Genomic DNA, 123978 nt, shown 5'->3' with positions numbered 1-123978 from the left:
ATTTATATGGTGCTTCACTCTTGGTGAGATGTTATCCCTGGTTGCCACCAGGCTACCCTGTGGCAGCTGCCCTGAGTGCTGCTCATACCTGACAAGTCCAGTCTTTGCACATCGCGTCCATGTGGCAACTGTACTGAAGAGCCTTTTCCATGGTGCAAAGCTGGAGTTAAAGAAGCTTGCAGAGGGGTGGTGACAATGAGTGTTGATGGGGGATTGATTGTTCTAAACAGCCCTCCCTGCTGCCACAGAGAAGACTAAAGCAGCCTTGGGATTGATAGGAGAGCCTAGCAGGACAGGCAGACAAAGCTGCAGTGGGATGAGGGATGTGGTGGTGGCTAGTCCTCCCTGCCTTCTTAATAGAATCACCTGGGAGACACATCTCTGAGTGTAACTGTAAGGGGCTTTCCAGTTAAGCTGAGGATGGAAGACAGGCCCTGAATGTGCATGGCACTGTGACTGAATATAAGTGGAAAGGAAGTAAGCTAGCTGGGAGCACCAGAATTCATCTCTTTTCTTCCGGACTGTGGCTGCAATATGACCAGCCATCTCATACTCCTTCCAGCCACGACGGACTGTGTTCCCCCAAACTGTAAGCCAGAGTAACCCTTTTCTTGCATCACTTGTTTTTGTCAGATATTTTATCGTAGCAATGAGAAACATAACCAATATGGGGTTACTTAGTGACACATGCTCCACCCTGGTCCATGCAGGATATTATAACTAGACATCCTCAGGTGCAGATGCCTTGCTTTTCAGCACCCTTGTGCTGGAGACAGCAATGGATGCACCAACTCTCCTGCCTACATGCTCCCTAAATGTGGGAAGGTGGACAATTCACAGCACTCCTAGTTCAAAGATCAGAACCTTTGACACCCCCCATTCATTGAACCCTCAAATGTATTGTCTTTTCTATAAGAAAAACCACCTGGTTATTAAATGTGTGGAGTGGTTGATGCCCATGCGTGGGCACACACATGCACACACACACACACACACACACACACACACACACACACACACACACATGCACACACACAAATGCTCTGCTTGGACAGTCTTCTGCAGTGTCACCCATCTCTAGATAGCCCCACTAACCTGGTTTTCACCACAGGAGAGAGTGAACCACTATGGAGGTAAGAGAATTCAGAGAATGGTGTAACATCTTTCTGCTGCTTGCTCTCTCTACCAGTCATGCCCAGACCTCCCTGCCTCCCTAATCCACCCTGACTAATGGAGTGCAAGCTGGCTCAGGCTCCTCTTCTGTGAGCCCATTAATCCCCTGAAGCTGAGGCTCAGTCAGCATCTGTCTCCAAGATGCCTTTGCTGCCAGCTTCAGAGAGCTCAATTTTGTCCTCAGTTGGCAATGATGGAAAAGTATCTTTGAGCCAAAGCCCCTCACCATGGTCCAACCATGAGATGAGACAGTTGAATACAAGCAGCTTCACAGTGCGAGTGAGCTCCAGAGAGCGGGCAGCTTTTAAGAATGACCTGGGGGACAGCTCAGGGCTCCTGACCCAGATGGGGGCCCGCAGGGTCAATCAGTCCTACCTACCTCCAAGACCAGTGGGTGGGCCGGTGGTTTCACACCACTCTGAATGCAAATCTAGTTGCTGACCTAAGCCAGCTGCATGGCCTTGGGCTGTCAGTCACTCCCTGAGCTATCTATTTCCCAGTCTGCAGGATGGGAGAGTCTCTCTGGAGAGCTTCTGTATGTTTGGTGATGTGGAAGCTCAGCATGTTCTCCTCTCCCCACCTTACCAAGCCTGGTCTTGCGCACCCGTCCTTCAGATTCACTGGGCTGGAGGCTCACTCACCCTCTGCTCCTGTCATCTGCCACTTAGAGGTTTGTGGCAAGGATTGCCAGGAGAAAGCCGGGAGGTTCTTAGACATCAGCATTCAAAAGGACTACTGGGTGCTGGTGAGATGGCTCAGCTGGTAAAAGTGCTTGCTGCCAGTCCTCACAACCTGGGTATAATCCCCAGGACCCACATGGTGGAAAGAGAGAACCAACCTCTGTGTACACACACACACACACACACACACACACACACACACACACACACACACAAATACATAATAGAAATATTAGTTTCAAAGGAAAAAGATTCTAGTGGTCAAAACAGAGGGAGAGTCTGAGGATTTAGGGGCAGTAGAGAGGAGTATAATAAGTGATGTTTGTAAAACAGCTAGCTAGGTGTGGAAATCAAGATCACAGTGAGACACAGGAAAGGGCAGTGTCAGAGTCTCAGCAACACTCTTGTCAGGAGAGGGTGTTCTGGAGACATGTGTGTTCTCGTCCATCTGCTATCAGACCCTGAAGAATTAAAATTCCCCAGGAGTCTTATGCTGGGAAAGCCAAAGACTGAAGCCTGGAGCAGCTTGGAGGGAGCTTGCCTCCCAGGAAGAGATGTCCCAGTTTCATAGCTTGTCAGACCACCTTGCAGGAGAGACTGGATCCCAACGACTTAGCTGTGCGTCTCTCTCTTTTTAAACCCAAGTCTCTGAAGATCAATTTGAGCGGGGGTGGGTGGGGTGGGGCACCTCTTCTCCTCTTCTTGGTTATGTAAATCTCTTTTCTCCGAATTTTACTATTAGCTGGCTTTCTAATTGGCACATTGAGGATGAGTGGTCAAGCTTATTGGTGTTGCCAGGATTCAGGCTTGGACCCTGAAGCTCAGATAACCAACCTGGGTCAGACACAATCTAAAGACAGTCTAGGAGAGAAACAGACCCAGGAAGCCAGAGAGGGAGAGAGGAAAGAGAGCCCTTCCTCCACTTGCAAGCTCTGGAGGGGATCTCTGCTCTCCCCCTCATCCCTCCCCAGAATCCTTAAATCCTCTAGGCTGAAGCCCTGGTTTTACAGCAGCTGGAGACCCATCCTACTGGTCAGAGGTTGGCTCAGGTGAGTACCACTGGGGAGGGATCCTAGAGTGAATTGGGGTGGGTCTAGAGGAAGAGGTGCCCTAAACTGTGGGGAGAGGGGACTGGACAGGCGCGGCCACGAAGACTATCGGGGTTGGGGAGACTTGGGTGACAATTTCAGGGAGGCTGACAACAGCCCTGTGGAGGCCTGGGAGAGCCGGCCGAATTGCCTGAGCGCGAGTCACCGAGTCACCAACTTTTCCTGCCTCCTTGCGTCTGGCCAGATTCCCAGCTGAGTCGGCCGGCGCTCGGGACGTCCTGGTATCTCCGGTTTCCGCATCCCGTGAGCAGATGGTGCGGCTTCGGGTGCTGTTGCTGGCCTGGTGGCTGTCGCAGGCGAGAGTGGCGCGCGGTGAGGGCTCGGTGCGCCTGGCGGGCGGCCTGACGCTGGGCGGTCTGTTCCCTGTGCATGCGCGGGGAGCTGCAGGGCGCGCGTGCGGGGCCCTGAAGAAGGAGCAGGGCGTGCACCGGCTGGAGGCGATGCTCTACGCGCTGGACCGCGTCAATGCCGACCCAGAACTGCTGCCCGGCGTGCGGCTGGGCGCGCGGCTGCTCGACACCTGCTCCCGGGACACCTATGCTCTGGAACAGGCTCTGAGCTTCGTGCAGGCGCTCATCCGAGGCCGCGGTGATGGCAACGAGGCCAGCGTGCTCTGCCCCGGGGGCGTCCCCCCGCTGCGCGCCGCACCCCCAGAGCGCGTGGTGGCCGTAGTGGGCGCCTCGGCTAGCTCCGTGTCCATCATGGTCGCTAACGTTCTGCGCCTGTTTGCGGTGAGGGACCGCGTCTGCTACCCGTGTCCCCTCCCTCCCTGCCTTAACTTCCTTCTGGAAGAGTCTGTTTTGAGCGCTCTAGCTCATCCAGACTAAAAAGCTGCTGCCCACTGGGGCAGATCAACTTTCCCAGCTTGGCCTGCCGCCTGGCTGACCTAAGCTGGTACCTTTCAGTGAAAGGTGTCCCTTTTCCCATCAGTCTGTGGCCTTGTGGTGCCATATTTCTACATGATATGGAGACCAGAATCCCAGGCCATAGTTCGCACCTGCCACACAGGAGGTGGTCACCTCCCTAACAAAGGGTCAGGATATGCTAATGTTGTTCTGCTCCTTCTTTGTAATTTGGAGGATGCCTGGGATAGAGATGCTAATTCAGGCCTATGTGACAGAGCAGGCATACAGAGCTGGAAGATAGGGAGACATGACAAAATGGGCATAGAAAGGTGTGGTCAAAGGTGTGGATGTGGACGAGACCAGAGAAAGTCTCCTGGTTACCTAGGAAACAGGATGCTAATGAATTTCCCCTTCAGTTTATGTTTGGTATATAAGGCTGTTTGAAGAATAAATGCAGAGGAATTTTCAGGATGTGAACTCAGGACTTCATGAGGGATCACTGAGAATCTCCCTCCAGATAAAGCCATGTGAGCTTTCTCAATTATTCCCATGCCTTCCCTCTGGTCCTGGAGAAATAATTTAGGGTCCGGGCTGGCACCCGACCACATCAGGCCTGAACCAGAGACTAAGGGCAGATTGGACCTCAGTCCCCAGTTGCCCTCTCCTTTGGGTTCTGCTGACACCCTGTACAACCCTTCACGGTGCTCCCGTCCCGGAGCTGTCCTGGATGATAAAGAAATTGAGATTTCATGGGAATTAGGTCCTTCTTCAAAAACCCTTGGAAGTTGCCCTGAGCTACACTAGTGGGTAGAGAATTCTGGGTAAAGTGCCACTGCTCTTTCCTTTTTTTAATCTTTGGATCATCATTTAAATTCGTTTTCAAAATGCCTGCCTTTTAACCCATTCTGGTGCAGAAGGTTCTTAAAGACTATCTGAGCTTCCTTGCCTTGTTATACCGCTCATCTGCAAGATTCTGCATCTTCATCGCTGGGGGGCACTGTGTTCTTTGCAGGCTGAGGTGCAAGGATTGGGGGCTGGGAGGGGGGCTCTGAAATTAGAGTTTGGGGGTTCTCTACAGCAGACATCCTGGGGATCGTGGATGGGGTTTACTGCACTGAAGAGGGCATCAGTTCTGCTGCAACCAGTAGGCCTTTCTTTGTTCTCTTTCCTTTGGTTTTTATTTTCTTGTTTATCCTCTGTCTCCCTGACACTCTCCAGATAAGCCTCGCCCCTCCTTCTCTTCCTCTCACCCTCCTTTGCTTCTCTCTTTCCCACTCACCTTTCCTGCACTGCCACCCCACCCTCCTTCAAAGGGCCCTAGATCAGCCCCAGCCCCTTCTTCCGGGACTCCCTGCCAGACCTTGTGCTGATTGCTGGTCCCTCTTTATCTCATTCGGGGTCACATCTGCTTCCCCCCAAGCTTTCAGCCTCCTTGCCCTGTTTCCTCAGTTCTGTGCTCCATCCTTTCCCAGCCCAGCTCCCACTTTCCTGAATCACGGTTCAGCCCATAATCCCTGCTACTAATCTCTATAATGGTCATAGATAAAACCTAGTTTCCCACGAGCCTCTCCTTTAGACTGTCCAGTCTGGCACTACCCTCCTCTCCAGCCCACTTTGCTCTGATCCTAGCAGGGGGCTGCTACTGAAAAAGACTGCCTCTCACTCTGGGAAACAGGGTCAATAGAACACTTTTCCCCCCAGACCAGGGCACTCTTTCCTTAAGCTCCAGTGTCCTTGTTTGGCTGATAGCCGGTGCAACTGTCACTGGTGACATTGCTCTAAGCTCGTCCAACCTTCCAATCATCACATCCATTCGTAGACATCCCACTAGTCCCATACATCTAGACTATGTGTGTGGCCCCTCCAGCTGGCCTCATCTGAGTCTCGGTTCCCACCACCTCCCAGAGCTATTCCCAACTTGTCTATGGCCTATGTCCTGAGTCCCCATTCCCATGCTGGTCTTCAGAGCCTCCAACCACAGCCCAGTTGTCTGTCCTTCCTGCTTCAGATACCCCAGATCAGCTACGCCTCCACAGCCCCAGAGCTCAGTGACTCCACACGCTATGACTTCTTCTCCCGAGTGGTGCCCCCTGACTCCTACCAGGCTCAGGCCATGGTGGACATTGTGCGGGCGCTCGGATGGAACTACGTGTCTACACTGGCCTCTGAAGGCAACTATGGCGAGAGTGGGGTTGAGGCCTTTGTGCAGATTTCCCGAGAGGCCGGTGAGTAGGGAGTTGGAATGGAGGTCCCAGGGAACAGTCAGCTAAGGAAGGGGAGAGCCAGAAACCACTGGATGGGACACAGACTGGGGTGGGGTGGTGGCGGGATGGTCCCATGGCAGCCCAGAAGGGTGCTCTAGGCAAGTGAAGCCCCTTTAAGGCTGCGGTTCTAAACCTTTCTAATGCTGCAAACCTTTAATACAGTTCCTCATGTTGTGGTGTCCGCAACTATAAAATTATTTTCGTTTCTACTTCAAAACTGTAATTTTGCTATGAAGAATTATAATGTAAATATCTGTGTTTTCTGATGGCCTTAGGCGAGCCCTGTGAAAGGGTTGTTCAACCCCTCCAGAGGGCTCCTGACCTGCAGGTTGAGAACCACAGCTTTAAGGGATTCAGGTCATGCTTACGAGGTTTGCTAGGTAGAGTCCAGGCAAGCTCTCCAGTGTCCAGACTCCTCAGTTAAGCCTTACACAGTCACAGAAGTGACAGCCAAGTGGGCATGTGTGAGGGTAGTGGAGACAAGAGTTGACTTTGGCATTCCAACATCCAGGAGGTGTCTGCATTGCACAATCAATAAAGATTCCCAGGGAGCCAAAGCCGGGAGAATTCCACAAAGTGATCCGGAGACTCATGGAAACACCCAACGCTCGGGGCATCATCATTTTTGCCAACGAGGATGACATCAGGTGGGACTGGTGCCATGCTCAGTCACCATGCTCTCTTGAGGCTCTTTTTGTGAGACCTTATCCTTCCGCACTCCCAGCCATGAGCAGCCGCCCTCCTTTCCCCAAGCACTTCCTGTTGCCATCAGAAGTCTTGTGTTCAGGGTATGAGTCCAACCTGACTGGCTGGAGATGTCACAGGCCTAGCCTGGGAAACACAGGAAAACATGGCTATTTCTGTCGTTCACTGTGGGAGAGGGAATTGGTGGCAGACCCAAGAGCAGGAAATGTACCATGAGGGTACTCTCCAAGTAAACCCTGAAACTTACATTGTCCAAAGCCAGCTAAGGTGTTTTCCCAGGACAGGAAGTTGGGCGTGACACTGGTAGAGGCGTTCGTGGGTGAAATGGCTGCTCAGTTTCCCCAAATGAGCTCTCTGTATCAATCCATTGTTCTTTACGCTAACAAAATCTCCACGTCTGGGTGATTTATTAGGGAAAGACATGGTTTCAACAGTTTTGGAGGTAGCACGAAACCAGCTCCCCTGAGGGTCCAGTTTTCCTTGCATTTTGACAAATGGTAAGACAGAATGTCAGAAGGAAGAGGGGCTGGGCTCCTCTTTTATAACTACCCACTTTGGCAGAACTACCTCAGCCCTCCAGAGAACATGACCAATGTCCTCGGGGATGCAATAGCCTTGCACTAGGCCTCACCTCTTATTTATTTATTTGTTTGTTTGTTTGAGACAGCATCTCACTACGTATCCCTGAACTTGCTATGCAGACCAAGCTGGCCTCCCAAGTGCTGAGATTCAAGACATTCAGTGTCTTGAAGGTTACATCACCTCCCAGTATTTACACCGAGGTCCAAGCTTCAACCAGATAGACACACTCAAACCAAAGCCAAACCACAGCACCATCTGAGGGCCAGTGCCAAGTGGGTTAGAGTGGACAGAGGGCCAGGCAGATGGCTCAGCCAGCCAAGTGCCTGCTGCACAAGCCCAGAGACCCGTGATCAATCCCTAGTGGCTCGCTGTTTGTAATTCCAGGCTGGGGAGGTAGAGGCAGGAGGATTCCTGGGGCTCCTTGGTCAGTCAGCCTACCCAAATCAGCAAGCTCAAGGCCACTAAAGAGATCTTGTCTCAAATAAATAAATAGATAGATAAATAAGGTGCACGGAACCTGAGAAATGACATTAAAGTTAACCTCTGGCCACCACACACATGTACACGTGTACACACAATACAATCTGACACACATACACACACGTACTCACACACACGCACATGCACACATACACACAAACACACACAAACACACACACACACATACACACACACACATTGGGCAGAACCATAATAAACAAGAATGTTTATTAGAATGGAGGAATACAGGATGGGAGGTGGACAAGAGCAAACTGGAGAAAGTTCCTAGGTTGTGACCTTACTTCTAGCTCTGCTCTTACTAGGAGGGTCTTGGAGGCCACACGCCAGGCCAACCTGACTGGCCACTTCCTTTGGGTTGGCTCAGACAGCTGGGGATCCAAGATCTCCCCCATCTTGAACCTAGAGGAGGTGGCTGTGGGGGCCATCACCATCTTACCCAAAAGGGCTTCCATTGATGGTAAGTCCCCACCCCACTCATCCTCCCAAATGTTTCCTCTTGGGATGCTCATTTCATAACAGGAACCACTCTCTTCTTGGAGTCCCAGATGCTGTGACTCAGAGTCTATGGTTATATCCCAGCAAGCAGTGCTTGAATGTGGCCTATGAGGGAAAAGAACCCCTAGTGTTCTGCTGTTGCTTCAAAACACCATGCATATAGTTTGGGTCTTACCGAAGGTAATTTGAATGGGAATGTTGGAGAGAGAGAAACCGAGAATGTGGAATATACTATCCTGCTGATCAAAGTGATGAGGCCAGGTCTAGTTTGTCTGCCCATCAGCTCCCTTTCCATCTGTGAGGTTCATTTTGTGAGATGCTTGTCCGTATCTCTGAACCCGGAACCAAAAATACAGGGTTGATGACCTGCTTCGGGAACCCAGAAGAGGAGTGCCGTCTCCCACAGGCTTCCAGCTTAAGTGGGGTGTTCACCTTCGCACCCTTTCTCTTAGCTAGAATGCTAAATAAATGCCAAGTGGAAAAACTGGACTAAGCAGAGGATTAGCAATCAAGGCATTTTATCAGAGGAGGTCTGGAAGTGGGGGAGGGTATCAGGTGTGGAACAGTGAGCCAATGGTGCTCTCTAAATCTTGGGGTTTGCTTGCCTTTCTTTTCAAAAGCTTTGTTTCTTTTCTGTCTCTGGCCTCATGGTCACAAGATACATAGAGAAGTCTTGTTAATTACGTAGCCATAGCAGCACCCTAATGGGGACAGAATGGGCAGTGATAAATTCTTTAAGGTTGCAAATTTTACCCTGGAACTCCCATGTATCTTCACCTTTTTCTCCCGTTTTCATGTGTGTGTGTGTTTGTGTGTGTGTGTGTGTGTGTACATGATGCACATGTATGTGTGTGCACATGAATACAGGATGGACATGTGTGTGAGTACATGTGGCAGCCTGAGGTTGATGTCAGGAATCATCCTCAATTATTTCTTCACCTTATTCACTGAAGCAGGGTCACTCAATCCAACGCAGAGATCATCAATATGGCTAGCCCTGCTAGGCACCTTGCTCTGGGGACCCCACCCCCCACCCCGATCTCTACCTTCAGGATCTAGAACTTGGTCACAGGGCCACTCCTGGAAAGAAAGTGGGCTGGTGACAAAGCACCATGAGAAAAGTCCACCTGGCTCAGAAGGTTACTGCCCTCCCGCCTCTTAGGGTTTGACCAATACTTCATGACTCGTTCCCTGGAGAACAACCGGAGAAACATCTGGTTTGCCGAGTTCTGGGAAGAGAATTTTAACTGCAAACTAACCAGCTCAGGGCGTCAGTCAGACGATTCCACCCGAAAATGCACAGGTGAGCACTACCCGGGATGGGGACGATGACGGGGAGAGGATGGGGAGTTCAGGTTGGGTGTCCAGGGGCCAGGCACACTTCCTCTGGGCTTCCTAGGACAGGTGAGGAACGCATCGGCCAAGACTCCACCTATGAGCAGGAGGGAAAGGTGCAGTTTGTGATAGATGCTGTGTACGCCATCGCCCACGCACTCCACAGCATGCACCAAGCACTCTGCCCAGGCCACACAGGTCTGTGCCCAGCCATGGAGCCTACGGATGGCCGTACACTGCTGAACTACATTCGAGCGGTCCGCTTTAATGGTGAGTGGGTGCCTGGCCCTACAGGGGTGGGGAAGCCAGCTTCCATGGGTTGATCTGCAGCGACCGGGACAATTCAGAGTGGAAAAAAAAGGCAGGGTGGAAGAGAAGATACTAGGACTGATTCCTGGGGGTTTGATGCAAGTGCAAGCCTCTGCTTTTTAACCCTCTGGGGGCTTCATCTTCAGAGGCAATTGGCAAAATTTGATTTTAAGGAACTGCTGCTTGACCCATCTACCAAGCCCAACAAGTCACATAGAACTCCCTGTCCACTGCACACTGCTTAGAAGACCCAGGCTCTGTGGTGAGCCTGGGGTCCAGTACAGACCCCAGCAAGCTCCCTGTTGTGGATGGATAGTCACAGGCTTCCAAATGTTGTCCCAGTCAGGCTCTGAGCTCCTGCGACAAAAGGCGTAGGTCTGACATATTTCTGCACCATCAGAACCTGCGTAAAGTCCAGGCTCTAGGGAATGCATCTGAACAGACCCGAAGGAGTCCTCATGCGAATGGGGCTTGCAGGAATTGCGTTATATTCAACTACTATCCTGCATAAAATTGTACACTCTCCACCAGATATGTGGGATGCCTGCAGTTTAGGTTTGGCGAGAGTTGTATATATGTGTGTGTATACACTTGGGTGCTTGTCTGTGAAGGAACATTGGGTATTCTGCTCTAGGTCTCCCTACCTTACTCCTTTGAGCTAGGCTGGGGGCTAGCAAGAGTCAGCAATCCTCCTGCTTCTGCCCCTGAGCACTGGGAGTGGGTGCTAAGATCTGAACTCAAGTTCTCATGCGTGAGCAGAAGGGCTCTTACCCACTGAGCCATTTCCAGCTCTGAGAGGTATGTTTTGTCCCATGTCCTCCTCATGGTTGGGAGGCAGCATCACCTTGTCTGAAGCTACATCACTGCTAATGAGAGATGCTGAGCATCCTTCCAGGAGCCTGTCAAGCTCTTCCTGTATCCTGGCTGTTCCTTGAGGCTTTCCAAAAGATGGCTTTGGGGCTGGAAAAGCAACTAGAGACAACTGGCCTCTCCCTGCAGGCAGCGCAGGAACCCCAGTGATGTTCAATGAGAATGGAGATGCCCCCGGGCGCTATGACATCTTCCAGTACCAGGCAACCAATGGCAGTGCCAGCAGTGGCGGGTATCAGGCTGTGGGCCAATGGGCAGAGGCCCTTAGACTGGATGTAAGTGTCAGGGACTAATCTCTGGGTGGAGGTGAATTTTTGGTGGCAGAGGTCAGCAGCCTGTGTTCTCTCTGTCCCAGATGGAAGCCCTGCAGTGGTCAGGTGACCCCCATGAGATGCCTCCTTCTCAATGTAGCCTCCCCTGTGGGCCTGGTGAACGGAAAAAGATGGTGAAGGGTGTCCCTTGCTGCTGGCACTGTGAAGCCTGCGATGGGTACCGCTTCCAGGTGGATGAGTTCACATGTGAGGCCTGTCCAGGGGACATGAGGCCCACACCCAACCACACTGGCTGCCGCCCCACACCTGTGGTCCGCCTGACCTGGTCTTCTCCGTGGGCTGTGCTGCCCCTTCTCCTGGCTGTACTGGGCATCATGGCCACCACCACCATCATTGTCACTTTCATGCGCCACAATGACACTCCCATAGTCCGCGCCTCCGGCCGCGAGCTTAGCTATGTGCTGCTCACTGGCATCTTCCTGATCTACGCCATCACTTTCCTTATGGTCGCTGAGCCTTGTGCGGCTGTCTGCGCTGCCCGAAGGCTCCTGCTTGGCTTGGGCACTACCCTCAGCTACTCGGCACTGCTCACCAAGACCAACCGCATCTACCGCATCTTCGAGCAAGGGAAACGTTCCGTCACGCCACCACCCTTCATCAGCCCTACATCACAGCTGGTCATCACCTTCTGCCTCACCTCTCTGCAGGTGGGTCCCCAGATTTCTCAGTAACGTGGTGAGTGCGTGAGGGATGCCTAAGTCCCTCCAGCTTGGAACTCGGAGAATAAGAGGCTAGGGATACAGTTCAATTGGTAGAGGGCTTTCTTAGCATGCAAAAGTCCTGGGTTTAATTCCCCAGCACAGCATAAACCCAGCATGGTGACACACATCTGTCATCCTAGTACCCAGGAGGTGAAAGTAAGAGGATCAGAAGTTCAAAACCATCCTCATGTCCACAGCAATTTTCAGGCCAGGTGTAGTAGCACACATCTTTAACTATGTACTTAGGAGACAGAGCTCTCTGTGCTATACATAGAGCGTTCTAGGTCAGCCTGGTCTACATTGTGAGACTGTCTTAAAAAAAAAAGCCTTCAAAGAAGTGGGCTTCATAGAGTCAACTTTTTCCACTTGGTGCCCCGTGTTTAAAAATCAGAAGGACAGACCAAGTGTGGTGGTCCACACCCTTAATCCCTGCACTTGGAAGGCAGAAGCAGGAGGATCTCTGTGAGTTTGAGGCCAGCCCAGATGACACAGTGAGACTCTGTCCAAGCAACCAGCAGAACACTGTACCCTCTTTTTCTTCAAAATTGAGCACAACTCACTTTTAAACAGCCATTTCCATTGCTAAATCTGTAGAGGAAATGGAGCATCCAACTGTTCAGCCATGTTGTTATCTGCTGAAGTTAAACGGGGTCTCACATGTGAAAATAGGGCAAGAATATATGCCAGAGGCCACAGTCACTGTGGAGTGCAGCATTCTTTCTGCTATGGAACAAAGATTAAAAAACTGGGGTTCAGAGTTCCCACAGTTTCTCCTTAAGTGCAGCTATTACAGAGTGGGACAGAGCTCCACAGACTCGGTGTCTTCAATGGGGAGGGGACTAAGGCAAATGGACTGAGGCGAGGTGGGGTTGCCGTGGCTGGTGTGACAGAGTATACCCTGCCATGCTCTCTGGGTGCTGACACAGCCTGGCCATGTGACAAGCCACACTGTCCCGGGCAGATGACCTTCCTCCTTCCTGGCTCTGTATCCCCTGTGTTCAATTCCACTTCAATGGATTCTCTATGCTTAGAAGATGCTGGCTCTTTCTCCAGAAACCATGCCCTAAGCATCCTGAGAAGGTGGACACCCCTCACCCTTTGGATGGAGATGCTTACAAAACATTCAGCGTTCCCCCACCTCCCTCACATTCATCTGTCCTGCCTCATGAATTTGGATTCTCCACACTTTCAGCTTTTCTGGATGCTTCTACCAATATAGTGGATATGGATATGTAGTGGCCTTCCTTTCATTTCTCCCTCTCTCCCTCCTTCCATCCCTCCCTCTCTCCCTCCTTCCTTCCTTTTTTTCTTTTTTGAGACAGGGTCTCTCTATGCAACCCTGCAGACCTGGAACTCACTCTGTAGACTAGGCTGGCCTGGAACTCACAGAGATCCACCTGCCCCTGCCTCTGAAGTGCTGGGATTAAAGGCATGGCCATCACACCCAGTCTCAATGCTCCTCCAGTTTGCCTACTGTTGTGACTGGGCCCTTGGAGTCTCCTCTCTGCACTGCCAGCTTCTAGTCATTGTTCATTTTATAGAAGCCTATTACAACGTGGGCTGCTGATTCTGTATCAGACACATGGGTTGTGCCGTCAGTAAGAGTACTCTGTGGCTGCTGGTCATCCTGTGTACCATCAGCCGCAGGCTCCAGCTTCTTTTGAGTGACATTTCCCCTAACCGAGGAGAAACTTCCAACGTTGCCAGCCTGGATGGGGAGGGTTTATCTCATTAGGCCTTAGTTCCTTGAGCTGCGGCTACAGGAGAAGGATGTGCCTTCTGGGTGCACAAATTACTACGGGGCACTGTCCCAGTTTCTCTTCTGTTGCTACAAGTCGTAGTCCATCATTGAGCGAAGTCAAGGCAGGGACCACGGGGAAATGCTCCTTACTGGCTGGCTCCTGGGCTCACATTAAGCTACCTTTCTTTTTTTTTAATTTATTTATTTATTAAGGATTTCTGCCTCCTCCCCGTAACCGCCTCCCATTTCCCTCCCCTCCCCCGATCAAGTCCCCCTCCCTCATCTGCTCTAAGAGCAATCAGGGTTCCCTGACCTGTGGGAAGCCCAAGGACCGCCCACCTCTGACCAAGCGCACCTGCCTAGGGATGGTACCGCTCACAGTGGGCTGGGCCCTCCTACATCATTCAGCAATCAAGAAAATGTCCCCCCACAGACATGCAGACAGGCCAGTCTGATGGAGGCAACTCTTCAGTTGAAGACCTCTTCCTCAGAGGGCATGGCACTGATAGCTTGCTAGATTTCAACCCCCCGTACCCTTTCATCTGACACTCTTATATAGTGAACAGTCTGAACTGACACATGGGTCATCCCCTTTCAGGATCTCACTTTATGCAGACATATTGATGCTCAGGATCTCACTTTATGCAGACATATTGATGCTCATCCCTCAGTTTTCTTCGGCTCAGGATCTGTCTGTCGACACTGGGAAGCAGCTGAAACTCCACTTTCTCCCTGTTAAGGCTCAGGCACTAGCCTCTGGCCTATGATGGGACCATGTTGTGCACATTCACCCATAAGGTCATGGCATTCTGTCCATAGTTCTCTCGCTTTGGAGAGGAAAGGAAAGCTGGAAACCAGCTTTGCCATGTTGCTTGTTGTGTGCAAGCTGGTACCTTCACACCTACGGAGCAGCGTGGGTGTGAGGACAGACATCCCTTTGGGGGCTGGTTCTCATTGGTGGCACCAGTTTCTCTGAAAAGACATCATGTCCTCATGACAGATTTTGTGGGTTTCCAGTCTGCATAGGGAGACACTGAGGAGGAGGTTGGAGAGCGTTGAAGGTGCTCAGGGGTATGGCATGTGGTTAAAAGCCCAGTGTAGGGTGGTCAGGTTGCTGCTTCCCTACCCCGCCCCGATGTGGTCCACATGTGCCTGGAGCACAACTGTCCTTTCCACACACACCATCACAGGTAGGAACACACCCCTGGGCGATCCTTTTTCACGGTTAGTCTTTCAAGACGGATCATCCAATTCAGTAGGCCATGGACATCATAAGAAATCTGACCTGCCAGAGACCCAGGTGAGGGGCTGCAATGGACTCCTCACTAGAAGACAGTATGTCCCTGACACTGTGTTGGTTCCCACAGGTAGTAGGAGTAATAGCGTGGTTGGGGGCCCAACCTCCACACAGCGTGATTGACTATGAAGAGCAGAGGACAGTGGACCCGGAACAGGCCAGAGGTGTGCTCAAGTGTGACATGTCCGATCTGTCCCTCATTGGATGTCTGGGCTACAGTCTCCTGCTCATGGTCACGTGTACAGTGTATGCCATCAAGGCCCGAGGTGTGCCTGAGACCTTCAATGAGGCCAAACCCATCGGCTTTACCATGTACACCACCTGTATTATCTGGCTGGCTTTTGTTCCCATCTTCTTTGGCACCGCCCAGTCAGCTGAGAAGGTAACCGAGTCCCCCAGCAGGCTTTTCCTGCTCACCTCTCACCCCCTACTGAAGGGCTCTACTGTCCAGGAGCTGGACCACCCATCCTGACGCCTTGTTAGAACAATTGTGGGTGGGATGCACTCGTTCATCTTTCTTAAAGCCCTGAGCCTGTCCATTCATTTTTCTTCTTTTCTCCCTGCACTCATGAGCCTCAGCCTGTCCATTCATTCCTCTCTCCCTTGTTTATTCCCTCATTTCTATATTTGAAAACATGATCATTCATTTGCTCATTAATAAATTCTGCCTCTTTAGGAGCGGGAGCCTTCGCCCAAGTGCCACCCTCTTCATTCCTTTGTAATCTGAAAATTATTTATTTTTCTTGTGTATGCCTGCTTGTTTATATGTATAGCATTATACATGCAGGCACCCTTGGAGGCCAGAAAAGGATATAGGGTCCCCTAGAACTGGGGTTATAGCCAGCGGTTGTAGGCTGCCTAGTGTTGAACTGAACCCATATAATCCACAAGAGCAGCATGTCTTCCTAAACCACTAAGCTATCTCTCAGCCCCTCTTCCTTTTTTAAAGGGAATTTAAAAATGTTTATTCTCTCTCTCTCTCTCTCTCTCTCTCTCTCTCTCTCTCTCTCTCTCTCTGTGTGTGTGTGTGTGTGTGTGTGTGTGTGTTGTATGAGCACATGCACATGCACCACAGTACAAATTGCGTAGACTGTAGGACAACTTTTGGAGAATCAGTTCTCTTCTATCCAACTTGGATTTACAGTGCTTGTACCACTGAGCCACCTCTCAAGTCGACACTCTCTTCCTTAATAGCCCACTCAGTCTGTGTCACTCCACCCGTCTTCCTGCCTACACCAGATCCACACTGTGCCTGATTTTCTCCTGCTAACCTTTCCATTGTTTCCGTTCCCGCTCACCTGACAGAAGTAACTCACCTCCAGTCTACAGGTGTGGGATCGAGAGAAAACAGGGCTAAGCTCCATCTTGTTCCCTCCTCTTTGCTTAGATCTATATCCAAACGACCACACTGACTGTGTCCCTGAGCCTGAGCGCGTCGGTGTCCCTCGGCATGCTCTACGTGCCCAAAACCTACGTCATCCTGTTCCATCCAGAGCAGAATGTGCAGAAGCGGAAGCGCAGCCTCAAGACAATGTCCACGATAGCGGCCCCACCCAAGAGCGAGAACGCAGAGGATGCCAAGTAGCAGGATGGAGTGTGGGTGCCACAGGTTGCTCCCTGCCCTTTCTTTGCTTCTCCTGGCTTCACAGTGGAAGCTGCAAAGGCTCCACAGTGACCACCAGAGGCTGGAAATGTGTAAAGACCACTCCCAGCATGGCTGGGCATGCCTTCAGAAAGAGCTAGACCCCGAGCCATGTTGGACTTCCGCTTTCCTCGGCATACCAACCTCATCATTCGGTCCTTCTTGCCCACAATACTCGCTTCCAGGTTTCTACCTTAAGACAAAAACTAAACTAATGCCTTCTGGTCAGGCATTCAAAGACCATGGTAAAGCCAGGGCTTGTCAGGTTGGGGTGAGATTTATCTTGATCCAACAGCATCACCTTGGGGCTGGCCAGGGTGCAACGTCCACAAAAGGAAACGTGGGGGTCTGCATTCATTTTCCTGACACAGAAGATCAGAGCCTGTGAGAGTCCCGGCTGCAGGGGTGGGCCTACAGCATAGAGAGGCGTGAACAGGGAACAGGGAAGGCTTCTGTGAGGTTGTTTCCTTTTCGCTCTTTCCACAGGGTCATCTACGAAGTTTGACAGCGTTTCTTCGCAGTGTATGTTCCAGTAAATTGCTGCAACCCGAAGACATGCCAACACGTTAGTATGTGAGAGAATGAAGAACAGCTGGGCTTTTTTGGGTGGGGGTCCAGGAACAGTCTTGTTTCTGTGGCGAGGATTATTACTATTATGTAGCCCTGGCTGTCCTGAAGCTCACACTGTAGAACAGGCTGGCCTCGAACTCACAGAGGTCCATCTGCCTCTGCCTCCCAAGTATTGGGGTTGAAAGTATGTGTAACCATGTCCGGCTTAATTAAATGATAAGGATGGCTATAAAGGCTCTCCTGCACATGTTCTTGGATTGCCCCTCTGAGAGGTGGATGGAAGTATATGGAGGAAGCTATTCAAACACCATGCATGGATGTTCATTTATTACTAATCTTTCTTTTACAGAGCTGGTGTTTAGTTAGGGAATTTTGTTCCCCGTTTTTTAAATGTGTTGAGTTAGCTGTTTTAACTCATTGTGAATTCTCCAGTATTTAAGGTATTTAAGTCTTGAAAGTAAGCTGCACTTCAATGGACAGATGACCTGGAGGTGCAATACTTTAGCTTTCTGAAGACACCATCAAGGCTTTGCTTTAGAATATTTCTGCTTTATAGATTCCCCTTCCTGGCCTCATGTGTTCCCAGTTTTCCCACAATTCAAAGTGTGGTATTGCATTTCCTGCTGAACAAGCTTCTGTCCTGCTTGAGTCCCTAGAGTGCGAAATGTGTCCTCTTGAGAACGCCTTGCCCATGTGACTGATCTCTTCCAGACTCAGCGAGCCAGAGTCTGAATACTGTCCTGTACTGACTGATTTGTGTTTCTCTGTGGTGAGTTCTGACTTCTAGTTGAAAGCTTCTCCACCATTTTTTTCTTTTGGCATTCATGTGGTTTCCCCCAGGCTTTGAGTTAGAATGAGTTCTAGTGTTTTCCACTGACTGCACTTCACGGGTTCCTTACCAGCTGAGGTTACTGACTAGAATCCTGGCCTCCCACCAGAGACCCCACTTCCGGTCCTTGCCCTCTGGTGGGAAGTCCTTAATACGCAATGAGTTCCACCTTCCTCCCAGGGTTCTCATGTGCATTCGGTCTCTGGTTTTCTCCATCTCATGACTGACTTTTGTAGAGTGGCAGAACTTGTCACATTTAATCCATCCATGAGGTTTCTGTCCTTTCTGAATTCTTCATTGTGCCCAAGTTGTGACTTAAACAAGAGGCTTCTCGTCTGAAATTCCTCCCCTTGGTTCTTTCTCTCTTCCTTTTTGAGCTCACTGGGGGACTGGAAACTCCCCAAGAGTTTCCTTCATAGTTTTGAATGACCAGATATCAGGTCCATCAAACTGAACTCCCCAATAAAGTTTTGTGATTTTTTTTCCCTTCACATTTGTGAATCTTACTGGAGATTATGCGAGTATGCCCCCCGCCCCCGTGGAATAAAAGCTAGACTATATCTGAAGGCTTTATCATATCCCCTGCCCTTGAGTTAATCCTCCTGCTATATCTTGTAGGGTCCAGCAGAAGTGGAGTTCTGGATCAGAGGCCTAGTCCAGCTTTATTATGATTAGTTTTTCTACCCAGTATGAGCTGCTCAAATCGGAGAAAGGTTGCCCCTCCATCAGCTTCTTTCACTTGTTCATAACCTCTCTTCCCAGGGAACTGGCTGAGACTTGCATGTAAGAGATTTTTTTATATTAATAATAGGCTTATATTTTCTCAACAGTGTGAAAATTTTGTCACACATATTCTAGTTTTGTCACATGTATAACAAGCTTGCTTCTTGGGAACTTACCCCAATAATCCATTACACATACTGCTTTTTCACTTTATTGAGTGAATCCCAGTTAACAAATACAACACTCCCCAGAAGTTTGACTTCAGTTTTCTGTTGCTTCTTTGGTTATCAGTTTGCAAGATTTCTTCTAAAATGTAATAAAATGTTCAGTCGTATATAAATTTCTTCCATCGTCTATTAGAATGAATGATCCTCAGAAACACCTGTAACTGCTTGGCATGATGGCACAAGCTGGAGGCAGGCAAATCAGAGTTCAAAGTCAGCTTCAGCTACATAGTTGGTTCAAGGCCAACCTGGACTACACGAGACCCCTATGCCAAGAAACAAAGAAAATCAACAGCAAAAATGAAATACTCTCTATTACTCTGAATGCTTTTATTTCTAAATGTAAAAATTTTCCTAAGTAGTTTTCATCTCTTGGGGCTTAGCGGTGGGGGCTGCTCTGAGTGTCAGATGGACAGAAATGAAATGCCGATTGTTTTCATTAGTACTTGGGCAGTGAAGTAACTTCATCGGGGGATCCAATTCCCTCTCCTGGCTCCCACAGGTACCAGGCAAGTGCAAGATACACACATAAACATGAAAGTGACACCTGAGGAAGATGAGCTCAGAGAAAAGGAGACTGCAGCCGCTCTCCTAGGCTGTCACTATGATAAAGGGGACAGTCACCCTGACACATGTTCAGTACTTGCCATTTGGAGGTGGCAACTTTGTTATCAGAAAAAGATGAACGGCAAAATGAAAAATGTGACTCTCAAGAGGGACACTTGGGAGCCTGAGGCAGGAGGATTGTCATAAATTTGAGGTCACCTTGGACTTAGTGAGTTTTGGACAGGCCTGACTTACAGAAGCCTTTGTCTCAAAACAAACCAATACAAAACAAAAAGGAACTTGCAAACTCTCAGAGCCTCATGGTAAAGGCGAGGGAGGGTTTGTGTGAGTCAGGACCCAGGTCATATGGAGTGCTGTAAGCAGGTGTTACTAACAGGGAACACGGTGCCGCAGGTTGATACACAGTCTGCAGGTCCAGTCATGTGATATTGCAGATGGCTGTGTGGGTACACACCCCTGGGAGTGCCACATAACCTCCCAAAATGCCCCGTTAGATGCACAATGGAGGACATGTGATTTCAGCCACTTAACATGAGAAGCTTGACCACACTGCTGAGAACTGAACTTAGGTTTTGAGGTGCCCAAAGCTTCCAGGTCTATGTAACAACCTAGAGTCTGACACAATATAGAATTTCCTCTTCTTTAACTGAGGGCGGAGTTTAGGGGACAAGAGTACCCAGATTCATAGATGACACTTCAACAAACCAGGAACCCAGAACCCTGGAATGAGTTTATTGGCTCCTCCCTCTTCATTGTGGAGTACATACCACTGGTGGTACAGATCCCTTGTTCTTTGTGGTGTGGAAGTGTGTCCCCAGGGCCTGCATACAGAAAGATGCATGGTTGTGATTGTGATGTCTAAAAACAATATTGAGGGATTAATGGCGGCGAAAGACCTGCCTGTAGGAATAGCCAGTCACAGCCTTTAGGCCTGGGTCTGGCCTTGACCAGAGAATGTCAATGGTGCTATTGTTCATCTCAGGATCCATGGAACTGCTCGATATATTGTCCAACACTGTCAGAACAATGGAGTCTTTAAGTGGTAAGATGCCCCAATAGAGGAGAAGAAATGACCTTCCAAACATATAAGCAGAAATTAGAGGCTTTTATAGAACATAGATAGAATTGATACCTTCAGAAGAAACCCAGATAAAAGCTCGACAAAAACCAATAAATAATATGAGAGAGGCAGATACACTCTGATGCAGTCAGGTACAAAGAACTGACGGAGAACAAGTAATGGGCCAGAGCATCTGAAAACTGGCTTTAGAAGCCCTGTCTCACTCATGTTGGCGGTTATGGAGAGTCAAGGTGGGAGTGGCCAGGAATATCAACCACAACAAGATGGTAGGGCCTGTCCCATTGAAACTGATCAAGCCCCTGACTCCTGTGGACAGGATAACTTCACAATGGCTTGAAACGGCCAGAGGGTAAAAGTCCTTATTTAGGTATTACCAGTATCATAGTTAGCTGAGGTCTTGTACCATACCTTTGATGACTCTCTGCCTCCAGAAAGAGACCTTGAGTTCTGGAAGCTGGATTTGGGTGTGAAATCTAGTATAATGGACACGGCCAATTCTGCAGCTCAGATCTACGTTATGAATGAGGTCCATGGTGGTGATGACAAGGAGCGTGGTAATAGTTGGAACTAAGAAGAGGGTCATGCGATTCAAATGAACCTTCCCGGAAGAACACGGATAAGGAGCAAGTGAGCAGGTAGGCCCAGGAGACTTGCCCAGAGGTGGCTGAAACAGAAGCAGACTCATGAGAAGCATAATATAAATGACTCCACTCATGCAGGGTGACTGATGGCCACGTCTCTAAACTAGGCATCACGGATGTGGGTGAGGCGAGACTAAAGACGGCAACTTTCTTATAGAAGAACATCTAGAACAAAATGCGTATGGACCATTTTGTTACATTTTTGTTCATTTGCTTCTCAACCTTAATTTTTATAACTTTATAATTATCTTAACAACCCGTGAACTTGATAAACTGACATTTATACTTTTAATGAAGTTTCATTTTGGTTCTAGTACTTGGTAATTCAGGCCAATAAAAAAATACCACTTTCCAACTGAGGCAGTACTAAAAAGAGAGGTATGTTTGTCATTTTTAACATTCTCAAAAACCCATGGCACCATGGAACTTGGCTCCCAGTAAATACAACGATCCTATTAAAAGACTCCATTGCGATTCTTTACGTATTCTCTTATATTCAGTAGTGAATGTCGTCATTCTCACACGAGCTGCATTCATATCATTTTTCTCCAAGATGATGCCTCTGATGCTGGATGAGGTTCGCAGTCTGGCTGAAGGCTTTCCCACACTTGCTACATTTATAGGGTTTCTCTCCCGTGTGAATTCTCTGATGCTGGGTGAGGTGTGTGCTTCGAATAAACGCTTTCCCGCAGGTTTTACACGTGTACGGCTTTTCTCGTGTATGGATCCTCTTATGCTGGGTAAGGGCCGAGTGGTCACTGAAGGCTTTCTCGCAGATGTGACACACGTAAGGCTTTTCCCCTGTGTGAATCCGCTGATGCTGCACGAGGGCCGATTGGTCCCTGAAGGCTTTCTCGCACACGCCACACCGGTGAGGTTTCTCTCCGGTGTGAATTTTCCTATGTCGCGCAAAGGACGAGTTATCCCTGAACGCTTTGCCACACTCACTACACCTATATGGTTTCTCCCCTGTGTGAATTCTCTGGTGTTCCGTGAGGGAAGAGTTCACCCTGAAGGCCTTTCCACATTCGTTGCATTCAAAGGGTTTCTCTCCGGTGTGTATTCTCTGGTGCTGAAGAAAACTTGTGCTCTGATTGAAGGCTTTCCCACACTCATTACATTTATAGGGTTTGTCCCCACTGTGGATGTTCTGGTGTTTGGTGAGATGCGCTCTGCAAACAAAGGCTTTGTCACAAATGTCACACTGGAAAGGTTTCTCTCCCGTATGTATTCTCTGGTGGTGGGAAAGGTGTATGTTCCGGATAAAGGCTTTCCCGCAAACATCGCATTCAAAAGGCTTCTCTCCAGTATGGATTTTCTGGTGGTAGGTAAGCGAAGAGCTCACTGAGAAGGCCTTGCCACAGTCCTTACACTCATATGGTTTCTCACCAGTGTGAATTCTCTGGTGATGGATGAGGTGTGTACTCTGGTGAAAGGCTTTCCCACATTCTCTACATTCGTAGCGTTTTTCTTTAATAGGCGTTTCCTGACTGGTGCTGAGTTTTTCAGTGTGAATTTTCTGGTGTGTCTTAAAGGTGGAACTCTGAGAGAAGGCTTTTCCACACTCACTGCATTCAAATACTTTTTTGTTTGCTTGAGATCTCTGACTTCGGACGGATAGAGAGTTCCCTGTGCAGCCCTTCTCAGATGCTGGGACTTTCTGCCCACAAAGCTTTGATGGAGTGTCCTGCTGGGCGAGGACCACTTGCTGCAACCTGACCTCTTGACCATCCTGGAATTTCCAGTCTAGCAGGTTAGCACATTCCCAGTGAGTCCCTCTGCTGACTCTCTCCTCCATTATCCATGGATCTGATTCTTCTTTAGGGGTATCTGCCCTGAGAAATTTCTTACTCGTGGTCATTGTGATCCCCCCTGAAAGATATTGAAAACAGAAACGTCACTTTTACCCAAGTGAAACAGCTTGATGGAATGAAATGAACAGCCTGTTAATAATGCTAACAAAGAAACTGCAGTTGAAGACTTAACATGGGAATATGAAGGGAAAGAGCCCGAGGCGTGAACACAGGAGTATGGTGGAGGCTATGGTGTTTCTGTCTTGATATGGGGCCAAAAGCAATGGAGCCAGCTCACCATGGACTACAAACTCTGAAACTGAGCTGGAATGGACCTTCCTTCTAAGGTTCTTCCTTCATTTCGCCCAGTTATTTTGCTACAGCCACAAAATAAGACCCAGAAAAGAAGTCCAGGAAATACTGACACAAAACAAAGCTAGTGGGGCTGAAGAGAGAAGGCTCCGTCAGCATCTTGGGGACCTGACTTCCCTTTCTAGTACCAGTGGTACTGCGGAGGAGTGGGACTCACAACTGCCTGTAACTCCAGCTACAGGATGCCCTCTTCTGGTGTCCGAGAGCACTGCACCCACGTGCACTGCCACGCTACCCCACTCTGCCCATTAAAATAAAAATAAAAAAAGCCAGATGTGGTGGTACACATCACTCTGAGTTTGAGGCCAGTCTGTTCAACAGAGCAAGTTCCGGGACAGCCAGATCTACACAGAGAAACCCTGTCTTGAAGAAAAAAACCACCACCACCACCTACTACTACTACAACATTTGAAACCAAGTTAGTGGCTTTCTGCTGTACTAGGAGGACGATGTGAGGAACCACACTGGACTTCAATGGGGGTTCGATCTCTTTCTTAAACTGGGCGGCAGCATGTGAGTACTGCATCTTTATCACTGTTTAAACTCCTTAGGGCTGGGTACACAGCTTAGTGGCAGAGCATGCATGAGGCTCTCGGTTCAACCCCCAACACTGAAAAAAAGAAGTAGAACTTTCGCTGGGCAAAGTAGCACATAATTTCAGCACGTAAAACTGTTGAAAAATTATGCTACTTTTATTATAGTCAGAGCACAATATTAAAAATAAATGTATGTTAAGGCCAAAAAAGAAAGAAATGATAATGCTAAGTACAGAAATAAAATTGCAGCATGGAAGGGCAATATATCAACTCTGAAAAAAAAATTCCCAATAAATTTAAGCGAAAAAAAAAGAATGAAGACAGAGAATAAGAGGACAAAATACAAACTTAAAATGATAAATGGGGGTGGGAATGGTGGTTCAGCGGGTAAGGGTTTGGATTCCTAGCACTGTGCAGAGACTGAGTATGGTCACAAGCAGCTGTAACCCCAGCCCTGGAGAGGACAGTGGCAGAGACAGGAAAATCACTGGGGCTTGTTAGCCACCAGACTAGCTGAAAAACAGCCAGCTTCAGGTTCAGTGAGAGAGCCTGCCTCAAGGGAAGAAGGCAGAGAGCGATGCTCAACATCCTCCTGCTTCTGTATATGTAGGTATCTGTACACACACGCACACTCGCATACATGCACACACACACACACTTGCACACATACACACGCGTGCACACACACAAATAAAATAAAAAACAAAATTTTAAGTGAAACTCTGCATTCATACATTCATAGATCAAACAAGAATTGAGAGCTAAAGGGTACCAGACACTGAGGCATAAACGAGGAAGGATGTATAAAAATGGCCAGCAGGTACTAGATAAGAGGTCTAGTGGTTTTCCTTGGGAGGCTGCATGGTTAAAAGGAATGTGGAGAAGGGAAGAAAACGCAACAGCTTTGGAGTCAGGTGGGTTTGTGCTAATCCCAACCTTCACCCAAGAGCAGCATGAAATCAGCCCAAATCCCTTATCTCCACTGGATGGGGTCAGCTGCAGAGGGCATCCATCACTCAAGGAATAAATGTGTCAGCAAGCACAAAGGCCCACCTAGACCACCCCGTGCAGCACTTAGTTCCAGCTCTTGGTCAGCTCGTGGCCCAGAGGAGAGAATACATTAAAGGCAAAACCATCTATCATGATGTTTTTCTTTCTTGATTAAAAATAACTGTCTAAGAATGAGAATTGGCAAAGATGCAGGCAGAGAGAAAAAGCCTTATTTCCTGCTGGTGGGAGTGTAAAGTACAGCCATATGGAAATCAGTATGGAGATGTCTCAAAAAAATTAAAAATAGAATTACCATATGACCCAGCTATCTCACGCTTGAACAGATAGATACCTGAAGCACCCTGCATCCCACCACATCTCATCCATGTCTATTGGTGCTTAATCCACAGTAGCCAGAGAATGGAACCAGCCTAGACGTCCATCAACAGGCAACAGTAAAGAAAATGTGGCACCTATACACAGTGAATTGTATGAAACCATAAAGAAAAAGGCAAGTTTCAGGAACATGGAAGGAGAGAGAAAGCATTAATATTAAGCGAAGTAACTCAGACTCAGAAGGAAATATTACATGTTCATTATACCCCAGCTTGTAATGTTTCTATGTGTTGTATGTGAGTGTGGATATAGGCTATGAAACAAGAAAAGAGACCGTGAGAGGGGAAGAGATGCTGAGAAGGGGTGGGCAATAGGACATATGCGACATAAAAGAGGAAAGGAGGTGGGGAGGGTAGGTGGGTGTGGGGAGGGGTCAGAGGAGGTTGGGGAGGGTAGGTGGGTATGGGGAGGGGTCAGAGGAGATTGGGGAGGGTAGGTGGGTGTGGGGAGGGGTCAGAGGAGGTGGGGAGGATAGGTGGGTGTGGGGAGGGGTCAGAGGAGGTTGTGGAGGGTAGGTGGGTGTGGGGAGAGGTCAGAGGAGGTTGGGGAGGGTAGGTGGGTGTGGGGAGGGGTCAGAGGAGGTTGCAGAGGGTAGATGGGTGTGGGGAGGGGTCATAGGAGGTTGGGGAGGGTAGGTGGGTGTGGGGAGGGGTCATAGGAGGTTGGGGAGGGTAGGTGGGTATGGGGAGGGGGCAGAGGGATACGGAAAAGAGGATGAGAATCTTCCTAATGCTGTGACCCTTTAATACATTTCTTCATGTTGTAGTGACCCCTAACCACACTATTATTCTTGTTACTACTTTGTAATTTTGCTACCGTTATGAATTGTAATGTAAATATCTGTGTTTTCCACTGTGTTTTCCACCACTGTCTTAAGTGACCTCTGTAGAAAGGTCATTCAACCCCCAAAGGAGTCTTGACCCTTAGGCTGAGAAACATTGGCCTAGAACTTCATGTATGCTCTACCACTGCGCTGTATCAGCGGTAAATTAAATATCTCTTAATAATTGCAATTTTGAGTTATGCTAGTTAAATTCCATCAAACATTGAGTCCTAGACATTTGAGGTGGGCAATTATCAACTATAAAATATAAACCTCTACCTATTTCACTGGATTGCAGTGAAAAATAATAATAGGTCTTACAAGATACTTCATAGGTCAAGTGTGGTGGCACAAGTCTTTAATCCCAGCACTTGGGAGGCAGAGGCAGGTGGATTTCTGTGAGCTCAAGGTTAGCCTATTTCATAGCAAGTTTCAGGATAGCCAGGACTATGTAGAGAGAGATTCTGCCCACCTTACCCTCACCAAAGATATTTTACAGCCTGTTACACACTCCAGGAAAGTGTAACATTGCAGCATCGTAGGCAAGGCAAGGAGCTTTGTCAAACACTTCAAAGTAGCAGAAAGACATATCCCCATCGGTGAGCCACAAGCCCCAGGGGACTCCTCAGGACATTGTCTCCCACCCCAGGCAGCCAGTCTCACCAGCAGCCACAGGCTGCACTAAGTGTGAGTAATATGTAGCAAAATACATGACAGCCCTGGCCTTTGGCACCTGCAGCCAAGCACGCAGCCTGGCACGGGGGCCGGGTAAACGCGGTTTGAATATACTCCCATGTGCTTAGAGAAACAAGAGGGAGATGAGGACATGCGTGGGGCTTCGCTGGAAGGAGGGGAGCTTCAGCAAGCACAGACCTGTCTCCCGAGCCCCAAGAGACTCCTCATTAGAGACGCGCAGGCGGCTTCTGCACGTCGAATTTAAGAGAGGACATGCCACCACAGGAGTGAGGGAAGAGGACTGCTAATTTTTTTAAATTTTATTTTCATTTACGTATATGAATGTGTGTGCAGTGTGCCTATTGAGGCCAGACGAGGATGTTGGACCCTCCTGGACCTGGAGTTACAGGCAACTATGAGCTGCCCAATGTGGGTACTGGAGACTGAAGTCGGGTCCTCTGGAGGGGGCAGGCACTCTTACCTGCGGAGCCACCTCTCCAGCCCCAGACATCTAATTCATGTGAAACAAGTGATGGAAGGAAGGGCTCAGAGAAGGACAGACCTCCATGACGAATGCCAGTCTGGATACGCATGCTGGGACAATGTGGCCCAGGCCTGCCACATTTGCGGAGACCTCATTCCTCCCAGTGTCCCACAGGCACGATTCTTACCAGGAACAAAGTCTTCTTGAGCATCCTCTGTCACGCATTTGTCTGCTTTCTCCAGGTGACAAAACACATCTGGTTTGCATCCTGAGAGTCCTGTTTTTGAAGGAGGAAGAAAAATTGATCCTATCTGTTCATAATGGAGACAGAAGTCATTGTAAAGATGAGACCTGGTCTTCAGAACTTTCTGGAAATGGTGGTCAGACAGGAAGGGGAGCATGTTTGTGTGTGGGGGGGGGAGTGGCTTGGGCCTGACACAGTCTGTTCCCACACCCTCTTACTTGGGACACATCACAGGTGAGACTTTAGCAGAGCTCTGGGGGCCCCAGGGGGGCAGACACATGGTAGGCGTGAACGCAGTATCATCAGCAGGCCCAGATCCAACCCACTCTGCTCTCTGGCAGTCCAGGGGATCCGGCTTACCCAGCGAGACCAGGTTGCTGTAGTTCTCCAGCATCACGTCCCGGTACAGGGCCCTCTGGGCAGAGCTCAGCCAGCCCCACTCCTCCTGGGTGAAGAGCACAGCCACATCCTTGAAGGTAACCAAGTCCTGAAACAGAGAGCCCTTTCTTACCGACCAGGAGATCGGGCAGGGAAGCTGATCCTGGCTGTCCCAGAAGCGCATGGGGGACCTTTAACCTTTCGTCTGCGGGAAGCTGGTGTTCAGGGACACGGAAGGCATCTCTTCAACATCTCCTAGTGGTTGAGCTTCGTGCGGAAGACATACTCTGTCCCCCACTTTGACACCAATCATAGAGAAACAGTGAGACTGTGGACTTGTTTCCTTTGCCCACAACATCTCCCGTCTAGCTCCACAGCCCTAACGTAGCAGGGGTAGTGTCGGCGCAACACACACTTCCAGATGTGCGGTGATGACGGTTTAGATAAGCATCCTGCACTAGCAGTGATATGGACGCATAATGCAGACAGTATTGTACAGCGGCTAACACCTGATAAGGACAGCAAACAATGTCATACTCCTGTGCTCTTTTGTAAATCATTATTTTAGAGCATATTTCTGTTCATTCAAGAAACCTTTACTGTAGAACGGCATGCCGAGTCTCCCCAGCAGCCACCTACGTGTTTCATGTTTTCCATGTCTTCGGATTACACTGGGAGGCCAAACCGAATGACTGACCCACACCATCTAGGCCAGGAGAAATATTCTCTGTGTTCACATCAAGATGAAACAGCTTCCCAATGCACTGCCCAGGACGCACCCGCATTGCCCCGTGGCACACGACCACTGTTTTCAGTAAGTCTTACTTTCTTTGACTGCTCATCATCCACCCCGACACCTGTGTGAGTGCGTGTGTACACACACACACACACACACACACACACACCACGGAAGTGATCGTTCTATGCTATGACACCATGTCTTCTCTGATTATAACTCCTCTCTTCCTTGGAAATTCTCTCCCAGAAATCTGAAATCCGGCATGGAAGACACAACATCTCACAGTGTGGTCTTCACAGGGAGCTAGAGTGCACTGAGGAAGAAGGAGAAAGTGGAAATAAAAAAAATGCTGCTTTAGCTTAAGATAGCTTAATTAAGTTTGTTACCTGTGCCCAAGGTCTCGGTGCACAGCAAGGAGCCAAGAAACACTGGCTGAAGTGAACCCGGGCATTGATTCCTCCATAAGTGTTATCATCACGGGTGTCTAACATGGCTCCTAGACCTGGCAATTTTACATCGCTAAGTTATGTCTGCCCAGTGGCGCTAAATCACAGCAGCCGGTAAACATAAACAGTGTTTAACTGCTATGCCTCAGATATGGTTCGCTCCTCCAGTGTCCATGTGCCTGGTGTCCAGTGCAAAAGTGGTGGGAGGTGGGAAATCTGTGAGAAGTGGGGCCTAAGAGGGAAGTGAGAGATGGGACATGTCTCTCTGGATGGCAGGGGCTGCTATGAGCAGGTTCTTACAAGACCTCCAGCTCTCTTTCTGGTTTCCTCTCCCCATACCCCTTCCTTTTCGGCCTTGTGGTGCCATTTACTACATATAATGCAGCATAGAGCCCTTGCTACACATGGCTGCCCAACCTTGAATGTTCAGCCTCTAAGTAAAGAGCCTTTGCTCGTGAAAAACAAGAGGAGAGAGAGAGCAGCCAGAAAGCAGGAACTGGCTGGTTGTTCACCCAACTTCTCACGTCCCATGTGTTCCTGTCCTACAAAGTTAAAGGCTACAGGCAAAGGAATTAGAACAGGTTTGACCAAATGAGCCTGGCTATAAAGAGGGTGGCACCACTCGGAATAGTTTCTAGTTCTGAGCTCTATGTAGAAGGCTCTCCATGAAGCCCTGGAGAGTTCAGGCTGGACCTGAACTTTCAATCTTCTTTCTACAGCCTGCCAAGTGTTAGGATTACAGGTGTAAACCACCATGCCTAGCTTTGTGTGTATGTGTGTGTACAAACCACCATGCCTAGCAGTGAATGTGTGTGTTAGTGTGCAAACCACCATGCCTAGCTTTGTGTGTATGTGTGTGTGCAAACCACCATGACTAGCTACGTGTGTGTGTTAGCATGTAAACCACCATGCCTAGCTTTGTGTGTATGTGCAAACCACCATGCCTAGAAGTGTGAGTGTGTGTGTGAGTGTGTAAACCACCATGCCTAGCTAGCTGTGTGAGTGTGTAAACCACCATGCCTAGCTTTGTGTGTATGTGTGTGTGCAAAACACCATACCTAGTTTTGTATGTGTGTGTGCAAACCACCATGCCTAGCTGTATGAGTGTGTGTAGACCACCATGCTTAGCTTTGTGAGTGTGTGTAGACCACCATGCTTAGCTTTGTGTGTGTATATGTGTGTGTAAACCATCATGCCCAGCTTTGCGAGTGTGTGTGTAAAAATCACTATGCCTAGCTCTTCGAGAGTCTGCGTGTGTGTATAAACCACCATGCCTAGCTGTGTGTGTGTGTGTGTTTAGGCTGGAGACTGAACTTAGGGCCTTTATATTACAGCAAAGTTCTCTGCCGCAAAGCTATACCCCAAGCCTCTAGAAGTAAAGTTATTCGAATACTTTTTACTGATATTAAATAGTCCTGGGAAACAAGAGTTACATGGTATCTTGAAAAGAAATAAAGGAATAAGAAGCCTAGGAAACCCCAACTTCACAGGAAAAATTCAAATTCCTTCTCTTGGCTCCTATGTCAGACCCTGTTTTTACCATTTTGGACTCCCATCTTATTGGCTAACAGAAAGTGACAGGTTTTCACTTCAGACTAAGCTAGACCCCTGACTGCACATACCACTTACAAAGCCCACTAAGATGAAATGTGGGGTGGGAAGAAGCAACTGGGGTCAGGTGTTTGGGAGAGACCAGAGTGGTTAGAGCAAACAACCTTATACTCTTTGAGTTAAGAACCCAACTGCAGGGGCAGGTGACTCACAACACCGCCCTCCCATAACCCACTCACCTGGACCAGGGCCGGGAGGTGGCTGACAGCCATCCCTTCTTCTCTGGTGAGCTCTCTGAGGACCACCAAGCACTGAGAAGGTGGGTGAGGAACTTTGCAACTGTGGGGGTCCTCAAGCTAGAAGCATCTGCACACCTGTAATGAGAGGGTTGGATCAAAATTCACAGGCATGAACCGGAACATTCCTATCCTGGCATCCTCAGTACCCCCCAAGCAATGAGTTTTTTGGTTAGTTTCCTCCAGTTTCCGAATGCTTTTGAGAGACACTGTCCTCGCCAGTCTGTAAGGTGACTTGCTCACCATGCCATTTCCCCTTTGCATCTTCCCTGTGGTCAGCGCCTCCATGCCGCCCACTCTGCATCTTAAATGCTTTGACTTTCCCCACGCAGAAAGCTTGCCTCAGCTGCAGTTCTCAAGCGCTTTCCACCCTGTCCTCCCCCTAAAGGTGTGCTTGGGAGTCTGAAGACACTCTTTCCTCCTGGGACAGTTTGATCCGAATGAGAGGGAAGGAGGAGGGAAGAGAGTCGACTTCTTTCTTCTGAAGCGGGAGGGGAGCTAAGCAAGTCAGCTCTTCAATCGGAAGCCTTACAGGCCAAACTCTTGTGTGGTCTCGGGATTCTCCTTTGGGTTTGGTTAAGAGACCTGGAGTCAAAGGCAGTGTATTTGTGTGGTATGTGTCTGTAAGGGTGGGCTGTGGGAGAAGAGAGAATCATTCACACAAGTCACCCCCTACCGCTTTGTCAAGTCCAGGGGCTGCACTGCAGTTGCACGTTCTCAAGTTCCTCAGACAGGACTCAAAGCCCCACCGGGAATATACTCATCAGCTGGATGCAGCTGCCTTCCTGAGTCTGTCCCCAGAAACGCTGGAGGTCCTGACCCACCCTTCTCCATATGCAGTCATGTTCGGATCCCTCAGTTCCACCACAAGACCATCCTGCCGGTCCTTTCTCTGTGTGGGGTCAAATCTCAGTACGCGTGTTGAGAAGTTAAGGGCATGGGGATCCATGTCCTCTAAAACGGACCACAACTCAACCTTGCTCGGTGTCCCTTCCGCCCTTCCTCCAGACCTGACAGCCGCTCTGTCTCTTGGCTCTGGACGCTGATGATCACCGCGGGGCTGCCTTTCGAGGCGCCTCCATCGCGGCGACAGAGCGTAGCCGTCACATAACAATCAGGACACAATGAGCAGGAGCCTGCTGCCTACAGCGGAATCGCGCCTGCGCGTTGCTCTGGGACCCAGGGACCCAAATTCCCACAAATCACTGTGCTGCAACTCTAGGGTTTTGAGATTCTTTCCCAGAAGGAGAGTGCGAGGCAAAAAAGTGATGTTGTACGCCTGCGCAGAGCGGCTTTGTGGATTGAACTACAGTTCCCAGAAGGCTTCGTGGAGGCACTGAACCTCCTCGAAGGTTCAGTTCCACTGATAGCGGAGCGAGAAACATTCTGGTCATTTGGAGACTGCCTAGGATGTTGTTATCTCCAGGGAGCTCGACTCAGCGACCTGCGACTAAAGCCCGGGAAGGTCCAGGAACCGAGCGGCAGGGAAAGGGTTGGAAAAACAGCATCGCACTCTCAGACGGGCGCTTCGGTCCCTGCGGCGGACAGGCAGGGGGCGCACGGAGCCCCTCAGGTAGCGGAGCAGCCTGGCTGTCACCAGGATGCTTGGGGATGAGAGTTGGAAGGGACAGGAGGCAAAGACTCTGGAGGTCAACAAGTCTCTCTGGGGCCGCAGGGTGGAGCCGGCAAGGATGGGGTGATATATCGGGGCCTCCCCCTAGGGACATCTAGTTGCCTTTGAATATGTAGTAAGTATTCATAGAACAACGTTCTTGTTGGCAAAATAGTAAAACAATTAAATTTAAATTTTAAACTATGACCTAAGGATTGGCAATTCAGGGTCTGCTGGCCACCCTTTTAGGATGCAATGTCAGGGACTCCATCCGGCGCTTTCAAGGTGTCCTTCTCTCACGTAGGGAGCAGATGGTGCCAGGCACTGTGCAGAGGCTGGAGAAACAGAGTGAAGCCTGCACTGGAGGGGACTAGGGAGTGACAAGACAGTAGAGCCCTGTTAGGGAGAAACAGAGCGAACAGGTGGGGATATTTGGGAGATTTGACTTTCCTGGGAAGAGCTGCCTGCAAAGAAGTGGGCTTGGTGTATTTAATGTTTAGCATCATCGCTAGGGAAAAGGAAAGAAAACAACTCAATATGAATGTGCGTGTGATTCTGAGGTCTTGACAGCCACGGTAGGAACACAGGATTTATTTTGTGTGTGGTAGGGAAGCACTGGAAGTTTCAAGTGGACAGATGCATATATCTGTAAACTGGTCAATTTTGGGGAGAACTGATTTAGGGTGAGGGCTAGGGATGGTGGTAGCACAGGGATGTAGCACAGGGACATAGCATCTGCCAGCTTGAATTCTAGCTTTGGAAAAAAAAATCTAGCGACTTCCGCAGGAGCAGGCCTGAATCTGGAGAAGGCCTGAGGCAGCGACCTCCACAGGAGCAGGTACAAGGGAGCAAGCCCTGAGGAAGCAGGCCCTAGCTAGATACCTCTGTGGGTTCAGGTGCAAGACAGGAACCTCCAAGGGAGTTAGAGGCCTCTGCAGAACCAGGCCTAAGTCAGGGACCTCCACATGAGCTGGTACAAGGGAGCAGGCCCAGGCCAGGGACATCTACATAAAAGTCTTGAGCCAGTGACCTCTGCTGGAGCAGGTTTGAGGCAGCCATGTCCACAGGAGCAGGTATAAGGAAGCGACGATCTAGGGAGCAGGCATGAGTCAGCTACATCCCTGAGAAGCATAAGGTAGCTAGCTACCTCAATGGAAGCAGCCCCAAGCAAGCAACCTCCTTGGGAGCAGGCAAAATGACCACCGATATTGCAGAGTGACTCCCAGCAGTGCTGAATGACCTCCAGGAACACCAAGTGACCTCCAGGAACACAGAGCAACTTCCAGAACACAGAGTGACCTCCCGGGTGACTGGGACCATGGCCCTGACTGCACCACGAGGAGCAATCATCTGATCCTGGATCCACTGGCACCTGGAAGATTGATCACCAGAGACACAGCCCAAACTACATCAACCAGAGGAAAAGATGGTAAGAACACACTCAACACCATAAAGAGCAACACGACACCAAAAAAACCCTAGTGACCCTACAACAGCAAGACTTGAACAACCAAATAGATGAAGCTGAAGAAAATGACCTAAAAAAAATAACTTTAGGAGAATATTTCAGGCCCTTAAAGAGAAAATGAAAAATTCCATTAAAGAAATGGAGAAAAAGACAAAAAATTGGAAGAAATCAACAAATCCCATAAAGAAAATCAAGAAAAAGCAATCAAACAGATGAAAGAAACTATTAACAGAGACAATAAAGAAAACACAAACCAAGGGACTTATGAAAACGGAAATTATGAGAAAATGATCAGGAACCACAAATGCAAGTATAAACAGCAGGATACAGGAGATGAAAAAGAGAATCTCAAGTGCTGAAGATACAATAGAGGAAATAGACTCATCAATCAAAGAAAACATTAAATCTAATGAAAGGTTAACACAAAATATCCAGGAAATATGGGACACCATGAAAAGACTAAACCTAAGAATAATAGGTATAGAAGAAGGTGAAGTCCAACTCAAAAGCACAGAAAATATATTTAAGAAAATCATAGAAGGAAACTCTCCCAACCTAAAGAAAGATATGCATATGAAGATACAAGAAGCTTACAGAACACCAAATAGACTGGATCCAAAAAAAAAGTCCTCTTGCCACATAATAATTAAAACACTAAACATGCAGAATAAAGAAAGAATATTAAGAGCAGCAAAGGAAAAAAGCCAAGTAACATATAAAGACAGACCTATCAGAATTACACCTGACTTCGCAATGGTAACAAAGAAAGGCAGAAGGTTTTGGTCAAGCATTATGCAGACGTTAAGAGACCATGGAAGCCAGCCCAGACTACTATATCCAGCAAAACTTCCAATCAACATAGATGGACAAAACAAGATATTCCATGACAGAACCATATTTAACCAATACCTAGCCACAAACCCAGCCCTACACAAAGTACTAGAAGGAAAACTCCAACCCAAGGAAATTAGCTACATCAACAGAAACACAGACAATTGATGCTCTCACAGCGGCAAATGCCAAAGAAAGGGAAACACACACACAATAACGTCGCCAACAATGAAAACTAAAATAGGAGTTAACAACATTAATATCCCTTAATATAAATGGACTCAAATCACCTATATAAAGACACAGGCTAGCAGATTGGATATGAAAACAGAATCCATCCTTCTGCTATATACAGGAAACACTCCTCAACCTCAAAGACAGACATTGCCTAAGAATAAAGAGTTGGGAAAATTTTTTCAATCAAATGGATCTAAGAAACAAGCTGGTGTAGCTATACTAATATCTACCAAACTAGGCTTCAAACTAAAAACAATCAAAAGAGACAAAGAAGGACATTTATATTAGTCACAGGAAAAATCCATCAAGAGGAATTCTCAATACTGAACATCTATGCCCCAAATACAAAGGCACCTCATTAGTAAAAGAAACACTTCTAAAACTTAAATCACACATTAAACCACACATACTACGAGTGGGAGATGTCAACACCACACTCTCATCACTGGACAGGTCTGCCAGATAGAAAATTAACAGAGAAATAAGGAGACTAACATGTTATGACTCAAATGGGCTTAACAGACACCTATAGAACATTCCATCCAAACGTAAAAGAATATACCTTCTACTCAGTACCTCATGGAACCTTCTCAAAATCTGACGCATACTAGGTAGCAAAGCAAACGTCAATGGATACAAAAAAATTTGGAATAACCCCATGTATCTTATTGGATCACATAGCTTAAAACTAGAATTCAATAGCAACACTAATTCCAGAAAGCCCACAAACACATGGAAATTAAACAATGCTCACCTGAATCATCAATGGGTCAAGGAAGAAATTAAAGGCTTCCTAAAATTTAATGAGCACACAACATACCGAAATTTATGGGACATGATGAAAGCAGTATTAAGAGGAAAGTTCATAGCACTAATTGCCTACATAAAGAAGCTGGATTTATGCCTACATAAATCCCACAATAGTGAGTTAACAGAACACTTGAAAACTCTAGAATAAAAATAAGCAAACTCACCCAGGTGGACTAGATGGCAGGAAGTAATCAAATTGAGAGCTGAAATCAACAAAATAGAAACAAAGAAAAAAATACAAAGAATCAATGAGACAAAGAGTTGGTTCTTCAAGAAAATCAAAAATATAGACAAACCTTTATCCAAATTTACAAAAAGGCAGAGAGAGAATATCCAAATTAACAAAATTAGAAATAAAAAGGGAGACATAACAATAGACATGGAGGAAATTCAGAGAATCATTAGGTCATATTTCGAAAACCTGTACTCCACAAAAATGAAAAATTTAAAGGAAATGGCCAACTTTCTGGATGAATATCACTTACCAAATTAAATCAAGACCAGATGAGCTAATTAAATAGACCTATATACTCTGGTTTCTCTTCAGATCGTATAAATAGACCTATAACTGCTAAAGAAATAGAAACAGTCATCAAAAGTCTCTCAACCAAAGGAAGCCCAGGACCAGATCATTTCAGTGCAGAACTCTACAAGATTTTCAAAGAAGAACTAATATCAATACTCTTTAAATTGTTCCACACAGTAGAAACGGAAGGAACATTGCTGAACTCTTTTTATGAGGCTACAATTACCCTGATACCCAACCCATACAAAGACATTACTAAGAAAGAGAATTACAGACCAATCTCACTCATGGACATTGATGCAAAAATACGCAATACAATACAGAATCCAAGAACACATCAGAAAAATCATCCACCATGATTAAGTTGGCTTCATTCCAGAGATTCAGGGATGGTTCAACATATGAAAATCTGCCAATGTAACCCACCATATAAACAAACTTAAAAAAAAAGCGCTACAGGATCATTTCATTAGATGCTGAAATAAAAAAACCTTTGATAAAATACAACATCCCTTCCCCATGCTAAAGATCTTGGAGAGAGTAGGTATATAAGGAACATACCTGAACATAATTAAAGCAATATATAGCAAGTCAACAGCTAACATCAAACTAAATAGAGAAAAACTTAAAGCAATACCACTGAAATCAGGTACAAGACAAAATTGTCCACTCTCTCCATATTTATTCAATATGGTTCTTGATGTTCTAACTAGAGCAATAAGACAACAAAAGGAGATCAAGGGGATACAAATTGGAAAAGAAGAAGTCAAGCTCTTACTATTTGCTGATGATATGATAGTTTACATAAGCAACCCCAAAAATTCTACCAAGGAACTTATACAACTCATAAACACCTTTAGTAATGTAGCAGGATATACACTTAACTCAAAAAAGTCAGTAGCCATCCTTTACACAGATGATAAATGGGCTGATAAAGAAATCAGAGAAACATCACCCTTCATAATAGCCACAAATAGCATAAAACATCTTGGAGTAACTCTAATCAAATAAGTTGAAGACCTGTATGACAAGAACTTTAAATCTTTGAAGAAAGAAAACATCACAAAATGGAAAGATCTCCCATGCTCTTGAGTAGGTAGAATTAACATAGTAAAAATGACAATCTTACCAAAAGCAATCTACAGATTCAGTGCAATGCACAGCAAAATTCTACATAGACCTTGAAAGAACAATATCAACTTCATATGGAAAAGAAAAAACAACAACAACAAAAGAAAAAACCAAAAACAAAAAACAGCCAGGATAGCCAAAACAATCTCGTACAATAAAGGAACTTCTGGAGGCATCACAGTCCCTGACTTCAAAGTCTATTACAGAGCTACGGTACTGAAAACAGCCTGGTATTGGCATAAAAACAGACAGGAGGACCAATGGAACCGAATAAAAGACCTGGATATCAATCCACACATCTTTGAACACCTAATTTTTGACAAGGAAGCAAAAAAAAAAGCCAAATGGAAAAAAGAAAGCATATTCAACAAATGGTGCTGACATTACTGAATATTAACATGTAGAAGGCTGAAAATAGATCCATATCTATTACTATGCACAAAACTCAAGTCCAAATAGATCAAAGACTTCAACATAAAGCCAACCACACTGAACCGCACAGAAGAGAAAGTGGGAAGTACACTTGAACGCATTGGCACAGGAGACCACTTCCTAAATAACCCCAGTAGCACAGACACTGAGAGAAACAATTAATAAATGGGACCTCCTGAAACTGAAAAGCTTCTGTAAAGCAAATGACATAGTCAACAAGACAAAATGATAGCCTACAGAATGGGAAAAGGTCTTTACCAACCCCACATTGGACAGAGGTCTGATCTCCAAAATATACAAAAAACTCAAGAAATTGATCATCAAAGAACAAATAATTCAATAAAAAATGGGATACAGACTTAAACAGAGGAGTCTCAACAGAGGAATCTAAAATGGCTGAAGGATACTTAAGGAAATGATGTGGGATTCCCCTCTGTAGTATGGTGTGATTACCATTAATAAATAAAGAAATGGCTTTGAACCTATATAGCAAGGCAGAACTTAGCTAGGTAGGTGAAACTAAACTGGATGCTGGAAGAAAGAAGGGTGGGGCCAAAGAGAAGCCATGGAGCCGCCGCCAGAGACAGACATGCCAAAACTTTGCTGGTAGGCCACAATCTTGTGGTTACACAGATTAATAGAAATGGGTTAAATTAAGATTTAAGAGTTAGCCAATAAGAAGTTAGAGCTAATGGGCTAAGCAGTGATTTCAATAATATAGTTTCTGCATGATTATTTTGGGGCTGAGTAGCCTGGAACCAACAAACGGCCTCCCTCCAACAAATTGGTGCACTGACATAGTGGATTAATAGTTTTTGAGTGGTTATTTCGGGAGTCTGGGCAGCCAGGAAATGAACAAACAGCCTCCTTACAAAAAGGAAATGCTCAACATCCTTAGCCATTAGAGAAAAGCAAATCAAAACAACTCTGAGATTGCATCTTACACTTGTCAGAATGGTCACGATCAAAAACACTGATGACAACTTATGCTGGAATGGTTATGGGATAAAGGGAACACCCCTCCATTGCTGGTGGGGGTGTAAACTGGTATAGCCCCTTTGGAAATCAGTATGGCAATTTCTCAAAAAATTGGGAATCATCTATCTCAAGACCCAGCAATACCACTTTTGGGTATTTACACAAAGGATGCTCAATCGTGCCACAAGGACATGTGCTCAACTATGTTCATAGCAGTATTGTTTGTCGTAGCCGGAATCTGGAAACACCCTAAATGAGCCTCGACTGAAGAATGGATAAGGAAAAATGTGGTACATTTCCATAATGGAGTACTACACAGCAGAAAAACATAATGACATCTTGAGATTTGCAGATAAATGGATGGATATAGAAAATATCATACTGAGTGAGGTAACTGAGACTCAGAAAGACAAATACCATATATACTCTCATAAGTGGCTTTTAGACATAAAGCAAAGAAAAACCAGCCTACAATTCACAATCTCAGAGAACCTATACAACGAGGACCTGAAGGGAGACATACATAGATCCCCTTCCCTGTCTCACTCATTCCCTATCTCCTGTCCTTGTCTCTTATTCCCTGCCCTCTGTCCCTCTGGAGCAAATAAATCTCCTTTGTGCTGAGAACTTGGTCTTGGGGTCCTGAGCCAATACTTTTCCTTTCACCTTCCTCTAAGACGTTTACTTTGCGAGCCTAGTGGTTCTTCTAGATGTTTGTGGGTTCTGGGTAGCCTTTAGCACTAACTGTGTTAGGCGCTTTCCTAAGCCCCTTTATTATCTAACACAACCCAAAGCACTTAGGTTTGCACCACTAACAAACGAGGAAATAGGCATTAACATATGAAATGCCTTGAGCAGGGCCCCAGTAAGTGATATAGGTGGAACCAGCATGTCACTCCTGCTGATGAAGAAAGGTGCAAAGGCAACCACACTGGCTGCCCAGGCTAGCTCGGAAAAGACGTGTCTAACAAAACTTCTGATACAAGTAGTGAAACTTCCATTTATCTGATTTATCTGCTGGGGCTAGTGAAAGTCACTAGGGAATGAATACCTTATGGGGTACCTCTCTCTCTCTCTCTCTCTCTCTCTCTCTCTCTCTCTCTGAACTTCTAAATAGGACCTTTGAAGAATTAAAAAAAAATGCTAATGTTAATTTTTGTTTTCTGATCATATCTTAAAAGGGTAAAAAGTCCTTGTGCATACAGTTAGGTACTAGAGAAGCCAGGAAAACACAGTTTCTCCAAAGGGAGGAGATATTTGGCTGTCCTGGAATGCTGGGGGAAAATGTAGTTTACAACCAAGTAATCCTTTGCAACCTCTTGAGCCAGGCTCCACCCATAGTCCCCAAAATATGATGTTGGTTTTTCCCCAAACATTAAGCATTATTTCTAGGCCATAAAACTCATCCTTATGAGTGATGTCATTTGTACAACCTAAGTGACTTTTATGTCTTAGAAGCCAGGTCAAATCCTGACCCCCACAGGTACTCCACCTTAGTCATTCTCCACAGACCTTAGCTTGAGCACTGTTTCTGAGTCAACAGGCCCCATCTTTATGGAAGAAGCCCTATGGACTTTGTTACACACTTCTATGTAAACATGTCTTAAGCTTTGTTGTATCACAGGACTGAGTTATTAGAAAACTTTTTCCCCCAAAATCATGCTGCGTTTAAATATGGCTAAAATAAACGAACTGGTGTCCGACTCAGAAGTTTTGGTCCAGCATTGGTGTTGAAAGGAGATGAGTGAAGTTTCATTCTTGTCTCTTCATGAACTATTTTATGCCACCCAGAAAGCCTGCAGTGACCACCCCCCCAATAACTATCTCACATCTAGGACTTAGTCAATATGCATTTAATAAATCAACTACTACCATGATCTATAAACTACTTCTGTGGTGGTTCTGAGTGTGTTTTGAGTTGCAAAGGTTTTATTAATGTGCTAAATTCCTATGTCTATTAGCATCTTAGGGTTTCTATTGCTGTGATGAAACACTATGACCAGAGCAACTCGGAGAGGAAAGAGTTTATTTGGTTTACACTTCCATATCACTGTTCATTATTGAAGAAAGTCAGGACAGAAACTCAAACCGGGCAGGAACCTGGAGGCAGGAGGGATGCCAAGGCCATGGAGAAGTACTGCCTGCTGGCTTGTTGAGCCTGGTTTCTTACAGAACCCAGGACTATCAGCCCAGGGATGGTACCACCCACAATGGCTAGGTCCTACCCCATCAATCACTAATTAGGAAAATGCCCTACAAGCTTGTCTACAGCCCGATTTTATGGAGGAATTAATTGAGGTTCCCTCCTCTTAGATGACTTTAGCTTATGTTAAGCTGACATAAAACTGTCCAGCAAATTAGTATTCAACCCACACGTCTTTGAATTTCCATGACAGTCTAGTAAGACACAAAGATATGCACTGATACTTAAGTTTTTAAAGATTATATTTAAGTCACATTTTCATATAAATACAATCAGCTTATTCAACAACAGTTTAATGACTATTAGTTGAGAATTCAAAACAGCATGCTGTGGCATTAAAATATGCACAGTTTATCTGCCACCCAATAGCAACTAGCCTACATTTTAGGAGATAAATCAATTCAGGGAAAGGGAAGAACTTGAAGGACAATAGGAGTTAGAGGTAGAGGAACATTCCAGAAAAACCACCATATGAAATAAAACCACTATGTGAAAGAAAAACGGGGGGGGGGGGACAAAAACAAAAAAAAAAAACCAACCACAAAAACTTCCCTGCATCTTGCTTTTGGACATTTTATCTAAGAGATCCCACAGGTCTTCTAAATTCCAACTCTCTCATTTACCACATAAGGACACTGTGACCGGATGGAAGTGGGTGACTTGTTTAAGTTAATGGGGATTAGAACTATATGCCAGACTTTTGGGCTGTCCAGTTAAGTACTACCACATTTTCTATCCAGTGTGAAAACTCTGTGAGGCCCAAATCAGAATTCCCAGTATGATACGCTAGAGCTTATCTTCAGCCGAAGTCTTCCTCATTTGTGTATTAGATACAAGACTTCATTCACCATCTGAATGAAAGTGTTCATAGCTTTCATATGGTTACTCTGGTATGCTATGCTGTACTTCAACTAAAAGGTTCCCACCTTAGTTATGATTATTAAGCATCTACATTGATTATTATGATTATGATTATTATTAAAGAATTACTCAAGATAAAGGTGCCAGTGACAACTCTCATGTATGAGTCCTCTGATGTCTTGTAAGGTTTGTACTCCTACTGAAGGCCTTCCCACATTCATTACACTGATAGGGCTTCTCTCCTGTGTGGATCCTCTGGTGCACTATGAGGGATGAATTCTTAATGAACGCTTTCCCACACTGGTCACATTCATAGGGTTTTTCACCAGTGTGGATTCTTTGATGTTCAATAAGGTAGGCGCTTTGGCTGAAGGCCTTCCCGCATTCAGTGCACTCGTACGGTTTCTCTCCAGTGTGTATCACCTGATGGACAGTTAGGGATGACCTCCCCGTGAAATGCTTTCCACACACCATGCACTCGTAAGGCTTCTCACCAGTGTGAATTCTCCGGTGCTGAGTAAGAGAAGAATTCTTACTAAAAGCTTTCCCACACTGGTTACATTCGAAAGGTTTCACTCCAGAGTGAAGTCTCTGATGTTCTATAAGGTATGTGCTTTGACTAAAGGATTTGCCACATTTGTTACATTTGTAGGGTTTCTCTCCAGTGTGATTTCGCAGGTGTAGAGTGAGTGTCGAGCTTTTACTGAAGGCCTTTCCGCATTCGCTGCACTCATAGGGTTTTTCCCCGGTGTGACTTCTCTGATGCACAATAAGATGCATGCTCTGACTGAAGGCTTTTCCACACTCGCTACATTCATAGGGCTTTTCTCCGGTGTGAGTCCTCTGATGCACTGTCAGATTCATGCTCTGTGTGAAAGCTTTCCCGCAGTCGCTACATTTGTAGGGCTTCTCCCCGGTATGAATCCTTTCATGTTGGACCAGGGATGAATTCTTACGAAAAGCTTTTCCACACTCTTTGCACTGATAGGGTTTCTCTCCAGTGTGCATTCTTCGATGCACAGTGAGGTTCATGCTCTGACTGAAGGCTTTCCCACAGTCATCACATGTGTAGGGTTTTTCTCCGGTATGAGTCCTTTGGTGGACGGTGAGGGAGGAACGCTCAATGAAGTGCTTGCCACACACATTGCATTTATAGGGTTTCTCCCCAGTGTGGATCCTCTGGTGCTTAAGCAGGGAGGAGCTCTGGCTGAAGGTTTTCCTGCAGGCGTCACATTCATATATTTTCTTCCCTATAAACATTCTTGGAGATTTCATTAACTTGGAAGTCTGCTTGGAATCTTTTCCACGTGAATTCCAATTGCGAGGCCTTTTTGGCAAAGGAATGCCTTGTGCTGTGTTAAGCATTGAACCCTCAATGGAACAATTTTCAGTTTTATTACCATCACATACCCTCTTCTCATTAAAGGTTTCCTTTTGGGCCACTGCCACTTGGCCCAGATATCTTTCCTGCTGCCCCTCTAGCCGACAAGAGGGGTCCCAGACAGACCCTAAAGCTGAATGCCAGAAATCTTCCTTTTCCATCATGGCCCCATAGGGCAATTTTTCAATAATGTTGGACTTTAGAGTTAACTCTTTGGTTTCAAGTCTTGTTTCCCAGCCTGAAAAAAAGTAAATAATTCAAATGCATATTGATTTCTGTGCTGAGTGACTAGAAACTACACAAAGGGGACTACGAGAGCAAAGGAAGAATAACTTCAGCATGGTTAAGAGATTTTGAAAATATTTTTACAATTCTTTAGCAAAATCAAAAGGTGAAGAGCAGCGTACTAGTCCACAGAAAACAGAAGAACTAATACAACCAGCTGAATAAATAGAGAGAAGGGGCTCATCCAGCAGGGATGGATACACAGTGAATGCAGCTGGATAAATAGAGAGAAGGGGGCTCATCCAGCAGGGATGGACAGACAGTGAGTGCAGCTGGATAAATAGAGAGAAGGGGGCTCATCCAGCAGGGATGGATACACAGTGAATGCAGCTGGATAAATAGAGAGAAGGGGGCTCATCCAGCAGGGATGGACAGACAGTGAGTGCAGCTGGATAAATAGAGAGAAGGGGGCTCATCCAGCAGGGATGGACAGACAGTGAATGCAGCTGGATAAATAGAGAGAAGGGGGCTCATCCAGCAGGGATGGATACACAGTGAATGCAGCTGGATAAATAGAGAGAAGGGGGCTCATCCAGCAGGGATGGATACACAGTGAGTGCAGCTGGATAAATAGAGAGAAGGGGGCTCATCCAGCAGGGATGGACAGACAGTGAGTGCAGCTGGATAAATAGAGAGAAGGGGGCTCATCCAGCAGGGATGGACAGACAGTGAATGCAGCTGGATAAATAGAGAGAAGGGGGCTCATCCAGCAGGGATGGATACACAGTGAATGCAGAACTAAGGAAAATACACAGAAGGGACAGGCTAGAGAAAGCAGACCAGAACGATGTGCTAATTTCCACACTGACAGAATCCAGAGTCCCCTGGGAAGGGACTCTCAGTGAGGATTATCTAGACTGGGCTGAACTGTGGAGGACCATTTTGATTACATTACCTGATGTGAGAAGGCTCAGATGGGCCTTCTCTTGGGCCGGGGATCCTGTATAAGAGGGAGAGATACAAGCTGCCCACTACCCTGCATGCATTTCTGTTCTGACTGTAGAGACACAGCTCCTTCAGTCACCTTCCACTGTGACTTCTCCACCACAAATGGACTTTAACATGAACCAGGAGTTAAACAAATACTTTCTCCCTTAAGTTGCTTTTGTCAGAGTATTTTATCTAAGACAGAAATTGGTGCCCAGAAGAGGGGCCTCTGGGGTGTAAACTTGACCATGTCATTCTTATGCTTTTGGAGCCATCTGTGGCTAGAATGTGGAAGAGTTTGGTACTTTAGGCTAGAAAAGTCACCGAAGGCTGGAATCAGAGCTTAACCCATTCTGATGGGAGCTAACAAGACTGAGATAAATGATAAACACGGCTAATAAGGTTTCTTTGGATTTGAGCTTTCACAGACTTAAAAGAGGATAAAATAATCTGATAAGGAGTAAGACCCTAACTATATGTAAACTACCCCTGGGGAGTACGGTCATCTGCAACATAAAGAACAGAACACTCTTAGAGGAGGCTGCTGTCTTAAAGGTTTTCTCCTTAACCTTTAAGAAATGTTCCACTCACAGATGTAACAGGCCTAAAGGGCCTTACACGCTCCTACATTTTCCCTGTGAAGTTGAGGACTGTGATGAGCGGAGCAAGATGAAGAGAGTCGGTTGAGCTGCTAGAGAAAACTGCACAGAGGAAAGGACCAGGAGCCACTCAGTGAGGACGGAGGACAGGACACTGCAGCCTGAGAATCCGTTTTAGGGCTGCTGATCAAAGTCAACAGAGCGGAGATCAACACTGGGTAAGTAAGCAAGAAATGTAAGTAACAGAGCTTCTCCCTTCCAAGCTGACCTGCTTTAACAAAAAGAAAAATTTTAAGTCAAGCTGGAATTGCCACTGAAATACATGTCCCTAAGTAACTCTGGAGAGAGTATCTATCTAGTGTTATCAGCAAGAATATATGAGCTAGCAGCTGTCTCTTGCCCTAGGTCACTCTGGTCACATCCAGTTATCCAATTTACATTCTTTGAGAATATTTGAACTGTTACTCAGAAGTCACAAAAAGTGAGGGGAGGGGGATTCCATTAGCACAGACAGATGGCAACTCTGTAAAGAAGAGCCAGGAAGGGGAATGGTGATAGCTAATGTGGTTGTCGACTTTACTTCATAAGGCTACTTTCTTCATGCAAAGGGCAACACTTTGTCCTTACTTGTAGTGGGAATCTAGTAGAGTCATTGTATCTAGGATAAATATTAGAATGTAATAGTTTTTTTTCACTGTATCAAGGGTAACAGCAGAATGTATTAGTATTTGCTGAAGGTACCTTGGAAAAATCATAGCAGAGAACAGTGATAGTTGTCTATGATTTATAGTTTGTTTTTCTGGAGGGCTTTTCCATCCACTGCATGGCTTTAGTCACAGGACTATTGAGGCTCACTTGGAGGTCTTGCATTATTGGGTACTGCAAACACTACACAATAAGGGCCAAGGTTGCAGGCTGTGATGGTTTCCTTCAGAGAACATATAGAATAGATCGAAGGGGCTTCGGTACGAGGAACTTGTTGTACCCCAAACACAACCTTTGTGTACAATCAATAAATATGCTTCTGAATGGAGGTTCGAGGTTCAGTTCACAGGAACTGTCCCTCCCTGCTGCCAGAGAGCCTAAAAAGACATTCCATTGAATGTCTCACGCAACACAGAATAGATAACTTATTCTGATTATGGGTTTGCCTTTCCTGCATGGACTGCTTCTGCCAAAGCTATCATCTGTAGACTGACAGAATGCTTTCTTCACTGCCATGTTGTTCCATATAGCATTGCTTCCAACCAAGGAACTGATTTCACAGCCAGAGAGGAGCAACAGTGGGCCCATGCCTGCTGATCTTATCCTGTTCTCCATCGTCCTGAAGCAGCTGGCCTGAGAGAATGATGAAACAGCCTTCTGAAGATACACTGAGAGTGCCAATTAGGCCGCAGCGGCCTGGATGACTGGGACAAGTTCTCCAGAAGATGACACATGCATTGAATCAGTGTCCAATATATGGTATAGTTTCTCCCACAGCTAGGATCCACGGGTCCAGTAATCAAGGGGATGGAAATGGGAATAATTCTACTCTCTATCAATCCTAGTGACTCCCCTCCCCATGTTTTTTTTTTTTTTTTTGCTTCCTGCTCTCATGACCTCAAGTTCTGCTGGCCTAGAGGTTTAAGTTCCAGATGAAGCAGCACTCCTGCTAGGAGATACAAATATTCCATTGAACATGGTCTAAAAGAGGAGTAAATGTTAGGAGGAGTGTTTGATCCAGATCACCAGGGAGAAATTGGATGGTTTCTCCACAACAGTGGTAAAGAAGATTATGTCTGGAATGTAGGAGATCCTTTAGGGCAACTCTTGGTGCTACCATGGTCTTATGAAGTCAATGGGAAACTACAACAGCTCAATCCAGGCAGGATGACAAAGGGTCCAGACTCTTGGGAATGAAAGTATGGGTCACGCCTCCAAGAAAAGAACCAAGACTTAAGACCTTCTGAGGTACCTGCTGGGGACAGAAGAAACACAGAATGGGTAGGAGAGGAAAGTAGCTATGAATACCATCTAAGGCCACGTGACAGAAAGAAATTCTAATTGACATGAGCGTTTCTGTCTTATTGTGTTAAGAACGAGTTTGTGTTGGGATGTAAAAACACAAAAACAAACAAACAAAAGAATGAGTCTGTGCATATACACATATATATTAAGTGATATTTGTATTCCTGCTTTTATTTAATGATGTAATATCAACTAAGATAATATTAATGGTTATTACATTTAAGTTATGAGACACTAAAAGACTAATCATTCCTCAGGGGACACTGCCACCTATAATCCATTCACAGTTGTACATGGAATAGTTATATCATGCTAGGTGGAATTATGACCTGGTTATTGCTTTCATTTGGAAATTAGCCATGACATAAAGAGATGTGATTGTGTGTCGGGATTACACGGGATGGCTAATCTTGGTTGTCAACTTGACTACATCTGTTTGGGTTTTAATTATTACAGATGTACTTGAGTCAACCACTATTTTTTTTAAAGTTTAATTTATTTATTATGTATACAGTATTCTGCCTGCCAAGTGTGCTTGCATGTTAGAAGAAGGCACCAGATCTCATTAAAGATGGTTGTGAGCTACCGTGTGGTTGCGGGAATTGAACTCAGGACCTCTGGAAGAGCAGACAGTGCTGTTAACCTCTGAGCCATCTCTCCAACCCCAATCTTAACCACTATTAGTTGTGTGACCTTGTGCAGGTTTCTTAACCTTTCTGTATTCCAGTCTCCTCATCTGTTAGATGGTACGTGTACTATTTATGTAAGAAAAAGAGTTAAGCATTAATTTATTAACAGTTTAACAGAATATGCATTTTGTCAAATAGTATATATGCTTTAAAAATCCCTGTTTATATATATTCCAAAAATCAACTGAGAAAAAGAACAAAGTATTTGCTATTCTGCAAAATGCTAACAGTTTTAAACTCAAATTATTTTAATACTATACAAAACTTATTAAGATTAAATATATTCCTTATTAGATTTAGATGACTAACTTAAATGCAAATTCTCAGGACTTAATTCTTAAGAAAAAGAAAAACAAAAGATTACCTACAAACTTTAACAACTGGCCTAGGAGATCCTCCCAGGGACACAGGATGCCAAAAAACAATGCGCCAGGCCTGCAAAAGTCAGGAAAGACCCATGTGACTTGAGAACTGAACATGGCCATTACTACATATGTACAGAAAACCAAAACACACCTCTGTGCAGTGGACATCTACCTGCTAACCTGACACTACGTAACCGCTGCCGGTGATACGCAAGGCAATCTGGAAAGAGCAGTCTACACAACGCAACATTGTTTCCCAGGCTCCACCCTGTTCTCCACTTTCCTAGCTCCCCAGTTTCTCCTCTACAGGATCATACAGGTCCATGCCCATGAAGAACACAGTGGAGGTGCTCTTCTCTTCTTTCTTCCCCTCCATCTAACCCTGATGAAATGTCAGGCTGTACTTGCTTCTGCATTCTTCCACACAGAGCACAGCACATGCCCTTAGCACTGGGTCACGGGGGCTTCTTGGTCACTCAGTTTATAAAGTAAGAAAGGATAAAACCATAGGCATTTATCCTTTCTTATCAATACTGCTGTATTCTTTTTTCCTTGAGCCAGCTTCCTCCTCAACCCCGGGCATGCATCTGTAACCTGTGTGAGAACATCTTTGACTTTTGGTTCTATCCTGACAATTCTCCAATTTCCACTGGTGAGAATTCTACAGATATGGTTACAATTCTCATACCCACATTTGTACCTGACTTTAAAAGTTCTACTAATGTCATCCAATATTATTGAATACTCAACAAATATTATCAAGCATTTTCTGGGCAGGCATATAATGAAATGGCAGCACAGTAATGACAGTTCAGTGAGCCTGCGTGCCAGCAGGCAGACAGATGCCCAGGAAGACAAGTAAATAGTGTGTGCATTCCAATCATAAATATGTGAAGACGCTTTTGGATCCTTCCTGACGGAAAGTCTGAAAGAAGACAAAGAAGTGGGGTAGGAAATCATTACCAAAAGCATGGGGCTGGGAATGAAGCTTAGTGATAAAGCCCTTGCTTACGGGTGAGAGGTGGCGCTTGATCTCTAGCACCACAAAGAAACATCTCCATACAGTGCCTCGATCACCTTACCAAGAACACAATGCAATACCAACACAGCCCAGTAGCCAGAACTTTCCTGCTTAGCCTTAGCCACTTATGCACAGCCCCAACCAAGGTATTCACTGAATGTGTTTGTTGATAACGTCCTTTTATCTATGCCTATAAAAGTTATAAAAACTCCTTTTTCTTCAGAATGTGCATTCAGGGTAACTTGCATGCCAAGACTCAGAGCAACTGTTCCCTTGACAAACTGTCAGATTATAGACGCCTGTAAGTCTGCAGGGGGTTCCGGGAGAGAGGCTGGGGCATGCGTGGGAGTCAGATAACAGCCAGTCTCTCCTCACCTTCCCTGGTGCTTTTATTAATTTTAAAAGTCTGAACCCACAGAAGCGAGAGAACAATGACGACATCTGACCCTCACCCAGATTCTCTGGCTGCAGATACTTGGGCCACATTTATTCTGTTTCTCTGTGTTAGATACCCATACTGGCTTTGCTAGATCACTTCTTAGCTCACTGGTGTGACAATGCTACCCCTGAGTACCCAGCATCTACTCCTGAGGGCATTTTCCAATAAAGAACATGATACTTATATTGATAAGACATCACCATCAATACAGTAACACATCCTTGTTTTTGAAAAGATAGGTGTCTCTACTACTCTCTACTTTCTTTTCTGACAGGGTCTCTCACTGAACCTAGAGCTCACCAATTTAGCTAGACTACTGGCCAGTGAACTCCAGAGATCTTCCTTTCTCTGCCACCTTAGTGCTGGATTACAGGTGTGTGCAGTCTGTAATCTATAGGCCTGGTTTCTATGTGGGCACTGGGGGTTGAACTCGGGGTCTCATGCTTAAAGCACATCACCATTGAGCCATTTCTAGGTCCCCTGCTCACTCTTTAGCCTAAAAAAAAAAAGTACATTTTAAAACAATGGGGTTGGAATTACAGAAAAAGCAAGATGTAAAAGGTGTTTTCTGCAGAGAAAAGTCAGTGATAACGTCCCAAAGAGACCGTGCGGCTGTGACAGGGACAAGGCATGAAGCACTAAGAGCTGCATGGCAGGGAATGAATGGAGGGAGGACACAGATGGGGTATTTTGGAGTGATAAATGAAATATGTAAGATGCAAAGCTGCTAGAAATACAAGCAAAACTACAGTCATTTCTCACTCTTAAAAATATGCAAACTATTCAAAATGCTTATTTAGGCAGCCAGAAAAGAAAGCTCTCAAATGTTTACATAAACAAGGAGAAGGAAGCTAAGAATTTGGTTAGGCCTGGGAACAAAGATAGTAAAAGGAGATGTCTCAGTTGGTGATGGATTTAACTGAACACAGATGAAGACAGAGAGGAAACAGTGGTTGCAAACATTTCCGAATGCACAGAGGTTCCAGGCAATACATGAATGCTACAGGTGTAGTGACTCAAGCGTCACGATGCACCCACCCCTCCTCCAAGACCAGGACATAGATATGGCGACAGAGGACGAGTCTCAACAGCACGGTGGCACTGTCCTCATACAGTACACACCTGTGGAAGCGAGTCCCTCCAGAGACCTCAAGATCCCTCTCACACGTCCTCTTAGTAAGACACCCATGTTACATTACAAGTCTCTGCATCCTGACACTTACCCAGAAAGATGCAACCTGGGAGGTCTCTTTTTCTCAGGCTCACTCCTTGTTCAGGCTCAGAGATCACATCTGGTATGGAAAGTTGATATCCTGCTTGGGAGGAAAGAAACCGAGTTTGGGTACCGAACTTAGTCAACACCCAGCCCTGAACAGTTCTGATTTCCTCCATTTCCATTTTTCCATTCTCTACAGACTTTTCACCTAGGGACTATCCTAAACAATGCCCCACGGGAGCTGGGGTTTCAAGTCAAACCCATGAATTCCATATGGCGGACAGCTAAAGGGCAAAGGTGGCAAGAATCAGGTCGAGTTGCAAGGGCAGGGGGTTCTCACCCAGGAGACCAGGTTCCTGCAGTTCTCCAGCACCAGTCTGCCATACGGGTTCCTCTGCACAGAATCTAGCTGCATCCACTCCGCCCAAGTGAAGTCCACAGACACATCCTTGAATGTCACTGAGTCCCGAAACCACAGATTCCTCCTTAACAGGGGATTTTTGCCAATAAGTCAAAAAAGACCAAGCGGTGCCGGAAGAAACATGGCATCGGTGTGTGTGAGGAAAACATAGCTACATTCCGATGAAAACAAAACAGGTGCAGCAAACACCAGACGTGAGAGCCAGAAAAAATAACACAGGGAGTGGACTGGGAACTGCTGCAGTTTCCTGTCTGTGGTAAAATACTCTGACAAAAGCAACTTGAAAGAGAAAGAGTTAGCTTTGGCTCACAGTTCAAAGGTGCAAACCATCACCCTGCAAAAGTCAAGGTAGCAGGAGCAAGAAGCAGCTGGTCGGTCACATGACATCCACAATCAGGAAGCAGAGAGGGATGAATGCATGGCAGAGCTCAGCTGGTCACATGATATACACATTGGGAAGCAGAGAAGAGATGAAAGCATGGCAGAGCTCAGCTGGTCACATGACATCCACAATCAGGAAGCAGAGAGGGATGAATGCATGGCAGAGCTCAGCTGGTCACATGACATCCACAATCAGGAAGCAGAGAGGGATGAATGCATGGCAGAGCTCAGCTGGTCACATGACATCCACAATCAGGAAGCAGAGAAGAGATGAAAGCATGGCAGAGCTCAGCTGGTCACATGACATCCACAATCAGGAAGCAGAGAGGGATGAATGCATGGCAGAGCTCAGCTGGTCACATGACATCCACAATCAGGAAGCAGAGAGGGATGAATGCATGGCAGAGCTCAGCTGGTCACATGACATCCACAATCAGGAAGCAGAGAGGGATGAAAGCATGGCAGAGCTCAGCTGGTCACATGATATACACATTGGGAAGCAGAGAGGGATGAATGCTGAGGCTCAGGCTCCCCCTAACCATGTATACAGCCCAGGGTCCCAGACAGGGGATGGTGCCACCTACTAGGGGAAAGTCTTCTTGCCTCAACCCAATCAAGATGGCATGCCCCCAAACCCATCTACCAGGGGATTCCAGATTCTTGCAAGGTGACAATTAACACTGACCATCTCAGGAAATAAGATAGGAAAAAAGGTCCATAGGAGTGCTACGGTTTGGCTCCTGAAGTGGTTTGACCCCAAAGGCTCAAGTGTTAGAAGCCTAGTCTCCCAGTGACAATGTGTAAGAGGTTGTGGGAGGGCTGGGGAGATGGAGCAGTGGCTAAGGGTGACGTAAACAAGCAGAGCTGAGTTCAGATCCTCCTTTGAGGCATCTTGAGATGGCAGACTCCCTCCTCACCACACCCTTGCCCCTTTCCTAGGCTTTTCTGACTCAGGGTAGTCCATAAGCCCTATAAACACCAATCCATCTTTCCTTGGACTTGGGCTCCTTCCCCAGCCTTTGAGTACCACTGAGAACTCCAGTGTCAGATGAGCACAGAGGTGAAGGACGCTGAAGGGGCCCAATGCTCTAATACTCCAATACATCTGTCCTTTGTAATGAAGTCCATCACATTATGGGAGTAAAAGATGTCAGACAATGATGTCTCACCTGAGCTCCCAATGGCAGAGGCCAAACAGCCATTGCCTGAGTCCTCCTTCCTGTGGGGCCTTCCTAGAGAATGTGCAGTCTCTGGAGGTGGAGCTGGGGGAGGGAAAGGAAGCCATGAGAGACACTCCTGTGGCAAAATAAAATACCTACAAATAAATAAGAAGGGTGAGGTATCAGCATAAGTACAATTAAATAGTTTACCTATAAACTTTGCTTCGTTAAGCTTCCATAGGTATACAGACAGAAACGAATATTCATGGGTAGGTTGGCTCAGGATTCTAAGCTATTACTTCCTTGACCTGAATCTACACACCTAACGCATTCCTAGACAGTATATGCACCACAATGACAATATTTTAAAGTTAATTATAGAAAAGCGATTAGTTAATCATGTTGTAAAACATCCTTTTTAAAAAAGATTTATTTATGTTCTGTGTCCCATGTCCCTGTCTGGTGTGGAGAAGGTGGGAGATGTACCGGATCCCCGGGAACTGTCACCTGTGAGTGCTGGGAACCAGAGCTGGGTTCTCTACAAGAGCAGCAAGGGCTCTTCACTGCTAAGTCACCTCTCTGGCCTTAGAAAAAACAAATTTAAGGGGTCCTAGTGAAGGCAAACACCAGATATTTTCAGCTCTGTACGTGGGTTTTAATGAAGCAGGAGTCCTGTAGTCCTGTAGTGGCTACCAGACACTGTGGAGTGGAGTCAGGCATAGAGGTTAGCTATCAGGCACAAGAAGAAAGTTAAACAATCTTTTAACCTTTTGCATCACAAAACTTACATTAGCTTATTTTTAAATTAGCAAGGAATTTTCATTTTTTTCAGTTGTTTGTACAAGTTTGAGTGTGTGGTGTATCCAAACATATGTGTGGTGCATTCACACACGTGAGGTCTATTCACAGCGTACGTGCATGTTTGTGTATGCATATGTGTGCGGTGTATTCACACATATATGGGTGTGTATGTATGTAGGTGTCAGAGGAGGACTTTTGGTGGCTTTACTACTCTCTGCCTATTTCCTGGAGTCAGAGTATCTGAATCTGGAGTTTGGCTGGTGGCCAGCAAACTCCAGCAATCCTCCTGCCTCTGTGACTCACCTCCCCAGCACTGGGGTTCCACATTTCTCTAAAGCCACACCTAGATTCATACATGGGTGTTGCCATCTGAATTCAAGTCCTCATGCTTGCACAGGAGGCACGGAAGAAATGCGGTGGTATTTTGTTTGTGACCTAACCAATAAAGCTTGCCTGAAGATCAGAGTGTGGAGCTAGCCACACTAGTTAGCCATAGAGGCCAGGCAGTGGTGGCACACACCTTTAAGCCTTTAAGCCCTGCACTCAGAAGACAGGTGAAGATGGATCTCTTCAAGTTCAAGGCCACCCTAGGCTCTGCGAGATTTAATCAATCTAAAAGAGAAATAAAGCTCACACCTCTGATCCCAGCACTTGGGATCACATGCCTTTAATCCCAGCACTTGGGAGGTGGAGACAAGGGACAGATGACTGGGGGAAGAGAAGAATATAAGGCGGGAGGACACAGGAACTCATGGCATTCAGGCTGAGGATTCCTACAGACAGGATTGCCCATTTGGTCTGAGGATTCGGCAGAACTAAGAACTTTCAGCATTTACCCCTATATCTAACTCAGGATTTTTGTTATTAAGACCATTTAGAAGTCATGCTACATTTTGACCCACCCAGGCATCTCTCAGTCCTCTTCCCCTTTCATTTTAAATGACTTTAATGAGAACTCAATTGTCTTAGTTAGGGTCACTACTATTGTGCTGACACCATGACCAAAACTTGGGGAGGAAAGGGTTTATTTGGCTTACACTTCCTTATCCCTGTTCATTATTGAAGAAAGTTAAGACCAACAGGGCAGGAACCTGGATGCAGGAGGTGGTGCAGAGGCCATGGAAGAATAATGTTTATTGGTTCACTCATTATGGCTTGTTCTGTCTGCCTAAAGTCAGGTCTTATGGAGGCATTTTCTCAACTGAGGCTCATTCTTTTTTGGATAACTCCAACCTGTGTCAAGGTGACAGAAAACCAGTCAGCTCAATAGTATTACTGAAGGACCTCTGACACATTAACTATCTTGTCAACATCTACTGTGAGAAAAACAGCATGCCAAGTCATAGGGAGTACAGCCGTAAATACAACAGGCAAAGTCTCCACCTTCATGGATATTACAGACCAACAGGGAAGAACAATGGAACAAATCCAAATGCTACCACACACACACACACACACACACACACACACACACACACACACTATAAACGACTATAAATGAACATCTTTATGATGTGATGAAAAGGAAGGTCTCTCTAGTTATTGCAAACACAGCGGAGGTGGATGAGGAGGGAGGCGGCCCTGGGCATGGCTCAGTGGATGCGGCATTTACTGCGCAAGCATGAGGACGAGGGTACAAGCGAGAAGATGAAATGCCTGTGGGCCTGAAGGAAGACCAAGGATGAGTCCCAACACTGACTTCAGGTCTTCATATGGATTTGGACACATGTACACCCTGTACCCATACACACATGCATACACACATATGAAAATGCAAAAAGAAGACAGGGAAGCTTTATATGACTATAGGAATACTTAACTTTTATGTATATTCATGAAATCTGCTTGTTCATAACAGATGTAAAAGTTATGAATAAAAAAGGCTGGAGTTTAGCTCTGGGATATTTTTTTGAGACAGGACCTCACTATGTAGCCTTGGCTAGCCCAGAACTCTATGTAGAGCAGGGTGGTCTCAAATGAATCCCCCTGTTCTGCGGGATTAAGGGCATATACCACCACATCTGGCCTGCACCAAGGCTTAAGAGAATACTAACACTTCACGTTGGTTGGGGCCATCAGTCTCTCTTATCAGTGCAACCATTTTTATAAATTGCTACTTTCTGTAAAGAACAAGACAGGAGGTGTCCAAAGGTCTTATGTAACATTGGCCTGGAAATTTTACTTGAAGATTGGTGGAAAGAGGCAATCCAAAAAGAATGACATAAACAGATACTCTGTACCATTTACAGTATTAAAATAGAAAAACACAAAGGTCCAAAGAGAGGATTAGATTCGGCAACGTTCAGTCTTACTTTTCCTCCCATTCATTAAAACGACAATATTAACTGCCCTTAAACATTAGTGTTTTAAGTTCATTCTCTATCTTCACTGGGTGGTGGCACTATGGAATAGAAGTACTTCAAGCGTCTTATAAGATGCATTTCGTAACTCCGTTTGTAAAAGCGAATGGAGGAAGGTCACCAACATTCCTATTTTTATAAGTAAAATGTTTCTATTTATAAATATACACATGTTTACGCAATACAACACATGGGTTTTGGACAGATTTCGAATGACTTTGCCCGTGGATTTTATAGTAGACCAATGGTGAACTTAGAATTCTAGAGAGCACATTCTCTCTTAGCCAGGACCCACTCTGCGCCTTTCCTTTGCTCCAGCAGGCAGAGGGCGGATGCCCGGCAGCCGTGCACACAAAGGCCGAAGACCCCCGACTGCGGCCCCGCGTCCTCCCTGCCTTCCGAGAGGAGGTGCCCCACGCATTCGCGGCGCGAACCGGGCCAGGGCTGCCCGGCTAGGTAGAGCTCCCGAGAGAGCCGATAGGGTACTGCCTCCGGGGTACTGCAGGGGCCGAGCGGGGGTCTCGGTCCCGGTGTCTGCGGCCTGGCGCCCGCGTGAGCAGCGCACCCGCGACTCCCGCGGAGGACCGCACACTGCACAGCACAGCCGGCCCCGCCCTCGGGCCACAGCCCCGGGCTCCCAGTGGGAACGCCCCCGCCTCCCCGCTCGCCGACCTCCAGCCCGAGGCTCCGCACTCACCCCAGTCACGGAAGAAAGCAGAGGCTGGCCGCTCACGCAGCCACGCCGGGCGCGCTGGACTACATTTCCCACAGGCCATGGGCCTCGACAAAGTGACCCACGGCGCAGGCGCAGCTGGAGGGCTACTGGCGACGGGTGGTTCCTCTGATGCACGTGCGCGGTTGACCACCTTAAACATGTTTCCTTAAAGAAACCGGTTCTAGAACCTTTCCTTGCCTAAAGTAAGAGGACCCTGGACACTCCCTTGCATGAGGGAGCATGAGAGGTAAGCTAGTAATGTAATGTTCTAGAGACTTCGAGGCGCTCCGTGAGCCGGAGACAGGGGCTTCCTGTCATACCGCTCTTCTAACTTAGGGCTACAGGATTGTCTCTGTGGAAAACCAACCGACTCGTGGATGCTCAGGTAATTTCGGCTGCATCCGCCGCTCTGGAGCTTGGAGAAGCGTGTGGCATTTTAGGATAAAAAGATAGGCTAGAGACTATAATGTTTGGTTCTTATCTAAGTAAATAAATAAAGGTGGTCGTGTGTATCTTTTCAATGTTTTTCTTAAAACCTTGACATAATCGTACTTGCATATCGTGCCCTGCGTCACATTCACCCCCTGGCTACCCTCTTCCATCCACCTGCGTCTTCGTTTGACCTCTTTCCTCAATAGTCCCTCTTCTACACTTTGTCTCCTACCCCGTTTTTTTCCTTCAGGATGTAAATCTTCTGTTTCCTGCGACAAAGACTGGCTCCTGAACCAAATGTTGGAGAGGCTTCTGGAGGCCACTTTTTGACTCGCCTCAAAAAAAACGCGCTCAGTCTCTCCCCCTCTACACGTGACCAAATTCTTTAAACCCCACCCCTATGTCTTAAGTCTGTGACATACTTTTAGCAGAAAGCTCCTCCTTGATGTCCACCATGCTCTCTCCTGTTGGCTACACATCTCTAGCTGGCTTTTTTGTGTTCAGAGTTGAGCTCTTGTTTAATGCAAGTTGCTGCCCCTATTGCCAACATACCGAATAGAAATCTCTTTATTGTCCTCAGTCGTAGTGTCTGGCTCTTTCTCCATAGTTTGTTTGGACTATTTAAAAATATGGGAATATGAAAAAAAATCACAATTGAGGGCTTAGCTTGAGAGATGGCTCAGTAGTTAAGAGCGTTTATTGCTCTTGAGCCAGACCCGAGTTCTGTTCTTGGCACCCCACATCAGGCTTCTCCAATCAGCTGTAACTTCATGGCCAAGGCATCTAATACCTCTGGTCTCCACGGGCACCTGCATTCACATACCATACCATACACTGTAGAACATTCCTTTACGCTGTGAAAACTACGCTGTGACGCTTTAATAAAGAAGTTGTAATAGCTGGACAGGATGAGGTTAGGTGGGGAAACCAGACTAAGGACACTGGGAAAAAGTGGGGAGTCAAGAGGAGTCGGTAGTGAGGCACAAAGAAAACAGGATGTGCAGGATGAATGAGAGAATGTAGATTAAGTGGATTAATCCACTTATATTAAGTGGATTAATTTAAATTGTGAGAGTTCACTAACAACAAGCCTGAGCTATTGGCCAACCACTTATAATTAATATCACATCTCTATATTGGTTATTTGGGAACTGGCAGGCGAGAAAGAAAAGTCTGCCTACAATACATACATACATAAACACTTTTTTTAAAAAAAATTGAGGGTTTACAAGAATTGTTACAGTAACCCAGCAAAAAGCAATTATGAGTAAAGAAAATCTGTTCCAGAGTCAGGCATATTGGTAATTTCAGCACCGAGGAATCAGGCAGGAAGATTGATACAAGTTCAAGGCTTCCTGAATACTGAATTCACAGGCCCGAAGTGCCAGCATAGTTCCACCAAAGTTACTTGTATTCTCTCCACTCAGGAGCAGATAGAAAAGCCGACCAGAAAACATCATCACAAATGTACAACCTTTGAAGAACAAAATTAACAAGCTGATAGACACATATAAATCAGTCTACTCCAAGATTGGGAGGAAATGGTTTATAGATATGATTTTATGCCACATATAAATCAGTCTACTCCAAGATTGGGAGGAAATGGTTTATAGATATGATTTTATGCTGGTTTCAAAGTAGCCACACATTTAATAGAATTGGTCTCTAGATCATATTCTTTGATGAGGTAAGGTGCAGACATATCTGATGGGGATGGCACAGCTGCTCGACAAAGATCCAGCCAAGCTGAGCCACTTGGTGACCGCTAAGCCACTTGTTTTTGATCTTCATGCGTTGCATGCATACATAGTTGTGTAACTTGGGGATAATGAATTTATGGAAAATTTCTTATGAATCCTTGATGCCTTCTCCCAGGAGTACTGCTTCTAAGCTTCCCCGGAAAGTCCTGAGCGTACTACCCGTCCCACTTTTAGGAAGACATCCTTATCTACTTGAAGGTCTTCCTTACGCCTTGGGGGTGTAACACGTAAAGAAGCCAGAGATCTCTTTGAGGCTCTGAGATATTCTTAAAACAACTGCCCTCGCACTTACTCGGTGTTTTAGTTAGGGTTTTTGTTGCTGTGAAGAGACACTATAATCATAGCAACTCTTATAAAGAAAACATTTAATTGGGGTGCCTTGCTTATAGTTTCAGAGGTTCAGCCAATTATCATCATGACAGGGAGCATGGTGGCACGCAGGCATGCATGGTGCTGGCTACCTGTTTTACAGAAAGGCAGCAAAAGGTCAACTGAGAGTCACACTGAGGGGAGCTTGAGCAAATGAGACCTCTAAGCCTGCCCCTCCAGTGACACACTTCCTACAACAAGCCCACACCTAATAGTGCCACTCCCTCTCGAGCCACCACATTTCACTCCCTGGCCCCCAAAGGCTTATAGCCATATCATCATGTGAAAAATAAATTCAGTTCAACTTTAAAAGTCCCCTTAGTCTGTAACAGTCTCAAACTTGTTTCAAAGTCCCAAGTCTTCTCTGAGATACATGACAATCTCTTAACTGTAATCCCCCTGTAAAAATCAAATAAAAAAGCAGATCACATATACATTATCATTCCAAAATGCAGGGAAAGGAGCATAGTGAGGAAATACTTGGCAAAAACCAGACCAAAAACCAGCTGGGCAAACTTCAGACTCTGCATCTCTACATGTGATGTCAAAAATGCTCTTCAGATCTCCAACTGTTTGTTGACTGCACACTCTCCTCTCTCTTGGGCTGTTTTTACTCCCTGTTAGCAACTTGATAGGAATCCCAGCGGATCTGGCATCTTTAACATCTTGGGTTCTCTAAGGCAATCCAGGCTTTAGTTCATAGTTTCATGCAATGGCCTCTCTGCTGGGCCTCCATTCAGGGACACCCCTGACACATGCCTGGCGTCTGTGGCTTTATTCCATAACTCCTTTCTTCTGACCTTAACTCTAAAACCAGACCCACATGGCTGCAGCTGCCAAGTTCTGCTGCTTGCTGGCACTGGAACATGCCCCCCCCCCTCCTTGTTCAATCACATCCTCACCAGCTTTCTGTCTTTCATGGCCTAAGCGTGGCTGTGTTGAAACTCGCTCTGTAGACCAGGCTGGCCTCAAACTCACAGAGATCTGTCAGCCTCTCTGCCTTCCCAGTGCTGGGATTCAAGGTATGCCCTGCTGTTTAGTTAGCGGGCTTCACCCCAGACCCCTGGCATCCATTTTTGGAATGATGGGTGGAAAGTTCCATTTCAAAGCCCCCTCTCCTGGGAGTTGCCTCAGTCCAAACTCCACCTCTGAGAAAGCCCGCCAAATGGTGACTGCTCCCCAGGGAGGGTCAAGAGAACCCACCAAATGGTAACCCCCTCCCCAGGGAAGGTTAAAGCCACTCCCACAGGCTATTTAAACTGCTCCTCCCTAGAGAATGAACACGTGGTCTCTCCTTTTTCGTGTTTTCCTGGGGTTACCTGGGAGTGCTGGCATCCATTAAACCTGGGTGTCTTTTAATTCAGTCTGATTGGGATTATTTGTGTCAGAGGAGAGGTTGGTCATTTAAAGAAAAATACTTAAAACCCACCACATCCTGCTCTAAACTTTTCTTTAGTTCCTTTTCATAAGTTGGAAATTCAGCTGGGTGGGATCTTAACCTGAGGCCACCACTCCCTTTATTCCTTTTCTTAATATTTCTCCTTGAACATAGAACTTGGCTCCATTCCACTTTCTGATGCTGTTTTCCTCCTCAAATATTTTTTTCTTGCTCAGCTTGCTCCTTTTCATTGTATACCTTTATTAGAATTAGTACTAGTAACCACGTGACAGAGTCTATACTAGGCTGTTTTGAGATTTCCTCTGCCAATGAAATTAATCCAAAATTCTTCACTTTAGCCTCACAGACTACCACAGTCAGGACTTCAGATAAGCCTTACACTTTCCCATTGCTCAGAGACTGAACAACAAATAATACAGTTAACTCTCCCAGTACTTGGACTTGACTATTATCCCAATTTTATTGGAGTCCCCTAGAGATATCATTACCCCTAGACAGCAAGAAGAAATCTAGAGAACATGACAGCCATGTTCCTAAGAGGTGGGGTGTGTGGTTTTCGGTCATTTAATGAGTTATGAATATTTCTCATCATTTAGGGGGGTTGGTTACAAATTGTTATTGGTAATGGTTAGGAAAAAAGCTGAACAAAAAAGATTAGATTCAGGGATCTTGTTCCGAAAAAAAGGGGGAATATAGAAATGATAGAATAAAAGGATATACTATCAAATCTACTTTTAAATTAATAAAGCAACTACTAGTCTTAAATATTCTACATTGGGCCTGGCGGTGGTGGTGCACGTCTTTAATCCCAGCACTTGGGAGGCAGAGGCAGGCGGATCTCTGTGAGTTCGAGACCAGCCTGGTCTACAAGAGCTAGTTCCAGGACAGGCTCCAAAACCACAGAGAAACCCTGTCTAAAAAAACCAAATCTATATATATATATAGATTTATATAGAATATATATAGAATATATATATTCTACATTGGTGTGGATTTTTGTATATTGATACAAATATAAGGCTATTTTGTTAGAACATATACGTGTTTCTAGTTGTTTAAGGTATTGCACCTATGCAGCTCATTTAACAATATAATATAAATTTCTAGTCCTTGAAAGTCATTACAAACTAGGGTAATAAAAAAATGCAGGTTACTACTTAGTCACAAATAACAATCAAACTTGCATCATGTGAGGTATGTTTTCAAGGTCAAATAGAGATATATTTTAAATAGATGGGTGATCTTCAAACACTTCAGAGATCTACAGAATATGGCATTTAAGATGTTTTAATAACACATGTCTTTTCATTGCAATGAGACATGTATGCTCCTGGCAGCACCAGTCTACTTCAGAGAAGATGATGGGACTCAAAGAATCTCCATATGGATTTTGCTTTCTTTGTGGCAAAATGTAAGTGGACATTTTCTGTCCTGATTGCCTATTCCCAAATACTCAGCAGTCACTCCCCAAATTACCACACAGAAGTTTATATGAATTATAAATGCTCGACCAATAGCTCAGGCTTGTTCCTAACTAGTTCCTACAATTTAAATCAACCCATTTCTATTAATCTATGTATCACTACATGGCTTGTGGCTTTACCTGTCCTCTAGCATTTCTTGTTTCCTGGACAGTTGACTCGCATCTCTCCTGACTCCCCCTTCCTTCTTCCCATCATTCTCAGTTTGGTTTTCCCATCTACCTGTGGTGATGTTTTCTTTGTTTTAACAATACAGCTTGGCTGAAGATCAGGGTGCAGAGCTAAGACACTAGAGGCCAGGGAGTAGTGGGACATATCTTTAATCCCAGGATTTGGGAGACAGAGGCAGAGGGATCTCTGTTAGTTCAAGGTTACCCTGGGCTACACTAGATCGAATCTATCTAAAAGAGAAACAGAGCTCACACAAAGGTGATCCCAGCACCTGGAATCCTACACCTTTAATCCCAGCATTGGGGAACTGGAGACAGGAGTGATATGGCTGGGCAGAAAGAGGAATATAAGGTAGGAGGAGACAGGAGCTCAGTGCAGTCTGAGTTTTGGTGGAGACAGATGCAGTCTGGAGATGAAGTCTGAGGACAGGATTGCCCCTTCAGTCTGAGCACTGGTAGAGGCCAAAGAACTCTCTAGTGACTGGTGCTCTGCTTCTCTGATCTTCAGCATTAACCCCCATATCTGACTTGTTATTAATACAAATTAGCATTCATGCTATAGCTACTATCCTGTCAGCATTTTATTAACCAATGAGAGTAATACATATTCACAGTATACAGAAAAATTATTACACAGCAGCAAAAACTAGCTATTTGGGTAAGAAACTGGCCTTGCCCCAACTGCTGACAGTATACTGTCGAGAATGGACAAGAAAGACATAAAGAAAGTGACTGCCAAAGTTTGACAAAACAGGATAGGACATCCCTTCAAAATTCCTGCTTCACAGAAAAGTCTGTCAGATATTCTAGGTCTGTAGGCCAAAGATGGATGCCCCAATGTTACAGAGGAACCTTGGGGTGGCTGTCCAGGCAGCCAGATATCTCTGTCATTTCTTAAATTTAGAAGTGGCTTACACTATACTTCCTGTTTATTCAGGTGATATCTTATCCTTCTTGGGTCTCTGATGGGGATTGAAGACTAGATAGCTATAGTTTTCTTTGTTACCAAATTTAGAAAAAAACTCACAAAAGTATATAAGGTTGAGAGACATAAAAGCTTAGATTGTTTATCTAAAAATTTTTTGAGTTCTAAAAAATAGTTTGGGGTTGGTATACAAGTTGGGATAAAAAGAAAATTAGGTATAAAACTGTAGACTCACCAGGATAGGATAGACAATAAAATATTTTCTCTGATTTTACCAAATGCAAATGGATTGGACATTATAAATGCAATTCTTACCTAATAATTGTTCTTATTGTGTATAGTTTTACTGTGTTAGAGTTAAAACCTTTCTTTTTTATGTAGACAAAAGGGGGAAATGCTGTGGAATATTCCTTTACACTGTGTAAACATATGTCATTGTGATTGATTTATTAAAAATCCAAAAGGCCAATAGCTAGGCAGGTGGTATAGCATGGACATCTGGGCAGAGAGAGCTCTGGGAAGAAGAAGGTGGGTTGCCAGCATGGGGAGTATAGAGTAAAAGTAACCAAGCCACATAAAAGAACATAGATTAAGAGATATGGGCTAACTTATGTTGTAATAGCCAGTTAGTAACAAGCCTAAGCTATTGTCTGATCTTTTATAACAATAAGTCTCTGTGTCGTTATTGAGTAGCCAGTGATCCCAATGAAAAGATCTGACTACAGAAAAATATCTGGACAATTGTCCAGTTCTAACAATAGAACTAGAATTTTTACTGCTAATAAAGAACTTTTTTCAGGCAACCCAAACTTCTGTGAGAGGCAATTTTTCAATCCAGAAATAACCTTTGAACTGTTTGTTTTTAGATGTTCTTCCTAAAACAGTCTTCAAATTAGCCATTTTATTTTCATCATCATGTCTTACAGCTTTAAATTACAGATACCACTCAAGATATCTAATGGCTTAACTTCGGCTTTCATTTCAAGCATTAATTTCCTAATTTCCGTTATCAGGAACCCTCTATACTAGGAAGGCTGTCTCCCACTGTTCCTAAGGATGCTAGAATGATCCACACTTCCTCTGGTGCTACAGGAGCTCCTTCCACTCCTTCAGCCAATACCAGCCCACTTGGGTGTGGTCTCTTTGGCTTGAAAAAGCAACGGTAGCCCGTGTGTGTGTGTGTGTGTGTGTGTGTGTGTGTGTGTGTGTGTGTGTGTGTGTGTGCGCGCGCGCGCGCGCGCTCTCTCTCTCTCTCTTTTGCTTCGGACTCCGCTTCCAGCTAAGAGACTCTTTTCCTGGTCGTGCAGAGGGCTGTTGTCTAGGACGGTGATCTGTAAGTTTTCCCCTTTAAATAAATAACCCTTTTATTAATCATAATTCCAAACTGGTGTGGGACTGTTTTGTGACTTACTCCTTTACCCTGAGCCTTTTTTTGGTAGTACTCTTTACTTTTATGTGTATCAATGTTTTTCCTACATGTGTGTATGTGTGCCTGATGCAGGCCTGTAGACGTTATGACAGAGTCAGATGCTCTGGAACTGGAGTTACAGAAGTTTCCCCTTCTTGTACGGGTGTTGTTACTGTTCTATCTAGATATGGATGCTAAAAATTTCTGGGGTTAGAGCACTGGCTGCTTTTGCAGAGGATCTGGATTTGGTTCCCTGTGGTTGGACATTCTTTGGATGTCCAGCACCCAAATAATGAGCCAGAGACTTAAAATCCTTAGCTTAGGCTTGTTCCTAGCTAATTCTTATAACTTAAATTAACCTGTTTATATTAACCTATGTTCTGCCACGTTTCTCATTACCTCTCCTCCACACTATATATCTGACTCCCTGCCCCGTACCCAGAGTTTCACTGATGAATTTTCCATACCTCAGATTCCTTCCAGAATCCTTCTCTCTCTGGAAGCCCTGTCTACCCTCTCTTGCCTAGCTATTGGCCATTCAGCTCTTTATTAAACCAATCAGGTGCCTTGGCAGAGATACATTTGTACACTGTACAAAAAGACTATCCCACAAGAGTTCCCAGCCCCTACATGGTAGCTCACAACTATAATTCTAGTTCTAGGTTTTCAGATGTCCTCTTATGGTTTTGGAAGCTGCACACATGGTACATTTACATACATGCAGGCAAAAATACATACATAAAATAAAAATAAGTTTACTTTCTTTCTGCTCTAAGTTTATAAAAGACAATCCTGGTTACTTCAGTTGGGCTTCTACTTACTAAGGAAGAAACCTGACTTACACATAAACACACATATTATGGTACAGCATGGCCAATAAGAATTTGTTTTACCCATGCACCATCAAAATTAGGACAATTGCTGGGTGCAGTGGTGCGTGCCTGTACTACATTTAGGAGGCTGAAACAGGAAGATAGCTGCATAGTTGACATCTAGGCCAGCCTGGGTTGTTCTAAGACCCTAGTAGTGGTGAGAATCAGAAACAGTGTTATTTTTAAAACAATGAAGAGGAAAACTATCATGTTTAGTCAATGCACAAAGTGGATGCAACAAAATGCTACTCCTTTATGATAAAACTCAGCACAAGGGCTGTTCAGTCAGTTTCAGAACAAGCACCCACAAACCGAAGCTAGTATCTTAAATGGGAAAGTATTGTTATTTTTATTGTATGGCACTATGTTGTATAGGGCCTAAATAAGGAAAATAAATAAAAGACACTGTCATCAGATAAGAAAAACTAAAATGATATATAGGTAGTGGCACATTTTAAGAAAAATAAGGCACTGGTAAGAGAAAAAATGGTATTTGTAGATAGCATGATTGTGAGTGCCAAGAATCTACAAATACACTATTAGAAATTCGCATGCACACATAAATAAACTAGGTTACTTAAATAAGGCAAATATGTAAAAATCAATTATGTCTATATATTGGCACTGGAAAATGCAATTTTGTCCTGTGTGTGTCCGTGTGTGGCAGGCATGTTTGGAGGTGCAGGTGTGTGGTGTGCATGTGAGCCGGTTCTGTCAGATGTCTTTTTTTTTTTTTTTGGTTTTTCGAGACAGGGTTTCTCTGTGGCTTTGGAGCCTGTCCTGGAACTAGCTCTGTAGACCAGGCTGGCATTAATAGCTCCCACAGCTCATTTCGGCAGTTTAGCCTGTTTGTTCCAACGCAACTATGACAAGATTTACTGCTACCATTCAGGGCATGGCTTAATAACTAATGAGTCAAGACAATGAAGGAAAATAATTCACAGCACAAAATTAGAATATGAATATTAAGCGTGGGAGGTTTGTAGGGAAGTTAGAAAATTAGAAGCACAAAATTTTTTCTTTCTCTTTAATAAAAATCATGCAGTTTGACAATAACATAGGAAAAGGAAAATTTCAGACATTGTGAGGTAGTTTTTTTTTTTAAGTTTGGTCCCTTGCTTTAAAAATGCATGTATTTTGCTTATTCCCTATTAAAATATTAGTTGTAGTAAATATGCTCATAGCTGATACTTCTTTTGCTAATAACAACAGCACAGCACTCCTAAACTCAGATTTTTCTAGGGTTTATATATTGCACATATTATATATTATATGGACAAAATAAAAGTGTTCCTTTTACCTTACAACTTTAAAGTATCTGTTCTTAAAAGGTGACTGGAAAGTAGGAAAACTTTCTCAATTATTATATAGCCAAGGTTTATCCTTGTAATTTTAATCTCCTAGGACTAAATTGAAAGTTTCCTCATATTCATTATATTTATTAAGTCAATATGAAGTATATATTCTGAGGAACTTTGGTTAATTGCTTTTACTCATGCAAATCTGTGTTCAAGGAGTCCTCTTCAATATGAATTTTGTAGTGATTGGTAAGGGAGGATCTCTGGCTGAAGAGCTTCCCACATGCACTGCATTCATAGGGCTTCTCTCCAGTGTGGATTCGCTGGTGTGCAATAAGGGAGGAGCTCTGTCTAAAACTCTTCCCACATGTGTTACACTTAAAGGGTTTCTCTCCTGTGTGAATTCTCTGGTGCTGTATAAGAGCTGCACTTTGACCAAATGACATCCCACATTCCTGGCATCGGTACGGCTTCTCTCCAGTATGAATTCGCTGATGGTTACTGAGGGATGAATTGCACCTGAATGTCTTCCCACACTCATTACATTTATAAGGTCTCTCTCCAGTGTGCATTCTCTGATGCTGGATGAGAGCTGAACTCTGTCTGAAGGCTTTCCCACAGACTTTACATTTACATGGTTTCTCTCCAGTGTGAATTCTCTCATGAATAATAAGAGTTGAATGGGAACTTAAGGCCTTGCCACATTCATTACAATTATACAATTTCTCCCCAGTGTGAATTATTCGGTGTCTGTTGAGTCTTGAGATAGAAGTGAAGCCTTTTCTGCATTCATTACACCTGTAGGGCCTTTCTCCAGTGTGAATTCTTTCATGTTGAATAAGTGAAGCGCTCTGACTGAAGGCTCTGCCACATTCGCTACATTTGAAAGGTTTCTCTCCGGTGTGGATTCTCTGGTGATAGCGAAGGGATGAGCTAGACTTAAAGGTGTTGCCACACTCGTTACACAAGTAGGTCTTCTTTCTGGAATGGATTCTCTGATATCCTGAAAGGGAAGTGGATGCCTTCCTACCTGGGTTATATTTATGAGGATTTTCTCGGGCATGGATTTTTTGATGCAGAAAAAGGCCAGACCTCCTGCTAAAGGATTTTCCGCATTCTTTGCATGTGTAAGACTTCTCCAGAGTATGAGTTCTTAGGTGCTTACAAAGGGACGCACTATGGCTGAAGGCTTTCCCACACTCTTTACATATGTAGGGTTTCTCTCCAGTGTGAGTCCTTTGATGTTGAATAAGAGCAGAACTTTGGCTGAAAGCTTTCAAACAATCTCTACATTGAAATAATCTCTCTCCCGTATGGTTTTTCAGATGTTTCCGAAGGGATGAGTTGTGCATGAAGGCTTTTTCACAAGTACTACATTTATAGCGTTTCTCTGCAGTCTTGATTTTTGGTTGATTAAGTGAATTTGAATTTTTCTTGAGGCTATTTCTTTGTGTTTTTTCTCTAGTGATCTTTCGTTTACCAACTGACTTCAGGTCGATGTTTGGACCAAATTCAAAATTCTTATAGCTTTTATCTACAGTAAGGATTTTCGTATGGGTGACTGAAATTATTTGTAAGCTTTCATTTTTGTCCTGCTTTTTAAAACCGTTGCCAGATCTGCAGAAATTTCCTGAGGTGAAGTCCCAGGACTTGTCTCTTTTGAGTTGTTTCTTCATTAATCCCTGAAATGATGAATCTTTAGTTTGAGTTGATTTTGTGGTTTGAAGAATGCTGTTGCATCCTGAAAGAAAAAAAAAATTGCTGGTGATGGGTATGATTAGCTAAGACTAAATTTATAGGAAGAATATTAATGATACCTAAATATAGTATCTATATGCCTAAAGATACTAACAAGAAGGAAAAATGGAAAATACTACTTTATGAAATAGTGTACGAGAGCTAAACAACTGGAATGAACAAAGCTCATTTAAGGGGGCTGCTCTCCGAAGGGAAATGGGGGGCTGGGCCCAGCTCCAGGCTGCTTATGACTCCTCAGTCCTGTACAAGACTCTCAAATCCTCAGGTCAAATCCTTTGATGGGCCGCAGCAGGATCTAGTCCGACTGCTGTCTCCTGGCTTCTCCTACCATTCTCCTGGGTCAACAGTGGCTCCCTTCTGACCATTACTAGACAATTCCTAGACTGGACTCCACATGATCAGGGAGCTCCTGGCCTACACTCTCACAGCGCTTTGTGTCTTTCCTCCCTGGTCCTCACTAGACTTTCCATGTCTAAAGTGACCGTCATTCTGTGTCCTGTGTGTGCTTAGCATCTTCACTCTCATTGTCCCCACTGGATTGCACAAGAGCAGGACCAGGTCCCATCCTGCCTGATGCTGCCTTGCTTATATCCAGCTTATTTAGATAAGGACATGGACAGATGGTAGGGCCAAGCTGGGAGTCCTGCTCTCAAATCAGGGAGTCTCCTTTATTCAACTCAGCTGCCAAAACATCCACCTCTTCCATTTCTTTTTCCTCATCTCTAATTCCTTTCTCTTAAACATGGTGCAATGGCGTTCCTGGAATTCTGCCCTCTGTAGTCAACTCAAGGCTACAAATTCCACTTTCATGTGTCTAGGAGGGGTTTTAACCTCTCATGTGGATCCAACTACATCTGTCTTACCTTAGACAACAACTGGAAACCACAGAAAACTCCTATGCTCTCACCCAGCAGACATGGTCTCACTTCCCTCACTCCTGAAGCAGCCTCTCCATCCCCTACTCATCTCCTGAAGTGGCTCCAGGAAGCTTCCACCTCTAGCTTGGCCTCACTTTGCATCTGTCCTCCTAATGCTTCCAAAATAGCCAGTCTTATTGAATTCCAATCACATAAGGACTTCATGAATGTTAACAGTCTCTGTGAAAGAAACTACACATCAGAATAAAGTCCCTCTTTACAGATGCATTCCAAAAGTAACTACTGCTTTCCACGGCTCCCTGCCTGTACAGGTATCACTCATGCAAACAACACGTTTTCTTGAGCGGAGATGGTGCCACATCTTCACAGAGCTCTGCAGCCTTTTCACTCCTCAGCCTGTCTTGGAGCTCTGTCCACATCAGTGTGTTCTTTCATCTTAAGCAGGGTGATACAAGCCAGAGTGGGGATACGTCAGAGCTTCTTTAGTTGTGTATTTATTTCTGCACCAGACCTGTTTTCCCCACTAAAATATCAGGGATCATAAAAATCTCCTTAAACTTCTTAGATATTCCTATTATCCAGAGGACAGTCCAAATCTTTCAAAACTATACCAAAACACTGTGAGGTCTTCCAAGCTCATTCTCTTTGTCTTTTCTTTCTATAATACTCTGTGCACAGCCAGAAAGAATTTCTTTCAATATATCCTTAAGTATGCTGAATTATTGTGCATGAAACACAGCCTCCTCAGGAAGAATAAGAGATTTTGAGATACTCATTTCCTATCAGTCCTTGAGGATCAAGTGCCTGAAGAAATCTGTTGAGAATAGGCTGATCCAAGGCTTTCTCTGAGGCACTGGTGTATGGAGAGGGAACATGCTTGGCAGAGTTAGTAATGGCCTGCAGGCAGGGCTTTGGGGGAGCCTCAGCTTCAGATCGTGAGTACACAACTCTTCTAACACCAAAGAGCTGTGGTTAGCAGTCCCAAGGCTGCCATGGGCTCAGTCTGTGACACTCGTTTAAGGTATTCTGTGTTCCCTTGGTACAACATTGCTTGATTAGCTTCCTGCTGGCATCGTCCCACTGTGTGAGAGCTTTCCGCTGACTCTCCCATCCCCACCACAAATAGAATATAAGATCCTGTACTTCTGAATAAACTTGCTTGCATAGACATTCCTGACCCAGTTTTCCTATCTTCTTTATCTTCTCATCCTTGGTCCTCCCCCTTAACAGCCCTGTTACTAAAGAACCCGCTGCTCTAGGGCAGTCTCCAGTCACTGAGGTTACCTTCTGTTCTGATTTTGTAGAGATTCTGGGGTACTCAGGCCCACCTACTCACCAAGAGAGGAGTCTCCATGACTTTCTTTCTCTACTTTCCAGGGTTCTTCTCCTTGCTGCAACACGGAGATCATTTTTGGTTTGGTAAATGGAAATCCTGATCACAAACAAAATTAACAATAAAAAGGCTTATAGTTTTGTTTTAACATGAACAAGCATTGTATATTTGTGTGGGAAGCTCAGGAGATGGCATAGAACACTTTTATAGGGTACTTAGGCTGTTGCCTGTCATCTGATGGGATGAGTTGAGCAGAGGCCAAGTAGCTCATAGGAGGTGACTGGCAGAACTAACTGTACATTATGGAAACACAATAAGCAGGCAGTTCTAGAAAAGGAACATTGGGTATATAGACAGAATGAAAACATCTAAGCAGGTATCTGTGAAAAAGATTAGGTGTCAAGTAGCCTGTTTTAGCAGGAAAACACAATTTTATCCCTTTTCAAAGATAAAGTATACAGCATTGACCTGACTGCAAAAGAGGAAGTGGGAGAGGCAAAAGATAGGTAGAGAAGGAGGGTTGAGGGACGTCTGCTTACAGGCTGCACAGAATAAATATAATAAGAAAATGCAGTTTCAACCCTGAAAAGGATTTCTACTGTCAAACTACAGACAGTATCAGCCCCCTTTGTTCTCTTATTTTGGGCACTTAAACACCTGCAAGTGGCAAACAGTTCTAGTATTTATAGAGATCTGATCTGTACAGCCCTACAGCAACACCCAGTTAGGGTGTTTTAATAACCACAGCTTTCATTCAGGGAAGGCTGTGCTAAGGTCTCATTCTGAATCTATGCCCACAGGGAACACCCTTACCCAGGGAGGCCAGGTTGCTGTAGTTCTCCAGCATCACCTCCCGGTACAGGCTTCTCTGAGAGTGGTCCAGCTTCTTCCACTCATCCCGAGTAAAGAGCACGGCCACATCCTCGAACGTCACTGACGCCTGTGAGGGAGAGCCATTCCAACTCTAGGACCAGAGAGTTGCTGTATGCTGTATGCTCCTCATACAGCATGAGGGAGATGACAGGGTGGAAGGTGGACGGGCCATCGTGAAATGCTGCTGATGTCACTGAAGGTTCTAAAGGGGCCGGATCACCCATTTAATGATCAACCAGCGACTCATACACAGAGAGGGGCAGCGGGCAGGAATCTGGCTGTGTGTGCAGGGAGTGTGGCCATTAGTGCACAGCATGGCTGTGTGTGCAGGGAGTGTGGCCATTAGTGCACATCGTGGCTGTGTGTGCAGGGAGTGTGGCCATTAGTGCACATGATGGCTGTGTGTGCAGGGAGTGTGGCCATTAGTGCACATGATGGCTGTGTGTGCAGGGAGTGTGGCCATTAGTGCACATGATGGCTGTGTGTGCAGGGAGTGTGGCCATTAGTGCACAGCATGGCTGTGTGTGCAGGGAGTGTGGCCATTAGTGCACATCGTGGCTGTGTGTGCAGGGAGTGTGGCCATTAGTGCACATGATGGCTGTGTGTGCAGGGAGTGTGGCCATTAGTGCGCATCGTGGTAATTAGAAGTTCTTCTGATAAAGGTTCTTTTGAGTTTTTTATTTTGTTTTTGAGATAGGGTCTATATAGCTCTGGATGGAACTGGAAATCGATATGTTAGATCAGGCTGGCCTCAGACTCACAGAGATCTGCTTGCCTCTGCCTCCCTAGTATTGGGAATAAGATGTGCGCCACCATGGCCAGCAAGATTCTTTACCCTTAATTTCCCCATGCATGCAATGCCTATAGAGGAAAAATAATTTATTATGGAGAGAATACAAAGGATGGTCTTTGCTTTTAAAGAATTTCTGCTCTAATCAGTGAATAGGAACATGCATAAAATAATTTCAACATTGCAAAAAAGCTGTGTAGATAGACTGGTAAGCCTGTACACAATCTCCTGCTTTGAGCCCCGCTTCAGAGACAAGAATGTGAGGTCAGCAGCTGCAAAACCACTGATAGCAGCACCACAAGTCAAGATATCTCACGTGAACACAGGACCTACTCTGTTCTTTCCTTGGTCTTGAACTTCTGGACCCTGAGGATTTCTGTTTTTGTTTTTACTGTAGTATTGACATGGGGAGAAGATAAGCGAGATGTGGGACATGGTTCACATACACACACAGGGATGAAGATTCAGGACATGAACAAAACTTGACTCTCCTAGATGGAATGTGAATGAAGGCTTATGGAAACGGAGCTACCCAAATGCCAGCCCCTTCTGGGTCCAAAGATAACCTGTATTGTTAATACAGTGTAGTCTGGTGCCAGGGTAACTGAAGCTGAGTCATCACTATGAGCCTGGCCTGATCTAAACATCTTTCACAAACTAACTATGCCGTTCTCTGACCTATTCTAGAAGAGGACAAGAGTTGTTATTTTTATTTTCTTGGTTTGGAAACTGAGGCACAGAAAGTTAGACTTACTTTCTCAAGGCCCACAAATGGTAATAGAGGGGATGGGTTAAAGTTCAGCTGTCCTGACCCCTGTGCTCACTGATTTTCTTCATGGCTTCTTGAGAAGTTGTCTCCCTGCTCTCAGAGTCACGCTCCTGAAACTGTGTTCCCTGCAGTATGGCTTTCCTTTGTCCACGTGGTGTCTCATCTAGGTGGGGGCATCTCTTAAATTCCTGCACCTTAAAATGGCAGGTCATGATTAGTTTTCACACAAATGCTACAATCGAAACTTAGGTTCCAAAGAGTGTGTGTGTGGGGGGGGGGTACGGCCTGGAGAAGGCTGAGAGGGCATCGTAAGTATTTTCAAGGGCAAAAAGCAATAGATGAGCACTCTTAGTGAGGGCTGAGAGAAGCATACACGAAGGAAGGAGGCAGACAAGAAGGACTTTCCCCAGATGTGTCCCTAGTAATAAGAGGGCACTTGCAGCTGGGCAGAGTGGCACACGCCTTTAATTCCAGCACTTTGGAGGCAGAGGCAGGAGGATCTTTGTGAGTTCGAGGCCAGCCTGATCTATAAGATCTAGTTCCAGGACAGGCTCCAAAGCTTCAGAGAAACCCTGTCTTGAAAAACAAAAACAAAACAAAAGGGCACTTGTATGTCACTGTCAATTTAGTAGGTACACAGCAGACTGGGGTCAGCCAACAGCGAGGCCAGACAACTGTGAGCACGGGGTGTGCTCGCTACATAAACCACCCACGAAGAAGGACCAGCTCCTCCATGGGCACCAAATCCTGGATACAGGGCTTCAGTCAGAAAGGAAAAACAAAATCATACAAAACCCACCTTCTACTAAGAACTGAGACGGCAACGCGCTCACCTGAGACTTCCCTTCCCTTTGCTCTGGAGCCATGATCTCTTTCTGGGCTTTTCTTAAGGATGGGTACAGTACTCCAAAAATGTGATCTGAGGGAAGAAAAAAGTCGGACTACTTTGCACCCTCAGAAGCACCATGTCCGAATATGTCCTATCAGCATCAGCTGAGCCTGGCTCTCCTGCCTCCAGAGAGAGAAGCAGGAGCTGGGGATGGGCATCAGAGAAGACTCAGGCGACACTGGACTCCATCATAGAGGGGACTCACTGCGCCCCCACGTGCCAGGCATCACTGTTCAACACAGCTCAGCTGGCACTGCCCGGCCCCTTCAGGTTAGGAAACCGAGGCCAGAGTCACAGAGTCACCCGTTTCCACGTGCTCAGATCTGACACAGGCCCAGGACAGTGTTCCTCCACTCCACGTGCTGCCCACCCAACAGCGCAGATGTCAAAGGGTCAATTTCCAGAACCCTAAAGAAAACCCCAGAAAGGGGACCAGTGGCTCAGGGCAGCCCAAGCTGGGCCCGCCATAGGCCTCCATGTCCTCCAGCCTGGCCACGCCGCTCACCTCCCTCTGGCTCCCGCCACGCCTCATGAAGGCTCCGAGCCACGCGTGGAGACTCAGCCCCGGAGAGCTCGGCCCCGAGCCTCTTAGCCAGCCTTTCAGAAGCCCAGCAGCCGGTTGAAACTCACAGGGGAGGCGGGGCTGGGGAGGGGGTTCGAGGACTGAGGACGCGCAGGCCTTTGGGAAATGTAGTCCACTCCGGGACCCAGGGTTTCTGGGATTTGAAGTTGACCGGCTCTGTCGCTCTGGTGCGCAACTGCAGTAGAGGCCCCGCAAAGGGCCCCGGGTTCAGCAGCTCTGTGGCGTCTTGGATGTGGAAAGCATCGTAATTGCATTTATTTGAATGGTAGTGAGGCCAGCCGACACCGTCCAGAAAAGACCCACTTCTCCCGCAGTTACTTGAAATCGTATTACGTTGTAAGGCTTTTGAAATAAACTAGAGAACAAAAGGGAACATCATTTGGTTTGCAGTGCTTTTTAGTGGGATAGAGAGTAGACACTGACCTGTGCAAAGAATTATATATTGCTTTAGACTCCGAGGGTATTACAAGATTAAAACAAAAAGGCAGGCTGAAACCTGGAGCTCCGAGGTTTACAATCAATCATTCAGTCAATCAATCAATCAATCAATCAATCAATCAATAACGCTGAGAATGATAGAGGAAGAGGCCTTTGGTCTGAATGCAATGCAGCACACACACACACACACACACACACACGGGGGGGGGGGGAGACAGAGACAGAGAGACAGAGAGAACTTGTGTTAGCTTCACCTGGCCATCAAGGAAACTGGGACTTCTTGGCAAATTGCTGCCAATGAAACTGCTGTATGTTGCAAGTTGATTTTTATTCAATAGATTCTGACACACACATATTTAATCTGTTTCTGATATACATGCAGTGCACTTAGGACAAAGATAAAAATCGAATACTGTCATGCTTTGCTTACTGGTAGGTGTACATTTCTGAAAAACGGGTTATTTATCTAAACAGTAGGTTATAAGTGCTACACTTCTGTGTGGCTGGACACATAGGCATGCTTACCGCAAAAGTGTGAATAATGTGATAAAGTTTATAAAAGCTCCGTAGCTAGGGGGTACAAAACACTTAGTTCCAATGGAATCTCATGAAACCACTATCACATAACATCAGAAAACAGGCTAATACAATACGTTTCATGTATGCATGTATAGCTTCGTGTGTAACTAGACATATACGCTCATGCAGACATGCACACACTCCAGTGTGAGTGAATATTCTTAGCCCCCACTCTGCATCCCTACTGCTAACATGCTACTGTAATATTAACTACAGAGACGGGCATTTCCTAATTCTCCTGGGTCCCCTTCCCCGCTCAGGAAATGCCAGCATTGCTCAGGACTAAATCCTAGGAGCTTTCTTCTCATTAATGACTCTTGAGTTTTCTCTACCTCATCTATTGTTTTAATTGCCTTCAATTCTCTAGTATCCCCTAAATTTTCTTCTGAGTTCTGGTAATAATCTGAACTCTGCCCTCATCCAATTTTAATAAGAGTTGAGAGAGGGTCCTGTATCATCCCTCAAACTTTGCTACCCTCCTCTCTCTTGGGCTGGTCCCACTCCTTGTGTGCAGCTTTCCTTGGCATATGTCCCACGGTTCTAGCATCTTCCTCACTTGGCAATCTCTGACAGGATACAGGCTTCATTTCCACAGCTTCATGCAATGGCCTCTTAGGGAGGTCCTGCCACACACATGGTCTCAGCCGCTCTGTGAAACTACAGAGTAAGATTCCACAACCCCATCGCTCATGCCTCCTTCATGACTCTAGAGTTAATTTGAATAACACCGTCAAGTTTGGCTGCCAGCTTGGAATGAGCCCTGGACCCCCTTGAATCACATTTGTGGTAGCTTTGGTTGTTCTTCCTTTCCAGGAGCAGAAGATTCCTTAGGCCTTTTTCTTTTAGAAGGTGGAAGCTGAGCTGGATGGGGTCTTGCCCTGAGGATGCCCTTCCCTTTACTCCTCTGCAGATCAGACCTCTCCTAAGCCTTATTATCCCTCTCAGCGTGTGCTTTGGCCGCCACAGTAAGGTTCCTGGTGCTCCTTTCTTCTTCAGACTGCACACTTTGTTTCTTTCTGTCTCACTTGCTCTTTCTTCATTCTAGACCTACGTGAGACCGAGTCCCGATAGCCACAGGACATAGTCAATGTAGGTCTCTTGAAACGCCCTCCTCCAGAAAAATGAATCTATTGCATTAAATTTAGCCTCAGGTATGTTCCTAGGACAAGGGTAGAAAGCATTCATATTCTTTGCCAAAATATCACAAGAATGGTCTCTAACCCAGTTGCTAATATTGTTTCCCCTGAAACCTCCTGAGCTAGGTCCCTGCAGCCCAAGTTGCTCTCAGCCCTACATTCTTTCAAGATCCTACTAAGCTGGCCCATTAAACTCCATTTACAGCAGCATTCAAGCACCTTTTGCTTCCCAAAGTCCCAAAGTCTTTTGCATTCCTTCAGAAAAGTCCACTTGGTAGCTCATAACCAGTAGTAACTCCAGCTCAAGGGGATTCAGTGCCCTCCTCTAGATCCCGAAGGCACCTGCCCTCACACATACACAGACCCCTCCCACATATGCACGTGATTTACAAATAAATATAAATTTTATGAAGTTGATCACTTGGACGACTTTGTGGGGTTATGGGAGCCAGGGTTTCTGACTAAACTGGGTTGGTATGAGCATTTTACCAGGAGCTGGGAGAGCTTTGGTTTCTAATACTACTTCATTTTTTTGTTCTTCTTTACGTGGTGGTATGAATGAGACAGCTCCCCTAGGCCCATAGGCAGTGTCACTATTAGGAGGTGTGGCCTTGTTGGAGGAAGTGTGTCATGGGGGGTGGGCTTTGAGGTTTTAGAAGCTCAAGCCAGGCCCATTGTCACTCTTTCTTCCGGCTGCCTGCATCCAGACGTAGAACTCTCGACTACCTTTCTAGCAGCATGTCTTCCTACGAGCCACCATGTTTTCCACCATGATGACGTGGACTAAACCTCTGAACTGTAAGCCAGCCCCAGTGAAATGTTTTCTTTTATAAGAATTGTGGCCATGGTGTCTCTTCACAGCAGTTGAAACCCTAACCAAGTCGCTTTATCACTGGCTCCTTAAAACCATCTAGGTGACAAAAAGTAATCTTTAAGAAATTATTAAGACCACCCTAGGCTTCCTGCTGTATGACTCGCCCCGTGCCTCCTTTAATTTCCCTCTACCACTTGTGCCATATGAAGCAGCCAGTGCCAGGATTCTCCTGACCCTGTGGCTTACCTTGGAGCAGAGATGATGCTCTCCCCTCTGAGGATGCTTCTCTTTGCAGGAGGTGCTTTGCTTAGAACTCTGGAGTCTTCATGGCCTCACTGACCAAAAGGAAGATAACTTGGAGGCCAACGGACAAAATATTGGCTTTTGTTTGTTTGTCCCTTTATCCTCGTTGGCTCAAGCCTCCAGTTTGGGTTACTGAACCCCCAGAAGGACTCTTCCAGGAGTCTTGAAGTAACGGATCTTTCACCTTTATGCAACACCTACAAAGCTTAGGAAAAGTACCATAGTTGGAAAATCTGAGCAATGTCACTTATTCCTCCTTGAATAAGTAACCCACGTAACCCAAGGCAACGCAAAGGAAATCTGTTCCTGATTCCCATGGGGCACAAGGGATACTGGGGATTGTTTGCTGAAATATCCATGAATGTGAGGGACTGGGATGCCACAGGAAGACAGGCATGCTGAGGCAGGGTCTTGAGAGAAGTGGTGTGTGGTACCCAGTTCCCTGGGTCAGGAAGGGCTTTCTTTGCAGGAGAGTTAAGGTTGACTCCACTAGGGCCCCAGGCCTGGTGTGAGGCATCAGTGACTTCGCTATGTTCTGCTGTGAGATGTGATAGTTTTGAGATGGCAGAGGCTTTGGGAGGGGATATGAAGGGCAGACCAGGGTGTGATGTGCAACCAAGAGAGGATAAAATCAGACGAAATCAGACAGTGAAGCCTGTCAGAGCCACTCATAGGCAAATGTACCTTTGTGTCATCTGCGTTTCTGAGGGGGAGGATAACGGGAAAATCAAACGCTGTCGAGAACACTTCTGAATGCCCTGAAGCCTGAGCAACACTTCACACAGGGGCCACAGCTAACAAAATAACACAGGTCAAAAACCCAGCTATTCCCAGGTGTGGGTAATTAGCCTCTTAAGAGTGTGCAGGGAGCCGGGCGATGGTGGCGCACGCCTTTAATCCCAGCACTAGGGAGGCAGAGGCAGGTGGATCTCTGTGAGTTCGAGACCAGCCTGGTCTACAGAGCTAGTTCCAGGACAGACTCCAAAGCCACAGAGAAACCCTGTCTCGAAAAACCAAAAAAAAAAAAAAAAAGAAAGAAAGAAAGAAAGAGTGTGCAGGGTACATTTCCCACCTGCCCAAAAGCATACTGGGCGCGGGAGGGATTGGCCACTTAGTCCAAGACGCTTTCTCAGCCAGCACAGTTCATAGAAAGGCCAAGATCTGGAACCTATCACGCAGCAGGGCCAGGCATGGCAGTCTAAAGCATGACTCTTGTTCTGGTTAGTTTTTTTTTTTTTTAAATCAACTTGACACAAGCTAGGGTCCTCTGAGAAGAAGAAACCTCAGCTGAGAAAATGCCTCATTCGACTGGCCCACAGACAAGACTGTGGGGCAATCTCTTCACTGATGATTGACGTGGTCGGGCTGGCCATCTCTGCCCAGTGCCATCCACAGGCAGGTGGTCCTGGGTTGTATGAGAAAGTAGGCCGAGCAAGCTGCATGGAGCAAGGCGGTAAGCCGTGTTCCTCCATAACCTTTGCCGCATTCAGTTCCTGTCTCTCGGTTCCTGCCTTGGCTTCCCTAGGTGATGGGCTCTGATCATGATGTGTGAGACGGATAAACCCTGTCCTCCTTAGGCTGCCCTTGGCTATAGTGCTTATCACAGCAGTACAAAGCAAACTAGGACTGCCCTGCCCATTCTGGCCTTATTCGGGCAGGGCAGCGCAAGCTCCCCAGAGAAGGCGCAGCGGCAGCACTTCAGGATAAGGACATCGAAAGGCTCCAGGGACATGGCAGTGTATTGTGGAGGCTAGACTAGTGCCTCCCAGCCATCTCGCTCCACCCAACGCTGCTCTTCAGATGAAATACATGAGAGAAGTGATGCGATCCTTGCATGGTGTATTAACCTTTGCTAACAGTTTATTACTATTATTGCTATCATTAATAGTAGTAGTATTACTACCACTACTACTAATTATCCCCTGAGCTGTCTAAGAATAATCAGCGTTTGCTTAGAATGATCAGTGATGGGGCCTTCCAGGAGTCTACCCATCTTCTGCAGGAAAGTTTCTTTATATAATGCTAACTCTTGAAGGGCTTACACATTTGGGAAAGCACCCGCAGGAACAGCAAAGATGATGGACAGTTCAGGAATTTAAAAGGAAGGCGCTCTCAGGAGCTGTGGTGTTGTTGGATGAAAATCCCTGATACTGGAACTCAGTTACCTCTCTACAATTTTTTTTTGAGACAGAGTCTCACTCTGTAGCCCTGGCTGTACTAGAATTGGCTATGTAGACCAGGCCAGCATCTGCCTCCCGGGTGTTGGGATTAAAGACTTGTGCCATCACACACAGAATACTTTTCTATAATTTGCTGGCCGTAAGCTATAAGGGCTATTTCCACTTGTCTTAGGGTTTTTTATTGCTGTGAAGAGGCACCATGACCACAGCAACTCTTATAAAGGAAACCTTATTTGGGGCGGCTCACTTACAGTTTCAGAGGTTCAGTCTATTGTTGTCATGACGGGGAGATGGGGAGCATGGCAGTGTGTGGGCAGATGTGGTGCTGGAGCTCAGAGTGCTACATCTTGCAGACAACAGGAAGTTGACTCAGAGACACTGGGTGGTATTCTGAGCATAGGAATCCTCCAAGCTCCCCACCCCCACCCCAAGTGACACACTACTTCCAAGAAGGCCATACCTACTCAAACAAAGCCACACCTTCTAATAGTGCGACTCCCTATGAGATTATGGGACCCAATTACATTCAAACCACCACACCACTGCTGTTGGTTGTATGCCAAGAGAGTACGCTATACACTTTGTTTGCAGGACGTGGAGAAACTCAGACTGAGACTGAATGGAAAGTTTCCTCCTTGTTGAATGGCTTTCATAGCTCTAGAAGATGCTATGCAAGGTTCTCAAGAATAATTGCCATAGCCTGCTTGGCTATGGACCGTGCTTATTGCACTTCCAACAAACTGGACAAAATCTACCTACTCATGAAACAGTGGCATTACTGTCATTGGTGCAACTGAACTGCTTTCTGTTTGGATCAATACCCACCCCCTAGAAGCTCATTCAGTTCTGGTACTATAAGCCAGGGCATAAGCCCATGGCTAAGGAGGTCATAGGCCCCATTGGGGATGCAGCTGCTATTGTTTTGTTACGTGAATGGGATGTGCCTATCAATTTGCCTTCTAAGTGTTTGTGTTTATGCCCATGAATGATCACTGTTGTTGCTGTCAGTCCTGAAGTGAAACCTTTTGTAATGGGTGGTATACTGCACAGACTCGTAACCTACTCAAGTGCCGAGTAATGGATGTGGCATAGTGGCCCAATGCTCAGTCACAGGTAGGGAAAGTGACCAGACCTCTGTATCACCTCCTTCAAGGCGTGGGGAGCCCTGTGGAAGTGTGTGTGTGGAGGGGCAGAAAGAACAGAAGGCTAGAATGTTGTAAGAGGAGGCAGTTTCAAAAGGTTCAAGAAGTTAGGGAAACTTACAAGGCTAAGGAAAGCTAATGAAACTTAAGGAGCCTAGAGTCAAAGAATTCTGAAGCGACTTCCCCGAGGTTATAAAAGCAATGGAGAGCTTTTGGGGCACGGGGATTCTTCCCAACAGGGGAGGACGTACAGGGAGCTCCTGGGCACTGCGTTCATGAGGCATCACCCACACTAGGCTGGACTTTTGGTGATGCATTTGCCTTTGAGTTACCTGGGCTCTGAGACACCCCTCACTTTTGCTCCTGTAAGAAACCTCAGGATGCATGCTGGCTTTCTAAGCCAGGCTTGGCTTGGAATTATTTCTCCAGTCTGTCCTCAGTGTCTGTACTGAGTGAGTAGCACTGGCTTACACTTAAAAAAGTCACACAGTGGAGAATTTGAGATCCCACTGTGAGGTCCGCTGGAGAGGCCAGGTCTACTTGGCTCCTCCCTCAAGAGTCTTTGTACATGTTGTCTGTTCCCATGGCTGACTCAGCTCTGCCAGTGTCATATTACCATGGCTCCTTCCCTGTTCTCCTTCTACAATGATTGGTTCCTTCATAGTAATGGCAAGTTTGTGATATGTTTTATGTATTAATCACATCTTGTTGAATGTACATTTTTTTAAACTATAGGGGTATGTGCTCACTTGGCCTGTTGTGTGGCCATTATTAGACTTCTCAGTAAATATCTAAGGAGACGAAGTACTTTAGTGTTCTTTGGTGCAGTGCTGCACAGTGACCACCAGAGGGCAGTGCTGTCATACTCATTTTTGTTCGGCAGGGTCTCTGATTCCCGGGATTTTCCATAGTTGCTTGTTCCTGAAAGAACTCGAGTGTTAGCTGCAACACCCTGGCCAGTGAGGTTAGAGACTGTATGCCCTCTTCACTCCAGCTATCCCTGTGCCAGCTTCAGGCTGACGAGATTGTTCTCTCCACACTCCTGTCACTTGCTCTGGCTCACCTACTGGCTCAAGCTCACCTCTATGTTTACAGCCCCAGGTGGGTCTCTCTCTAAGGACACTGTCATCAGTGGCAGGCTGGGCCATCCCATGTCAATCACTGGGCAAGACCATCTCTCACAGATAAGGCCGCAGATGAGTCTGGTCTGGCAGCTCATCATTGGAGACTCCCTTGGATGGCTCCAGGCTGTGTCAAGTTGACAGTTGAAGCTAATGATCCTGTCATCTCCTGGTTCAGATGAGAGCCTCTTAGAGACTGCTGACCCCCCCCCACCCCCCAAAAAATAACCCTCTGAGACTCTGCTAGAACTCCCTGACCACCTGTTAGGTCCCTCGAGGCACTGGTGTGGAGCCTGGTGTTGGACAATATATGATCACTGGCCCTGGTTTGGTTTCTTGTCACTATAATAAAACACTGACCAGAACAAATGTTTGGGAGGAAAGGGTTTATTTCAGTTTACAGAGTACAGCCAATAATGGAGGAGCTCAAAGCAGGGGAACCCCCCCCCCCTAGCTTTCTTACACAGCTCAAGACCACCTGCTTAGGGGCGGTGCCACCGTGATGGGCTGGGTCCTCCTCCCTCAGTCAGCGATTAAGAATGCCTCCTATAGCTGCAGGCTAGTCTAATCAAGGCAATCTTCAGTTGAGGTCACCTTTTCCTAGGTGACTTTGTTAACTGTGACAACATCTTGCTGCGTCTTATATAGAAAAGGAGGCCAATTTTCAACAAAATTTAAGAAAACTCGACCTCGTATGTTATTCCCAAAAGGCATTTCATTGGTTTGTTAGGGTTGGGGGGGGGCTTCTACCTGGTCCCTGGCTCTCTAGGGCAGGGTCCACACATCTGTTATAAATTTTATGGCAAGGCTGGGGGGGGGGTAGCTCATTAGTAGCATGCACAGGGCCCTGGGTTGGGGGGGGTAGCTCATTAGTAGCATGCACAGGGCCCTGGGTTGGGGGGGTAGCTCATTAGTAGCATGCACAGGGCCCTGGGTTTGACTCCCCAGCACTGCAAAAACTGGGGGAGCTGGCACAAGCCTGTAATTTCAGCACTTGGGAGGAGAAGACAGGAGGCTCACCCCAGCTAGTCTAAGTCTAGACGTGAGCCTCTCTCTCCAAAGGGAAAAAGGAGGGGGAGCCAGAGAGATGGCTCAGTGGCTAAGAACATCCAATGCCAGTTCCAAGGACTGGTGTTTTGATCCCAGCAACCACATAAGAAGCTGTGTACACCTGCAAGTTTGAAACAGCAGCTCTGAATGTGGCTGAGACAGGAGGATCATTATGACTTGTCTTAAAGGAACAGGTAGAGAGTAGTGGAGGAAGACACCTAACACCCTCTTCGAGCCTCTGCGTTTGTGCACATTGTGTGTGCAACAACACCCTCTTCTACCTTCTGCACTTGTACATGTGTGTGTGCAACAACACCCTCTTCTACCTTCTGCACTTGTACACGTGTGTGTGCAACAACACCCTCTTCTACCTTCTGCACTTGTACACGTGTGTGTGCAACAACACCCTCTTCTACCTTCTGCACTTGTACACGTGTGTGCACCAAACAAACACCCTCTTCTACCTTCTGCACTTGTGCACATGTGTGCGCTCCACTGTGCTGGGGGAGTGGCACATATTCTAAAACCACTCACTTACTGAGGAACTAGCTCACCAGCTTTAGGCTAGAGAAACCTGATTCTAGGTTCCTGCTGGGAAGGAAGGCTGGGGAGTAATTAAGAACAGAAAAGTCCATGAACTAGAAGACAGAGGAGGTTGACTTCCTGTGAGACTGGGTGGCCTCGCAGGGTGTAGCCGGGATGGGTGAGTGACTCTGGATGCTGCCTGTCTGCTGGATCTCTGTGACGTGGGTGAACGGAGCCTGAAAGAGTCCGAAGAGGGATGGAGATTCTGCAGGTAGGCGGCGGCACAGTGTTCCCAGCTAACGGGAGAGGGCTCACCAGTCGGGTTGCTCCTTCTGCCTGGGAGCCTGAGGAAAGGTGGAAGAAATCAGAAAGCGAAGGGGAAGGGATGGGAAGGTCCGCGCTTTGGTTTTCTTGTCTTAATGGCATTGCCCAGGTGAGCAGCATCTGTGGGTTCTCCAAAGGGTCTTCCTTTCTGTTATTTTGAAGACAGGTCTTTCCCAGGATACCTGCTCTTTGCTGCCTCTGCCTCCAAGCCGCAGGCTGCAGTTTAACGGAGCAGTCCCTTGGTTCACGTGCCCATGAAGTTGCAGCCTGAGTTTGGGTACTGACCCGGCATAGAGGGGATCTGGTAGCGTTCTGGAGACGAAGTATGAGCCCATGCACGCAGGGGAAACAGCTCTTCCTCTGCTCCCCGGGACCCGAGTTAGCACCTTCGCCTTCCTCTCCTGATTAACCCTGGTGCAAAGTGAGGGTGCCGGAGAGTCTTCAGTCTGGGCTCACTGCCAAGCATCCAGGAGAGATGGCATCGCCTCTGACTTGCCTCTGGGCCTCTGTAACATGGAACGGTAGTGTGAGGAGCTTACAAAGCGAGGAAGGAAATTGGAAGTAGAAGCAGTGCTGAAGGTAAGCGCCACAGAGAGGGGCTCGGTTACCCCTCCTCCCTGGGAGACTGAGAGAAAGACCGGAGGTGAGGAGGCGCATTTCCAACCTGCCCTCCTCGCTCCGATCACACAAAAATAAAAGTTCTTCCTCCTCAGTTCTGCAATTTTCCATTAAGTCAAGCATTCCTCAAAAATAAAAGGTCCTGTATTCTCTTCTCTCTTCCACAATTGGGCTTTGGGGATCATTTCTGGATTCTGTGGAGGACAAATATTGATAAATGTCCAGGAACGCCACAGGATAACGTGTTTGTGTCCCAGAGGACACTTTATTGTTGGAGGGCCCTCAGCACTGTTAGGCACCGGCGCCCTCAGGTGTCTCCTTCTAGAGCTGTGTGATCACCACAGGCAACTCCAGCATCTTTTACCAAAGCCCGGGAGCTGCCATCCTTGAGGTCTGTGTACCCATCCGGTAAGAACTCCTCTTTCTTCTGGAAATTAGCTTGTGGTATCGGCAATCCTCAAGAAAAGTTGAAAGACTACCCAAAAAAACAAAACAAAAGAAAACAAAAACCTGTCCCTGTCAGAGACTTCAGGGTGGTGGGTTCGAGCTGTCCTGTGGCTTCCTCTGCCTCTCACCGAGACTTCCCACCCTTAGAGCTCGCTTCTGAGAAAGATCCCCTTGCACTGTCTAGTCTGGGGACAGCCACGGCTGTCTTGTTATTTTTAATCGTTTCATTTATGATTTTCAAAATAACTATTCCTGGGAGGAAAAAATTCTCAGGCGCATCCTGGGAGCTTCAGAAATCCCAGGCAAGTGAAAGTCCGGCAGACCTAGCGTGGCTGTGGCGTTAGAACCGTTGAGGAGTCACCGAGGCGGATGCTCTGGCCACACCCCTCCCCACCCCTGCCCGCAGGGCAAAGCCAAAGCAGCTCCTGCGTTCCAGGCCGTCGTTAACTGACTCCTCTGAAAGCTCCAAGAGTAGCTGCATAGCCCCGTGCGGTTTTCTTTGCTGTTGTTGTTGTTTTTGTTTTTGTTTTTTTTTTAACCTTAAGACCCAAGTGAGTCGGAGTCTAGCATCCCCGCCCATTTTCTTCATAAGCGGCTCAACTGCAGTTCTAAGACAGGTTATTAGCATGAATTGTGTAGCTAAGCCGCACCCTGTAGTGCGCTTGCCTATCAAGTGCAAGACTTTTGTCCAAACAAAAACAAAAGCAAACAAACAAAAACCTAGAGCTGGGTAGTAAAAGGGAAGGAATAGATTTAATTTCAAGTATTTTACGTTGGAGGAGACTCCAGTGCTGGAAGGCTGGTTAGAAGAACAAGGCGAGGATCAGAGGACAGAGGATAGAAATGGACTACGGGGAAACAGGAGGTGGAAGAGGGGATTCTGGCCAAAGGGACCGAACACCGTTCTTGTCAGGGACATCAGCTGACACTTGGAGGAGCAGGGGATAATTAGGAGGATCAATTATGAAGAATGAGGATCCTGGCTAAACTACCTTAGTATGATCTTTAAAAAAAAAAAGCAGCTGCAGTTAGCTTTAAAACCATTGTCAGATGACTCCAAACTCCAACTCCCTCTCAACTCATTTTGGGTCACTTTAGCGTATGCAAGAAAATCCTCCAAACATCTTCGCCCTGCTCTGTTCTAGAGGTAACCAAGGTCTTGCAAAAATTCGTAAAATAAAAATAAAGTCTTAAAAATAATCTAAAGCACTTTTAGCAAAAGCTAAAGCTCCCTAAACTAATAAATATATTTATCGCTTCGTTTGTTTATTGAGATTAACCTGAACTTTCTCTTGGTTTTCTCTCGAAGGATGCTGCATCTCATGGGACTCAGGGCACTAGGCGTTGACTGCAACAGTTCTCTGACTGAAGGGCTTGCCTCCCCACTTTCACATACCCCCGGGGTTTCTAGGTGCTCTCTGCCTTCCACACTGGATCATATCCTACCTGTTCATTCAACAAATTCTCCAATTAGTTCTTGTAATCAAGGCGGCGAGTTTGTTTGGAAAATAGTTATTTAAAGTGACCTTTAAAGGTTAACATTTGCTTACGCATGTGTGTGCCTGGTGACTGAGGAGGCCAGAATAGGGTGTTGGGTCCCCTACAGTTAGAGTTGTGGGCTGCAGAACCTGGGGACTGGCCCTCTGCAAGAGTAGCAAGCATTCTTAACCTGCACCATCTCCCAGTTCCCAGGCTGTTTCTCTTCATTCTTTTTTAACTGCTATTTTAAATATTTTAGGGGCATGATAAAAACCAATGTTTTATTTTGACATTTTCATTCACTGATGTGCCTGTGGTTGGCTCCTCCCCCTATGCTATTCCGTCCTTCTTCCTGCCTCATCCTCGTTCCTTTCCTCTCTGCTAGTGGGACAGAATTCTTAGAAGAAATACAAGTTCATCAATACTTTTAAATGTTCAACATCATTAGCCAACAAGCAAATACAAATGAACACACCACTGAGATCCCACCTCACTCGATATTTCTCTTCCTTGAGGGCCTGGTAGAGTCTGACGGAGTCCTGGCCTCTTTATTGGGAGACTATGGCAGCTTCCATCTTACCACTCATCACAGATCCTGTTTAAATTCTTTGGAGTCTCTTGATTTAATTTTGGTAGATCATGTGTGTCTAGGAATGTACCCATCTCTTTTACATTTTCCAGATTTTTAGAATCAGTCTTCAGATATTCTCTAACGATTCAATGGATTTTTATTGGTATAAGTTGTAATAACCTTTCTTTATTTCTAGTGTCATTAGTTTGGATCTTGCTTCCCTTAGTTTGTCTAAGGGTTTATGGTTTTCATTATTTTCCCATTGAACTGATGGTTCCATTGAGTTTTCGCAGCGTTCTTTTACTAGTAACGTCACTGATTTCTACCCCGATCTTCATTCTTTCCTTCTAGCTACTAATTTTGCTTTGACTTACTCCATTTTTCTTAACGACATTGAGATATATCGTGTTACATATTTGAACACATTGGAAAATTGGTTCCACTTTTATTCTAATATTTTGGTTTTGTGGTTGACACCAAAGCTACCCTAAACTACACTTTTGGTAAGTGAGTCGGGGAGTAATCATTACAGTTTTGTCTTACGTCATCTTTCTTCCTCTCCTGCCTTACGATTTTAGTTGTACATAGCCTTATGTACAGTGATGGTCCCATGAAACAGCCATCGCATGGACATAAGAGTCCCTGCACAGGAGGAAATGCAGGGGGAAATGCTTTGATGCAAAACCATGCCTCAACATTTTTCTGGGTGATTTGATTTTGATTCCATGGAGTCTCTGAAGCTGCTAGCTCTTGGGCCACTTTATGACTCATGAGTGTAGTGATGCAAAAATAGCTCATATTGACATGAAATAGCATCCCAGGAACTTCAATGGACTTCTCTTCCCAACTTACAAAGGCCATTGCTGCTTCAGGTTACATAATTGTGTCACTCCCCCAATCCATAAATGTGTCCTTCCTTTGATTGGCTTAGGATTTATCTCAGCATCTTAATCATGGCTACCTTAATCCTGAGTTCAAGAAAATCTATTTATTTTCTATCTGAGAGTCATCATCAAAAGTTTTTTTTTGTTTTTTGTTTTTGGCAATAAACCACAATGGCATTTGTGCTGGTCACATAATAAAGCAAAACACCTAACCAATTCCACTTCTTGTGTGTTTCAAGGGTGCCTGAGGGGTCACGTGCTAGCAATAAAAGGCAGGGTGAACACAATCCTCTTGAAAGTTATCTGTGACTTAATCTTGAGAAGGTGGTAAGGAATCAGCATCTATGGTAGCATCCTATTTACAGAAAGGAAAAGACTGCTGTGTGCATGTTCATGGTTTTGGTGATCACAAATAGACTGAGGACACAGTTACTTATGATGACTGGCATTGTTGACAGGCAAGATCATTAAGTCAGGCAACCATTACAAGCTATTTCCGTATTCAGAACTTCTAAGGACAAATGCACAGACAGATACCCCACACAGAACGGAGCGGCTCTGTGTGCACACCCTACATCTCCTTCCTGGCACTGGAGCTTGCTATTCCTGTGTGGTCTTAATATTTCCCTTTATGTATATGTACTATAACATATAATGCCATGATCATTTTTTTAATATTTATTTATTATGTATACAATAAATATTCTATCTGGCATGTATGCCTGCAGGCCAGAAGAGGGCAGCAGACCTCATTACAGATGGTTGTGAGCCACCATGTGGTTGCTGGGAATTGAACTCAGGACCTTTGGAAGAGCAGGCAGTGCTCTTAACCGCTGAGCCATCTCTCCAGCCTGCCATGATCATTTTTAACTTTAAAATGAAAGCTGCTTATTTTAAAGCTGTAAAATCATATGACAGATTGAAGATTTTTTTTGAAAAAGAAACTTCTCCCTAGGAGACTTTTATAATTTAGATATACACCCACATATAAAATATATAAAATCCCTATATGTACTTATATATGTATATATGTGTGTGTGTTACAAAGAGCAGATACAAAAGCACACACACACACACACACACACACACACACACACACACACACACAGTCTTTAAGCTGTGTCTTAAAAAGCAAAAGAACTTTTCTGACTGGATGTGGTGCACTCTTATAACTCCAGCACTTGGGAGGCTGAGGCAGGAGACCGAGAGTGTCAGGCCTGTCTGGGCTGCACAGCGAGTTCAAGGCCAGTCTGTAACACAGGATGAGCCCGTGCCTCCGTGAAGTAAGTCTAAACCAAACAACTTTGCTGAGAGACACAGAAGTCTGAAAGAAATGACACAGCACACTTTGTATTTGGTTAAGAGACCTTTAAAAGTTACCCAGGATTCTCACAGTTCAGTTGTTGGGACACTCTGGTTCTGGTACTGGAACAGAGAGAGAAAGGATGTGGTGGCTACAGCTGCCCCAGTACACACAAGAACCTCGTGCATGAAAACATATGCCCTTACAAAGTCATAGAGCAAAACTACACCATCAAAGAAATGATACAGGAATAACCCGCTCGCTGACTGAGGGGGAAACATAACCGACTATTTTACTGTGCATAGTAAATTGAATTCCAGGGGATTCAAAGCACTTTGCTTTTGCCCAGTTGATGAAGAAAGCACTGGAGAAGCCAGTGAAAGCAACGGGCCCATCAGCTGGGTTCTTTGTATAACCTGAAACACAAAAAATGAACCAGAGGACTGTTTTCTAACTTCTACCAGTTCTACAAAATGGAAACAATTCTAGACATTTTAAAACAAAAGTTAAGTCATTGCACACAATAGGTGTCTAGGGAATCGGGGTTTAACTTTCTCAGGAAACCCTCAGAAAGCAAGTAACAAACATCAAAAGCAGTTTCCATATGTACAAGTAGCATCCCCAACATTCTCAAGAACCAGTGGAAAGATGGTTACACCAACCCACAGATAACTCAGGCTACAGAGAAAGGAAGAAAATGGAAGCTTTCACTAAGCTCAAAACTTTCATCTCTCTCTAGAAATAAAGGAGAATTTAAAGGTGAGTAGTAGCGACATCACTCTCAATTGTCAAAAAATGGTATACACAAAAACAAAAGCCCACCAAGGATGTGCTGAAACTAATACTTCGGATGGACTGAGAACTAGTGGGGTCATCCCTCAGCATCTGTGTGGGATTGGTTCTAGGCCCTTCTCCAGAGACCCAACTACGAGAATGCTCAAGTATTTGCGTGATATTTGCATAATCTATACACATCCCCTCATGCGCATTTGTGTCACATCTGACCTGCAGGCCAAGGACCGCAAGAGTCCCCGGACAACTATGGATGCCTCCCAGCACATTTGTGGGAACATCTTCTCACCAATACCCCGTATGCCTTTGTATTCTTTCTAAGACCTAATACCGTGGAGTACTATGTAAATTGTTGCTAGACTGAATTGCTAGTAATGACAATAAAAATCTGTACATATTCAGAATACAGGTAACTACTTGAGACTGTTTTTGGATTTGTTGTTTTTAGACAAGGTCTCCCAGCCTGGCATGGGACTCACTGTGCAGTTCAGCCTGGCCTTCAACTGGAGACCCTCCCAAATACTCAAATTATAATCATGACCCGCCAATGTCTGACAGAGAGTACTTTTGATTTGTAACTGGTGGAAGCGCCAGTCACAGAACTCGAGCATCTAGAGAATAGCTTCAGAATCTTTCCTACAGTTTGCCTGCCACAATGAGATGATTATCTCGATGCATCCCACAGGAATTTTGACTGCAGGCGTTTCTGATAGATAAGGAAATATACAAAGCACCATGGTTATCCTTCTGTGGAGGCCTGTTTTCTAAAGGCCCTTCCATGATCCCACCAATAACTGAGTTGCACACAAAATGAATCTAAGTCACACAAAACAGAAATGGTAACACCAATCAGGCTCTGCTGTGTTTCTTTGGGGGAAGGGGCCGAGACCAAGGCACTTCAGAAAAATACTTTCCTGGGAATGACCTTTTTTATGAGCCTCAGATCTGTCTGTGGGCCAGCTGGCCTCAGGTCACGAGGTTCCTTTGTCACAAGCAAAGTTTGTCTCAACCCACGGCTGACTTCAAAGTTAAGCTAAGGCAGCTGCTGCGAACTCCTGCAGACCGAGCGTGTCACGTCGCATGTGCTCTGCGTCACGTCAGGCCTTCCTTGGTTTGCAGATTAGCAAAGTTGCTTTGAAGAGAGGAAGGACTGAAGGGAGGATGGTAAGTCACACGCACACAAATAGGACCCCAGGCCGCGTGTCGGCTGAAATGGAGAAGACATCAGGAGAGGACTCCAGAGTGACTGTGGAGCTCCCTCTTTAGTTCAGGTTCTCCCACCAGGATCTCAAGGAGCGAAGCTTCAAGTTCTCTTTGGTCATCACTGGCCAGCAGCATCGTCTGGTCCCATCCACACTGCTGCCCTCCTAACGCCTCTCCTGGAGCTTTTGAGCGCACATCTCCTACCAGTTAACTCCCCAGTCTCTCAGCTCCTTACCCTTTTGACAGTTCATCAAGATCCCCCACCCGTTCCCTTGTCCAATCCCGAACTGCCCCTCACCATGTTTCTAACGTCCCCTTTAGGATGAAAAGGGAGCCCCCCATTTTCTTGTGTTTCACAAGGGTTGTAGATAGAGGGTGACCTTGTCACCACTTAGTTCCAGGACTTTGGTGTCTCAAGGCTGAGGGGAAACATGGGTGGGGGTGGAGGACAGGGAAGATGGCCAGCAGGGGTTGGGTGCAAGGTGGGGTACCAGTCCTCAGGCTGGGGAGGGAGAGGCAATGAGGCACCAGTGGAGGGTTGGGCGGGGAGAGTGTGATTGTAGGGGTGAGGGAAGCAGGGTACTGGTGGAGCTGGTGCTGTATAGGAGTAGGGATAAGCAGGGGACTCTGGCAGGAAGCCAGAGAAGGTGGCGGGCTGTAGGTGAGCTAGCGGCTGGAGCAGCGACCGCTCTTGCTTCCGTTGCTTAGCTCTGCGGTTCTGGAACCAGACCTGCGGAGAGGGAAGAGAAGTCACCCGAGGGCTCCTGTTCTGAACGGGTGGTACCATCACAGGCCTCTGAGGACAGGAAGTCAGCACCTGCTGCATCTCTAGGAAAAGGGCAGTTCTCCCAGAGGCTGCAGCTGAGGCAGGATCCTCACGCCGACTCCCAAACTGCATCTCCCAACTGGGACAACTTTGAATAGAAAACGGCAACTTTCGACAAGAAAGATAAATTTGACACCATGGCGGTTTTCTTCCCCAGAGAGTAGGAAAGTGTCCTTAGAGTGAGGCTGAGGGATGAAAACTGGGGAATTATTAATGTTGTACGCAGGGTTGGGGCTAAGAAAGGGTTTGTAGTTCAGGCTATCCAACCCTATGCTGGAGACATCAGGGAAATATGAGACTGTGCTCAGAAGTAAGACTGCAAACATGTGAAGAGTTTGGGTTGCCTGTTTGTTGCAGTTTGTGTCCATACGAAAGGCTGGGGAGTGAGTCTTGACTTTCTTTCTGTTTGTGTGGTGTTGGGGATCAGACCACAGGCTTTGTGTATGCTGGACAAGAGCTCAATTCCTGAGCTACCATCTCCAGCCCCACATCCAGCACCCATCAACATCCACCTAAATGAGCTTAGAGCGGGGGTCAGGTGCACCCAAGGTCATGTTAACTGGTAGATGAAGCCTATATTCTGTTAAAATTTTAAGTTAGGGTCAAAAGTCCCATGATTATGCCCAGACAGAGCCCCAAGCACCCAGAAAATGTTTGGTTCTCCCCCAAATACGTTAGTGCATCATCACCTGGATTCGGGCTTCACTGAGGCCAGTGTCTTGGGCAAGCCCCTCTCGAGCCCAGATGTCAGGGTACTGGTTCCTCCCAAAGGCTGACTCCAGCTGTTCCAGCTGTGCTGGGTTGAAGGTGGTGCGATGGCGGCGCCGGGAGTGGGGACGGCTCCTCTGTGGGCAAAGTTTAGGTCTCCCCAGCCCCGGACCAGAGAGTCTCCTAAAAGCCTCAGGGCCCGTGTCTGTGGAGGGAGGGAAATGAAGAGAGACCCACTTACTAATGGGACCACCCAGCCGTTCTGCTTAGTTCTTGAGATGTTACTTCCTGTGGGGTTTCCACAAGAACTCTTTAAAAGATTTCAAAACCACTGTTTCTGCCTCCAGCGTCTGCCACTACTTTGGTTACACACCTCCGGTATGTGTTTCACCTCCGGGGCCCACATATGACTCACAGGGCACACCTCGAGGGTATTCTCTTTGCTGCTTACCAAGGACTTCTTTGCTTGCCGCTCACAGTTTTCATTGCCCATGCACCTCCTTCATCTCACCCACCCCTGCTCAGGAGGATGGAGGGTCCTCCCCCGCCCCTTATACAGAGACAACTCATTCTCCCTTCCGGGTTGTACTTCTTGACGTGTCTCTTGCCTCTGCCCTGGCCCTGCCACCATCCTGCAGGAACTTGAGCTCGTGGGAAAGGCTTGCCTCTCCTCCCCAAAGGTTCCCTAAGCTCTCATATTAATTAGTCTAAGAGCCACAGGGGCGGGAGGGGAAGAGAGGGAGGGAAGAAGAGACACCTGGGAAGATAGGCACTGAGGGAAGGAGGGGTCTAGAGTAGAGAGACCCATCCCAGGGGGAAACCAAGGGTGTGGCTCCCACTCTGTATCCAGAGTCCTTAGAACCGCGCCCCCTGGAGGAAAACCCAGATTCCTTCAGCTCTCTCCTTGCGCAAAGAACAAGACTCCGACTTTGCCTTTGCCTTAAGTGCCCATTCCATAGCTCCCTCAGATAAGGCCTTGCTTCCAACCCTGCAAAGCAAAGGACTTTCGCTGTCTCGTTTCCTGAGGTCCCCAAAGCCTTGACAAGCTCCAGTTCTGCTTCCCATCTCTCAACCGTCCGTGGGACAAACCATTGCTCCAAAGCCGAGGAGGTTTTGGGATCCATATCTGCTGCTCCGCCAAGGGACCCAAGCAAACCCTGGGGATTCACTCACCTATTGTGGAGATCAGGGTCCCAGAGGTCATATGTGGTTCAGGCAGGGGTCGACCACAGGCACGGCCCTTCCTTTGCTTTTCCTGCTGGTTCCTTTTTGGAGCTTCCATAGCTTAGGGCTAGCCTGTTGTCCTCCAGTCTCTGACTCCCTGTAGTCTTTTTCTGTGTCTGTCTATCCTGTCTTGTCTTCTGACCTTTCGTTCCCGTTTATACCGTCTAGCTTTTTCTGAGCCTCTCTTGCTGTGTGTGTGTGTGTGTGTGTGTGTGTGCGCGCGCGCGCGCGTGTGTAGCTAGATACCAGTCCACTCACTATTTTCTAATCCCCGCCCCTTCCTCTGGATTGACATCTCCTCCTCCTCTCTTGACTTTGCCCAGTTTTCTGCCTGCCTCTACTTCCTTCTCCCTGACCCTGTTCTGTTTTCTCTTAGCCCTCTGCTTTCTCACGCTACCTGTCTTTCTCCCTTAGTCTTGGAGAAGCAACCTCCTCCTGGCCCCATGGGCCTGTCCAATCATATCTTGGTCACCAGAGCCCCTGGCTTGGGGGGAGGATCACAAGCCGGATGAGGGAAGGTGCTCTGTTAGAGGGTCCAGGGGCTGAGGCCAAGAGCTCATATTCCCAGGGGACCAGATTCTTTTGTCCTGTTAAATCCCCCTTCTGGGAGCAGGCAGGGGACACAGGAGAAGACATTCCCACGAAGACACCCCTGCTCAGAATCCCCTGTAGAGAGGGGGAATTGGAGAGAAGGACAGCAGGGCCAGGAACAAGGCCTGGCATCTCAGCCTGGGAGCGATACTCAAAAGACGTGTTTCCAGGAAACTGAGGATGAAAAACCACAGGTGTGCGCTCGTCCTCCTGTTTCCCTGACACCCTAGGACAGTAGGCCACTCTAGGACACACTGAAGTCTGAGGACCTTCAAACACGACAAGTGATTCCCGTCCACACTCTCCATAAAGTCCTAACATTGGCTCCCACACCTGCTGGCCCTGACCCCAGCTCACCCTGGGTTCGCTCAGCTGTGAATGAGTGGCTTCACTCACCCGAAATCTCCACACATCTCAGAGTTCTCAATTACTCTCTGATTTCCCCATCCAACTTTCACCTCCTCACTCATTCAGAGCCCTGGGGTACTGTGACCTGTCAAGGTGACCTACACCTTGAGGGGACTGTGATCCTCCAGGGCATCTCAGTTTCAAGTGTGTCCTGCCCAGCCCAGACCTCAGGTCTTACCTTGAAATAAATTCAGGCTCCCAGACACTGCCATTATGATTCTTCACTGAATCCCCAGGGTTGGCTTAGACTCTCTGAAGGCCCATGTGCTGTCTCTTGAGGTGATTTTGACTGTGAAAGTCCATCCTGGTACCCTTAAGATATACTTATCTTTTAAGGGCAAGCTGACATCTTAGGGACAAACGTTAAGGTCTTCCGGGACACACTGAAACTGGGGGACTTTCCATCCATACCAGATGATTCCCACCTCTCCATAACATCCTGGCTTCTCAGGGCACCCAACTGGTGACACACGAGTCCCCTCAGAACTCACTGTCTTTATAAGACACTCTGATTCCCAAGATCAGACAGACTTCCTCAAACACACCCCTTAAAACCATCACGACTACTCAAAACAGGATAATCACCACAGTCCTTTTTAAAGATTAATTAACGTATTATTAATGATGTGTGTGTATGCACGCGCGCACGTGCATGTGCACATGCGCCGATGTCATGGTACATACATGGAGGTCAGGGGACAATCTGTGGGGAGTGGGTTCTCTTCTTCTAAGTCTCAGGGATCAAATTCAGACCTTCAGGCTCAGCAGCAAGCGCCCTAACCCACTCCAGAGGGCAGCAGCAGCAGCATGCAGGAGCTCGTTAGGGTCAACATCTCGAGCTTCACCCCCTATTGCATCAGAACCTGTGACCTAAGAAGACCCACAGCAGAACAGAGTGGACTCTTTGCTCCTCTGAACAGCACGCAGTCCCCACAGATCCCCATTCCCCGTTTGAATTCTACAGGTGCTTCCCCACCCACCTCAGTCAGTGGCAGCTTTGTGGGTTTTGTGATGACTGGTTTGAGATGCAAATCTCCACTCTCCTTGTCTCTCAAATACTTTGTAGAGAGGGGGGCTAAATTTTCATTGCCGTTAAAAATTTTAATCACTTTAAAAAATGATATGGCCTTATGAAGACTAATTAGAAAGATATCAAACATATAAGGCTATCAGGAAGAGTTTAAAAAAATCATAAATGCCATCTCCAAGTGAAAGATATGCTTTATAGGGGCTGGAGACATGACTCAGCAGTCAAGAGCATTGGCTGCTCTTGCAGAGGACCCAGGTTTGATCCCCAGGACCCACATGGCAGAGCACAATCACCTGTAACTCCAGTTCCAGTGGATCTGATGCCTTCTTCTGGCCCCTAGGGGTCCTAGAGACACACATGGCGCACAGACATACATGCAGTCAAAACAGTCACACACATACAGATCAAAAATAAAACAAACCTTAGAAACATGTTTTATAATTTAAAAGTGTTTACAAGGGAATTGCTGATTTCGCCTTTTGTGTTTCCATGGAAAATGCACAGTGAAATGCAAAAATCTTGCTCACTTTCTCTCTAGAAGCTTCTGGTTTTCTGTGTCAGGGATAGATGAACTGTTACAGAAATTAAAACACAGGAATGGCTTCCTATTTTTAGTCATTGCTTTCTTAGTATAAATTAGTAAATCGAACCTTAATCCCGAAGGCTTAGGGGCTATTCAGAAGAAAGTCAAAGCCATTAACAGAGTGTACAGAGCAAAGCTGCTCTGATGTTCTGTGACATTCAATTTCATCAGCTTTCTAAGGGGCACAGGGCAGGGGAGCGGGTATAGTGCGGTGTGATATGGACTGGAGAGGACGATGAGGGTAAGTAAGACCCAAAGCGGGAACAATCTCTTGTGGCAGATTTTTTTTTTTTTTTTGCCCTGGGAGAATGAGCAGAGCCGGCCATATGTCAAAGGCAGGGAAGTCTGGTTTAGTGCTCAACAGCTGGATTTCCAGCAGAAGGACCTTTGTGAGAGCAGCAGGGCCTGGCAGGGGGGGCTAAAATGCAGGCAGCTTAGAAGACCCAGGCTTTCTGGACCTTGGAGGGGAGCTGGCTTTCAACAAAGCTAAGGTTCCACCCCCTGGGAAGAAAGCTTCGCCAACAAGAACCCCACCATTGCCAGGAGCCTCTTTGAATCCCGCAGAGAGGACCAGGACTAACCAGGCTCCAAATCTTGGAACCTTTCCTTTAATTCAGTATGGCCATCCCATAATACCATGAGACTAAGTGATTGTTCTCTTCAGAGAACTCAATCCAAGAATACATTCTGACAGATATTCATGTAAGATTGAATTGGTTTTATAAATATGTAGTTGGTAAAAATAAACAGACACTGGATATATTCTGGAACACATTATGGAATCCTAGATTTATGAAATAATAAAGCCACGCAGGGCTGAGAGCATGGCTCAGTTGGTAGGGCTGAGGTTTCAACCCCAGCACCAGGTAAAACCAAGTGTGGTGCTCACGCCTGTAATACCAGCCCTGGAGAGGAGGAGGCAGGAGAAGCAGCTGTTCTTGGTCTTCCTTGGCTATCTATGTAGTGAGCTGAGACCAGCTGTATTATGTGAAATCCTGTCTAGAATGATAAAAGGTAAAAAAAAAAGCTTTAATATCGTGAAATTGAACTTGGTTCACCTTCTGCTTCTTCATATTTCCCGGATGGAGAATCAAATTCAGAAAAACAAGGTTGAATGTCCAAGTTCGAACACTAAAGTGCTCTTCTCATCCTGGGATATTTCCAAGTCCAGGGTATGGTGCATAAGAACAAAGACTAGTTAGCATGCTTGTGGCTCTAATGAAGAGCTGTGGGGAGTCAGCCCTTGGGGGCCCTCAGGGTTGGCAACTGCAATCACTCCACCCCCATCCTCAAGGATCTCACAGTCCTCAGGGAGGGACGGTCTATTTATCGGCTCCAATTCTTCTAATTCTGACCTGGGAAAGCCCCAGTGTCTTACTAGAGTGTTCTCCTGTGAGAATAAGTCTCAGACTCATCATTCGGTTCAAGCAGGGAATCGATAGATCCCAGAGGAGTCTATAAAGGCGTCTGGCAGCAGCAGACAGCATCAGGTGAGAGGGGAAGTTAGAGGGGAAGTTACGGCGCCACCATCTCCACAGCGCCCAGGTTCGCACAAGCACATGGGGTGATGGTGAGGAGGACAGCTCACTCAATCCCTCTGCATCTAATCAAGTTCAATCGGTGGGCAGCGGCGCGGGGTTGGGGAGGGTACGGAGCGAGGGTGTGGGGTGGTGTCTGTGTAGTCAGCGGTGCGGGAGGGGGCGGGAGGTAGCGACGGTGTGGGGTGGTGTCTGTATGGTCAGCGGCGTGGGGAAGCATACATGGCGAGGGTGTGGGGTGGTGTCTGTATGGTCAGCGGCGTGGGGAAGCATACATGGCGAGGGTGTGGGGTGGTGTCTGTGTAGTCAGCGGTGCGGGAGGGGGCGGGAGGTAGCGACGGTGTGGGGTGGTGTCTGTGTGGTCAGCGGCGTGGGGAAGCATACACGGCGAGGGTATGGGGTGGTGTCTGTTAGCATGATATGCAGCAGCATCCTCCTCCCCGCCCCCCACCCCGTCAGGGCACACAGTTCACTGCATTCACTGGAGATGGACTGATAAAGCACTGGCAAAGGATTAGATGGCAGATATGGGATTCTAAAATGCTTTTCCACCTCAAAAGACAGACACTCTGCCAGACGTCTAGACTCCCCACACAGCCCTTTCCTCTACCACGCTGCACAGTCTACCCACTGCGCTCTATGGCTGTATAACATTGTATCAAGTGAGATAACTTAGATCCATGCTGAGCCCCAAAGATGGACATCAGCTGAGCTGGGATAAAAAGCCTTAGTTTTAAAAAGTTTAGTTTTAATGTTAAAGGATGCAAACGCTCCTTGATATAGGCATGCCAGACAGTTCCATGTTTAGAAGCCAGGAGAGACTGGTGCACCAAAGCAGCAGCCAATGTGTGCAAATCATGTAAACCAAATGTTACCGCCCCAGGGCTGGTTGGAACACTCACTCCCCAGAAGAAAGCCGAAGGGGACAGAGCGTCAAAGCATGTTCAGAGTAAGAGGAACTCAGTGCCTTCCAACTAGGGTACCACAATTAGTTGGGGTTGAAGTCGTGAAATGACTAACTAATCTCTCAACCAATTTCAGAAAAAACATGCTGGCCAGATCCCATCATTATCAGTCCTAGTATATTACATAAAACATTCTTATTCAGTTAACTCAAAGATCCTGAAATTCCCACCTGCTCTTGGCTTGGTGTGCTGGGCCGTGGGTGGGAGGCGAGGGGGAGGTGAGGAGGAGTCTCACTACTCTTTCTGAGAAGGTGAAGCAAAGAGGGCGGTCAGCTGCTGTTTCTCCTGGGCTGCTGGGGGAAACTGTCCCTCCTTTGTGTCTGCCTGCAGAATTATGGGGTGTCATGATCATACTGTGTCTGCAATACTAAGGGTGACCCCCTTCAGGATGCCTATTTTTGGGTTTCTCCTCAGATGATTCTCAAGGGACCACTTCACTGAGCATCTCAGTGGAGGGAGCCCCAGCCTTTCCCTTGGCCTTTAACCTCTCTGAACCACTAAAATCCAGCTCATGCAGCAATGTCTTATGGGGAGTCTCTTTTCTGTTTACAGACATTGCTTCTGCTGTGGGTGTTGTGGAGATGCCTCAAGTCAGCCCCAGGACCCACTCTGGACTTGGGAAACCCACAAGCCTTTGCGATGGCTCACAGAAAACATTGAATGGCTTCTCTGGCATTCAACTCCCACTGTGAGGTCTTCCTTGCACAGTGAAAGCACAGGTTGGCTGATAAAATCCCTAAACTCAGCAGACTTCTTTCAAGTCAGAAAACCATGGGGTGCCCTGCTCGCCACATAGACACCCCTGCCCCGATGTTCTGGGAGCATTTCTCGTGTAGATTTGGGGGCCAAGAATTCCTCTGTACTCCATGAGACATGAGACTGTACTGTGCAGGCTTAGACTAACCTCAGAGTCAGCTGGCTTGTTTCCTCATCCTACAAACACGTGATCTGAGAATGGTGTGGGGGTGGTATTGATTTTGGTTCCAATAAAATTATCCATCTAACACTTAAAGGGAGCGTCCAGTTAAATGTGTATATTTCTGTAGTCCTAGCGCTTCAGAGGCAGAGGCAGGAGATTGAAGCAGCTTAGGGTACACAACAAGATGTTGTCTAAGGAAAAAGAAAAATAAAGAAGGAAGAAAGGCAAGCAGGCAGGCAGGAAGGAAGGATGGGCAGACATATTTATCTTAGCACACCTCTCTAAACATAGCATCTGGGATATTTATAGCAGATTTTCCTGTGTTTGACCTTACCCACCATAGGAGACAGCCTGTTATAAAGAACACACTATGCACACAGGTCACAATGACAAAGGCTGCACAGGCTGGCACGAGCATCTCTTGATGCGGCGCCTGCCCCACTCCTGCTTCCGGCAGTCATCTTCCGAGAGTGTCTTTGTCTATCTGCTGTGCAATCTCCATGCCCTTTGGTTTGGTACAGGTTGGGGAGGAACTGTCCAGGAGCACAGCAACTTCACGCTGGCTTTTGAATTTAACTCTCAAAATGCCAGGGCACCTCCCGCCCTGTACCCATATTAGTATATCTCATAACCTATCTCCCGAAAGCATTGCTTACAATGTTCTCTGCCCCAGCCAACCACCCCTTAAACACCTTTCCTGCCTGTTCCCTGGCCCTTTTGCTCCCATCAGCAAGCCCATCCCTCCCCTGTGCTACCATCCAAATGCTAAGGCTAAGCCAGTAATCGCAGCTACAGACCTTTATTAGATTCTTTCTGCCTAAAAGGGTTTAATTATCCAGTACACCTCCTTACCTTGCTTTCTACCAGATTCCCCTCTTCCTTCCAAATGTAGAACTGAGTACAACATTTGATCAATTTTCTCACTTTGCTTAACATAAAGGAGAGGCCTCTGAGCAGAATTCTGCACACAGTGACATCAGGAGCAGCAATGGCTCCGGAGCCCACAAGGACATTTAGATGCTGTGTTGCAAGGCTGGAAATCAGCAAACCATCAGGCTGGTCCTTCAGTGCCTAAAAGTGCCAAATGCCAGGAAGGGTTAAGAGGGACCTAGACCAATCTGAGTTGCATTAATAGCATTGTCTTCAGGTAAAAGAACTGAGGCTATCCTGAGAGAAATACGGCTGAGTGTTTTTGTTTTGTGTTTTTCCTTCTGTTAAATGAAGCTATTTCTAACCTGTCGTCTTTGATACAGATGACCCAAGGCGACGCATACAAACAGGGCAGTAACTGATGCTCAGCTCATCTGTAAAAGACAGAGAATGAAGATTTGGAGGAAAGACCGCAGAAGAATTAAGAAGCGGCCTTAGCTGCTCTAAGTAGGCTAAGTATTATGAAGCTCATGATTGGGGAGCATCGTCCAACCCCACTGAACCTCTCTCTCCACCTCTAGGGCCACCTCTTGAAATTGTTACTTACTAATAATGTAATGTATCAGAGGATTAATAAAGAGTACATGGGAGAAATGTGTACACTCGATGTTCATTAGATATCTGTGAACTAAGCTCCATGAAAACACATAAAATTAAGTATAGAGATTGACAGCTATGTATTTCAGCAACATGAATTCCATAGGATTATTCTCATGGTCATTTTAGTGGTGGTGGTGATCTGTTGCCAGAAGAACTGAACAAGGCAGGGGGCAAGCATCAAAATAAAACATAACGCAATCAGAGGACCAATAAAGGGGAGGAGCCAAGAGAATAAAGGGTTACGGAACCAGGATAAAAAGTCCTGGGACTGATACCGGGCCAGAAGATCTTTATGTAGCGCTTTAAGGGTCTTTATTTTGTTTGGACTCATTGACAAAGAAACATCCTTCTTCTCCCAAGACCACACATATCTTCCTCAGTTCATCAGTTTTTAAGGTCTATCGGTCTTCTATTGTGGAGCACAGCTCTGACAAGAGAGTTCATCTGCCTTTGAAGTGACTCTACACTCTCAGCTGTGGAGGTCATGGCTTGATCAAGTTTGTCTTGAAAGTCCCCTGCCAGATGATCAGTCTGTTGCCACTCCTCCTGTACCCAGAGAAAGGGCGACTGAAGGGTGCTTTCACTGTCATGGCGCTCCCCCTCCAGATCAAAACTGATAATGGGCCAGCCTTTAAAAGCCACCAATTTAATTTTTTTTGTGAGACTTGGAAGATAGCTCACCACACTGGCATCCCCACAATCCTCAGGGCCAAGCCATCATTGAAGGAACACACCAAACACTCAAAAAACAATTAGTCAGACAATCAGAGTTCCCTACCACCAAACATTCAATTAAATATGACACTATTCACAGGTTCAAGAACAGATCAAAGCCACAGTCACACGGAACCAATACATTTAACATATTGTGGGCTTTCTCCTTTCCACTACCCACTAATGTCTCTAACTGCTTCTTCTGTGCATCCAGCCACAGACTTCTGCCGACAGCAGTGCCGGTCAATCCCGCTCTCCTTTACCCTGGGACCGCAAAATTTCACTGGTTCTCACCCATCAGATATTCCCCTATTTGACCGGCTGTCCAACTATCCAGTTTGTATTTCCAGTCAGTGCAAACCTACTCATGACAAGGTCTCACTAATATCATTCTTTCTAGGCTGATGCGTGTTGCCCCTCCCCTTCTTTGGTGCATTTATAACTCTTCTTTGTCTACCTTTGGCATATCTATGATGACTACCTCCCAGGTATGCCTGTTAGAGCAAGCTGCTCTCTGATAGCATTCACACCGTAGAACTTACACTCTCCCATCTGTGAAAGCCATAAGGGCATGTAGGATAGGAGACCGAGAGAATAAGCGGGGAGGGAGCCACCTTAAGAGTGGTATGGTTGCCAGAAATTTATCCTTTGGGTGGTGGTTATCTCTTTGTCCTGAAAAGCCGATAAGACTGTTAGCAAAAGAAGTGTAGTTTCGTAGGCGCCATTGGCTGTCTGAGTGGGTGGGTGGGATAATCATGTCAGGTTCTTTCCTTTGATTTGTAGAGTGTACTTCTTTCTTGTTCTTAATCACGTTGGATAAAGCATCCATCACAGGTAATAGTCAAAGAGCTCCCTCTACTGGTATACGGAGTCATTCTACGATTTCCCTGAGGCTGGTATGGGGCTTCTAAAGGGACAGCGTGTCCCAAGTCCATTTGGTGTTTAACCAGTTGCTGTAAAACAGTTAATTTCTCCCTGTTTAAAGGCCCTTGTTCCACCCAGATGTATCTTCTGTGATCCACTCTTGGCAGGGAGTGAAGTATGAACAGTGGCCCTTAGGATTGGGGCTTCTTTTGATACTGATATTTCTGGTAATCTCTTATTTGGAGGCATTCTCCTTCTTTCCCAGCAGCGAGGACCACATTTAAGTCTTCTAGGACATCTCTTCCTAGTAAATTAGTGGTCACATGAGCCATGAGGTGTCTAATGGTCCCACGTGTTTTACCCGGCTCACCTCTTCTGTAAAAGTCTTGGGTAACAAACGGTCCGGAGAGACCCCCAACTCCCACTAACTGGGGTTCCAGTAGGAGGGTCCAATTTTGGGAACATTGGCTTGCCTTAGGACAGTTTTTTTTTCTGTTCCTGGGTCTATCAAATATTTGAAATTTTTGTTGTCAATTTTAATTGAAAATTTGGGGTGAGGGTTTTCAAGTGTGTTAGTGACCCATTGAGCCCCTGGGCCTTGGGGCTGAGGCCTGCCTCCTGTGGAGTTTCAAGGTGGTAGGGGGTTTGAGGTCCTTACTCCAGTGAAATCCTTTTCTACAACAGAGGGTACGAAAATGTTTTTGGGGGTTCAGAGGCAGTTGAATTATTCTTTGGGCACCTCCTCTTCCCAATGTCCTATCTTTCCACATTTAAAACATCTTGAATCAGGCCATGGGCAGGAGAGGAGGCCTGGTGTGAAGCTGTCCCAATGCATGAGCAGCCACGATCCATTTATGATAATGTTCATACCTCAGGCTGTGACAAGCCTGTCTGTGCTACGGGGTCGTTCCTTTCCAGACAAGATTATGTAGGAGCATTGCTTTGGCTGTGGGCTCTGTTATTTTTCTGTCTAGACTGGCTTGTACTCTCAGTATGAAATCTGGGAGAGGGCTGGAGAGATGGCTCAGTGGTTAAGAGCACTGACTGCTCTTCCAGAGGACCCAGGTTCAATTCCCAGAGCCCACATGGCAGCTCACAACTGTCTGAAGATCCAGTTGCAGGGGATCTGACACCTTCACAACAATGCACATAAAACAAAGTTAATTAAACCATAAAAATATTTTTTATAAAAAGAAATCTGGGAGAGTTTAGATTGGTTTTTGTTTTAAAAAAGGTTGGTGAAGAGGCCTCTCCAGGTCCTAAGAATAGAGGAGTTCAAACAGTCCCAGGCTTGGAGCAAACACAGGTGGTCCTGTTCAAAGCAGCCAGTGTGGAGCGGGGCCTGTTGTTTTCCTGTGGAAATGTTACCCCAGCCTAACAATTGGTCATAATTCCAGTTTATTAACTGAGCCGGCAGGGGGTGGAGGTTGTCCTTGTTGTTTTATTTGTTGATTATGGAATTCATTTTTTCTAGTCTGTACTTGACATTCCTCACTAAGCAGAGCTTCCCATTGTACAAACAGAGGGCTGGGAAGAGTGGATGGACATACGTGGTATGCAGTGTTACCATTGTAAGTCTTCTAGCGTGTGCAACAAGGGAGCCTTCCAGCAGGGATCTGTGGTGGCAGGGTTCCAGATGAGTCAGGCAACTGGTTTAGACACAGTCTTCAGATAAGGTCAGTCCCCCAGACCCGAGGACACCCTCCAGATAAGGCTAGGTGGAGGGCGGGGAGGTTTTGCTGGAGAAGGAGGGAGTCATTTATCAAACATATCCATTGTAATGGATGGTATTGTGATCATAGGGATTGATGCAGGAGAGAATGTAACAAGAGAAAAATTAATAATTATAGAAATACCTAATATATTCCAAATCAAAGGACCCCTCTCCTAACAAAGAGCATTTACTAAACACATAGAGCTAGAGCTAGGAATACAGCTCGGGGGTACAGTGCTTGCCTGGCACACCCAAGGTCCAATTCTCTGCAGGGCAAAAGGAAAGACAACAAAACCATTTAAACAACAGCAACAAAGTACAATGTAAACTTATCTAAGATGAAATACTGAATATGCCTCAAGGGAAAGTAACATCCACAGCTCTTCTCCTACAAAACACTGGAGTAGAAATACTACCCAGTGCAGCAAGACAGGAAAAGATACATAGTTGAAAAGAAAAAAAAATAAAATCTCATCCTGTCTGTAGATAATGTGACTTCCTTTAACATCTTTAAAAATATTGTTTTTATTACTGCAAAGAACGAAACAAACATGAAGTTTACCAAACGCCCAACCCCGTAGCTAGGCAGGTATCCTGGTTTAGTTTCAGTCTGGGGCTGAAGGGTGTGTTTGTCGCACAGGTTAGAATCCATTATTAGAGGAGGCTAAGGCAGGAACCCAAGGCAGGACCTGGAACAAAAGAGGAAGCAGAAGCCACAGAGGACTGCCACCTGCTGGCTTGTTCAGCTAGCACAGGCCCACCTGCCTGGACTGGTACTGTCCATGGTACCGAAATCTGTGAGCAATTAGGAAAATGTCATACAGGCACACCATCAGCTCATTCTGATCCGGGCAGTTCTTCTGCTGTGGTTTCCCCTTCTCAGGTGACTCTGGGCTATGTCAAATGACAGCTGATGCTAACTACATGGTTAGCTAACAGATGGTGGAAGGACATAAGTCAAAACTCATCATCTTGATACACAAGGAGTGTTGAACAGATGGAACGCCATAGTTTCTTAAGTAATACATTACAATAGTATCAAATCATTTGAGCTGGTGTCATGGTGCAAGCCTTTAATCTGTCCTTGGGAAGCAGAAGCAGGACAGCCAATTCTAAACAGTGACACCCTGTCTCAAAAAATAAATAAAAATTATTTTTAAAATATGAAATCTAAGCTAGTGCATGCAAGGTCTATATGCAGAAAACAAACCAAAAGGAAACCTGACAAGTGGAGAAAAAGAGAAAGACTTCAAAACCCCTTATCTGCAGGAAATCATCTGTTCTCAAGACAGCACACAGGGGTTCCATGAGCCAAACCACATAGCACAGAAGAATTTGTTTTTCAAGATACAGACAAACTGTTATTACTTTTGCTATGGGAAATGAACTAAAATTGCACAACTGGAAAAAGAACATGACTGGGGATTCCTATCACTGTATCTCATGACTTACTAAAAAGTCACAGACGGTTAACAAAAGCATAGACACACAGAGCAATGGACCACATTTAATTCACCTGTGTGCCCACTCACACATGACCAATGCACGTGACGCAAAGTCACCCAAGCAATTCAATGGAGGGATATAATTTCTAGACAAATAGTCATAAGAATTAAATGACCATATCAAAACTACTCAACACATCTTAGCTTCACATTATATACAAAATTAACTCAAAGTGAAACAGATGTAACAAGAAAAGTTAAAATGATACATTTCTTCTATAGTGCAACACCAGCTATACACGCTGCTATGCGCTATGGGCAAGGAGCTGGAGATTGAAACACACACACACATACACAGACAGAGACAGAGACACGGGTCATCCTTGAAACAAGAATGCTAAGAATGCCCCCTTGAATCAAGAATGCCAACTTTATTGTGTTCCAGGGGAGCTTCTATAGGGTTTCCTTGACTAATGACCATGCCCCAACTCTCAGCTGCAAGCCCACCAGGAACCACTCCCCTGTCATGCGCTCAGAGCAGCTGTAAGCATAGGAAAAACAAGTTTTTTTTTTACAGGAAATTCAGGGTCTGGGGGTCCACAGTTCCCAACATCTTCCATTTTCCTTCCTTCCTTCCTTCCTTCCTTCCTTCCTTCCTTCCTTCCTTCTTTCCTTCCTTTTTTCCTAAAGGGTTTTCTGAGACAGGGTTTCTCTGTGTAGCTTTGGAGCCTGTCTTAGATCTTTCTCTGTAGACCAGACTGACCTCAGACTCACAGGGATCCTCCCACCTCTGCCTCCCAAGTGCTGGGGACATGACTAAAGGCGTGTGCCACCACCACTTGGCCCCAAAATAATACATTTCTAGGAGAAAAAAAATAAGAATATATTTTTGATCTTGAATAAGGCAAAGATTTTGTAGCAACATCATCAAAAGTATGTTTCAAAAACACTTTTTAAATTACTAATTGCACTTTAGTATAATCCAAAAGGTGTCCTCTTTGAATATTTAAGAAAATGCAGGACTGAGGGAGGAGGGAGGGGTCTAACGGCAGTGTAGGGGGGAGAACAAGGGAGACCAACAGGGGAAGAAGAGTGAATGTCGTGTTTCCTTTGACGTGGATACAGATTTAAATGTATGTGTATATATGACCTGTATATGTGCATATAAGCATATATAAGACCTTAAAGTAGACAAAGACTACTTGAAGAAGGGGTTATTGGCAAGGATATGGTAAGTCATGGACATAGAGGATGATAAGGGAAGTGGACATGAGCGAAATACAGTGATACACATTCTATCATACATATATGATATTATATGTATCAGGATGAAAGCCATTATCTCACTAAAACTAATAAGTTAATAAAGCAAACAATTAAAAACATTCAAGGGAAAAAGGGAAAGCGCCTCTGCAGGCCCATTTTCCGAGTGTGGGAAGGATATAAACAGTGACTTCTTAGCGCACGCCCTAATGAGGACTTTTGAGGCCTCAGCCCAAGGGGCTCTCTACCTTGGCAGCGATCTTTACGCTGGCTCTCAAGGGATGGAGAATCTGCCTATTAGTTTCCAACCACCCAAGCTTGACCAGAGGGAGTCACATGTTTCTTCAGTGAGAAAAAGACCCTCGGTTTTCAACGCCAACTATTGACTTTCCATCCTCCAGGGACAAGCACAGAACCAGCAGAGATGGGGACTCCGTGGAGGCCCTGACAGCAGCAGAGAAAGGCAGGTGAGAGGGGCCATGGAAGCAGTGAGGGAGGGCACCTTCATCTCCAACAGCAGATGGATTCACAGAGATTCAAACACATGAAATGATATTGAGGAAAACAAAGACAGATCTATCCAGTTCCTCTGCATCTCACCAAGCTCAAAGGAAAAAGAGCCAGTGCTTTCTCATACAGGCCAGCATTTTCCTGCCAAGGCGCACTCCCTGCTGAGAACGTAGCAAAAACACACCCAGGGTGGAAACAGAAAAGTATAGATTGCTAAACAGAGCACACAGCTACCCTTGAGCATGGCTGGAAGCTCAGAGTCAAGAACCTCGCTTCCCTATATCCTTGAATATCTCAGGCACACAAGGGAACCTTATTCATCCTCTCTCATTTCCATGTTTGTACCCATTGTCTGACCTCTTTTTTCCTCTTTAGTGCCAGCTATACAACACAGTATCTCAGAGTCAGGCCACTTAGACATCCTCCTGAGCCCCACAGAGGTGTCTTGGCTTGGACCTAAACCTGGGGATTAAGCAGACTTGATTTTATGGTCCAGAATCACCAACAATGATGCAGATATGCCTGCTGTCTCATACAAACAAACACTAACTCAGCTTATAAGAGATAATGGACAGAAACAGCGTATTGAAGTCACACAAAAGCACTGTCTCCCAGTGAGGAGGCTGCGGAGGAGGTGGTGGTGTAGAATTCTATTACGGGGTATGCCCAAAGAACATGCAATCATTGAGAGGCATTGGGAACATGGTGTGGTGTGGTATGTGACTTCCTATGGAGGGTTAACTTGTTCAAGGTTTAAACCATGAAATGATATATTGTCTACCAACTCAGCCTCCTATGGCCAATCTTTACATCAACAGAGGTTCTGTGCCGAGAACATCCAGGCTAGTAGAAGTCCCACATGATTTTCAAACACGAGAATCCTCCCTTGAAATCCTACTGCCCCTCTCTATGTCTGATAGCGTTGTGGGATCTAGCCAGAAGACCAGAAGTTAATGAATCCCGAACTGGTACTCTAGTCTGTGTATGATGTCACCTGTCACTCCCTCAGCCCTCAACGTTTTTTAAAACTATTCTTATTATGTTGATTTGTGTGTAAGAGCATGCATGCACAGGCCATGGTACACATGTGGAGGTCAGAGAATAACATGTTGGCTCTCTCCGTCCATCACATGGGTCCTGCTGCTTGAACTCAGGCCACCAGGCCTGATGGCAGGCACTTTACCCATTGGGTCTTCTCCCTGGCTTTCATCCCTCCCCTTCTAAGGAGCATGTTAGCCATGTTCCAGTGTTTTCTAGTACCCCCCATCTTAACTCAGGTCTGGGTATGAATCCAGGCTACCTGACTTCACATCTCAGCATTTTGGCTTAATTCCCCTGACATGACTCCCGTCGGTGGCTGACTCATGGCTTCCCGAGTGAAGGCACACTAGTCGGTCCTCTCAAAGTGTTCACTAGTGCACCCCCGTCCCAGCAGATAGACCATACCACACAGAGCCATCTCTCTCTCTTCCTTTTCCAAGGGAGACCAATTCCCCTTCCTCCCCATCTAAGCATCCCGAATCTTCACAGAGATGCAGCAGCCACAGTCTTCAGCAGCTCTCCTTAACTGGACCAGTTTCTTAGTCTTGAAGTTTATTTTTAGCTGCTCCGTGTGAGTTTGCTATTTCTCAGTCTGTCAATCTCTTTCTTCAAATTGAATATCCAGTGGCTTGAGGCATCTGCCCTTCCTTTTCTGACCGCAGGAAGAAGGACAAAAGGCTTGTACACAGCTCAGCGCATCCCAACGGCAGACACACGACAACGTAAGGGCAGGTAAGACTCCGAACAAAACTGTTAACTGCCCTCTCAACCCCACAAAGATTCCAGTTTCTGAAAAAAAAATTAGAAAAATCACAGACAAAATCTTCAGGATTCTACTGTGACATCAGATATAGATTTACCTCTGAGTTAAAGTTTTAATAATAGATAGTTATTTAAAGCATAGCATAAAAGATGACAACATGATATTTGCACTGATTTAAAGCAGTCACTTTCATTGGCTCTCTGAATTTGGATGAATCACCTCTCGCCTCAAGCTTCAGTTTTTTCACTGATAAAGTGCAGTGTGATGCCACAGTTATCAGGCTAAGGAAGGGTTAGCACGGAAAAGACCCTACACATGCAAACAGGAGTGAAGAAGAGCACGGCTATTGTAATCAGATCCTATTAAAATTGACTACCCTCTTCTGTAAAATTGCTCAGCCAGACGACTCAGTTTTAGTAAATTCTCAGCCAAAAATTAAGCTCTTCCAAATTTATGATGATTTTGCTTAAGAGTTGACCTCCAATCTTACCTTGAGATGGAACTTTCTACCCCACAGATATGGGCAGAAAGAACCAGACGACAGTCACAGAATTCCTCTTCCTGGGACTCTCTGAAGAGTCAGAACAAGAAGACGTTGTCTTTGGAATGTTCTTGGGGATGTACCTGGTCACCATCTCTGGGAACCTTCTCATCATCCTGGCCGTCAGCTGTGACCCTCATCTCCACACACCCATGTACTTCTTCTTGGCCCACCTCTCCAGTGTCGACATCTGCTTTTCCTCAGTCACCATCCCCAAGGCATTGGTGAATTACATGGTGGGAAGCAAGTCCTTCTCTTACATGGAGTGCATGACCCAGATCTATTTCTTTATCACATTTATCAACATGGACAGCTTCCTCCTGAGTGTGATGGCCTATGACCGCTATGTGGCCATTTGTCACCCACTCCACTACACCCTCATGATGAGCCCCAGACTCTGTGTCCTCCTGGTGGTCCTATCATGGGTCATCACAAACCTGCATGCTCTCTTGCACACTCTCCTCATGGTTCAACTCACCTTCTGTTCCCACAATGCAGTACACCACTTCTTCTGTGACCCGTATCCTATTCTGAAGCTCTCTTGCTCTGACACCTTTATCAATGATGTCACAGCCTTCACCGTGGGTGGGCTGACCTCTGCCACACCATCCGCGTGCATCACTGTCTCGTATGCCTATATCCTCTCCCGTGTACTGAAGTTCCCATTTGTTCAGGGGATAAGAAAAGCCCTGTCCACATGTGGGTCCCACCTCACCGTGGTCTGCCTTTTCTATGGGGCGATCCTGGGGGTCTATATGCACCCTTCATCTACATATTCAGTGCAAGACATGGTGGCCACTGCCTTTTTCACAGTGGTGACACCCATGGTCAATCCCTTCATCTACAGCCTGAGGAATCACAATGTCAAAGGAGCCCTAAGGAAACTCATGTTTAAGAGACTCAGTTCTTCGAAATTCTACAGCTAGAAGTTTTAGAACAGAGAAGACTAATAATGGAGCAATGGAGGCTGTGATGAGTATATTCATATGTTCATCTTGCTGCCTGTAAATACAATGCTGATGAATAGTCATAAAATTATGAATTTATTGTCTACATCTAGAATGAATCCTGTGACCCTTATTTTAGAGAAGAACACAAGAGAGGGGTTTAGATGAGTCTGTTTGCTGACCTCACGTGACACCTCAATGTGCTTTCCATGGCTGTGTCTAGCAGTATTAAAAGATGCTAGCAGACATCTTTTAATGCTAGTAGGACTAGTATTAAATGCTAGTAATTTTTATTTAAATTTTAATGCTACTAGTCCATTAAGAGATGCTAGTATGACTTTGGACTCATATGCCTTCTGATCGTCATGTGAAATAGTGAAGTTTTACAAATGATTTTTGCAGCATGATTTTGAATGAAACATATGCTAATACTTATTGAATGTTACAGATTATCTCTGCATCAAATTTGTTTGTTTTAAGACTGAGTCTCACTATGTAACCCTGGCTGCTCTGGAACTCTGTACGTAGAAGAGACTGACCTTTAACTCACAGAGATCTGCCTTCCCCAACCTCCTGAGTACTGGGACTTAAGGTGTGTGCCACCATGCCTGGTTTATCTCTGTATTATCTTACTTGAGGCTCACACTTCCATGTAATACACTATTCCCATCTATAGCTCAAAGAAATTGAATCACAAAGAAATTAACCTGTCCAGGTCCATAGAATCACTAATGATCTTTAGAAGTATCCAAGACTTTATTGAAATAGAAAAATAAACTACCAAATTGTGGGAAGCATGAAGGAAATAGAAAGATGAAAACATCCTATTTTGTTCCTGGCCCCAGTCTGGGGTGAAAGAATACGTGGTAGTTGTTTGTGCAGGAAACAGTCTATTGGGGATTGGTTCTGTTTCCATTTCTGACCCTTTGATGAGCTGCATAACAAATCACCCATGAAGGTAGAGGGCCAAGAATATGTCCTGGAACGCTCCCTGGGCCCATGAATAGCTTCTCAGGCAGGCACTGGGGTGACGGTGAAGGACAATACGCTTGGTTCCTACTTTGAATCACCTCAGTGGTTACTCAAGAAATGAATACCTTTTTAAATGCTTGTGTGCGGTGTGTCAGACACAGAGTAACTGTAATGGGCAATCACTGTGATTGCAGTCTTCAGATTTTGTGGTGTTCATCCAGATGTAGCTCATCAGTATGTCAGGCAACAGCAGGGAAGTCTGACAAAGATACTCATATTTGGGGTGCTTCCAGACTCCCTTAGCAACAGCTTCCACCAAGAGGAGCTTTCTCTTCTGCTGCCACGACTCCTGGGATGCACCCCTCCTGCTCCCTGACTAACAGTTTCCTGAAGCATTGATTCACCATTTGGAGACAGCTCTTAGCAGCCACCCAGAGCTCCCAGGGAGCCAGTTCAAACCAGCTTTCCTCACATCCCCCCTCAGATTTCCCTCCACAATTCATACAACACGAAGCACGGGAAGAGCCGAGTGTAGGGACCCATGCCTGTGATCCAGCACGTAGGACACTGAGCCAGGAAGATGCAAGTTCATTGCCAGCCTGAGCTCCGAGGCTCTGGCTTTTTTAACCTCTAGGACTGAGAAGTGTGGAACTGTAAATAAGACAATACCCGCCCAAATATGTCAGGAACCATAAAGACTGGTACTAAGCTTTCATGGAAATAGACATTTATCATATATTCTGATAGAACACATACTATTCAGTACTTACAACATTTCTGTAACCAGTTTAGTGAGTATGCAAAAAGTTTGATTGATTTGAATAGAAAAGTTTGGAATTGGACCCAGGTGCAATAGAAGTGGGTTGGAAATCTCTAGGGGTTGGTATCCTGCCTCTAATAGAAGGTAAAGCAGAATGTCAATCACACTGACCAATTCAGAACTCCATACCTTGCTCAAGCATGAAAAAAAAAAAACCAGCATTGCTTCACGAGAAATGGCCATAGCTCTTTGGTAAGAGGGTGGCAGGCACGAACCACCCACCTCTCTTTACTGCTCAGCCCAACTGTGTTTGTATGGACAGCCGTCCACTTGCCCAGTGGGGCTGACCATTGTCCCTGATGGAAACCTTTCCCCCCACATATATGGCAGAGACTACCCTCCCTGAGTGGCATTCATTAGGAGATTTAAAGAGACAGCAATGTTTCCTTATATTTCTCCCCAGCTGTAACCAGGACTTTATCAGTCCACTAGAAGAAAGCTTTGTTGGTGCACCAATGACTGCAGAGAAAGTGAAACAGTTTCTTTGAGGACCACACATAATTAAGACTTCCACGCACACACACACACTTGAACATACGCATGCACAGACATAAATGTTACACACCTGAGAGGCCTGACAGTCACCAGCCAGTAAACTAGCTTGGAAAATTGACAGGTGGACAGGTCCACTCTTGAACAAGCAGAAATATCAATGACACCCCCAAGCCAGGAGGGATAGGCTACTACCACTAACACAACATAGTTCTCAGATATAGACAGGGTCTCACTATTTAGGTCAGGCTGAGATCTTCTGGCATCTACCTCCTAAGTGGTGGGATTTAAAGGTGTGCACCACCGTGACCAGAAGGAATAGATCTTTAATAAAAAATATATCCTAATAAATCTTAAGTTAGCTTCATCACAAGTCAGTTGTTACAGTTTCAAGACAGCCACTAAGAAAGTAACTTGAAAATAAACAGTAAGAGAGAAGGAGTCAAATTGGCATGCTACAAAAAACTAACTTCTAAAAATATGGCATTGACGAAAGATACGGTGAGGGGAAAACTTAGAAATACTTGATGGCATAAGTAGATGATATTTTTAATCAGTAGCCGCACTCAATATAAGTCGATTAAATCACTCATATTAAAAGGGAGAGGTTAGCCTAGTGGGCAAAAATATTATGCACTTGAATATGCATGTGAGGGGCTCTTAAAAATGGAACCATGTATGCCACACAAACAGAAAATTTATACAAAATGACATGGTTTTATGTTAACACGAGACAAAAAATACACTTTGGGATTATTTCCTAGCCTAAAAAGGGAAATTTCTATTCATAAGAAAGACAGTGCAAGCTGAAAATGTATGTGCACTCAAAATTAAAGCTCAAAATGCACATGAAATAAAAATCAACAGAAATAAAACTCTCTCAGGAATTGTACACATAAATTAAAAGGCCAGTAATGGTGGAAAAGAACTGAACACAGCATTAACCCGCTCAATATCCCTTGACACAAAACTACACGGTACTTTCAAGTGGACACAGATCACATGACTTTACCAGGTTCAGGGCAAGGTAGATGCTCCAGTGGGGAAGGGTGCTTGCTCTGTAGGTCTGGGGACCTGAGTTGGAATTGTCACATCCCCAGACCCAACAAAGGAAGGCAAACAAGGCTGTGAAAACTCTAACCCCAGCACTGTGACACGGCGGCAGGTGGGTCCCTGGTCAGTAACACCCCCCCTCCCCAAGCGGCAATCTCTGGTTTAGTGAAAGACCTTATCTTAGGGCAATAAACTAGAGATTTATAAAGGAAGACACTAGACATCCTGCTCTGGCATCTATGTGTGGACTCATCTGGATACACATATGTGTATGCAAAACACACACACACACACACACACACACATCGCACATACACATACCACAGCTCACAGATCATAATTTTTGACCCAAACAAAAGTCAATCAAGAAGAAATACCAACAATATTTCTAGAAGTAATACCAAATATTAGAAATTAAGCGATAGACTCCTAAATTATGCATTGGAGAAATGGTAGTTCCCAGTAGCGTTGCCATGGATCCCAAACTAACCGAAGAGAGCTTGCAGAGGTCTGAGAAGGACACTTTCTCCTCTCATACCACATGCAGATGGGGCGTTATCTTTCTCAGTGTCCCACCTATGAAATGACATCCACATTGTTTTTGAAAATGCCGGCAGGACCACACTTACAATAAAGATCTCTGTGTCCAGTGACTACAACAAAGGCAAGAACAGGAGCAGGCACAGTAGAGAAGGGATCATTTAAATTATTAGGTTGACTTGAGACCCCCCACCAGAGCCCTGATAATTCCCTGGAGAGAGAATCTTCCCATCCTAACCTGCACAGGAAATGAGAAAAATAAAATCAGAATCTCCCTGTGCTCAGAGATCTGAACTTGTTTTCTGATCCTGTAATAAAACATCAAGACCAAAGCAACTTAAGAAGAAACAGTTCATGTTGTCTCACAGTTCCAGAGGGAGAGCCCTTAATGGCAAGGAAGACATGGCATGGCAGCAGGAACAGGAAGTTGACTGATTACATTTTCATCCACACACAGGAAGCAGCAAAATGAGGTCATTCTCTCAGGTCAACAATAGAAACCTTCCTTCCCTTTAGCCACACCATGGAGAGCTAATATTTATAGTTCTTACTGCTCCCCTCTGCATAGACTGAGATCTTTAATTTCAGCTCTTGGAAGCCTGATACAAAAAGAAATAATTTCAAGGTCATCATGGTTTATGCGGTGAGACCCTGCCACAAAAGAGAAAAGAAAGAAAAACAATAAAAAATGTATTAAATATCATTATATCAATATCTACAAGATGTTTTTTTTTAAGAATTACATTTTTCTTACTTTCTGTGTTTGTGTATGTTCGTGTGTTCAGTGGTTGCATATGAAGGTCAGAGGACAACTTTTAAGAGTGACTTCTCTCCTCTGACCGTGTATGTTCTGGGGATCAAACAGACTTGGTGTCAAGTGTCTTTATCTACTGAGCAATCGTGCTCGCCCTACAAGTCATTTAGATTCTTTCTAGAAGCTGAAGGGAGAAAAAGAAGAGTCAAATGATGAGAGATCCATGGTGTTGAACTTCAGAAGACTCAGCATCAGCAGAAAATACATTACATTTAAAACAGTGAAGGGTTTACTGCTGCCAAATCAAATACCTTAAAATTTCTTCTTGTACATGGATGAGCTTAGTCTAAAAATTATTGGACTAAGGAATGAGAAGGACAGCAAAGTCATTTGGAGAAAGAACAGTTGAAATACATGACAGATGAAGATTAATATTGGGTACCTTATATATTGTAATGGGATCTTTTTGTAAAAACCATTCATCAAATTAAGGAGACCTTTGATTTGGGATTTATTGGGAATTTTTACATTAATTAATATTTTTAGAATTTTTCAAGTGGCTGTTTCTACATCATTCATATGATTGTTTTAGAAGTCATTACAATTGGGCTTGGTAATTGATTCATACTGGATAGTGGGCTCCAATCTTGTTTTTAGGCCATACCAATGATGATTTATTTGATTTATGGTCTGATACCATTATTTGATTTGTGGTCTGATTTCTAGTAACGTATTCAGTAGATTTTGATATCAAGTTGATGCTGTCTTTAACCTCTACTGTAACTTGATAAAATTTTATATTGTATTGCTGTGCGATACATAATATTTATATATTCTGGGACTATACATTATATATATTATAAGCACCATCTTATCAGACATGATTAATTATAAATAATTAACCAAGAATAGAACTCTGGCAGTGGGGACCTGTATAATAACTGACTTTCTGAGGATCCTAATTTTTGTTGCCCAGACAGAATGCAGACTGTGAACACTTCATCTGTGTCTCTAATTAGGAACAATGAGAAATCGACCCTAGGGGATCACACACTTGGCACCATCTTCACGGCAGCACCACCTCCAGGGATGGAGCATCAATTTATTCACTCCCAGTCACCCAAGCTTGACCAGAGAGAGCCACATGCCTCATTCTAGATGTTCTCTTCTAGGGACAAAGGTCCTTCCCTTCTCAGCTTCAAGTGTGGACTTCTCAAAACCCAGTCTCAACCATGGCACCAGCAGAGAGAGAACTTTTCTGAAGACATCTGATAACAGCAGGAGCACCCGGGTAAGGAGGATGGGGAATCAGAAGAAGACAACACCACAACAGGCAGACTCTCATGGCCTTGGGCCCATGGGATGACTTATAAAGAAAGAACTTCATTCAATGCCTCTGCATCTGACCAAGTTCAAAGGAGGATAAGTATCTCACTCCTCCAGGTCCATGCCTTGTTGCTACACAAGGTTCTCTGCACTAGGGATACAGGGGACCTGTTATGTGGGTAGAGGGAGCATAAGAACAGAATGGAGTTTGAATGTTTAGGAGCATAACTGCATGGTATTAAAAAGCTTAATCAGAAGGAGAGAGAGAAGGAGACAGAGACATAGACACAGAGACACATAGAGAGACAGAGATGTAGAGACACACACAGACAGAGACAGGAAGAGACAGTGAAACAGAGACAGAATGTCATTATTTTATCCTGGTCTTCTTCTTTGTTCTGGGCCTATCCCCTGGAGTGTGTGATTGCATAATAAAGGTGTCTCAGACTGTGGCTGCTTGGATGCTACTGAAACTGGGCAGTGGAGTGTTGACTGCTGCTGGAGTCCAGAGATAAAGCAGCCTTTAAGGTTCAGGGTCTCAAACCCCAGTGATGCAGACATGTCTTCAATTCTGGCATCTCAGACACACCCAACAGTCCCTGACTCACAGAAATCATTCAGCAAAACAGACTCACAGTTATCTGTATTTTTGTATATGTACATACATACATACATACATTCATATCCTGAAGGTTTTTTTTATTAGTTGTGGCAGTTGCATTCTGTTTCGTAAGGAAGCTTAAGGGGAAGTGGAATAAAATCCAAAAGCTGGAGTTGAAGAGTCAATCAAAGAAAGGGGTATCTGTCCATGGTCCTATGGAAGCTGTACAGCTAGGGCTTAATCCATGGTGTTAGTATTATTCCCACCATCTGACCATTCCAATGTCCATCGTCTCTTAATGCACAGAATGAGAAAATATGGAATAGCTGCAGCCTAATGCTCTGAGGAGTGAGCCTTAGCTGTGGTCTTTCCCCACTGGAGCAAGTTGCCTTTACATCCCATTCAGCCTCATTTTCTATTTCTATCTGCCTTCAGGATCATTAGCATCTACAGACAAAGCTCTGTTTTGTTTGTTTTTATGAACTATTGATCATTCTGCTTCTCATCTTTCTGCTTCTATAGTCTATTACACAGTGACTCATTAGATGCTTGTTCTATCTTTATAAATTTTATTCTGTGTGTTTGTGTGTACATGTATATTTATCAGGGTAGCTGCGCATGTGTCACAGCACTCATGCAGAGTTCTGTTTTTCACTTCACCATAAAAGCACTGGGATGGCAGACGTGCTCTATGGTGTGGAGTTTTAGGTGGGTTCTGGAGATTTGAACTCACGTCTTCACACTTACATGACATGGGCTTTACGCACTGAGCCATCTCTCCAGCCCTCATTCTAGATCTTTGTTGCTGTTATGGTCACGCTGGTCTACATCCATGGCAGTGCTCCGGAAGTGACCTTGGATTCCCATCCCAGCGCTGTGCTTAGCTCCACTCTCACAGCAGCAGTCAGCTCGCTGTCTGGACCACACGAGCATCCTGTAACCAACATCATCAATTTCCATGTCATGTTCTGTCCATTCAGCCAGGCCATTTCTCCTGACACCTGTCTCCTCTCTTCCCCTTCCCCAGCCAGGCCTCTGATCACCCCAGGGTGACTCTCCTCCCTTCTCAGCTGTAATTGCCTTGCACCCCTCCATGGGCATTGCAGTCCAGATGTTTTTCTGACCTCCTGACCATGGAGATGTCTTAGGCTGGGGATTGTCTTTGAGATGCACATGAGTCTGCATTTTATCCACCTGTAAATCCCTTTTTCCTCCAGTAGAGAAATAATGCACTTAGAATCTGTATGCCCCCCTCTTCTGAGTGCAGAAAGGAGGGAACAGTGCACAAAGGGGTCTGGACAGCAGCTCAGGTGAGCGGACAAACAGCTGTGCGATGTGGTGAAAACCTCTTAGTAGCAGACAGAAAGTGAAGGGGCAACCACCAGGCAAGTCTGTTAAAACCTATTGGTCTTCCCAATTGTGAGGAAATAGAAAAGCCAAAGCACAAACACCAGGTCTGGGGCCTTGGTACCTGCCTATGGTCCCAACTGGCTGGATGTTAAGGCAGCAATTCCATGGAAGACAAAAGAAACTGTAAGAAAAATTGTGTGCATGTCTCTGCTACAAGATATCTATGTGTGTCTGTATGTATATGTACGTGTCGTGCATGTTGTGTGTGTTCATGCACCTAACTGTGGTTGTTTTGTGTATGTATGATCATACGTGTATACGTGGAACACAGAGAAAAAAGGCTATTAGCTTGTTTTGAATTCTCACTGGTATTGATCAGCATTTTTTGATACTGTATCTAGCTGCTCACTTCTCAGTTTCTTCACGTGTACAGTGAAATGTTGTAGCCAATTCCTAGTCTGAGCTAACTATTGTGTAAAATGCACATATATATGGTACTAAGCAAACAACAGAGGTAATAAACTCATACTCATTAGAATTCAGTCCTTTCAAAACAGATGACTCTTTCATATAAAAATACATTGTAAGGGAATTTACTAGCAGTTAATTCTCAACTAATGAGGAAAATTTCCCAACTGCATCAATGTTTTCTCCAAGTGCTGGTGAATGATTTCTCTATACAGGTCTCACTTTCTTCTCCAGAGACATGGATGGTGACAATCAGACGACAGTCACAGAATTCCTCCTCCTGGGACTCTCTGAAGAGTCAGAACAAGAAGACGTTGTCTTTGGAATGTTCTTGGGGATGTACATGGTCACCATCTCTGGGAACCTCCTCATCATCCTGGCCGTCAGCTGTGACCCTCATCTCCACACACCCATGTACTTCTTCTTGGCCAACCTCTCCAGTGTCGACATCTGCTTTTCCTCAGTCACCGTCCCCAAGGCACTGGTGAACCACATGGTGGGAAGCAAGTCTATCTCTTACATGGAGTGCATGGCCCAGATCTATTTCTTGTTTGCATTCGGAAACATGGACAGTTTCCTCCTGAGTGTGATGGCCTATGACCGCTATGTGGCCATTTGTCACCCACTCCACTACACCCTGATGATGAGCCCCAGACTCTCTGTCCTCTTGGTGGCCCTATCTTGGGTCATCACAAACCTGCATGCTCTCTTGCACACTCTCCTCATGGTTCGACTCACCTTCTGTTCCCACAATGCAGTGCCCCACTTCTACTGTGACCCCTACCTTGTCCTGAAACTCTCTTGTTCTGATACCTTTATCAATGATGTCACAATCTTTTCTGAGGGTGGAGTGACATTTTTTATAGCATTTGTATGTATTATTGTTTCCTATGCTTCCATCTACTCTAAGGTCTTGAAGATGCCCTCTGCTCAGGGGATAAGAAAAGCCATGTCCACCTGTGGTTCTCACCTCACTGTGGTCTGCCTTTTCTACGGGGCGATCCTAGGAGTTTATATGCACCCTTCTTCCTCCTACTCACTACAGGATGCAGTGGCCTCTGTTATCTTCACAGTGGTGACCCCTATGGCCAACCCCTTCATCTATAGCCTAAGGAATCATGACATCAAAGGAGCCCTAAGGAAGATAATTCTCAGGTCCTAGAATTTGAAATTCCTAGAGCTACAAGGATTCTTAGACGTCATGAATATTTTCCTTTTTATAGAGATTTTCAGACTGGTCCAGTGCTCAGCATTACCATGCTTGGTAGTAGTCATAGATGTTTGTAATTATGTTTTTGATTGGGACACTGACTAATTCTCTCTGTCACACACTGAACTTTACCTCTTCAAAGGGATGATTCTAAGATGCTCATTTCACAGATAAGAAAATTGAGAACTTTTAGACACATTTTGACTGGATATGTGTTTAATATCCCTTGAGATCCCGACTGCCACAATGATTAGAGGATTTCAAGAGATGGGATCACTGACCCTATGGCCTTAAAGCTGTGATTATCCTGGTAAATGACCCACAGGAAGTTTAACTCACAGAAGCTAGATAACTTATGGTTGTTGGTACAGAATCTCAACTCTCAGAGCCTCTGGTAACAGGTATTGGTGCTTCCCCCCTTTTCCCAGCCTGAGGACCCTCTCATCCATTCTACAGTTCAGAACCCTACCTCTCCCCTTTTCTTCCCCCCTAACATTTCATGTTTTTTCCCCCTCAGCATGACTTTTAGGAATGCCTAGAGAGTGCCAGGGAGCCTTGGATAGTGACTGTGATCACCCATAAATTGTGTATGTCCCTTCATGATATCATGGGCTGCAGGAAGCAAAGATTTCCTTACAGAGCTGAGGTGTTTAGAGTCACGGTTATGCCTATGACATGTGGACTTGAATTAATGTCAGGATTATAATTGGAACTCAGGATTTTGGCGTTGAAATCCAAGCTGATTCTGGAACATGGGCCACAGTACCCAGAGTTCCAGTCTTCTTCTAGTCTATAGTATAGTTCAGTGTGCACAATGTCAGTGTCTGCTCATTTCTCTCTTCCAGATAGTTCTGCCTGCCAATTTCTGGATACGGCAGTGGTCACTTTTCAGTAGTACAGCATAGCTTCTAGGTCCTCACTTCTTTCCTTCCCCGACTCTACTGGCTTCTGTGTCCTTTGTGTCCTCACCATCAGCTGCTTCCAGACCCTGTCCTGCCTCTGACTGTAGCGATCTCCATCCTGGGGAACCTCACCAATTTCTCTCCCTGCACATCTCTCTCCTCCACACAGGTTCCATTTGTTCCTCCTCAGGTGTTAAATGAGCCCTGTCACCCAACTCTCTCAGAATCACAGGAGATGTAAAATATCCTTTCTTCATGTAATAAAGCCTAATCAGTGATTTGGCACATGATTTCCCTAGGGCCACTATACTCTCCTCCTGGCCCCTCGTGAGCCCAGAGTGTTACTGGTGACCCTTGGAACAGACTCCAGTCTCCCCACGGTCTCCTCTACTCTGGTGGCAGGAATGTCTCATCCTGTGTTTGTCACTATAACATACAACAGCCTTATTCAAGATGATGTTGGAAAAAGAGTCCTAGGAAAATGGTTACTATTGTGGTTTGAATAAAAATGTCCCCTTTAGGACCTCAGATTTGAACTCTTGGTCCACAGTTGATATTGCTATATGTGGAGTGTATGAGGTGTGGCCTCGCTGGAGGCAGTATGCCACTGGGGGTATGTGACACTTCTTGTTCACTCTCTGCATCATACTTGTCTTTGAAGATGAGTTCTCAGCTTCCCCATCCTGCAGCTGCCATGGTTCCCTGCTATGATGAAATCTTATCTCTCTGGATCCATCGGTCAAAATGAACTCTCTCTCCTGTCAGCTGTGTGGTCATGTGTTTATCACAGCAACGGTAAAGGAACTGCTGCAGTTGCTGTCCTGGGAGATTTCCTTTTCCTCTGCGGGGCAGGAATTGTTAGAGTAGGCAAGGAGTTAAAGAACAGAGAGAGCAGGCAAATTCTCAAAGGGACAACTTCAAAAGTTAATATCATTTTCAAATATAATTGACAAAGTCCCAAAACGTAACTGAGCTGTGGGCAGGCAACAGCAATATTATATTAGGTTCTGTCATTCGGCCCAATTTGTTATGGTTACTAAAGTGTTCTGTTTCTTTTCCTTTAAATCTTTGTTTATCTTCGGTAACGTCACACAAGATTATAGTGTGTTTGATTCATATGCAACTTAAAAAAAAGGAAAATATAAGATATCCACCCTGGCGTGATTCCATCCTGCGTGCCTGTTCTGAGGAGCAGCAGGCAGAACCCTCCGTCCGACTTCTCTGCCACCGAAGAACGCGCCTTCACCTCATGGAAGACTCCATGGACATGGACATGAGCCCTCTAAGGCCTCAGAACTACCTTTTTGTCTGTGAACTAAAAGCCGACAAAGATTATCACTTTAAGGTGGATAATGATGAGAATGAGCACCAGTTATCACTAAGAACGGTTAGTTTAGGTGCTGGGGCAAAAGACGAATTACACATCGTAGAGGCAGAAGCAATGAACTATGAAGGCAGTCCAATTAAAGTAACACTGGCAACTTTGAAAATGTCTATACAGCCAACAGTTTCTCTTGGGGGATTTGAAATAACACCTCCTGTGGTCTTAAGATTGAAGTGTGGTTTTGGGCCTGTGCACATTAGTGAACAGCATCTAGTAGCTGTAGAGGAAGATGCAGAGTCAGAAGATGAAGATGAGGAGGATGTAAAGCTGTTGAGTATGTCTGGAAAG

General features: G+C 45.7%; 6 protein-coding genes and 1 pseudogene across 21 annotated transcripts; 4 read left to right on the top strand and 3 right to left on the bottom strand.

Annotated features, from left to right (window-relative positions):
* The first annotated feature begins 3213 nt into the window (after nt 1-3213).
* On the top strand, nt 3214-16524 carry Grm6 (glutamate metabotropic receptor 6). Its single transcript, XM_075992743.1, has 10 exons — nt 3214-3693; nt 5816-6032; nt 6583-6718; nt 8162-8316; nt 9517-9657; nt 9759-9959; nt 10998-11143; nt 11224-11847; nt 15010-15321; nt 16327-16524. Exons 1-10 carry the CDS (start codon nt 3214-3216, stop codon nt 16522-16524), a joined length of 2610 nt encoding a protein of 869 aa, XP_075848858.1.
* A 2378-nt stretch (nt 16525-18902) lies between these two features.
* Znf454 (zinc finger protein 454) lies at nt 18903-32198 on the bottom strand. Of its 5 annotated transcripts, none has more exons than XM_075992768.1 (5): nt 31183-32105; nt 30883-31017; nt 27890-28016; nt 27473-27562; nt 18903-23088 (listed from the first exon to the last, which is right to left on the bottom strand). In XM_075992768.1, exons 2-5 carry the CDS (start codon nt 30913-30915, stop codon nt 21755-21757), a joined length of 1584 nt encoding a protein of 527 aa, XP_075848883.1. In that variant the 5' UTR covers nt 30916-31017; nt 31183-32105; the 3' UTR covers nt 18903-21754. The 5 variants fall into 5 exon arrangements, with proteins under 5 accessions (XP_075848883.1, XP_075848884.1, XP_075848881.1 ...); XM_075992769.1 differs by having other exon boundaries at nt 18910-23088; nt 31616-32198; XM_075992766.1 differs by having other exon boundaries at nt 18910-23088; nt 31950-32107.
* Nucleotides 32199-40973: 8775 nt separating this feature from the next.
* On the bottom strand, nt 40974-56864 carry Zfp2 (ZFP2 zinc finger protein). Of its 12 annotated transcripts, none has more exons than XM_075992748.1 (5): nt 56781-56864; nt 52932-53024; nt 51301-51445; nt 50968-51060; nt 40974-43647 (listed from the first exon to the last, which is right to left on the bottom strand). In XM_075992748.1, the coding sequence occupies exons 2-5, from the start codon at nt 52962-52964 to the stop codon at nt 42185-42187; spliced, it is 1734 nt and encodes a 577-aa protein (XP_075848863.1). In that variant the 5' UTR covers nt 52965-53024; nt 56781-56864; the 3' UTR covers nt 40974-42184. The 12 variants fall into 12 exon arrangements, with proteins under 12 accessions (XP_075848863.1, XP_075848871.1, XP_075848862.1 ...); XM_075992756.1 differs by having other exon boundaries at nt 51301-51427; nt 52933-53024; nt 56781-56858; XM_075992747.1 differs by having other exon boundaries at nt 52932-53077; nt 56781-56851.
* Nucleotides 56865-92085: 35221 nt separating this feature from the next.
* Prop1 (PROP paired-like homeobox 1) lies at nt 92086-94510 on the bottom strand. Its single transcript, XM_075989622.1, has 3 exons — nt 94402-94510; nt 93210-93433; nt 92086-92424 (listed from the first exon to the last, which is right to left on the bottom strand). Exons 1-3 carry the CDS (start codon nt 94508-94510, stop codon nt 92086-92088), a joined length of 672 nt encoding a protein of 223 aa, XP_075845737.1.
* A 16339-nt stretch (nt 94511-110849) lies between these two features.
* On the top strand, nt 110850-111797 carry LOC142859449 (olfactory receptor 1f45-like). Its single transcript, XM_075989621.1, has one exon. The coding sequence runs from the start codon at nt 110850-110852 to the stop codon at nt 111795-111797; it is 948 nt and encodes a 315-aa protein (XP_075845736.1).
* Nucleotides 111798-120432: 8635 nt separating this feature from the next.
* On the top strand, nt 120433-121356 carry LOC142860878 (olfactory receptor 1f45-like). The gene has a single exon (XM_075992741.1). It carries the CDS (start codon nt 120433-120435, stop codon nt 121354-121356), a length of 924 nt encoding a protein of 307 aa, XP_075848856.1.
* Nucleotides 121357-123470: 2114 nt separating this feature from the next.
* LOC142860879 (nucleophosmin pseudogene) overlaps nt 123471-123978 on the top strand; it is a 1253-nt pseudogene continuing 745 nt past the window's right edge.

Source organism: Microtus pennsylvanicus, chromosome 11 (genome assembly GCF_037038515.1).
Source record: "Microtus pennsylvanicus isolate mMicPen1 chromosome 11, mMicPen1.hap1, whole genome shotgun sequence".
NCBI lineage: Eukaryota > Metazoa > Chordata > Mammalia > Rodentia > Cricetidae > Microtus > Microtus pennsylvanicus.
The sequence above is the reverse complement of the archived record's forward strand: the minus strand, read 5'-3'. Positions and strand labels throughout refer to the sequence as shown.

Coding starts and splice junctions, on each gene's coding strand:
- Grm6 (XM_075992743.1), top strand. CDS start 3,214: ATGGTGCGGCTTCGGGTGCTGTTGCTGGCCTGGTGGCTGTCGCAGGCG. Junction 6,033..6,582: donor GCAGATTTCCCGAGAGGCCG/GTGAGTAGGGAG, acceptor TCCAACATCCAG/GAGGTGTCTGCATTGCACAA. Junction 15,322..16,326: donor CCGCCCAGTCAGCTGAGAAG/GTAACCGAGTCC, acceptor CTCTTTGCTTAG/ATCTATATCCAAACGACCAC.
- LOC142859449 (XM_075989621.1), top strand. CDS start 110,850: ATGGGCAGAAAGAACCAGACGACAGTCACAGAATTCCTCTTCCTGGGA.
- Zfp2 (XM_075992744.1), bottom strand. CDS start 54,780: ATGAACAGGGATAAGGAAGT. Junction 53,078..54,760: donor ATGAACAGGGATAAGGAAGT/GTAAGCCAAATA, acceptor ATTTATTTGTAG/GTATTTTATTTTGCCACAGG. Junction 51,428..52,932: donor CCTCTGCCATTGGGAGCTCA/GGTGAGACATCA, acceptor TCTGTGGTTTCG/GGACTCAGTGACATTCAAGG.
- Znf454 (XM_075992769.1), bottom strand. CDS start 30,915: ATGGCTGTCAGCCACCTCCCGGCCCTGGTCCAG. Junction 27,563..27,889: donor CAGCAACCTGGTCTCGCTGG/GTAAGCCGGATC, acceptor CTTCAAAAACAG/GACTCTCAGGATGCAAACCA. Junction 23,089..27,472: donor TCAAGAAGACTTTGTTCCTG/GTAAGAATCGTG, acceptor AATATCTTTCAG/GGGGGATCACAATGACCACG.
- Prop1 (XM_075989622.1), bottom strand. CDS start 94,510: ATGGAAGCTCCAAAAAGGAACCAGCAGGAAAAGCAAAGGAAGGGCCGT. Junction 93,434..94,401: donor GACCCTGATCTCCACAATAG/GTGAGTGAATCC, acceptor CTCCCTCCACAG/ACACGGGCCCTGAGGCTTTT. Junction 92,425..93,209: donor TCAGTGAAGCCCGAATCCAG/GTGATGATGCAC, acceptor CCCTCTCCGCAG/GTCTGGTTCCAGAACCGCAG.
- LOC142860878 (XM_075992741.1), top strand. CDS start 120,433: ATGGATGGTGACAATCAGACGACAGTCACAGAATTCCTCCTCCTGGGA.